The sequence below is a fragment of the Oncorhynchus kisutch genome, linkage group LG10, assembly GCF_002021735.2.
Source record: "Oncorhynchus kisutch isolate 150728-3 linkage group LG10, Okis_V2, whole genome shotgun sequence".
Lineage (NCBI taxonomy): Eukaryota > Metazoa > Chordata > Actinopteri > Salmoniformes > Salmonidae > Oncorhynchus > Oncorhynchus kisutch.
Window position 1 is genome coordinate 46,220,186 of NC_034183.2, and position 144,179 is coordinate 46,364,364.

The window sequence follows — 144,179 nt, forward strand, 5'->3', positions numbered from 1 at the left end:
GGACAAAACAAAGTAATCAGCGATTGGATAATCTCTAACCGGCTCAGAAGGCCCGCCTACCCGACCAATCAGATGAGGGAGTGTGACGACCAAATATCTAAATGCACAACATCACTCAAATTCATAACATTGAGAAAGGACAAAAGTTTTGGGCAAAAGGGTCAATTGGCCTTTTTAAATGTATTTTAATTCTCATCTCAAATGAGCTAGATAGCAAGCATAAAGTATTCAATTCCAAGCACAGATAAGTTATTCTATTATTATTATTTTTATTTTATTTAACTAGGCAAATTCTTATTTACAGTGAAGGCCTACCCAGGGCCAAACCCGCTGGGCCAATTGTGCGCAGTCCTATGGGACTCCCAATCATGGCCGTTTGTGATACAGCCTGGATCACAACCGATTTGATGGAGCAATGTTGTTAGTTTCCCTACAAGCCTTTCATTCTAATAGTAATATATCATATTCTTGACCTTCAACAGATGCACAGCCTTTGGCAGGAAAAAAACTCAGTTGGGAGAGTAAAAGTCTCCCAACTTGAAGTTGTGAGCACAAAGACGTATGAATGCTACCAGAGGAAAGACAGACAAACAAACGCAAAATATAAATATGCTGCTGAAATGAACATGAAAGCAGTCATTTCAAAGACCGATCACTGTAATTTATACCATACACTTTTACATCATTCATTTAATTTGAATCATGTTAAAGTACCAACCAACATTGGAATGTACCTCGATAAAATGTAAGATGGGGCTTTAAATGCATGTCCTATGGCCCTTATTACAAGTGTATGTAATATGTATATAAAACTGTATTCCTATCGTACAGTATATGGAAGAAAATATGTAAAATTAATATACAATTAAAACAAGAAAACAAGGTTACTTTTGTCCTCCAAAGAGGGGGGTGGATGGGCCAATAAAATAAATATGTACAGTGCCTTTAGAAAGTATTCACTCTTGACTTTTTCCACATTTTGTTGTGTTACAGACTGAATTGAAAGTGGTTTTGCCACATTTCAGGCTTCAAACATAAAGATATAAAACTGTATTTTTTTGTGAAGAATCAACAACAAGTGGGACACAATCATGAAGTGGAACGACATTTATTGGATATTTCAAACTTTTTTAACAAATCAAAAACTGAAAAATTGGGCGTGCAAAATTATTCAGCCCCTTAACTTTCAGTGCAGCAAACTCTCTCCAGAAGTTCAGTGAGGATCTGTGAATGATCCAATGTTGACCTAAATGACTAATGATGATAAATACAATCCACCTGTGTGTAATCAAGTCTCCGTAGATTTGGATACAAAAAGATTTCCCAAGCTTTAAACATCCCAAGGAGCACTGTGCAAGCGATAATATTGAAATGGAAGGAGTATCAGACCACTGCAAATCTACCAAGACCTGGCCGTCCCTCTAAACTTTCAGCTCATACAAGGAGAAGACTGATCAGAGATGCAGCCAAGAGGCCCATGATCACTCTGGATGAACTGCAGAGATCTACAGCTGAGGTGGGAGACTCTGTCCATAGGACAACAATCAGTCGTATATTGCACAAATCTGGCCTTTATGGAAGAGTGGCAAGAAGAAAGCCATTTCTTAAAGATATCCATAAAAAGTGTTGTTTAAAGTTTGCCACAAGCCACCTGGGAGACACACCAAACATGTGGAAGAAGGTGCTCTGGTCATATGAAACCAAAATTGAACTTTTTGGCAACAATGCAAAACGTTATGTTTGGCGTAAAAGCAACACAGCCCATCACCCTGAACACACCATCCCCACTGTCAAACATGGCGGTGGCAGCATCATGGTTTGGGCCTGCTTTTCTTCAGCAGGGACAGGGAAGATGGTTAAAATTGATGGGAAGATGGATGGAGCCAAATACAGGACCATTCTGGAAGAAAACCTGATGGAGTCTGCAAAAGACCTGAGACTGGGACGGAGATTTGTCTTCCAACAAGACAATGATCCAAAACATAAAGCAAAATCTACAATGGAATGGTTCAAAGATAAACATATCCAGGTGTTAGAATGGCCAAGTCAAAGTCCAGACCTGAATCCAATCGAGAATCTGTGGAAAGAACTAAAAACTGCTGTTCACAAATGCTCTCCATCCAACCTCCCTGAGCTCGAGCTGTTTTGCAAGGAGGAATGGCAAAAAATGTCAGTCTCTCGATGTGCAAAACTGATAGAGACATACCCCAAGCGACTTACAGCTGTAATCGCAGCAAAAGGTGGCGCTACAAAGTATTAAAGCTACACTCGTTGCTCCTACCCCCTACTTTTTCGAACATTCTGTTAAAAATCGCGCAACATTTCAGCGCCCTGCTACTCATGCCAGGAATATAGTATATGCATATGATTAGTATGTGTGTATAGAAAACACTCTGACGTTTCTAAAACTGGTTAAATCACCGCTGTGACTTGAACAGAGCGTGTGTTTCAGCGAAAAGCGCAAGAAAATCTGGTCACTGAAAACTGAAAAAGGTATCAATCCGCCAGTTCCATTGTTTGTTAAATGGAAACCATATTACTTATGGACAAGGTTGCAATCCCTACAGCTTCCACACGATGTCGCCAGTCTCGTCATTTTCGGGCTGTTTATTTCTTGGGCAAACCAACCTGGGAGATCACTTTCCATCCGGTCTCCGACTGGAAGGTTTGAAGAGAGATTTTTGGAAGATGATTTGAAATCGTGGAGCTATTGAATACACATCGCCCCGTGGTCATTTTGATAGATTATTAACGTTTACTGATACCTAAAGTTGGATTAGAATATATATATGGACCGATTTAATCGAAAAAAAGACCCAATAGTGATGTTTATGGGGCATATAGGAGTGCCAACAAAGAAGATCTTCAAAGGTAATGAAAGTTTTATATTTTATTTATGCTATTTGGGTAGCGCCGGCTATGCGAAATCTTTTGTTTACGTAGCATTCAGGTATTTCGTGGTGTTGCATGCTCTCTTATAATAGCTTCTCATGCTTTCGCCGAAAAGTATTTTAATAATCTGACTTGTTGGCTAGATTCACAACGAGTGTAGCTTTAATTCAATACCCTGCATGTGTATTTTAATGAACGTTTGAGTTTTAACGAGTGCTATTAGCATGTAGCGTAGTGCATTTGCATTTCCAAATGTCTAGTTGGGACGCAAATGTCTCAAGTAGGATGAAGAGGTTAGGGGGCTGAATAATTTTGCACGCCCAATTTTTCAGTTTTTGATCTGTTAAAAAAGTTTGAAATATCCAATAAATGTCGTTCCACTTCATGATTGTGTCCCACTTGTTGTTGATTCTTCACAAAAAAATACAGTTTTATATCTTTATGTTTGAAGCCTGAAATGTGGCAAAAGGTCGCAAAGTTCAAGGGGGCCGAATACTTTCGCAAGGCACTGTAAGTGGGGTTAGGGTCGTGAGTTTCCCTGTAACGAGCTTTGGATGTCTAAAAAAGTGCCATGTACAGTGGGAAGAAAAAATATGTGAACCCTTTCGAGTTACCAGTAACTGAAAGGTTGCTAGATCGAATCCCTGAGCTGACAAGGTACAAATCTGTTGTTCGGCCCCAGAACAAGGCAGCTAACCCACTATTCCTAGGCTGTCATTGTAAATAAGAATTTGTTCTTAACTGACTTGCCTAGTTAAATTAAAAAAATACCTGGATTTCTGCATAAATTGGTCATAACAATAGACAAACACAATCTGCTTAAAACTAATAAGACATAAACAATTATAATTGTTCATGTCTTTATTGAACATACAGTGCAAGTTGGAAAAAGTATGTGAACCCTTGGATTTAGTAACAGGTTGACCCTCCTTTGGCAGCAATAACCTCAAATCTGGTAGGCTTGATTACCAACAACGACGAGACGGCCTACAGGGAGGAGGTGAGGGCCCTCGGAGTGTGGTTACAGGAAAATAACCTCACACTCAATGTCAACAAAACAAAGGAGATGATCGTGGACTTCAGGACACAGCAGAGGGAGCAGCCCCCTATCCACATCGACGGGACAGTAGTGGAGAGGGTGGAAAGTTAAGTTCCTCGGCGTACACATCACGGACAAACTGAAATGGTCCACCCACACAGACAGCGTGGTGAAGAAGGCGCAATAGCGCCTCTTCAACCTCAGGAGGCTGAAGAAATTAGGCTTGTCACCAAAAATACTCAAACTTTTACAGATGCACAATCGAGATCATCCTGTCGGGCTGTATCACCGCCTGGTACGGCAACTGCTCTGCCCATAACCGTAAGGCTCTCCAGAGGTCTGCACAATGCATCACCGGGGGCAAACTACCTGCCCTCCAGGACACCTAACACCACCCGATGTCACAGGAAGGCCAAAAAGATCATCAAGGACAACAACCACCTGAGCCACTGCCTGTTCACCCCGCTATCACCCAGAAGGCGAGGTCAGTACAGGTGCATCAAAGCGGGGACCGAGAGGCTGAAAAACAGCTTCTATCTCAAGGCCATCAGACTGTTAAACAGCCATCACTAACATTGAGTGGCTGCTGCCAACATAATGACTCAACTCTAGCCACTTTAAACAATGCCACTTTATATAATGTTTACATACCCTACATTACTCATCTCATATGTATATACTGTACTCTATACCATCTACTGCATCTTGCCTATGCCGTTCGGCCATCACTCATTCATATATTTTTATGTGCATATTCTTATTCATTCCTTTACACTGGTGTGTATAAGGTAGTTGTTGTGAAATTGTTAGGTTAGATTACTTGTTAGATATTACTGCATGGTCGAAACTAGAAGCAAGCATTTCGCTACACTCGCATTACCATCTGCTAACCATGTGTATGTGACAAATAAAATTTGATTTGAAATGTTTTCTGTAGTTGTGGATCAGACCTGCACAACGGTCAGGAGGAATTTTGGCCATCCCTCTTTACAAAACTGTTTCAGTTCCACAATATTCTTGGGATGTCTGGTGTGAACCGCTCTCAAGGCATCTCAATCGGGTTGAGGTCAGAACTGACTGGGCCACTCCAGAAGGCGTATTTTCTTCTGTACAAGCCATTTTGGTGTTGATTTACTTCTGTCTTTTGGGTTGTTGTCCTGTTCCATCACCTAACTTCTCTTTAGCTTCAATTGGCGGACAGATAGCCTTACATTCTCCTGCAAAATGTCTTGATAAACTTGGGAATTCATTTTTCAGTCGATGATAGCAAGCAAGCTGTCCAGGCCCTGAGGCAGCAAAGCAGCCCCAAACCATGATGCTCCCACTACAATAGTTGGGATGAGGTTTTGATGTTAACGTTGGTGTGTTGTTTCATTTTTTCTCCGCACATAGTGTTGTGTGTTCCTTCCAAACAACACAACTTTAGTTTAATCTGTCCACAGAATATTTTACCAGTAACGCTGTAGAACATCCAGGTGCTCTGTTGCGAACCTTAGACGGGCAGCAATGGTTTTTTTTTGGACAGCAGTAGCTTCTTCCATGGTGTCCTCCCATGAACACCATTCTTGTTTAGTGTTTTACGTATTGTAGACTCATCAACAGAGATGTTAGCATCTTCCAGAGATTTCTGTAATATTTTGCTGACACTCTAGGATTCTTAACCTCATTAAGCATTCTGCGATGTGCTCTTGCAGTCATCTTTGCAGGACGTCCACTCCTAGGGAGAGTAGCAACAGTGCTGAAATTTCTCAATTTTTTTTTTTAATGGGGCATGGCAGCTATTTTCAAAATCTCCAACCTCATCTCATTGATTTGAATCCAGGATAGTTGACTCCTGACTCAAATGAGCTTTTGGAGAAGTCATTAACGTAGGGGTTCACAAACTTTTCCCAACCTACACTGTGAATGTTTAAATTATGTATTCAATATAGACAAAAAAAAGACAATAATTTGTGCGTTTTTAGTTAAGCTGACGGTGTTTGTCTACTGTTGTGACAGATGAAGATCAGATTAAATTTAGTAAAATTTATGCAGAAATCCAGGTAATTCCAAAGGGTTCACATACTTTTTTTTGCCACTGTAAGTCCAATTAATCATAATTATTATTAAATGTTTTGCCACCTTCCATAACTTGAAGAGCCTTTGTATTGAAACGGGTACAAAATACCAAATAGGTGTACTGTTAAGTTAAATAAACAACTATAGTAAGTTCATAGATGCCAAATAAAGTAACACTTTTAAAATAAAAACAATTCTGGGAACATTTCTATGAAATTACGTTTTACTTGTGGATTTTGAAAATAAAATGTAAAATCAAGGTGTCAATTTGTCAACATGCCATTTTAAAAACAATGCAGATATTGGAGTAAACCTATTTTGGTTTAAGACAAGTAACTGACTTTGAAAAAGACATCCAATTACCACTTTGCATTTAGAACGGTTGGTTTTATTATAGCTAATAAATAAAGAAACCATTGATGGATAACTTGATAAAATGGTGCTTCGTTCAATTACTGGTCGGAACTAGGAAACTCTGAAATTTCCGACTTGATGATTCGTTGAACGCGGGACGTGTTTAACTACAACCAGCAAGCAAGTCGGAAATGTCAGTTTCCTAGTTCCGACTACTATATGAACGCGGCATAAATTACATATATATATATATATATGTAATTTATGCCGCGTTCATGTAGTAGTCGGAACTAGGAAACTGATATATATATATATATAAATATATATATAAATATATATATATTTATATATATATATTTATATATATATATTTATATATATATATTTATATATTTATATATATTTATATATTTATATATAAATATATATATATATATATATTTATATATATATATTTATATATAAATATATATATATATCTCTCTCGTCTGCCCCTGCAAACCGGTCAGCATACGCGTCATCACACTCCCTAATCTGATTGGTCTTTTCCCACGAATAGTAAACCGGCATACGCGTCCATCACACTCCCTCATCTGATTGGTCAAGTAGGCGGGCCTTCTTACTTCGACGACTATAATATTCGTACCGCACATCAAATTATATTGTAGTAGTGCTCGCGTTCTTTTGTAAAACCAATCATAAATAGACCAGAGAGAATTGAAGAGAGGTTTCGCGGCCGTATTAGAATCTTGATGTCAGGGTTTCACGTCTTTTTCTTCTGAAGACGCCATTTTTGAGAGCGGCTGGTTGGATCGCACGTTAGCACGCTCTCCCCACTCACTCACTTTTTCTCCCTCTCCAGTGCGCGCACACACACGTAGTCTGTCTGCTACTCCGACTCTTGTTTAAAAACCATTTATGCTTGATCATGAGTGTGACGCAATTGCGGAGCAATAAGAGGAATGCAGAGGCCAAATCAAGCTCTGTAATCGCATCACCGTGCGCATCAAATTGTGAAACAAAGCAGATGACTCTGTATAGCTCCGCATTGACATGATTGGTTGACGGTATGTGGGGGCGGGAGGTCCTGTATAAACACCAACTCAACTTCCTTGACAAATTCCTTCACGATAGTTCAGCTAAACACAAGATGTCTGCGCAGTAAATGCTTTACAGCCACCTCAGATGCAGATTGACCATGTAAAGCCTTTAGTCATATACATAGAGACCATTCTCTGACAGAATACTGTGTAGCACAGGCCAATTCTCAACCAGGGAGAAAAAGGGTACATTTGGGAGCAATGCAAGATACATTTATTTTTGAAGAGTGCAGATTTATGCAGGGTTGGGCAGATTACTTAAAAAATGTAATCCGTTACTGATTGCAGTTATATAAAAGATTAAGTAATCAGTAACGGAAACGTTTGGATTATGCAAAAGTAGAAATCCGATTACTTTTGCATGACTTTCACTTCTAACACCCGGGCATATTTTAAAACCTTCTTGAAAACGTGCATCTATGGAGTCTTGATGACTGTCTGATTGACCAGTGGGCCAGGGGTGCAAAACATTTTATTAAAATGTTTTTAATAAGAAATGTGTATAAATATAAGCAAGTTCAGAGTGGTCTGTCATGCAACAATACAGATAGAAACAACTGAGATAAGACAAACATGAGGCAACATGTTGACCTAAATACAGTACCAGCTGCTAGTTTATACATATTAAAAGGAAATTCATTAGTCCATTGTTGACATAAGCAAAACATTTGGTGACTGTCAGCAATCATGCTTTCAAGATATGTAACTTTCAAGGGATTGCTTCTCTTTCTCACAGGTAACCTCTTAACAAGTCGTCATCCCATTCCCTTAATTTCTCTAACATCCTTCAGCCTTGCCCCCATGAACTCCCCTCTTCCCCTGAATAAAAAAAAGTCCTAAAAACTAGAACTGTGTCAATTACATCCCAATTTCAATCAGTACAGGGATTGAAATGCTATCCTATTATATGGACATATACCATGTCTATTTCAACAACTCACAGAAATTGAAATGGAAATGTTCACAGCTGTGCTCACTTATAACTGTCCAGATCTCCAACTGAAGAAGCTTGTAACACACACACACACACACACACACACACACACACACACACACACACACACACTTCCTAAATGCCCCTTTTTAAAATGTCCATCCCTCCTTTTCACTCAGTGTCCTCAGTATTAGCAATAATCCCAGTATTGTCAACTGGGTCAGGAGGTTCTGATGGCATCCCCCTGTGTAAAAAAGAGAGAGAAAAATAATGACATGAATGAAACATGCACAGACAAACAGACCAGTGATGTAAAGTACTTAAGTAAAAATACTTTAAATTACTACTTAAGTAGTATTTTGGGGTATCTGTACTTTACTATTTATATTTCTGGCAACTTTTACTTCACTACATTCCTAAAGAAAATAATGTACTTTTTACTCCATACATTTCCCTGAAACCCAAATTGTACTCATTACATTTTAATAGGAAAATGGTCCACTTATCAAGAAAACATCCCAGGTCATCCCTACTGCCTCTGACCTGGCAGACTCACTAAACACACATGCTTAGTTTGTAAATTATGTCTGAGTGTTGTAGTGTGTCCCTGGCTATCTGTCAATAAAAAAAAATGTAAATGGTGCAGTCTGGTTTGCTTAATATAAGGAATTTGAAATGATTTATACTTTCACTTTTGATACTTAAGTACATTTTAGCAATTCCATATACTTTTGATACTTTAGTATATTCAACACCAAATACTTTTAGACTTTTATGACAGTAGTATTTTACTGGGTGACTTTCTTTACTTTTACTCAAGTATGATACTTTAGTACTTTTTCCACCACTGAGACAGACAGACACACACAGTGGACGGACATGCATATTACAACTAGTACAGAAAGCTGGAATACATTTACGCACAGTACACATTCGTTCCACCATAGTTTAAGTCGGAAGTTTACATACACCTTAGCCAAATACATTTAAACTAAATTTTTCACAATTGCTGACATTTAATCCTAGTAAACATTCCCTGTCTTAGGTCAGTTAGGATCACCACTTTATTTTAAGAATGTTAAGTGTCAGAATAATAATAATTTAATTTATTTCAGCTTTTATTTCTTTCATCACATTCCCAGTGGGTCAGATGTTTACATACACTCAATTAGTATTTGGTAGCATTGCCTTTAAATTGTTTAACTTGGGTCAAACATTTTGGGTTGCCTACCACAAGCTTCCCACAATAAGTTGGGTGAATTTTGGCCCATTCCTCCTGACAGAGCTGGTGTAACTGAGCCAGGTTTGTAGACCTCCTTGCTCACACAATTTTTCAGTTCTGCCCACAAATTTCCATGGGATTGAGGTCAGGGCTTTGTGATGGCCACTCCAATACCTTGACTTTGTTGGCCTTAAGCCATTTTGCCACAACTTTGGAAGTATGCTTGGGGTCATTGTCCATTTGGAAGACCCATTTGCAACCAAGCTTTAACTGATGTCTTGAGATGTTGCTTAAATATATCCACATAATTTTCATTCCTCATGATGCCATCTACATTGTGAAGTGCATCAGTCCCTCCTGCAGCAAATCACTCCCACAACATGATGCTGCCACCCCCGTGCTTCACGGTTGGGATGGTGTTCTTCGGCTTGCAAGGCTCCCCCTTTTCCTCCTAAAGTAATGATGGTCATTATGGCCAAACAGTTCTAATTTTGTTTCATCAGACCAGAGGACATTTCTCCAAAAAGTATGATGTTTTTCCCAATGTGCAGTTGCAAACCATAGTCTGGCTTTTTTATGGCGGTTTTGGAGCAGTAGCTTCTTCCTTGCTGAGAGGCCTTTCAGGTTATATAGGACTCGTTTTACACTGGATATAGATACTTTTGTACCTGTTTCCGCCAGCATCTTCACAAGGTCCTTTGCTGTTTTTCTGGGGTTGATTTCCACTTTTCACACCAAAGTACATTCATCTCTAGGAGACAGAACTCGTCTCCTTCTTTAGTTTAGTTTAGTTTATTTTTTATTTTTACAGGGACAGTGCACATTAATCAACGTTTCAGTAAAAGTGCCGGTTTTAGCCAGCCGGCTAATTTTCAACCGCAGTCCCTGGGCAGGTTATTAAAAACAATTACAATATAGGCAATAGCAACATAGAACAAGCAAGACATAGCAACATAGGACAAGCAAGACATAGCATACAGACAGAGCATGACGTAGCATACAGACAGAGCAACATAAAACAAAAAGCAGTAAGACAAAATTCATAAAAGCAACAAAGTGTTTCCACACCTCACAAGACAACAGACAACATGGAAAGCGGCAACACACAGCTAGGGACCATGTTCACAAATCTGATTGACCTTTAGCCATGTCTTCCAGCATTTTGTGAAAGTGTGATATGTGGTGCAGTTATGTGTGTCTGATGGCAGTGTATTCCAGACATGGGAAGCTCTCACAGAGAATGCAGATTTACTAAATGTGCTTTTCCTTAGGGGAACTATACAGTCACCTCTCATGGCAGACCTTGTGGATCTGCTGCCATATGTCTGGGTTTTCTGTTTAACAAAAATATTGAGTGGAGGGGGAGCCAGGCCATTAAGGATCTTGAATACAAGACATGCGTCGGTGTATTGCACAAGATTTTCCCAACTCAAGAGCTCATGCTTTCTAAGGATGTGACAATGATGATGGCTATTGGGCTTCCTATCAAGCACTTTGAGAGCCTGTTTGTAGACAGACTGAATAGGTTTTAATGTTGTACAGCAAGCTTGGGCCCAACTAGTCAAGCAGTATGTTAAGTGGGGGAGTATCATAGATTTGAAGTACAGTTTTGCTACCTCTGTAGTCAAACAATTTCGTATAAATCGGAAATTAGCTAGGTTGAATTTGGTTATTTGAATTACCTTTTTCACATGCTTTTTAAAAGAGAGGTTGGAATCAAGTATGATGCCAAGGTACTTAAAATCGGATACCACCTGGAGCTTCTCCCCTGACACATAGACATCTGGCTCAGTAGCATCTGTTGCCCTCTTTGTGAAGAACATGCAAACAGTTTTTTTCACATTGAGATGCAAACACGAGTCACTGAGCCACTTTGTAACCTGGACCATTACAGTAGTGAGTTCTTGTGCAGCTTGTTGTTTGCTCTTTGCATGCACATATATCACTGTATCATCTGCATACATTTGAACTTCAGACCCGGTACAGACAGAAGGCAGATCATTAATGTACAGGCTGAACAGGAGGGGCCCCAGTATTGACCCTTGGGGCATGCCCACATCATAGCTACGAGTGGGCGACAGCTCATTGCTCACTCTGACACACTGAGTTCTGCCTTCAAGGTATGATTTCATCCATCTCAAGGCATCAGGGGAAAAGTTGAACTTGGACAATTTTGTGATGAGAATCTCATGGTTAACAGTATCAAAAGCCTTCCTTAGGTCCAGAAACACAGCCCCAACAGCACCCCCTTTGTCCATCTTGGACTTCACATTTTCCAGAAGAAAGCAGTTGGCCGTTTCTGTGGAGTGTTTCGCTCTGAAGCCAAACCGCATGGAGTGTAATGTGAAGGGGCTGTTGTTGAGGTGGGCAATCAGTTGTTCTGCTACACACTTTTCAACAACCTTTGACACCACAGGTAGTATACTAATGGGCCTGGAGTTACTCACGTCAGCAGGGTCGCCTGATTTAAAGATGGCTGTTATTATGGCCGACTTCCATACCCTTGGAAACACACCGAGACCAATAGATGTGTTGGTGACCTTAGTAATGGGGCCAATGAGTGACTCTTTGTAGTTTTTAAGAAAGGTAGAGTCCATCCCAAACACATCTTTGGCTTTAGAGTTCTTTAGTGAGCTAATCACCTTGTTCACCTTTGACTCAGAAACCTCCCTTATGATGAAGACAGGTTGAGTGTCATTCACTAGCACTGAGCCCAAGAAACAAGTGGAGGGGTTCTGTGTCAGTACCCTGACAGAGTCAATAAAGTAGGAATTGAAGGCTATTGCTATTTCGACTGCATCCTGTGTTAGATTGTTATTCACCATGATTTCTAGTCTTTTTGCAGTGTTACCATGGTCTTTCCCTGTTAACTTTTTTAGATTCTCCCATATCAATTTAGAATTTCCCTTTGCTTCACCAATTATGTTAATAAAAAAGTTTGCCTTGGCCTGTCTGATTTCTTTCATCACCTTATTTCTCAACATGGTAAACCTACGTCTGTCATGCTCTAATTTAGATTTTAGGGCTATTTTTAGAGCATAATCTCGTTCTTTCATCAATTTCCAGATTTCTCCATTTAGCCAAGGAAGAGTGCTGTTTTGGCCAGGTTTGGATTTGATTTTCTTTAGGAAGCCATTTATTGTAGTCTGGATTGTGGATAGAAAAACCTGACTATCAGCTTCCACGTCTGTGAAAGAGCGGTATGTAGGCTGCGTGGTCCCATGGTGTTTATACTTGCGCACTATTGTTTGTACAGATGAACATGGTACCTTCAGCCATTTGGAAATTGCTCCCAAGGATGAACCAGACTTGTGGAGGTCTACAATTGTTTTTCCTGAGGTCTTGGCTGATTTTTTGGATTTTCCCATGATGTCAAGCAAAGAGGCACTGAGTTTGAAGGTAGGCCTTGAAATACATCCACAAGTACACCTCCAATTGACTCAAATTATGTCAATTACTTGTGTCATGCACAAAGTAGATGTCCTAACCGACTTGCCAAAACTATAGTTTGTTAACAAGAAATGTGTGGAGTGGTTGAAAAAACGAGTTTTAATGACTCCAACCTAAGTGTATGTAAACTTCCGACTTCAACTGTACATACACACCAGTGGAGGCTGCTGAGGGGAGGATGGCTCAATAATGGCTGGAACGGAGTAAATGGAATGGCATCAAACACATAGGAACCATGTGTTTGATACCATTCAACTCATTCTGTTCCATCCATTACCACGAGCCCATCCTCCCCAATTAAGGTGCCACCAACCTCCTGTGATACACACACACATACACACACACACACACGTCTACCCAGAGTAAGGTGGCGGGGGTGCGTCATGCTGCCCACTGCGGTTCAGGGCTTCGCCATAGGAGGGCAGTCCTGGGGCGATGATCCCAGCGAGAGGCACTGTCTCTGGGGTAGGCTGGCCATCCAAAACCATCCTCACTGGACCACTGAAACAGATGACATAAAAGTAACACTAGGTTAGGCTACACACTTGTAATGTTGGCCACACACAAGACAAAATATGGGAAGACTCATATTCTGAAATAATGTTGCTGCTAGTTAGGGCTATCCGGGATTACATAGACCTATGTTTTTATTTTTTTTATTTCACCTTTATTTAACCAGGTAGGCTAGTTGAGAACAAGTTCTCATTTGCAACTGCGACCTGGCCAAGATAAAGCATAGCAGTGTGAGCAGACAACAAAGAGTTACACATGGAGTAAACAATTAACAAGTCAATAACACAGTAGAAACCAAAGGGGGAGTCTATATACAATGTGTGCAAAAGGCATAAGAATTAGGCAAATAATTACAATTTTGCAGATTAACACTGGAGTGATGAATGATCAGATGGTCATGTACAGGTAGAGATATTGGTGTGCAAAAGAGCAGAAAAGTAAATAAATAAAAACAGTATGGGGATGAGGTAGGTGAAAAAGGGTGGGCTATTTACCAATAGACTATGTACAGCTGCAGCGATCGGTTAGCCGCTCAGATAGCTGATGTTTGAAGTTGGTGAGGGAGATAAAAGTCTCCAACTTCAGCGATTTTTGCAATTCGTTCCAGTCACAGGCAGCAGAGTACTGGAACGAAAGGCGGCCAAATGAGGTGTTGGCTTTAGGGATGATCAGTGAGATACACCTGCTGGAGCGCGTGCTACGGATGGGTGTTGCCATCGTGACCAGTGAGCTGAGATAAGGCGGAGCTTTACCTAGCATGGACTTGTAGATGACCTGGAGCCAGTGGGTCTGGCGACGAATATGTAGCGAGGGCCAGCCGACTAGAGCATACAAGTCGCAGTGGTGGGTGGTATAAGGTGCTTTAGTGACGAAACGGATGGCACTGTGATAGACTGCATCCAGTTTGCTGAGTAGATTGTTGGAAGCCATTTTGTAGATGACATCGCCGAAGTCGAGGATCGGTAGGATAGTCAGTTTTACTAGGGTAAGCTTGGCGGCGTGAGTGAAGGAGGCTTTGTTGCGGAATAGAAAGCCGACTCTTGATTTGATTTTCGATTGGAGATGTTTGATATGAGTCTGGAAGGAGAGTTTGCAGTCTAGCCAGACACCTAGGTACTTATAGACGTCCACATATTCTAGGTCGGAACCATCCAGGGTGGTGATGCTAGCCGGGCATGCGGGTGCAGGCAGCGACCGGTTGAAAAGCATGCATTTGGTTTTACTAGCGTTTAAGAGCAGTTGGAGGCCACGGAAGGAGTGTTGTATGGCATTGAAGCTTGTTTGGAGGTTAGATAGCACAGTGTCCAAAGACGGGCCGAAGGTATATAGAATGGTGTCGTCTGCGTAGAGGTGGATCAGGGAATCGCCCGCAGCAAGAGCAACATCATTGATATACACAGAGAAAAGAGTCGGCCCGAGAATTGAACCCTGTGGCACCCCCATAGAGACTGCCAGAGGACCAGACAGCATGCCCTCCGATTTGACGCACTGAACTCTGTCTGCATAGTAATTGGTGAACCAGGCAAGGCAGTCATCCGAAAAACCGAGGCTCCTGAGTCTGCCGATAAGAATATGGTGATTGACAGAGTCGAAAGCCTTTTGGCAAGGTCGATGAAGACGGCTGCACAGTACTGTCTTTTATCGATGGCGGTTATGATATCGTTGAGTACCTTGAGTGTGGCTGAGGTGCACCCATGACCGGCTCGGAAACCAGATTGCACAGCGGAGAAGGTGCGGTGGGATTCGAGATGGTCAGTGACCTGTTTGTTGACTTGGCTTTCGAAGACCTTAGATAGGCAGGGCAGGATGGATATAGGTCTGTAACAGTTTGGGTCCAGGGTGTCTCCCCCTTTGAAGAGGGGGATGACTGCGGCAGCTTTCCAATCCTTGGGGATCTCAGACGATATGAAAGAGAGGTTGAACAGGCTGGTAATAGGGGTTGCGACAATGGTGGCAGATAGTTTCAGAAATAGAGGGTCCAGATTGTCAAGCCCAGCTGATTTGTACGGGTCCAGGTTTTGCAGCTCTTTCAGAACATCTGCTATCTGGATTTGGTTAAAGGAGAACCTGGAGAGGCTTGGGCGAGGAGCTGCGGGGGGGGCGGAGCTGTTGGCCGAGGTTGAAGTAGCCAGGCGGAAGGCATGGCCAGCCGTTGAGAAATGCTTATTGAAGTTTTCGATAATCATGGATTTATCAGTGGTGACCGTGTTACCTAGCCTCAGTGCAGTGGGCAGCTGGGAGGAGGTGCTCTTGTTCTCCATGGACTTCACGTTGTCCCAGTACTTTTTGGAGTTGGAGCTACAGGATGCAAACTTCTGCCTGAAGAAGCTGGCCTTAGCTTTCCTGACTGACCTCGTGTATTGGTTCCGGACTTCCCTGAACAGTTGCATATCACGGGGACTATTCGATGCTATTGCAGTCCGCCACAGGATGTTTTTGTGCTGGTGGAGGGCAGTCAGGTCTGGGGTGAACCAAGGGTTATCATGTTGCTAATACCTCATGTAGGCTACTGTAATTAAAAAATAATAAGACAATGTACTTTACCATATGTTGCTACTATGTAGGGATACCAGGGATTACATAGGCCTACTTTATAATTTTAAATTTGCTGACAGGTAGGGCAACCAGGCAGTCGATGCTTTAGGCTATACTGTACATACTTACACACTCTAAGATCGACACACTAACATACATAGACACAACACACACACTCAATCTTACCTGCCTGCCGTCCTACCAGCCTTGTTCTTGTAACAATAGCAGCCCAGCACCGTGGCTATGACAGCAGACACTAGAATAGCCAAGATCCCTGCCACTAGACCCGACACATCCACTCTGGGCGCCGTGTCTAAAGAACCAACACAATAAATATATTTGCAATGTACATTATATTAAGATTACAGCCTGTGCGATTATAATCCACAACACTAGCATCATCCATAGAGAAACATGAGGACAGTTGTGAGAAAGTAAATGTCAATATTGACTTAGATTTACTAAAAGCTCCCCCCAAAAAAGGTCTTACTGTGACTGCTGGTATATGTGTTCCAAAATACATTCTGGGGAAAATAGAAAATTAATTCCAAGTAAATTTCTAGTATCCAATTAGTCAATTAATTGAACAAGCTTACAGTATTCTTAATGTGTGTAAATAATCCATAATTTCCAACAGACTTTCATGAAAGGTACCACCACATTCACTGCCCCCTTCCCTCACCGTTTTGGTTGTGTCCTCAAACACCTCCCTGGCCTCCTCGTAGGTGCACACCTCCTCTATGCACTCCCTCTCAAGGCTGCCTGGCGTCACCAGCTCCAGGTCCCATTTGTTCCAGAGCAGCGAGCGAGACAGGTACGAGGACGCAGACTGTTGTCCCAGGAACACTGGACCCAGAAAATGAGAAACAGAGAGGGAATAAGACAGACAGACCAAGAGAGAGAGAGGATATTGGTGGACATGAGATTGAGGTTGATATAATCAGAGATAGAGACGGAGCCTCTTTCTCACACACACACACAAGCAATCATTGATCATAAGTCTGACTTCGACAGACAAAAGTCAGTATTGAATGGATAACCTCACAATCAGATATAAATAGAAAAAGTGAAGCAAAAGAACAATTGCCCGACACAGTGGTTCCCAAACTTTTTCACTCAGTCCACATTCTATCTTTGGGGACACCCCTCCCCTACACTGTCCATGACACAAACTGGTCACTCTTGGAGGAGAGAATTTTGCAAGTTTCAAACTTACTTCCTGCAATTCTATAAACTTTCCCATGGGGTGGTGCTTTTTTAAAACAGCAATTCTTCACATTTTGCCATGTGGTGGAGAACACATTTTGCCATTTCAAAGCAGATGCCATGTCTTGTGTGTTCATGTGATAATTGAGTGACAAACATTACAACAAAATCAACGCGCAAAAAAGTTATAAATAGCTCTCTAAAGGTCTGCAATGACAAGAGGAAAACTGATTCACTATCCAATCATGAAATTACACATTGTGCATTCTACTATTACAACTTTCAAGAGTAAGTTAAAAGCCCAACTGAGTTCCTTAAACCTCTTTGGGCTGAGATCCCGCTAACGGGATCGATATGACAACAGCCAGTGAAAGTGCAGGGCGCCAAATTCAAAACAACAGAAATCCCATAATTAAAATTCCTCAAACATAGAAGTATTTTACACCATTTTAAAGATACACTTCTTGTTAATCCCACTACAGTCTCAGATTTCAAAAAGGCTTTACAGCGAAGGAAAACCAAACGATTATGTTAGGTCAGAGCCAAGTCACAGAAAAACACAGCCTTTTTTCCAGCCAAAGAGAGGAGTCACAAAAAGCAGAAATATTGATAAATTAATCACTAACCATTGATGATCTTCATCAGATGACACTCATAGGACTTCATGTTACACAATACATGTATGCTTTGTTCGATAAAGTTAATATTTATATTAAAAAATCTCAGTTTACATTGGCGCGTTACGTTCAGTAGTTCCAAAACATCCGGTGATTTTGCAGAGAGCCACATCAATTTACAGAAATACTCATAATAAACATTGATAAAAGATACAACTATTATGCACGGAATTATAGATACAACCGCTGTGTCCGAATTTTTTAAAACTTTATGGAAAAAGCACACCATGCAATAATCTGAGTACGGCGCTCAGAGACCAAAACAACCCAAACAGATATCCGTCATGTTGGAGTCAACAGAAGTCAGAAATAGCATGATAAATATTCACTTACCTTTGATGATCTTCATCAGAATGCACTCCCAGGAATCCCAGTTCAATAATGTCCATAATTTATGTCCAAATACCTCCTTTTGTTAGCGCGTTCAGTTCACAAATCAAAATTCATGACGCGCGTTCACTAGCAGCAGATGAAAAGTCAAAAAGTTCCTTTACAGTCTGTAGAAACATGTCAAACGATGTATATAATCAATATTTAGGATGTTTTTAACATAAATCTTCAATAATGTTCCAACCAGAGAATTCCTTTGTCTGTAGAAATGCAATGGAACAGATCTCGCTCTCACGTGAACAAGCGTGGTCAGCTCATGGCACTCTGCCAGAGCCCTGACTCATTCCCCTCTCATTTGCCCCCACTTCACAGTAGAAGCATCAAACAAGGTTCTAAAGACTGTTGACATCTAGTGGAAGCCTTAGGAAGTGCAACATGACCAATATCCCACTGTGTATTCGATAGGCCAAGAGTTGAAAACCTACAAACCTCAGATTTCCCACTTCCTGGTTGGATTGTTTCTCATCTTCAAATAATATTTTTGCAGGAATCTGCCATATGAGTTCTGTTATACTCACATCATTCAAACAGTTTTAGAAACTTCAGAGTGTTTTCTATCCAAATATACTGATATAAATATACAAATATATAATATGCATATCTAGCTTCTGGGACTGAGTAGCAGGCTGTTTACTCTGGGCACATTATTCATCCAAGCTACTCAATACTGCCCCCAGCCATAAGAAGTTAATGCCTCACAGTTTGGGAACCACTGGCCCAATATGACCGTACATGAAGTAGGGTGAAAGAGGAGGGGGTAAACCTGCCTCCAAAACAAGTTGAACTGAATTCTCTCCCTCTCAGTGCTAGTGAGCACACTTGTGGATGTTAAGGACAAACAGATGCAGTGGCATGTATTCATGGATGCCAAGAGAAGCCAGGCTTCCCCCCCCAAAATTGACAAAAAAATAAATAACATTAAATAGTTTATCTTTAGTCTCTCTGTGTTTCATAATTTTCCTTAAATTTGCAAGAAGAGGCTGAATGTATGTCATCGGAGAAAGCATCCAAGACAGCACCCCGTTGTCTCTATCTATCTGATGCTGTCTGGTCAAAAAGAGTAAGACATTGTTGCGTCTCATAGCACTGAATGCATGGGAAGCCATGCAAGGGAAGTGAACATTTGGCCACCCTTGAAAAAAAAAAGTTTAAAACAATAGCAGATCAGCGTTGAGCTAAACTGAGTGAGCCCTACTGTGAATGGTCCTGGCGCACAAAAAGAAAAGTGTCAAGGGAAGCCAGTTTGGATTTGGCTTCACACCAATCACTGACAGCTAATTGCTAGCTAATTGCCCCTTTCCTAAATTACCCATGGATGGAGATTGGGATTTAGACTTGTGGTTTCACTTAATTCTCCGTACTGGCCAATGATTATAACAAAGATTCTGATCCAACCAGAAATTCATACATTGTGCCCCTGGCCTGAGAGGATGGAAGTTCAATATGTAGCTAGATGTAGTAGGCTAATGTTAATTAGCTGGCTCATCGTTGCCCATGAAAGGAAGTTAGCGAGCAAGCATTTTAGCCAGGTAGCCTAGGACAACAAAAACTAAAAGTGTGTACTGTATGACAGTCATAAACAGTTTCGTCAGCATCAAAGAGAGGAGGATAGCATTTCTCAACAAGTAGGGTGAGTCAACATGTTTTTTCTACAGCCAGCAAGACAGACACATCATATTTAGCGTACGTTGATTGAACTAAATCGTTTTTGTTATATTTTAGTTTTCACTGTATTAGACTAAGCATAGGTGATTTGATGATGTTGAAATGTTGAAGTTGAAATAGTGCTGGAATAGTGAAGGCAGCTCCTATTTTCTTTGCAACTTGCGGTAACTGTCCGTGGTTCTAAATCAATAGCTGTTTAGTAGTAAAAAAATGTCTGAAACATTAACTTCCTTGACGATGATGTAGGTCATGTAACTGTTTGTTACATGCAATATGCTTTGCGGACTTCATCAGACAGAGGTTGCTCTCCGGGTTGTGATGAAACAAAGGTGTGGTTGAATTTATTCTGCCACTGTGTCTGTCTCCTTGTCTCGGGCCTTAGGCCTATATATTACAGTGGCAAGCATATGAACTAACAGGTTATAGAGCAAACAACACAATTATCACAACACATAGGTAGTAATATGGCTTTTTCTTCCCTGGCTTGGCTTCCCCAGTGATTTTACCCACACACCACGACTGAACAGATGTGTGTTTACCTTCATTGTGGTTGTAGACAACTCTGGCCCAAGCCAGGGGGACCAGCGACAGCATGCCAATACATATCTCTGCCAAACCTGGCATTTCTCAAGCAGGAGACACAACTGCAACAAAATGCATTTATTCATTATTTCTCTAATTAAATACGCCATACTCAAAACATTATTCAGTGATTTTCTCATGTAAAAAAAGCAACCACACATAAAAAACGACTGTTTGACTATGTCACCCTCTTGGGGGGGGGGGGGTTAAAACGAAACAAAAGCTACTTATAGAATGTTTCGACATGTAACAAAATTGAATCACATAGGAACAAATACCTACATTGTAGCGTATCGTAGGCCTACTGTCTTATAAATAATAAGGAAAATAAAGAAATACATTTTTACATTTTTATTTTTCTATCTAAACAAAAGATTTGTTCAATTGCATTGAGAAATGAGAAAGCACAATTAACGATAATTAATTATCATAGCTATAGTTATATCGATAATAAACAATTGGCCAGTGATTCCTGCCCAATGATTTTGGTCGAAAATAATTTATCGTAATTCGTTAACGAGAAAATATTATCCTTACCTTCTGTCCTCGATGTTTTCGCTTCGAAACTAATATTTAATCCTCTATTTTCAACTCGCTCACCCAGGCTTTCCTTAATTTAGACCATTACTATGCTAATTTACGACAGATACAATATCTACACAAATGTACCTGTTAGACAAACACCCTGCCTATAACGTCACATGACATACCCGTTTTACAACATACCCTATGGTCATGGGGGTGTGAGGGCAGAAAGGGGGCGTTTCTTGAAATTGTGTGTGAACGAGAGGAAGAGAGAGATCAACAAGGATATTAATTTCCATATCCAAACAGTTGCTGTCAAGTTTACTTTACTTATTTTCTGTAAATTAAAACGTTAGAGATTTGTTATGTTTACTACTGTAACGACATTCGATACTATGCTATAGCCACAGAGTGGGGGGCCAAAGTGTGAGGAATCTGTGAACCTTGGTCAGTGGCAGTTCTAGCTTGTATGGCTCCCCGGGCGAACCCCTCCTTAAGCGCCCCCCCTCCCAACAACAAAAAAAGCACCATTCTGCACTACCTGTAATTTTTATTCAGTCATTTGGAACAGCACAAATAAATAGTCCTAACATTTAAAACTATATAAATATATATACAAAAATAAGACAAAAAAATAAGTATCAAAGACAAATAGAAACAAATGTGTTGATTTGGCACAAGACTCAAGACTTAGTGTGCAGACTGATTTTATATTATTCTTAACGATTTCGTGTAGAACTTTAGACCGTCCCCTCGCCCATACCCGGGCGCGAACCAGGGACCAACAGTCACCCACGAAGCATCGTTACCCATCGCTCCACAAAAGCCGCGGCCACTACTTCAAGGTCTCAGAGCAAGTGACGTCACTGATTGAAACGCTATTTTGCACGCACCACCGCTAACTAAGCTTGCCGTTTCACATCCGTTACATTTCGCACAAACCAGAAAAAAATGCAACAATATGTCTGTGAAACTATATATTCACAGTATTATGAATGAATTGTGGTTTATTTGGTAGCATTTCGTAGTGTGACTGATTTTACTAATTGCATTAGTCCTCTACCAAGTTAGAGGTGCGCTATTTCATAGCCCCTTACCTCAGGCTTCCAGTGGGGAGACCTGCCCCCTCCCCATCTCATACTTCTGAGTGGGAGACCTGCCTAGGCAGTAGCCTGCCCAGCTCACAAACTAGAATCAGGGCGCCCACTACGACAAGGTTAGTTGACCCACAGTCCCACACGTTGACATGATATCATTGACGTGACGTGGAAATGAGTGATAGAAAACCGATCGCGCCAATGTCAACATTCCATTTTTTTGGGTGCGGGCACCCCGTGTCGCCCCGGCGGTCGCCCATGTCGCCTATAACTAAATCCGCCAGGATTTGAAACAGGAGCCTTATCATCCATTCATAGGTATGATGGGAAAAGAGATAACCCTTAGGGCAGTAGAATTTGGTATTGTTCTGCCCTCATGTGGCGGTCCCCCAACCCCAGGTAGACCTCTATGCAGAATATTTTTTTATCCTTGTGTGGTGTTCATGTTTTTGTATTCACCCAATGTTCACGGGTCAGATAAAAAAACAATCATGTTGTGGGTCTAAAACAATACAGCCATAACAATTTACATAACAATACTTAATACTTAGATGTTGACACATCAATTACAAACAATATAGACAGCATACATACAGTGCCTTGCGAAAGTATTCGGCCCCCTTGAACTTTGCGACCTTTTGCCACATTTCAGGCTTCAAACATAAAGATATAAAACTGTATTTTTTTGTGAAGAATCAACAACAAGTGGGACACAATCATGAAGTGGAACGACATTTATTGGATATTTCAAACTTTTTTAACAAATCAAAAACTAAAAAAATGGGCGTGCAAAATTATTCAGCCCCTTTACTTTCAGTGCAGCAAACTCTATCCAGAAGTTCAGTGAGGATCTCTGAATGATCCAATGTTGACCTAAATGACTAATGATGATAAATACAATCCACCTGTGTGTAATCAAGTCTCCGTATAAATGCACCTGCACTGTGATAGTCTCAGAGGTCCGTTAAAAGCGCAGAGAGCATCATGAAGAACAAGGAACACACCAGGCAGGTCCGAGATACTGTTGTGAAAAAGTTTAAAGCCGGATTTGGATACAAAAAGATTTCCCAGGCTTTAAACATCCCAAGGAGCACTGTGCAAGCGATAATATTGAAATGGAAGGAGTATCAGACCACTGCAAATCTACCAAGACCTGGCCGTCCCTCTAAACTTTCAGCTCATACAAGGAGAAGACTGATCAGAGATGCAGCCAAGAGGCCCATGATCACTCTGGATGAACTGCAGAGATCTACAGCTGAGGTGGGAGACTCTGTCCATAGGACAACAATCAGTCGTATATTGCACAAATCTGGCCTTTATGGAAGAGTGGCAAGAAGAAAGCCATTTCTTAAAGATATCCATAAAAAGTGTTGTTTAAAGTTTGCCACAAGCCACCTGGGAGACACACCAAACATGTGGAAGAAGGTGCTCTGGTCAGATGAAACCAAAATCGAACTTTTTGGCAACAATACAAAATGTTATGTTTGGCGTAAAAGCAACACAGCTCATCACCCTGAACACCTCATCCCCACTGTCAAACATGGTGGTGGCAGCATCATGGTTTGGGCCTGCTTTTCTTCAGCAGGGACAGGGAAGATGGTTAAAATTGATGGGAAAATGGATGGAGCCAAATACAGAACCATTCTGGAAGAAAACCTGATGGAGTCTGCAAAAGACCTGAGACTGGGACGGAGATTTGTCTTCCAAAAAGACAATGATCCAAAACATAAAGACGAATCTACAATGGAATGGTTCAAAAATAAACATATCCAGGTGTTAGAATGGCCAAGTCAAAGTCCAGACCTGAATCCAATAGAGAATCTGTGGAAAGAACTGAAAACTGCTGTTCACAAATGCTCTCCATCCAACCTCACTGAGCTCGAGCTGTTTTGCAAGGAGGAATGGGAAAAAATGTCAGTCTCTCGATGTGCAAAACTGATAGAGACATACCCCAAGCGACTTACAGCTGTAATCGCAGCAAAAGGTGGCGCTACAAAGTATTAACTTAAGGGGGCTGAATAATTTTGCACGCCCAATTTTTCAGTTTTTGATTTGTTAAAAAAGTTTGAAATATCCAATAAATGTCGTTCCACTTCATGATTGTGTCCCACTTGTTGTTGATTCTTCACAAAAAAATACAGTTTTATATCTCTATGTTTGAAGCCTGAAATGTGGCAAAAGGTCGCAAAGTTCAAGGGGGCCGAATACTTTCGCAAGGCACTGTAGTTAATATTTGCCAGATCTGCTAGATCACATTGCATGTAATTGTAAACAAAACTCACTTATAATCAAGACATGGGTGGACAAACATCGCATCGCTTCTTCTTGTTGCTACCAGCTGCAATCTAGAATGATGAAATCAGTTCAGGAATTTTACAAACATCACTCACTCACTCAAATTAAATCTATTTATATAGCCCTTCGTACATCAGCTGATATCTCAAAGTGCTGTACAGAAACCCAGCCTAAAACCCCAAACAGCAAGCAATGCAGGTGTAGAAGCACGGTGGCTAGGAAAAACTCCCTAGAAAGGCCAAAACCTAGGAAGAAACCTAGAGAGGAACCAGGCTATGTGGGGTGGCCAGTCCTCTTCTGGCTGTGCCGGGGGGAGATTATAACAGAACATGGCCAAGATGTTCAAATGTTCATAAATGACCAGCATGGTCCAATAATAGTAAGGCAGAACAGTTTAAACTGGAGCAGCAGCACGGCCAGGTGGACTGGGGACAGCAAGGAGTCATCATGTCAGGTAGTCCTGAGGCATGGTCCTAGGGCTCAGGTCCTCCGAGAGAGAGAAAGAAAGAGAGAATTAGAGAGAGCACACTTAAATTCACACAGGACACCGAATAGGACAGGAGAAGTACTCCAGATATAACAAACTGACCCTAGCCCCCCGACACAAACTACTGCAGCATAAATACTGGAGGCTGAGACAGGAGGCGTCAGGAGACACTGTGGCCCCATCCGAGGACACCCCCGGACAGGGCCAAACAGGAAGGATATAAACCCACCCACTTTGCCAAAGCACAGCCCCCACACCACTAGAGGGATATCTTCAACCACCAACTTACCATCCTGAGACAAGGCTGAGTATAGCCCACAAAGATCTCCGCCACAGCACAACCCAAGGGGGGGGGGGGGGGGGGGGGGGGGGGGGGGGGCGCCAACCCAGACAGGATGACCACATCAATGACTCAACCCACTCAGGTGACGCACCCCTCCCAGGGACGGTATGAGAGAGCCCCAGTAAGCCAGTGACTCAGTCCTTGTAATAGGGTTAGAGGCAGAGAATCCCAGTGGAAAGAGGGGAACCGGCCAGGCAGAGACAGCAAGCTTTTCCGTTCACCTTCCCACTCCTGGGCCAGACTACACTCAATCATATGACCCACTGAAGAGATGAGTCTTCAGTAAAGACTTAAAGGTTGAGACCGAGTTTGCGTCTCTGACATGGGTAGGCAGACCGTTCCATAAAAATGGAGCTCTATAGGAGAAAGCCCTGCCTCCAGCTGTTTGCTTAGAAATTCTAGGGACAATTAGGAGGCCTGCGTCTTGTGACCGTAGCGTACGTGTGTACGTATGTACGGCAGGACCAAATCAGAGAGATAGGTAGGAGCAAGCCCATGTAATGCTTTGTAGGTTAGCAGTAAAACCTTGAAATCAGCCCTTGCTTTGACAGGAAACCAGTGTAGGGAGGCTAGCACTGGAGTAATATGATCAAATGTTTTGGTTCTAGTCAGGATTCTAACAGCCGTATTTAGCACTAACTGAAGTTTATTTAGTGCTTTATCCGGGTAGCCGGAAAGTAGAGCATTGCAGTAGTCTAACCTAGAAGTGACAAAAGCATGGATATATTTTTCTGCATAATTTTTGGACAGAAAGTTTCTGATTTTTGTAATGTTACGTAGATGGAAAAAAGATGTCCTTGAAATGGTCTTGATATGTTCTTCAAAAGAGAGATCAGGGTCCAGAGTAACGCCAAGGTCCTTCACAGTTTTATTTGAGACGACTGTACAACCATTAAGATTAATTGTCAGATTCAATAGAAGATCTCTTTGTTTCTTGGGACCTAGAACAAGCATCTCTGTTTTGTCCGAGTTTAAAAGTTTCCGAGTTTTCACTCACTCACTCACTCACTCAGATTGTTACAGCAGGCCAAGGTAGGAGAGTCAGACACACACACATGCAACATCACTCACACTTACTTCCGGTATTGAAGTTGTTGGTTCTGTGGGTCGGGCAGATGGTGCACCAGCATCCTCCTCCTGAATCCTCCTCACAATGACTGCAGAAGCTGTGGTCCTTGAGATATGTCGCCTCCTATGGATTTGAGGTCTTGTCCAGCTCCTCGAGAAAGACCCTTCTCCTCTGGAGCTTCCCTCTGTTCCAATCTGGGTTCAACGCCATCCAGATGACAAACGCGTCGTATGCCGAGATGTTGAAGAATATGAGAAGTGCCCAGCGTAGGGTTCTTCTTTTGCAGCTGTGGCCAGTCACCAGCTTGTCTAAATGGTCCCTCCGTACTTTTGTGGCATTGTAATCAGTTAACATTTCTGATGTTTCTGGCTACAGATTCTCCCATCAGGGTACTCATGAGTACCATATTTTTGCCTCTATTTGGCAAGTAGGACACTAGGGAAGTGTCGGCCGTGAACACAAACTTAGAGGAATTGATAGGCCTGTTCCATGTATTCAAGAGCTGAGGTAGGAGCTGTGGGTTGTTTTTGCGTACTGTTCCTACCATCGTCAGCTTCCTCTTGAGGAGCTCCTGTCCCAGATTGTGCGAAGTAAAAAAAAAGTTATTGCATGTTGTGGTCACAGAGCCTGTGTCATGTCCAGGACAACCCGCAACCCTTGGTTCTTCTCAGGGGCTCCTCCACCTGGCCTCCCCGTATAGGGTTAAGACGGTATGTACTGCCTAACGTTTGGCACAGGGTTGTAAAACAGGGGAAGGCGGTACACCCACTTGTCCCACACTGACCTGATTACAGCTGGCTTGTCTCTCTGCCGCCAAGCTGGTCTGGTGTCTCAGTTATCGAAGGGGATAATCCTGGAAATAATGTGGAAGTCTTCAAGAGACATTGTTGCGCGGAAAAGTTATCTGCCAGCTTCTGCATCCGACGGGGATTCCCCATTGGATCTGAAAACACCAGCAAGAATAAGAACCCCAAAGTATGCTTGTAAATGGTCCCTCTCCTTCCATCTCTCTCCAAAAATCCACTTTTCCCTCCAAATTAGTGCAGTCCAGAATGCTTTTCTGGATGGAGTCTGGAATGAACAGTTCAAAATAAGACTATGTCCTGCACATGAGTATCCGCCATCCGCGTCGGCCCTGGTTGCATCCTTATCACATTGGCAGCCATGCGGGTGGCTCATTCCTTGGGCAAGAAGACCATTCAATTTCACAATTTTTTAACATCCATATTTCTCCTCCTGCAGGCTGATGGGCTGGTCCTGGGGAATGCTGAGGGTCAATCTCATCCTCTCCTTCCAACTCACTGTCAGACTCCGAATAGACAGAGACATGATCCTCATATTTCGAAAGACTCCTTCCACATTAGCTTCTCTCTCTGCGAAAATAATTTTAAGGGCCCTCTGAGCAGAGATCATTCTTGCCATACTGATCGATTGTGACAAGGAGCTACCCTCCAATTTGCACCTGGCTGGGGTAGTGTGGGAAACCCTTTTTTTTTTTTTTTTACAATGTATCAAAAAAATGTAATGTAATAACATTGTTCAGGTTCCCGCAAGACATTGTGTAGTTTTACACACTACAAAGGGTAAAGAGTGCAAGACAGCAGGAGACAGGTTCTTGGTGCTATGTTGAAACAGCAGTGCATGACAGACTCAATGAAAATGTGTTCTTTTACATGTTCTTCACAGAAAATGAGCCATGAGTCCAATGAGTCTCAGGTTGAAAAAATTATTAAATTGTATAATTTGTATTTTAGTAAACATTGAAAATGGGTTCCACAGACCTGAACACTACACTAGGGTTAAAGGTATTTTTTTAAACTTTATATATTTTTGAGCTCTTATTGAAGCGATAGAACAGTGTTGGAAAGATGGGGAGGGCGAATCAAAGGGCAGTAAGACGGATTCGAACCCATGCCGGCTATAACCACACAGGCTACCTACCATACATAATATTTTTGAGAATGAACATCAGATAAGTGCATGCTTGAGTACATTGAATTGTCACAATCCCAATTCAAAACAGTCCTTTTTATTTATATGTACGTTTACATGCTCCTTTTCTCATTGCATTCATCAGAAGTTCTATTTTTTTTAAAATCACATTTGACCTCGGCCAAACTGAGATTTGCTACTTCTTTCCTATCACTAAGTGTTCACCAATGCAGTTGAAGAGAAATAGTAAAGTAGTAAAAAAAGGTGGGGTTGTCCAGATAAACCAGCTGCCCTATTTCATTCTGAGCAAAATATCTAGATTTAGGTAATAACATATAAAAAGTGTAATGTGTAAAAAAAAGTATTTGGTTTATGTCAGTACAAAATACACATGGCAGATACCGGCAGATTACAGGGTGCAAGTTAGATATAGTTTGAGATTCATTGGTATACGAATATAAACGGCTCTTTGCTGTTAAAAATTATTACAATGAACAGACCTAAGTACAATTGTATGTTGTGGCTTATTACACTACAGTAATAAACAGAGTCAATGCATTATTCTAGAATTAGGTAAAGAACAAATGGGGGACAAACGTTGATCCTACATCATCAACAGGGTTCTATTTCACAAATAAAATTGCCAGTTTTGAGAAGTCAAATTATTCATCAAAACATCTAAAATATTTTTAGGGTCACAGAATTGAGTCTGAATCAACTCACAAATATGGAACATATTCAGAATCTTTCCGAAATGTAGATGGCTATCCTGCTTTGTGTGAAATATCACCCAGGGGGAGAGTAGGCTAACTGTTAATTACATCTATATGAAGGTTTGCAGGACTAGTGCTACACATCCTCTCTAAACAAACAAGTTACTTCATTACAAATGTAGTTTACGGAAGTTCAATTAGGAAGGCTGGTCTGAATGCTTGGTTAACTTGAAGCATAACATAATTATATGGGTATAGTGGGAATGAATACGAACGTATTATCATCAGCATAGCGGCCTTCTCTTTCCTATTAGCCACATCCGGAATGTAATTCATTATTTACCTTATATCCCATAAGCACCGCACAATAATGCACATTCCTCATGCCTGCTGTTCAACTTATGAGCTCACACTTATAATTAGCATCGTCCTCTCTCGCAACCAATGGGCAATCTTACGATGTATTTATATGTCAACTTACCCATGTTCTCTCACTTTCTCATCAAGTTGTCGACAACCATCCCCTCCCCCAGTTATCATAACGGGCAGCGGGGTTGGTTTCCGATGCCAGCTGCCCAGAGACGAGGCCATACCGCAAATTTAAGAAAATTCCATATTACATTATGTATTACATTATGTCTCTGTTGTTAATTCAGTTAACCCTGTATACTATTGAACATTACATAACACCAACATTATAAATACACTGCATTTGTTGTCATTGTTGGACCCACAAGTATTTTGGTTGATAGGAATGATGCCTTGTCTGCAGCTTTTCAACGGATCTTCATTAGCTTTGACTCATTCATTTAATACAGTTCAAAAACGAACTCCTTGATGTACATGGCTGGTAAGCAGTGTGACAAAAAAATTGCAAACAGCATTACAATAAAAATGACTTAAAAAGCAGGCCTACACCTGTCTGCACAGACAAAAAGTACCTGGACACGCCTAAACTTCCACCCAATCATTTTAAAATAAACAATAGTACTTTAGTGTCAAACTACTTTTGCCTACCAGTCCGTAAGTTGAAGTTGTGCAAAAAATATATATTATGTGGTCATGGATACTACACCGTGAAAAAATACCAGTGTTTCAAACATTTGTTTCCACTCTCATTCTGCTTATTCTTTATCTCACTCGTTTCCATGCGTTTTTTCAAAAATCTAATTTGTCTAGTCAGTTTAACTGGGCTCCCTTCCTTTTCTGTTGTAGGTATGAATAACAGCACCCTCTAGTTTCTAAATGATCCCCTTCCTTCCTGCAACGTCAAACCAGTGACTTACATCAGCTTGACCCAATGTCGGAGGCCACCTAAAACACAGTATCTGTGAGATCTCCCCCTTACCATCCCTCCTCTCTCACTCTTTCTTCAGGCTGTGGACTCATCTCTTGCTCTCTTCTCATCTAGCTCAAGGCCTCCCTTTACATCCTTACTCAATAATGAAATAACAAAACCGTAAATACAAAAAGTATAGAAAAAAAGTTTGAAGATGCTAATTTCTGTCTGAATGAAACCATAAAAATGTGTAACACCACTTTGCCCACCATTGACGTAAGCAAGCTCTCCCACACACACACATCCCTGCCCCATTCACCAAACAGTTTTTTTTTGCATTTCCAAGTGTATATCTCTCCTCCCCTTGCCCAATTTTCCCATTTCCCTCCAGGTAAGTCAGATAAGACTTGCATCAGTGGTGAGGTGAGGAGGTTTTGGTCTCTGTGACAACAGTGCTATGCCAGGGGAGGGGACAGTTAAAGGAGGGTGCAGGGGCAGCCATCGCTCTTCCGTTTTCCTGTGTGGTTTGCAGGTAGAGGGGGACTCTCAGTCTCCTGAAACTTTCTGTGTTAAAAAAAAAAAAAATGAGAGAGAGAGAGAGAGTGAGGGAAAAAGCATTGGATGCTTCGACTCAGGAGCAGGCTATAATGGACACCACAACATCTGTCCCTCAACTTTGCCTCTAGTCACCAACTATTCTAATCATCTAGCTATAAACATGATGACCTATTAAAAAGTACCTTACAGCTTTCTGCAACATAATAAAATATTTAAAACAGCCTACCTTGCAGCTAGCTGTTAATGCTGTGACATTACCTTATAGCTCGCACCACCTCCAGGAAGGCTTCGTCTACGTTGTAGCGGTTCTTAGCCGAGGCCTCCATGTAATGGATCCTGTTCTCTCTGGCAAAGCCCTGGGCCTCCTCTCTGGAGATCTACGGGCAGTACAGAGAGAGAGGTACATGCACTCAGGTTAAAAGCGAGCTGCTCGCCAGGCGAGTTTCATTTCCGCATTCCATTAAACTGTGTAAGATTAGGAAGTTGCTATTAGATCTAGCCAAAGAAACACTTGTAGCCACTCGCCACCTGTTGGCAACTCAAATGTATTTTCAAGGCCTGAGATTTTGAACCAGTAGGATCTAAATTTGCATTAAAGCTAGCAGAAGATCTCTTTTAACAATGAAGACCAGTACCACTCTCGACTGGTCCAGGTCAGCCTTGTTCCCCACCAGCACCATGGGGAAGTCATCCCGGTCCTTCACTCTCAGTATCTGGGTGTGGAACTTGTGGATCTCATTGTAACTGAAAAAAGGGAAGGAAAGTGGTCGAAACGAGAACACATTAGGAACTGATCACAAGTGCTTTATGTCCTTAAAGGTGCAATCCATTAATTCAATTTACTGTAAAAAACAACAAGTGTATATACCCCCTAAAACAGAGGCATATTCATTTGCATAAATCCAACTTCTTTTTTGTTTGTTGAATTGTATACTCTTATTTAAAAATGTACAAAGATGACAGCACAGTGACAACAAACATTCAAACATGACAACAAACACTAGAAGTGGGAGGGGTAGCCTGTGTCCTACCAGGACACAAAGGACATCTATCGAACCCTGCCAAATCAAGCCAGGAATCCTGTGTGACCTGGCAGGAGTCAAGTCTGGGGGGAAAGGTACAGTTCATAAATAAATACAAACAATTGTTATATTAGGCTAAGCTCTACATATGTTCTTAGAATGTTGTGTTTGTACTTAGACTCGTCGCCGCATGGGTACAGAACTTCTGCAGTGCACCTTTAAGACCCATTCTACAGCCCATAAGAGGGCAAGGGTTTGTTGCAATTCATAGGAGCTTCACAACTAATCTAAACTAATGGCACACATGAACTCTGTTAAGGTGCAATTGCACCCATCCACCTTTCAATTCAGAGAGAACTACTACAGCAGCTCATTACGCTGCCTGTATTTGACACTATGTCATGAATGCGACACTTATGAGAGGTGAACGCCTATAACAAGTCTCACTTCCCCTAGTTACTGTAGCATTATTTGATTAGTGTTGCACGGCCGAAACCAGAAAACTCAGAATAGACTAAGTGTAATACTGACCATGGCTTGAATGCCTCAACACCTCAAGGAATTAATAAATGATCATGAGTGTGCTGCGTTTGCGTCACAAATAGGGATGTTAACGGTTAACCGTTAAAATCGGTTGGCAGCCAAAAATGTATTTGACCAGTCATGCTTATTGGTCTCTACAGGGATCATCAACTAGATTCAGCCGCTGGCCAATTTTTATTGAACAGACGGTCGGGGGGACAGAACATCATTTAAAAAAGTTAGACTGTAAATTGTACGACAAAAACAGATCTAAATGTTGACTAAAATAATAATTTCAAACCTTGATTACATTTGGGAACATTGCCCTGCGTAGGGTGCGGTCTTTTGGATGGGACGTTAAACGCGTGTCCTGACTCTGTGGTTATTCAAAATCCGTTGGCGCTTATTGTAAGAGTAGGGGTGTTCACCCCATTGTCATGGCAAAATGTTCTACCTGGCCACATTCCATCATGGCCACTTAATAATCCCCTTCATTCCTAATCGCATACATCACTCCTCACCTCTCCACCTGATGTGTAGTGGTCGCTGTGCATCTCTGAGGTGTGAGGGGAGTCTTCCCCTGACTATATAAAAGTGCTTTGAGTACCTCAGCTGGTAGAAAAGTGCAATATAAATCCATATTTGTAATGATTATTATTTGAATATGATCACATCTCTATGCATGGGAATATATTTCCAAAATAAAAAACTCACTTGGAGCCGATTTCCTGGTGTTTATATAGTCTTCAAATCAAATCAAATGTATTTATATAGCCCTTCGTACATCAGCTGATGTCTCAAAGTGCTGTACAGAAACCCAGCCTAAAACCCCAAACAGCAAGCAATGCAGGTGAAGAAGCACGTGTAGTCTTAAGTCCAACAATGAAAATTCAAATGTATTTATTGCTCAGAAAACTGGGGGTGGGGGAGGGGGGCAAATAAAACCACCCACAGGCCAGATTCGGAAGTTTTGGGGAACCTGAGTCTATAGGTTACTTTGCAGAATTATTTTACATTAAAATTGCCGCATGTGTATTTTCAATAGTCGTCATAAATAAAATGTATCACATGTGCACAGCATACAGAGAGCCTAGTTTGTGGAGAGGAATAGCCTACCAGACAGTGCGAGAGTAGCTCCTCAAAAAGCCTGTAGGCTACTGGAGTGAAACCTGCTTTTGTAAGCCCAGTCATTGCACAACAAACAACAATTCTAAATGCAACCGCGTGTTAAAACCTTGTGGCCATGACTAAAAAGGAGCTATTTTTATTTCTTAATCTCAACTCGTAAAGCGAGCCTCCCATTTGCCATAAGCTATTAATGAAAAATGTCTGGTCTTTGTATGCATATGCATGCATAGTATCAGAGGAAGAGGCAAGGCGCCAAAATCTGTCCAATGTGTTTCTATGGGCTTATTTTGGACCTAAGATTGTCGCCTGCTTTCCTGCCTTGGGACGACTCCCATTGTTAGAGCGGAAAAATAAGCATCTCATCATTATATACATATCTCTGATAATATTTTCTGTTGGTCATTTTAATGTCCCAAATTTTTTTTACCCTTCATTGGACTGGTTAATGAGGGTCAGTTAGTTGGCAGCTAAATTTACCAAAATGTGCATCCCTAATTGCATACAGTGACGTTGCCTTCCTGAAACCTTGAGTACTGTATCCCTGACAAATGCTTTAGCTCTGAGGACTTCATAGTATGTTGTGTAGTTTGGAATACTGTTTTGAATCTATAGCTTGCCTATGACTCGAGATTGTCTGGGTGGATGCATTCACCCAGATGATTCTTACCTGCCAGTGTCATTCAGAGCGAACACCAGCAAGAAGCCTTCTCCTGAGCGCATGTACTGCTCCCTCATTGCCCCAAACTCCTCTTGACCTGCTGTGTCCAAGACTGACAGACACACACACAGACAGACAGAGATTCAGATCTACATACACAGGGATAAATATGTATAGTGACATACAGTGCATTCGGACAGTATTCAGACCCCTTGACCTTTTCCACATTTTGTTATGGTACAGCCGTATTCTAAAATTAACCCCCCCCCCCCACATCAATCTACAAACAATACCCCATAATGACAAAGCATTATACCCCAGTCAGAAGTCCTGAGTCGGTTTCAATCAAGGATCTCTGTACTTTGCTCCATTCATATTCCCCTCGATCCTGACTAGTCTCCCAGTCTCTACCGCTGAAAAACATCCCCACAGCATAATGCTGCCCCCCCCCCCCCCACATGAATGCCTCGTTTGTAAATTATGTCCGAGGGTTGGACATAATTTACAAACGAGGCATTCATGTTTTGTGAATCTGCCAGATTTGGATAGAAAACACTCTAAAGTTTCTAAAACCGTTAAAATTATGTCTGTGAGTGTAACAGAACTGATATGGCAGGCGAAACTCAGAGGACAACCCCCCCCCCACACTATTTTCAATGGCTATCACTTTTATTATAAGGCCAAGTCTTCCCAGATTGCAGTTCCAAGGGCTTCCACTAGATGTCAACAGTCTTTAGAAAGAGTTTCAGGCTGGTTTTTGGAAGAATGAGCCAGAAATTGTAGTTTTTCTAAGTGGCTCCCATTCTGGCTGTAGTGTTTCCAAGCACGTGGAAGAGAGCGCGTTCTTTGGTATTATTCTCCGGTAAAGACAATATGGATTCTCTGTCTTAAATTTTATTGTTTATTTACGTATTAGGGTACCTAAGGTTTGATTATAAATGTTGATTGATTTGTTTGGAAAAGTTTATTAGTAACGTTTTGGATTAATTTGGAATGCATTTTGATGGAGGGAAACTGGGTGGATTATTGACTGAAGCGCGCCAGCTAAACTGAGTTTTTATGGATATAAATTAGGACATTATTGAACAAAAAGACCATTTGTGATGTAGCTGGGACCTTTTGGAGTGCCAACAGAAGAAGATCAAAGGTAAGGCATTTTTTACATCACTATTTCTGACTTTTGTGTCACACCTGCCTGGTTGAAATATGTTTTTCATGTGTTTGTATGCAGGGAGCTGTCCTCAGATAATCACATGGTTTGCTTTCGCCATAAAGCGTTTTTGAAATCTGACAACGGCTGGATTAACAAGAAGTTAAGCTTTATTTTGATGTATTACACTTGTGATTTTATGAAAGTTAAATATTTATAAAACTGTAGTTTGAATTTTGCTCTCTGCAATTTCACCGGATGTTGGCCAGGTGGGACGCTACCGCCCATAAGAAGTACATTACACTACTGCTTGCGTAAGTGATTCAAATAATAGAGGCCTATCTGCTATCATTCAAGAGGTCAGCAGTAAGAGAACTATGGGCCCCAGAGCGGTGGGCAGGGATGCTGGCCCCCTTTCTTTCTGGGAGTGTGCAGGCTGCGTATTTCAACCTGGATCCTGCAGATGCAGGGAACTAAGAAACTAAAAGCCAAAATCTTATCCCGGTGCTGTCTGAATCCACAGGCCAAGCATTTCCATGAGTTGACCTTCGATAGCAATGAGTCAGGGCTGTCAGCAAGAGCCCAAATGTATCAACTAATATGGCTGACCAGGGGTTGGAGAGAGACGGTGTTTCTGGTGCCCACTGAGCCTTCCTCCGGTTCAAGGGGTGCACATCCATGTAATCTATCCCCGTAGTGTTGGACCGCAGAGGGAGCCCCGGTATTAAAAGTCCAAGGAGAGGATGCAGAAGCGATGTAAGATTACCCTAGTTCGGTCACACCTAGTACAGGAGGGAGATTTATGTCAGGAACAGATGTCAGTCTCCTGTATCCATGGGGACACAGTGGCGCAGGTTACGTTAGTTACTCCAAGAGGCAAGTGCACTATGAAGGTGGGGGTGGTGAACCAATTATCAGTACTGCTAGGGAGAGACTAATTTGTTCGAGAGTTTGTGGCGGATTAAACAGAGCAGCCCCAAGACCGCACCAGTGCGTGTAAGCAATGCAAAGCAGTCACTGGCACACTCAGAGAAAACACATCCCCAAAAGGCATGCAACCGATATGCCCCACTAGCACTCCAGGGAGAAGTCACCCAGATCAAGAGCAGGGGAGGAAGAAAATACAATTCAAGATCAGAGGCATAGGCAGCTGTTTCAAGAAAAGACCGGAGGATACATGCTCAGGTCTCACAACGGAGAGCGGAGGAGACCAAGGGCCCGCATGGGGCCCGGTGAGAATATACAGCCAAGATGTTAATTTATCTGATGAGTTGACAGGACAGTTTAGCACCACACAGCTGCAGGACCCAGACCTGGTCTCGGCGCAACACAGAGTGAAGGTGATGGATGGGAAGCACATGGAGAACGTCAATCCCCCCTTATTAAACCCCACTTATTACTGCATAAAGGGCTTACAGTACTGGTGGTTAAGAGAAGGGGCCTAGAGCATATAGAGACATGGTACGGTACCTGGCGCATGTGTTGAGAGGCCACTTGGCAGTAGACAAAACTAAAGAGCACATCATGAGTAGATTCTACTGGCCCCACATTACAAGTGATAGTAGAGAAGTACTGCAAGTCAAGTGACAAGTGCCAAAAATAATGCCTCCGCAACAAATTACAGAAACCAACTCATCCCCCTCCCCATCATTGAAACACCCTTTGAATAGATAGCCATGGATCTGGTAGGTCCTATTCCCAAATCAGCCTTGCACCACCATCCCCCTTGGTGGTTTTCCTATTTTGTTGCATTACAACCTGTAATTTAAATTTATTTAGATTTCATGTAATGGACATACAAAATATTCAAAATTGTTGAAGTGAAATGAAAAAAAATACATGTTTCCAAGAATTTAAAAAATAAATAATCATTTAAATTTTAAAGTGGTGCGTGCATATGTATTCACCCCCTTTGCTATGAAGCCCCTAAATAAGATCTGGTGCAACCAATTACCTTCAGAAGTCACAAAATTAGTTAAATAAAATTAACCTGTGTGCAATCTAAGTGTCACATGATCTCAGTTATATATATACACACCTGTTCTGAAAGGCCCCAGAGTCTGCAACACCACTAAGCAAGGGGCACCACACCTAATCAAGGGGCACCATGAAGACCAATGAGCTCTCCAAACAGGTCAGGGACAAAGTTGGAGAAGTACAGATCAGGGTTGAGTTGTAAAACTATATCAGAAACGTTGAACATCCCACGGAGCACCATTAAATCCATTATTTTAAATTGAAAGAATATGGCACCACAACAAACCTGCCAAGAGAGGGCCGCCCACTAAAACTCACAGACCAGGCAAGGAGGCCATTAATCAGAGGCAACAAAGAGACCAAAGATGACCCTGAAGGAGCTGCAAAGCTCCACAGCGGAGATTGGAGTATCTGTCCACAGGACCACTTTAAGCCATACACTCCACAGAGCTGTGCTTTGCGGAAGAGTGGCCAGAAAAAAGCCATTGCTTAAAGAAAAAAACAAGCAAAGACGTTTGTTGTTCGCCAAAAGGCATGTGGGAGACTCCCCAAACATATGGAAGATGGTACTCTGGTCAGATGAGACTAAAATGTAGCTTTCTGGCCATCAAGGAAAACACTAAGTCTGGCGCAAACCTAACACCTCATCACCCCGAGAACACCATGCCCACAGTGAAGCATGGTGGTGACAGCATCATGCTGTGGGGATGTTTTTCCCATCGGCAGGGACTGGGAAACTGGTCAGAATTGAAGGATGGCGCTAAATACAGGGTAATTCTTGAGAGAACCTGTTTGTCTTCCAAAATTTTGAGACTGGGACGGAGGTTCATCTTCCAACTGTGGGACCCTAAGCATACTGCTAAAGCAACACTCGAGTGGTTTAAGGGGAAACATTTAAATGTCTTGGAATGGCCTAGTCAAAGCCCAGACCTCAATCCAATTGAGAATCTGTGGTATGACAAAGATTGCTGTACACCATTGGAACCCCCTCATTTTGTCTGTCATAGTTGAAGTGTACCTATGATGAAAATTACAGGCCTCTCATCTTTTTAAGTGGGAGAACTTGCACAATTGGTGGCTGACTAAATACTTTTTTGCCCCACTGTATATCTATCCTACCCTGCCTTTCTAAGGTCTTCGAAAGCCAAGTCAACAAACAGATTACCGACCATTTCGAATCCCACCATACCTTCTCCGCTATGCAATCTGGTTTCAGGGTGCACCTCAGTCACGCTCAAGGACCTAAACGATATCTTAACCACCATCGATAAGAAACAACACTGTGCAGCCGTATTCATTGACCTGGCCAAGGCTTTCGACTCTGTCAATCACCACATCCTCATCGGCAGACTCGACAGCCTTGGTTTCTGAAATGACTGCCTCGCATGGTTCACCGACTACTTCTCTGATAGAGTTCAGTGTGTCAAATCGGAGTGTCTGTTGTCCGGGCCTCTGGCAGTCTCCATGGGAGTGCCACAGGGTTCAATTCTTGGACCGACTCTCTTCTCTGTATACATCAAGGATGTCGCTCTTGCTACTGGCGAGTCTCTAATCCACCTCTACGTAGACGACACCATTCTGTATACTTCTGGCCCTTCTTTGGACACTGTTAACAACCCTCCAGGCGAGCTTCAATGCCATACAACTCTCCTTCCATGGCCTCCAATTGCTCTTGAATATAAGTAAAACTAAATGCCTGCTCTTCAACCGATCGCTGTCTGCACCTGCCCGCCTGTCCAACATCACTACTCTGGACGGCTCGGACTTAGAATATGTGGACAACTACAAATGCCTAGGTGTCTGGTTAGACTGTAAACTCTCCTTCCAGACTCACATCTAACATCTCCAATCCTAAATTAAATCTAGAATTGGCTTCCTATTTCGCAACAAAGCATCCTTCACTCATGCTGCCAAACACACCCTTGTAAAATTGACCATCCTACCAATCCTCGACTTCGGCGATGTCATTTCCAAAATAGCCTCCAATACCCTACTCAATAAATTGGATGCAGTCTATCACAGTGCCATCCGTTTTGTCACCAAAACCCCATATACTACCCACCACTGCGACCTGTACGCTCTCGTTGGCTCTCCTTCCAGTTCTCTGCTGCCAATGACTGGAACGAACTACAAAAATCTCTGAAACTGGAAACACTTCTCTCTCTCACTAGCTTTAAGCACCAGCTGTCAGAGCAGCTCACAGATTACTGCACCTGTACATAGCCCATCTATAAATTTAGCCTAAACAACTACCGCTTTCCCTACTGTATTTATTTTGCTCCTTTGCACCCCATTATTTCTCTCTACTTTGCACATTCTTCCACTGCAAATCAATCATTCCAGTGTTTTACTTGCAAAGCCAACTTACAAAGCCAACTCGTCATCTGTTTTACACCACTCCTCGCTACCGCATAGATCGGAACCCCTCTGGACCGATCCCAGTACACAAAAGCTAGAAATATGCAATATCCTTCTTTTGCATATTTGGGTATTATTCTAATGAGCTCTGCCTCCAAACAAGACCAGTTTTGGTTGGTCCCGACCAGACCAAATCTGAACCAATCATAGATGTCTGTGTTTCTCAAGTTTGGACATTACAATACAGCACAGTAGAGTACAGTTCAGTACAGTAGATATTGGGCGGATTGACCAAATTTCAATTACTTTTCAACATCCATGGAGGTCCGTTGTCGGTTGGTGCTCAGTGGTTGAGGATGCTTGTTATAGTAAATGGAAAGAGGGTAGGTGGTTAGGTGTCATGGTAGGTATCAGTAAGAGTTGGGAGAGGTGACATTAACTGGAGAGAGATTAAAAGAAGAGAGCGGCAGAAAGGAGAGAAAGAAAAAAAGAGAGAGAAAGAGAAAAAGAGAGAGCAAGAAAAAGAGAGCGAGAAAGAGAAAAAGAGAGAGCAAGAAAAAGAGAGCGAGAAAGAGAGAGCGGTTGTCGAGACCGTTTTCACAGTCTTGCTTTGACCACCAGACGACAGAAAGAGAAAGAAAACAGTTATGAGCAGAAGATAACAGTATGCCAGTTGAAGGGAGGACAGTAGCAGGTGACCCACATTGGACCCAAATGTTCCGTGTAGTGCAGTTGGTAGAGCATGGCACTTGCAATGCCAGGGTTGTGGGTTTGATACCAGTATGGGAAAAAGTACAAAAATGTATTCACTCACTACTGTAAGTCGATCTGGGTAAGAGCATCTGCTAAATGACTCAAATGTAAATGGTTTGTGACTACTATGACTTCCCATTTTAGCCAATTCAATCGCAGTAATTCCGTTACTGATTGTTCGGTAATTCCATTACGGATTTGGTAACAGAATTACAAGTTTTAATCACTTAATAATTCATAAACAAACTTGATATCAGTAAAACCCCTTTTACGAATTATTAGGTCTACCTTTGCTTGTTACTTATGTGAACTTTCATTATCCTCCTTAGAAAATATTTTAGATGTGCGTGTTTCTGGTAACAGGATTACAAGACAAGGCAATGTTTCTTAAACTTACAGAAGGCAAATCATTTCTCTGTAACTAAATACAAGTATTCATATTAGTTGGCAGGAGTCTTTACTTCAACATTGTGTTTTGATGTATTTATAATACCTTAAAAAATGATCTGGTAGATGTTGTCCAAGAGCCCTTTTACATCTGTACAACCAGATTTCGAAGCCTTTGATTATTCCTCATTTTTAGGATGGAAATGGTTAAAAGCATATATATGTCTTAATTTAAAAAATAATAATATAGACTTCGCTTTCATTTGACACTCAATTTGACATGTTCCTATGAACTTCACGCTGGTCCTCATGGGTCCTTTTAGATGTAAATGCCCAGGGTTAACCGACTCGACAGGGGCCAACAGGCCATAGTGCACTTACATATTGTTATCTTCCTTGAATAAGAACACAGACGGACAGAAACACTTTTGTTACGGCATAGTGAAAAGACTACACCTTGGCTTAGAGCATCAACATCTGCCAACTGCAAGTCATAACAGAGCAGATGTTGGTGAATCATACAGACAGATTTGGCCTTGCTCACTCACCGACTCAAGTAGTTTACGCTTTCCCTCTATTCTTGGAGCAAAGAACGTCAGTAAACTTACAGTATGACTTACTGTCTAATCGTGTCTCTTTCCCATCCACTGTGCATATTTTGGTGTAGGAGTCCTCGATGGTTGGGTCATAATCCGATACAAAGTATGACTGCGAAAAAGATAGGAGAGCATGGGTCAAGATTGTGTGGGTTGGCCAATATGGGTTAATATGCACAAGTTCAATGACCACTACAACATACTAGTCACATCAGAAGATGTGACAAATTCAAGACAAACAAAACAACACACAGTTGACAATGTCCAAACAGTTGGGGGATTCTCTCACCTGAATGAATTGTATGGTCAAGGCACTTTTCCCCACACCGCCCCCGCCCACGACGACCAGCTTGAATCTCTCCTCATCAGCAGACATGATTAGTTTCGTAAAATACTTTCAACAATTGTCTAAAAACGAAATGATAAAACTGACTAGCTTATAGGATCTATTGACTAAGTGTAATTTAGTAATCCGCAGGGTAGATGAGGGGGGAAAATGAAAGTCCACTTCTCCCACGATTGAGCGAACTACTTTTATCAAGGTAACGTTAGCTCATAGAAAAATCCGAGAAGGTAGTTGGGTTTTTACCTCGGTATTACGCCAATATATTTAACTTGAATTACCTACGATAGGTTATCAATATCGCAAATATAAAATGTATAGTTCGTTTTCTGATACTATTTCATAACATTGAAAAGTTTAGTTTTAGTCTGGCCCAGTGTTGTAAACGATCCACAAAAGTCGCCTCTAACCCCAATAGTTTCTTATTACTGCTCCTAAAATTCATAGGTCGCTACATAACCAGGTAAAAAAAAAAAGTAATCAAGTATTATTGTTTAAATCTAACGGTTTATCGGCCTCTCTCACATCATTTTTGTCAGGTGAAAAGCCTTCCGCACCCGCCTTAAGTAAATTAGGCTACCGATGCCAACTTTGTGACTCCAGAGGAAAGAAAAATATGAGCTTGATTATCAACTACCCCGTCAAACTTCAACGCACTTGCCTAACTTGCATTATCTCGAGATTGATCCGTCTACATATCTCTTCAGACGCAATATATACAAACGTTTGTGATGTCTAAGTTACAGGGTTTTTCTTGGCGATGTGTTCATTTTTCCCTCGTCTTCACGGACTTATTTTTTCATCGCTCCAAGGCAACTTTTGTTTCTCAACCAAGAAGGGTTTCTCGAAATCTCATGCATATGTAAAACCAGGCGTGTCTTACCGACACTGTTTCCTCATTGTATAAATTCTCACGCTTCTCCCTCTTTTCATGAATCAGCAAAGGCTCTATTAGAATGAGATACATTCTAAAAATGTTTATTTAATTAACACTGACCGTTTATTCGTGAAACTGAAACAATACGGTTAAACCAGATTTTAAATGAGTTAACTATAGTATTCACACATTATGTGTACTACATTACGTTTACTACCTTATTTGGCCGTTGAGCCCAGTTGTATGAAGGTCTAGACATTCATTTGTTTAATGAGGAATTTTACAGCAGAGTGTACATATATCTAGGGCAGGGGAGTATACCTATAAAGCTGCTTTTGCAACATATTGGGGGGGGGGGGGGGGGGGGTGTATTGATCCCTGGCACATGGAATGTTTTATAACCCCTTTATTTATTTGTTTGGGTTTAGTACTTTAGCCAATGCTTTTCAGAGTATTGTATGATTACCATCAAACAACTAAGGCCAACCTGTTGAGAATATGAGGAGATATGGGAGGGAAAACTCATAGCATACAGTATTTTATATTAATAGTTCTTGCCAAGTAAAGCATTCTTGTCTTCCTTTCCCTCCCTGATTTGCCCATCCCCTCAACCGGATGTGACTCATTTACATGGGCATGTTGCTCATTTTTTACCACACCCACATTCAGCCTAGTGGTTAGAGCATTGGGCCAGTAACCACAAGGTTGCTGGATCAAATCCCTGAGCTGACAAGGTAAAAATCTGTTGTTCTGCCCCTGAGCAAGGCAGTTAACCCACTGTTCCCTGGGTGCGATGGATGTCGATTAAGGCAGCCCCCGCACGCACCTCTTTGATTCAGAGGGGTTGGGTTAAATGCGGGAGACACATTTCAGTTGAAGGCATTCAGATGTACAACTGCCTAGGTTTCACCCTCAACTCCTCCTTATTAACCCAAGTAATTTGTTGATGTTTAAGGGTGGATTTGTCTAAAAGTGAAAATTATCCAAACTTTATTTTGTATTCTTGTAATATTTTATAAAATAAGTGAATAACCATATCAGATGTTTTCCTCATAGGCCTAAATGATTGTACATTTATGGTGAAATACATGGGAGATGAGTCAGAATTGAAGAACCAGGAGAGAACAGGAGTAAAATATTTCATCTCTAATGAACACTGTGATCCCATTACAAACAACAGTGCCAAAATACCATCCTCAAAATATTCATTTTATAAATAACAACAATAAACTGATCACTTAATTCACATCAATCAATAAATAAAAATCAACATAATCAAGCCTTAATCCATGAGCATTGTGTTGGAGGCATAAACTGCCCTATTTGTAATATACATAGTGCTTTTGAAAGAAGTCAACAATAAATTAGCATTTATAGGACAAAGCATTGGACTGTGACAAAGCAAGGACTGTGAACTTGGTATGGGCAGACAAATATTATACATGGAGTTCAGTTCTCTGTTCTCACACACAAACACACACACACACACACACAAATCAATCTCCTGGCATTTATCAGCCCTCTCTCTGTCCTCGCCAAAGGTCTCTTACTGCATCAGCACCTATAGGGCAGAATAGCCGGTTCCATTTTGATCCGGGGGCCAAACAGCACCCCCAGCAGCATCTTCTCCCCCCAGCCCAGCAGCTTGTTGACAGTCAGGTTGAGAGGAAACAGGAGGCTCTGTTCGGCATCCACTCTTTCCTCAGCCCTCACTGCAGATGCAGACAGCTTAGCTGCTGGCGACACCTGCTGGTCAACTACGATACTGTCCTGGCTCAAAACAGAACTGCTGCTCAGGCTCCCTGTTAGTGTCTCCCTCTCTGCTCTTCCCTTGCTGTGGTCCTTCCCTGTCTTTGGAGTCAATTTAGGCCTCCCCTTCTTCACGCTCTGACAGCGGCTGGGCTCTCTTTTAGGCTGGCCTCTTCCCTCTCTCTCTACCTTTGCCTGGGTTTGGGTTTGGGAGGAGGAGCGATTGGGCCATCCTGCTGCTTTGACACAGGATGTGCTCCTCTCTCTCTGTTGTACATCTGTCTGTGAGGAGGAAAGGGCCATCGTTGAAGGCTTTCTGCCGTGCCTTTTTGAACCACTGGTGCCTTCTGACTCCCTCTTGTGGATGTTGTTAGAAACGCTGGACTGCGTTGGCTTGTGGCTAATGCTGTGCCTGTTGCTGCTTTCTGGCTCATTCTGGTGGGGAGTTGGGGGAATTGCACCAATGAGAGACAGGGAGAGGGTGAGGCTCTTGCGCTTCTCAGAGTGAGATGCAATGCCTGTTGGGATTTGTGGTGTGTTGGACTTTGGTGTCGGTGTCGCTGGTTCGTTGGGGCTTGGAGTCATTGCTCCACATTGGCTCTGGGCCTCCCTCTGGTTCCGGTTATGGTTCAGGTTGAGAGTGAGCGTTTTGTGTTTTCTGGCGAGAGACAGCGTCAGTTGTGATGGCACGCTCCTCTGGTCTTGCTGTGGCTTCTCTGATAGACTCTGAGTTTCACCTGAATATGAGGACCTTTGCTCTATATTCTCTGTGTTACAAGTGGAATTCTCATTGTACATATTATGCACTTTAGCAACCTCTAAAAAGTCCTTAGCAACATAGCCATTGACCTGAATATTCATGATCTGATTGGCTGACAGGGGGACAGAGGAATCGCTGCTAATGTTTTCATTGCTTGGCTGCAGACATGTGTCCAGTGATCTGATCGGCTGGATAGTGGGGTTGCCATTAGAGGTTTTCTGAGTGAGGGTTCCTTGGAAGTGTTGTAGCTGACCCAGAAAATTGAAGTTTGGGGAGATCGAAGGCCTGCGCTCTTTCACAAACCTGAAAGTGAGGAACAGATAAGATCAGATGTGGATAGTTTACACACACACACACACACACATTATAATACACATACAGCACAGACAAACACACCTGTAGGCATGGTCAAGGTCCATCCCCAGGTTGTACATAATGTAGGCCACAGCCAGGGCAGGGGAGCGAGAGATTCCTGCAGCACAATGAACTACTACAGATCCACCTGATGACATAGCCCCATCTGAGAGAGAGAGAGAGAGAGAGAAGAGATAAGACATTTTCTTTTATTTGAAATCATCCATACTGTATTGCATGACATCACTTCAGCCAGACTGCAAACTGTGCAAAGCACACAGTTTATGTCAACTGTCATGAATGGGCTTCCTGCAACAGTAGGCTTGTATCAATTGTCCATGGTACTGAATGGGATGTAACAGCATTCAATATTTCTGAAACCATAGGAGCATAACTGGCCTACATGAAACCCTGATCAATAACTGCTCATCACTTGAACTGAGTCATCTGTGTTTCTTCCAGACAGACAGTCGCCAGTGTGTAATGCATACATGATGATGCAGACTATAGCATAATGATGACATGCAGAAATATCCTATTACCTAATCTGCAGGATTTGTGTCGTCAAATCTCCAATTATGCCTATATTCCCCTTATACTGAACTAGCTCTATCGTGCACTAGCTGTGTCTTGTCGAAAATAGTGCATTTGCACTATATGGGGAATAGGGTTGCCATCCATTTGACACCAAACTAACCCAATCTCATCATTATTCTCACCGATAAAACGCAGTGCCTCCGGGATATGGGGCAGCAGGTCGTCTCGGAGAGAGTCCTCGATTGGGATGCGAAGGTACTGGGAACGGGGAAGGAAAGTAGGCTGCGGGCTGAAGCAGCTCACGCTTAGCACGTATGAGATCCCGCGGGCGTCGAGGCAATCCTGCAGCCGAGTAGGGAGTGCACCGGGAAGAGCGAGACAGGGAACACGAAATATTAATAAATTCCAGTCTTCTGGAAGAGGTACATTTTCGGTGCATTGTGAAAATACAAAACTTTGGCCACTGAGGAGAGCTAGGTTATCCATTCTATAGACTGACCTACTGAATGAAAACATTATTACCTGCGTAACGTCCGTCTCTGCACCCAGGTAAAGATGCGGTAGGATGAGAGACAGCGGTGGACGCTCGCGTGTCCCGTTCTCTCTCTCCCTGTAGAACACCATCTCTGTCCTTTGTGTCTGGAACCGAAACTTGAGAGAAAACGGTGTTCATTTCAATATCAAGGGATTACAATTATGTATTAGGCTACAATACATAGGCATCGAAAAAAGACTGCATGGAACTTTGACAATCATTCTAACAGTTGCATGAAATATATTAGCATTATTATTGCTATGAATGTGAATTAAGAAAACATTAATTTGTTCTATTGCTGCTAGAGAATGACGTTCTCTTTACATTACGTCATGGATTTTGCAAGTTTGCATTCATTAGATGATCATAGGAGAATATAAAACCAGACATAAATTATGCAAGAAAAATGCAAGAAATATTACATTGTACTTACAGCGACGATTTTCACTCCAAACGAAGATACTGGAAATATCGCACAAATCAACTTGCACACCAAATAACTCGATCTAATCAACCCGAATGGTCTCAAAGAACATGGATTAAGAATGCAAAAATATATGTTATGCTTAATTAATAATAAGTAGAGTATAGAGCTCTCTTTCTTGACTTCTACTCTCGTCCTGTTCCTTGTCCTGTCTGCGACTGTAACATTATTTGTTGTTGTATGGCTATAACTGCGCGAGGTGGAAAGGATGAGGTAATGCTGTTTCTACAAACTAAGAATAGTATAATTGTATGTGATGTCATTTTCAACCAATCCGCCGCCCATGCCGGACTCATTTCTTAATCATTATCAATTCGCCTGAAGACCCTTTGCTTTTTATTGTGACGAATCGTACCTTTTCTGACGCTATTGTTGCAGGGGCGTTTTTAAAAAACATGCAGCTGCAATACGTCGTGGCGAAAAGCATGTATTTGTGAAAAACCCTATAATCTCTTCCAGTGGCGATTTTAGCATGTAAATCTTGGCGAGGCAAAAAAAAAGAAAGAGTGGGATGCATGCCAGCAAAGCCACAACACAACGCTAAACAATACAACGCTAAACAATACATTAATTGTACCATAATGGTGACAAACGGTGCCCATAAACTGTTAGGGCCTACATAAACCTGTCCCAACAGCAGAGTCCCAACACTTTACCACTGCTACACCTGGCTGTCAGTGGAGCCTGGTCTGGCAGCGAAACAGTTCATTCAGCCTCATTTACTGCCATTAAAAAAACCATAACTGATATGGCTGACTTCCTTAAACAAATGTGGTTTCTGCTGACAATTGAGATGTACAAACTACGGCATAAGGGGACGACAAGCGGATAAGAGGCTATCCGTTATTCCGATTAAGACATTAATGAGCGAGCTAGGATGGACGCAGTCAATATAACTATTTGTTCAGTGTTTTTGAAATGTACAGCAACAGAATCCAAAACATGGTCCGTTCTTACAGTGTTCTCCCTTTACACCAAGTCAGAACTGTAGGATAAATAAAGGAGGCATATAAGCAGACAAGGAAAGCTCTTACAATATTTGATGATTACATTTATCACGACTCAGGATATGACCCAGATGCAGACAGAGGACCCGGATAGTACAGTTCTCAATAATTTATTATAACACTGGGCAAAGGGCGGGTCGGGGAAAGGCATAGGTTCGTAATCAGGTAAGAGTCAGGCAGGTACAGGACTGCAGGCAGGCTCGGAGTCAGGGCAGGCAGAGGTTTGTAATCAGGTCAGAGTCAGGCAAGTACAGGACGGCAGGCAGGCTTGGGGTCAGGACAGGCAGAATGGTCAGAACTGGGAGAACTAGGAAACAACCACTTGAGAAAATGGAAAAATTCCAAGTTTAAAATGATCAACATTCAACATTGGCCTTGCTGTCAATGATGCATGATTTGTGCTGCGCTCAAAACAACTGTTAACTCGGAACTGCGAAAACTTGACTTCAGTGAGTTCAAGACAACTGGGAAGTCGAGAATAAACTAGCTCCGACTGGGTAAAAACCCTTTTGAACCGTCATCCAACTTCAAATTGTAAATCCGACCTCTTTCTAGAGCTACGACCTGAAGATCAACGACATCATTATGATTCGACCTTGCTTTTTTCAGAGTTCCCAGTTGTTTTGAAAGCACGATAAATCCAGAGAATGCAAGACTGGAATGCCAGAAAGGGATGTTAAGATGGCGCTGAATACGATGGCTGACGTTTTACATGCCCAACTGTGCTATTTTGTAAATTTTTTTTGCATTGTTTGTAACTTATTTTTTGACTTATTTTGTACATAATGTTGCTGCGGTCTCTTATGACCGAAATTAACTCAGAAAAGATGGAGGAAAAGGGGGCTGCCTTCTGAGAATCCTTAGGCGAGTGAGTAAACTCCCACCGCCATCCGTTCTACTGGCTAATGTGCAATCATGGGAAATAAAATGGATGACCTACGATTACGATTATCCTACCAACAGGACATAAAAAGTTTAATATCTCATGTTTCACCGAGTCGTGGCTGAACGACGACACGGATAATATAGACCTGGCGAGATTTTCCATGCCCTGGCAGAACAGAGAAGAAGCTACGTCTGGTAAGACGAGGGGTGGGGGTGTGTGTCTATTTGTCAAAAACAGCTGGTGTGCGATGTCTAATATTAAAGAAGTCTCGAGGTATTGCTCTCCTGAGGTAGAGTACCTTATGATAAGCTGCAGACCACACTATCTACCAAGAGAGTTCTCATCTATATTATTCGTAGCCATCTATTTACCACCACAGACCGATTCTGACACTAAGACCGCATTCAAACAACTCTATAAGGTCATAAGCAAACAAGAAAATGCTCATCCTAGTTGCCAGGGACTTTAATGCAGGCAAACTTAAATTAGTTAAACCAAATATTTACCAGTATGTGTCACCAGAGGAAACTAGAGGGAGAAAAAAAACTCTAGACCACCTTTATTCCACACACAGAGATGCATACAAAGCTCTACCTCACGATCCATTTGGTAAATCTAACCATAATTATATCCTTCTGATTCCTGCTTACAAGCAAAAACTAAAGCAGGAAGTACCAGTGACTCCCTCAATAAGGAAGTGGTCAGATGACGCGGATGCTACGCTACAGGACTGTTTTGCTTGCACAGACTGGAAAATGTTCCGGGATTCATCCAATGGCATTGAGTATACGACCTCAGTCCTCAGCTTCATCAATAAGTGCATTGACGACGTCATCTCCACAGTGACCGTACGAACATATACCAATCAGAAGCCATGGATTACAGGCAACATCCACATCGAGCTAAAAGCTAGAGCTGCAGCTTTCAAGGAGCGGGACACTAATACGGATGCTTATAATAAATCCCGCTATGCCCTCAGACGAACCATCAAACAAGCAAAGCGTCAATACAGGATTAAGACTGAATCCTACTACACCGTCTCTGATACTCATTGGATGTGGCAGGGCTTGAAAACTATAATGGACTACAAATGGAAACCCAGACACGAGCTAACCAGTGACGCGAGCCTACCAGACGAGCTAAATGCCTTTTATGCTTTTTTCAAGGCAAGCAACACTGAAGCATGCATGAGAGCACCAGCTGTTCTGGATGACTGTGTGATAACGCTCTCAGTAGCCGATGTGAGCAAGACCTTTAAACAGGTCAACATTCACAAAGCCGCGGGGCATGTACTCAAAGCATGGCAAGTGTCTTCACTGGCAAGTGGCTACCAACTGGCAAGTGTCTTCACTGACATTTTCAACCTCTCCCTGACCGAGTTTGTAATATCTACATGTGTCAAGCAGACCACCATAGTCCCTGTGCCCAAGGAAGCAAAGGTAATCTGCCTAAATTATTACCGTCCGTAGCACTGACGTCGGTAGCCATGAAGTGCTTTGAAAGGCTGGTCATGGCTCACATCAACAGCATCCTCCCAGATACCCTAGACCCACTCCAATTCGCATACTGCTCCAACAGATCCACAGATGACACAATCTCAATCGCACTCCACACAGCCCTTTCCCACCTGGGCAAAAGAAACATCTACGTGAAAATGCTGTTCATTGACTACAGCTCAGTGTTCAACACCATAGTGCCCACAAAGCTCATCACTAAGCTAAGGACCATGTGGCTAAACACCTCCCTCTGCAACTGGATCCTGGACTTCCTGATCCTCAACACTGGGGCCCCTCAGGGGTGTGTACTTAGTCCCCTCCTGTACTCCCTGTTCACCCACAACTGCGTAGCCAAACACGACTCCAACACCATCATTAAGTTTGCTGACGACACAGCAGTGGTAGGCCTGATCACCGACAACAATGAGACAGCCTATAGGGTGGAGGTCAGAGAACTGGCAGTGTGGTGCCAGGACAGCTGATCGTGGACTACAGGAAAAGGCGTGCCAAACAGGCCCCCATTACCATTGACGGGGCTGTAGTTGAGCGGGTCGAGAGTTTCAAGTTCCTTGGTATCCACATCACCAACAAACTATTATGGTCTAAACACACCAAGACAGTCATGAAGAGGGCACGACAAAACCTTTCCCCCTTTCCCCCTGAAAAGGTTTGGCATGGGTCGTACTGCCCAGTATATTGCGTAAGTCCCAGTACATCACTGGGGCCAAGCTTCCTGCCATCCAGAACCTATATAATAGGCGGTGTGAGAGGAAAGCCCATAAAACTGTCAGAGACTCCAGTCACTCAAGTCATAGACTATTTTCTCTGCTATCGCACCGCAAGTGGCACTGAAGCTCCAAGTCTAAGACCAAAAGGCTCCTTAACAGCTTCTACCCCCAAGCCATAAGACTGCTGAACAATGAATCAAATGGCCACCGGACTATTTACATTGAGCCCCCCTTTTGTTTTGTACACTGCTGCTACTCGCTGTTTATTATCTGACCGTTTGTAGGCACCATTTGACACCGTTATAGTGCAATTAATGTATTGTTTAATGTTGTGTCGTGGCTTTGCTGGCATGCATCCCACTTGGTATTTTTATTTGTTGCCCCACCAAGATTTACATGCTAAAATCGCCACTGCTGCTAGAGCTGCCCTGGTCAACTGTAAGTGCTGTTATTGTGAAGTGGAAACGTCTAGGAGCAACAACATCTCAGCTGCGAAGTGGTAGGCCACACAAGCTCAAGGTCACAGAACTGAAATGCTTGATAATGTTTGTGATATCAACAGAGACAGAATTGTGTCAAGGCACAGATCTGGGGAAAGGTACCAAAACATTTCTGCAGCATTGAAGGTATCCTATCACCCCTTTCATCCTCAGCCATTAGGTTAGAGGTACAGGTTGGTAACATGCAGTGTTTGAGAAGCTACCAATTACTTCACCCTGGAAGTTAAGCTACACTAATTCTACCCTCAAGAAAATATAGTTCACTTGACTAAAGTTACTTTGAAGTAGTAGTTCACTACATCCAAACTAGTTCATGAAAAAGCATCATATGTAAATCCGACATGTCAGACTACAAATCTCAAGAAAAGATCACTTCGGGGTCATATGTTAACATAATGTGGAATTTAGCCTATTAAACACCATTTCAAGTGAAAGTTAGGCAAGAATGATGCAGAAAAAGGAACTTATTGCCTACTTCACCCACATTTTATTTTAGCAAAATCAGTAGTGTCTAGTTACAGTAGTTACACTGCTACATGGCAAAAAAATCTTAATTCAATGAGCAAAATCACATTACATCTACTACTTAGTCAATGTGATGAGTTCTTATTGATTGGACTATGTGATACATCCAACTACGGTTCTGGAGAGATGCTGGGTGTTCAGGCTTTTGTTCAAGCCCAGCACTAACACATCCATTTTTTGTTGTGGACGTGGAACTGTGGTGAGCTTTGGAAAGAAATTCCTCTTCACACATCATCACACACAGACACACTTTCCCACCAAGAAACAGAGAGCCAGTGGTAGAGTATATGGCATAGTTTTACTTTCACATTATTCAGTACAGAGTAAATCTTAAATCTAACACAGGTATCTCACAGGTTTAACACCGATACATTAGCTAGCGGATACTGCACACACACACAAAATTATTCTACAGTTTCCACTACAATGATCAGACTGTCCCACTAATATTGCATGGGTTAGACATATAAGTGACTCCTGTTGAAACTAATATGACCATGTCTCAAAGATAATTTAGGATATTTTTATCATGTGGTACACTGACACACACGCAATGCCCACCCCTGATGATTAGATCCTGGTAGTTGTGATTGACAATTGGTCTGAGTTCTCTCCTCCCTCTCATCTCTAAGAATGGACATGTTGGTGAGTGTCTGAAATGTGAGTTTACAGATAAGTGCTGTCCAGTGTCTTTGTGGTTGGTTGTGTTTTCAAAGATTATAATCAATCTATTTGCAGATTGCTATCTTCTCCCAATTAATACCAAAAGGTAAGTATTTGTGACGTGTGTGTGCGTGCGTGCACAAGCCTGTGCGTGTTTAGAGATCAAGTTCTGAGGTACTCCTCTTTTTTCAGTCAATCACGGTGTCAAGCAGCACTCTACTCTCCAATCCCATCCCTCTTTTCAGCATGAAAAAATTAAGATAACGAATACTAGGCCTCTGCTCTGCTGCTTCACTCTTCATGTGAACACGGACTGGCCCACTGCCCTCTAACTCCTTCCAACTACCACCTGAACTCCCATCAATGGGACTTGCTTGCTTATGCACAACAAACATTTCATAAACTGTCATAAAACAGCCCATGTCAGTTCTCAACCAATGTTCCCTGCCTCAAGTGTCAAAAAACATGAAACATGAAATAAACAGTTAATTACAATGGTGGTAAGTAGGCTTTATGACAGGTTTAAGTCAAGTGTCAACCTCACCGCTGTTTGATTAACACTGTAAAGACCAGCTACCCTGCTACTCTCCCTCAATCTCGCTCTCCTTCGAGCTGACCCCTCTACCCTATTCGCAGGGTACACACGGATAGCCCTACTCTCGCTCGCTCTCTCTCACACACGAAGCAACACAACATTACACCATTACAGAAACAAACACTTCAATAACTCCACTACGAATAAAAGTAAAGACGACAAAAAAAGATAAAGTAATTACATTCTTTTTATATATATATATATATATATATATATATATATATATATATATATATATATAGACAGGGGAAGTGGGAGAGGGGTGGTGTGTGTATGTGTTTGAGGGGTATTGAAGGACTGAGGTCTCTTAGAACCACCTAAAGTGCACTGGCCATTTCCACTGGAATAGAGCTGGAACTGTAGACTTGGGAATGTGCCGGAGATTTTTTTATGGAATATTATATCTCAGGGATTATACTGATAGAGGCCCTTGGAATGTATAACCAGTGGGGGACTGGGACAGCAGAGGGTGGAGAAGAGATGGGGTTGGGGTGAAGGTGGGGGTTTAGAGTGTCATTTTGGACCCTTACACAGAAGAGTCCCATTTCTTTAGTGATTTCGTTTTACCCCTCCCTCCAACTAAAGGAGGACCCTATACAGATACTTTACACGGACACTTAAGCATGTACAAATATATGTATCTGCCTACATGTGAGAGTATCTGGGTGTGTATTACGTGTGTGTGTGTGTAGAACTCCCAGGAATAGTCTAAGGTTGAAATGTCGTGGAATCAACGCACAGATTCTTCCACCCTCCCCCCCATGCATCACACAGGCACCAGCTGTCATCACAAGTACTCAGGGCTTAAACAGACAGGACGGAGAAGAACAGGACACGCACGCATGCGTAAACACCAGAAAAAAAGAAAGAATTGTAGCGCCAATGATAATAAACAGTAATAACAATAAGAATCGGAATTATAATCATGACAAAAATAATAAATGACAATAATAGGGCAGTCGTGCAAGTGGCAACGGCTGCTTTTTTTCCCTTATGTAGGTATTTTTCTTTCTTCTCGTTGATTCTTTGTTCGGGGGGGGGGGGGGGTTGAAACACTGGTCTCGGTGTGTTGGGCGTCTAGAGCGTGGTGATGATGGCCTGGAGCGCGTTGGGTGAGTTCTAGACTCAGGGATTCAGAACTGTTCTGCCAGGAGGTCACAGACGCGCTGGGAAACAGTGTCCTTGCTGCTGCGCAGAGTCAGCCGGTACATCTGACAGAGAAGGGACACAGATTTAACATGTGTAAACACACACACACACACACACACACACACAAATGAACATACAGGGTGGTCAGTAAAGTTCAAACACACATAATATATATACAGTGCCTTCAGAGAGCATTCATGCCCCTGGACTTATGCCACATTATGTTGCATTACAGCCTGAATAAAAAATGGATTACATTTAGTTTCTCACCCATCTACACACAACATCACACAATGACGAAGTGAAATCAAGATTTTAAAAAAATGTTTGCAAATTGATAGAAAATCAAATACAGAAATATCTAATTTACATAAGTATTTATACACCTTTGCTATGACACCCCAAATTGAGCTCAGGGGCATCCAATTTCCTTTGATCATCCTTGATACACCTGGGGCCAACTCAGTTGTTTTTAAAAAACAAATAAAAATGTATTTTACCTTTATTTAACTAGGCAAGTCAGTTAAGAACAAATTCTTATTTTCAATGACGGCCTAGGAACAGTGGGTTAACTGCCTGTTCAGGGGCAGAACGACAGATTTGTACCTTGTCAGCTCGGGGGTTTGAACTTGTAACCTTCCGGTTGCTTGTCAACACCATCCCTATGCTATGCATTTCAATGAATGGAGCCAAATACAGGCAAATCCTTGATGAGAACCTGCTTCAAGAGTGAAAAATCTTAGATTGGGGCGAAGATTTATGTTCCAACAGGACAATAATGACCACACAAGCATACAGAGAAAGCAATGCTGGGATGGCTTCAGGACAAGAATGTGAAAGTCCTTGAAAGTCCTAGTCCCAGCCAAAGCCCAGACTTGAATCACATTGAACATTTGTGTAAAGACTTGAAGATTGCTGTTTACCGCCGCTCCCATCTAATTTAAGCGCTTGAGAAAATCCCCAAATTCTGATGTACAAAGCTGATACAGACAATAACGACACATTCTCCAAGACGACTCAAAGCTGTAATTGTCGCCAAAAGTGAATCCATAACGTATAGACTCAGGGGTGTGAATACTTACATAAATGAGATATTTCTGTAATTAAAAAATAAATAAAAATCACTTTGTCATTATGAGGTATTGTGTGTAGATGGGTAAGAAATATACATTTAATCAATTTTGAATTCAGGCTTAACAATAAAATGTGGAATAAGTCAAGGGGTATGAAAACTTTAAGGCATTGTATATATTGGATCATCAAAAATTTTAACATGAGTTTAGAATGGATTTACACTGATGACACATTATCAACATCGAGTCTAACACTGCACAGAGACCGAGAGAGACAGAGAGAGAGAGAGAGAGAGAGAGAGAGACAGAGAATGTGGAGATCCAAGTGTTCAATGTTGGGGTGTCAGTGAGAAAGTGTGGAAGAATCAATGTGGAGGGAAAGGTGAATGAGAACGTGAAAAAAGGGTGTGAAAGAGAGAATAGGGGGATGAGAAAGAAAGAACGAGAGTGAGAGAGAACAGGGACAGTTGTGTGTTACCTGCTCGCCAGGCTTGATTTGCAGCAGCACACAGAAAGACACAGACAGCAGTGAGTGATGCAATGAGAGCAGCACAGAGAAGGACAGACGGACTCTGTGTGTGTGTGTATGTGTGTGTATATATATATATATGCATGTACATTTGTGTGTGTGTATATATGCATATACATTTGTGTGTGTGTACCTGGGCCTGCGCATTGGGTTCCAGTCTCAGCAAACAGCCGACCTGTTGGGCCTTGGTCTGGATGACTCCAGCACACACATAGTTCTCTGGGTTAGGATCCACATTCTCCAAAAGGGCCGTCCCCAGGCCCAGCAACTAGAGACAAGAGTGGGAGGGGGTGGGGGGAGAGAAAATGGGAGGGGGTAGAATGTGGTAGACATTCAGCAGGCAAAGGAATTAAATTAATATGCCTAAAATATGCCTAAAGTGTGTGTGTGTGTGTGTCTACCTTGGCCTTGAGCACTTCTGTGTCCATGCCATGACTGGCCTTGAAGATCTTTTGTGCTTCTTGCTGGGGCCTGAAAAGAGAAGAAGTCATAAATACACACACACACTCTTACATGCTCGCACCCTACACACACTCTCGCTCACTGGCTGAGTTGTTTCCAGCGCTGGAAGAAGTCTGCGGCTGCCATCTCTGTGGGTTGGAAGAACTTGTTGATGGTGACAGGCAGCTTGAGAGAGATATTCTGCAGGGCTCCCCCATACCTGAGAGGAACACACACACACACACGCTACTTAATAAACTGAAGATAACAACAACAGAAAATGTTTGCGTGTATGTTTGAGTTACTACTGATCTTCCGTGCGTCATTGCGAGGTATTTGTATCATATGTTCTGTGTAATATTCTGTGCGCGTGTGCACCTGAACTTGATGTTGAGCAGCGGAGCATCAATGAAGTCGGTCAGACACTCGATATTGATGACTTGCTGCACCTGTGCTCCTCCCTCCACTAGGGGTTCCACTGTTTTGGTCTGCACGTTGAGCTGTGGGAAAGCCAGTCAAGGAGAGGAACAGAGCCGGGACTAGAGACTACACTGGGGGGACTGTAATATTGAATATAGCTATGTGTGTTAAACAGTATAGACTACAACCCAATGGACACACATAGTAGTGTTGCACAGTACAGTCGTGGCCAAAAGTTTTGAGAATGACATATTGTAATACTGTGAAATGTATTTCACAAAGTCTGCTGCCTCAGTTTGTATGATGGCAATTTGCATATACTCCAGACTGTTATGAAGAGTGATCAGATGAATTTAAATGAATTGCAAAGTCCCTCTTCGCCATGCAAATGAACTGAATCCCCCCAAAACATTTCCACTGCATTTCAGCACTGCCACAAAAGGACCAGCTGACATCATGTCAGTGATTCTCTTGTTAACACAGGTGTGAGTGTTGACGAGGACAAGGCTGGAGATCACTCTGTCATGCTGATTGAGTTCGAATAACAGACCGAAAGCTTTAACAGCATTCTCAAAAGTGACCACAAATGCGATGAGTGTAATGCTTTTATTATAAAAAGGTGCATTTTTATGGTGAAAATGATCAGCGTATGTATGCCAGTTAGGCTCTACACCCGTTGTAATGCGGATGAATGTGTTTACATTTTAAGAAGCTATTTGGCCACATAATTTATGATGCAAACCTCATCAAAACATATAGGCCTATGGGCAAGGCTACAGTGCCTTGCGAAAGTATTCGGCCCCCTTGAACTTTGCGACCTTTTGCCACATTTCAGGCTTCAAACATAAAGATATAAAACTGTATTTTTTTGTGAAGAATCAACAACAAGTGGAACACAATCATGAAGTAGAACGACATTTATTGGATATTTCAAACTTTTTAACAAATCAAAAACTGAAAAATTGGGCGTGCAAAATTATTCAGCCCCTTTACTTTCAGTGCAGCAAACTCTCTCCAGAAGTTCAGTGAGGATCTCTGAATGATCCAATGTTGACCTAAATGACTGATAAATACAATCCACCTGTGTGTAATCAAATCTCCGTATAAATGCACCTGCACTGTGATAGTCTCAGAGGTCCGTTAAAAGCGCAGAGAGCATCATGAAGAACAAGGAACACACCAGGCAGGTCCGAGATACTGTTGTGAAGAAGTTTAAAGCCAGGATTGGATACAAAAAGATTTCCCAAGCTTTAAACATCCCAAGGAGCACTGTGCAAGCAATAATATTGAAATGGAAGGAGTATCAGACCACTGCAAATCTACCAAGACCTGGCTGTCCCTCAACTTTCAGCTCATACAAGGAGAAGACTGATCAGAGATGCAGCCCAGAGGCCCATGATCACTCTGGATGAACTGCAGAGATCTACAGCTGAGGTGGGAGACTCTGTCCATAGGACAACAACAGTCGTATATTGCACAAATCTGGCCTTTATGGAAGAGTGGCAAGAAGAAAGCCATTTCTTAAAGATATCCATAAAAAGTGTTGTTTAAAGTTTGCCACAAGCCACCTGGGAGACACACCAAACATGTGGAAGAAGGTGCTCTGGTCAGATGAAACCAAAATTTAACTTTTTGGCAACAATGCAAAATGTTATGTTTGGCGTAAAAGCAACACAGCTCATCACCCTGAACACACCATCCCCACTGTCAAACATGGTGGTGGCAGCATCATGGTTTGGGCCTGCTTTTCTTCAGCAGGGACAGGGAAGATGGTTCAAATTGATGGGAAGATGGATGGAGCCAAATACAGGACCATTCTGGAAGAAAACCTAATGGAGTCTGCAAAAGACCTGAGACTGGGACGGAGATTTGTCTTCCAACAAGACAATGATCCAAAACATAAAGCAAAATCTACATGGAATGGTTAAAAAATAAACATATCCAGGTGTTAGAATGGCGAAGTCAAAGTCCAGACCTGAATCCAATCGAGAATCTGTGGAAAGAACTGAAAACTGCTGTTCACAAATGCTCTCCATCCAACCTCAGAGCTCGAGCTGTTTTGAAAGGAGGAATGGGAAAAAATGTCAGTCTCTCGATGTGCAAAACTGATAGACACATACCCCAAGCGACTTACAGCTGTAATCGCAGCAAAAGGTGGCGCTACAAAGTATTAACTTAAGGGGGCTGAATAATTTTGCACGCCCAATTTTTCTGTTTTTGATTTGTTAAAAAAGTTTGAAATATCCAATAAATGTCGTTCCACTTCATGATTGTGTCCCACTTGTTGTTGATTCTTCACAAAAAAATACAGTTTTATATCTTTATGTTTGAAGCCTGAAATGTGGCAAAAGGTCGCAAAGTTCAAGGGGGCCAAATACTTTCGCAAGGCACTGTACATGAGGTGTGTGACTGTAACCGGTGTGAAATGGCTAGCTAGTTAGCGGGGTGCACGCTAATAGTGTTTCAAAATCGGTGACGTCACTCACTCTGAGACCTTGAAGTAGTTGTTCCCCTTGCTCTGCAAGGGCCGCGGCTTTTGTGGAGTGATGAGTAACGATGCTTCGAGGGTGGCTGTTGTCGATATGTGCAGAGGGTCTCTGGTTCGAGCCCAGGTAAGGACGAGGAGAGGGACGGAAGCTATACTGTTACATTGATGCTGTTTACCCAGATCACTGGTTGCTGCGGAAAAGGAGGAGGTCAAAAGGGGGGTGAGTGTAACCGGTGTGAAAAGGCTAGCTTGTTAGAGGGGATGCGCGCTAATAGCGTTTCAAATCGGTGACGTCGCTCGCTCCGAGACCTTGAAGCAGTTGTTCCCCTTGCTCTGCAAGGGCCTCAGCTTTAGTGGAGCAATGGGTAACGGTGCTTCGTGGGTAACTGTTGTTGATGTGTGCAGAGGCTCCCTGGTTCGAGCCCAGGTAGGGGCAAGGAGAGGGACGGAAGCAAAAAACTGTTACACGACTATGGTTTGGAAAAAGGTGGGGGAAAAAAGCATGTGAAACAGCAGGGCATCATTCACAAGTGAGTGGCTAATATTGTCACCCATCACACTATTCTTGATATAATCTTGTCTTTACATATACTAAATAATATACAGTACCAGGCAAAAGTTTGGACACCTACTCACTCAAGGGTTTTTCTTTATTTTTACTATTTTCTACATTGTATAATAATAGTGAAGACATCAAAACTATGAAATAACACATATGGAATCATGTAGTCACCCAAAAAAAGTGTTAAACAAATCAAACTATATTTTATATTATTCAAAGTAGCCACCCTTTGCCTTGATGACAGATTTGCACATTCCTCCCCCATATGCTGAGCACTTGTCGGATGCTTTTCCTTCACTCTGTGGTCCAACTCATCCCAAACCATCTCAATTGGGTTGGGGTCAGGTGATTATGGAGGCCCGGTCATCTGATTCAGCACTCCATCACTCTCCTTCTTGGTAAAATAACCCTTACAAAGCCTAGAGGTGTGTTGGGTCAATGTCATGTTGAAAAACAAATGATAGTGGGACTAAGTGCAAACCAGATGGGATGGCGTATCGCTTCAAAATGCTGTGATAGCCATGCTGGTTATGTGTACAGTTGAAGTCGGAAGTTTACATACATTTACGTTGGAGTCATTAAACTTGTTTTTCAAACACTCCACAAATGTCTTATATCCGCAGTAAAACGAGTCCTATATCAACATAACCTGAAAGGCCGCACAGCAAGGAAGAAGCCATTGCTCCAAAACCACCATAGAAAAGCCAGACTACGGTTTGCAACTGCACATGGGAAAAAGATGGTACTTTCTGGAGAAATGTCCTCTGGTCTGATGAAACAAAAATAGAACTGTTTGGCCATAAGGAAGATTGTTATGTTTGGCGGAAAACGGGAAGAAAAAAAGAATACCATCCCAACCGTGAAGAACGGGGGTGGCAGCATCATGTTGTGGGGGTGCTTTGCTGCAGCAGGGACTGGTGCATTTCACAAAATAGATGGCATCACGAGGAAGGAAAATTATGTGGATATATTGAAGCAACATCTCAAGACAGTCAGGAAGTTAAAGCTTGGTCACAAATGGGTCTTCCAAATGTACAATGACCCCAAGCATACTATAGAACATTTGTGGGCAGAACTGAAAAAGGGTGTGCGAGCAAGGAGGCCTACAAACCTGACTCAGTTACACCAGCTCTGTCAGGAGGAATGGGCCAAAATTCACCCAACTTATTGTGGGAAGCTTGTGAAAGGCTACCCGAAAAGTTTGACCCAAGTTAAACAATTTAAAGGCAATGCTACCAAATACTAATTGAGTGTGTGTAAACTTCTGACCCACTGGGAATGTGATGAAAGAAATAAAAGCTGAAATAAATCACTCTACTATTATTCTAACATTTCACATTCTTAAAATAAAGTGGTGAATATTTACTCTGAAAACCCGAGTTTAAATGTATTTGGCTAAGGAGTATGTAAACTTCCGACTTCAACTATGCCTTTAGTTGTAAATAAATCACTGACAGTGTCACCAGCAAAGCACCAACACACCTCCATGCTTCACGGTGGGAATCATACATGCAGAGATCTTCTGTTCACCTACTCTGCATCTCACAAAGACAGAGGATGGAACCAAAAATCTCATTTGGATTCATCAGAACAAAGGACAGATTTCCACCGGTCTAATGTCCTTTGCTCGTGTTTCTTGGCCCAAGGAAGTCTCTTTTTCTTATTGGTGTCCTTTAGTAGTGGTTTCTTCACAGTAATTCGACCATTAAAGCCTGATTAACACAGTCTCCTCTGAACAGTTGATGTTGAGATGTGTCGGTTACTTGAACTCTGAAGCATCTATTTGGGCTGAGATGTCTGAGGTGCAGTTAACTCTAATGAACTCATCCTCCGCAGCAGAGTTAACTCTGGGTTTTCCTTTCCTGTGGCAGGCCTCATGAGAGTTTCCTCATAGCGCTTGATGGTTTTTGCGACTGCACTTGAAGAAACTTTCAAAGTTCTTCAAATGTCTTTGCTTATTTAAGCTGCTCTATCCATAATATGGACTTGGTCTTTTACCAAATAGGGTTATCTTCTGTATACCACTCCTTACTTGTCACAACACAACTGATTGGCACAAACGCATTGAGGAAAGAAATTCCACAAATTAATTTAACAAGGCACACCTGTTAACAGAAATGCTTTCCAGGTGAATACCTCGTGTTGCTGGCCAGTACATTCAGGAATTCCTGCCAGTGACGCAACAAAATGCCAACATGGCGATTTACAGTTAGCTGGTATTCTAAAGCCTATTGTTTCCATTCCCCTTTAATGCATACATGTCCGTCTCCAAAAAATGTTGACGTAAAAATAAAAATAAATGTAATGATATTGAACATAAAAGATGCCCAAATACTGAACAGAGCAGCAGCAGCAGCGTTTGTCTGGATCATCTGCATTTGGCAGCCATTGACTTTGGCTAATATACCTTCTTTTTTTGCAGTGGTATCATTTTGGTATTGAGTATCGTGATGGTATCGCGTATTGTGATACTAAACATGGTATCAGTATCGAAGTCAAAATTCTGCTATTGCTATAGTGTGCAAGATAAGGGTGTGCCAGTGTGTGTGTGTGCAAATGCATTGAAGGATATGAGACTGCAGCTCCCCTGGACAGCTGACTGTGGTGTTAAAGCTGACAAACTGCACCGAGGTTTTATTGCCATAGAACAGATACATCCTCCCTAAAAAATATAAAAAAACATGTTAGAAGATATGTGAAATGGACACATTTAGGTGACATTTCCAAAATAAAACATATAGGTTATAATGCATTATGTACTGTTATGTATGCTCCCGTATTAAGGCTATAATGCAGCATTACACACCAACTCATTCCCGTTTATAATGCATTATAATTCATAATACCTACAGTACAACACATATGGACACAGTCGGTAACTCACCCATCTCATTCGTAAAAGCACATACATACATAAACTCAGCAAAAAAAAGAAACGTCCTCTCACTGTCAACTGCGTTTATTTTCAGCAAACTTAGCATGTGTAAATATTTTGTAGAAAAATAACAAGATTTCAACAACAGACAAAAACTGAACAAGTTTCACAGACATGTGACTAACATAAATGGAATGGTGTCCCTGAACAAAGGGGGGGTCAAAATCAAAAGTAACAGGCAGTATCTGGTGTGGCCACCAGCTGCATTAAGTACTGCAGTGCATCTCCTCATCATTGACTGCACCAGATTTGCCAGTTCTTGCTGTGAGATGTTCCCCACTCCTCCACCAAGGCACCTGCAAGTTCCCAGACATTTCTGGGGGGGAATGGCCCTAGCCCCCACCCTCCGATGCAACAGGTCCCAGACGTGCTGAATGGGACTGAGATCCGGGCTCTTCACTGGCCATGGCAGAACACTGACATTCCTCTCTTGCAGGAAATCACACACAGATCGAGCAGTATGGCTGGTGGCATTGTCATGCTGGAGGGTCATGTCAGGATGAGCCTGTAGGAAGGGTACCACATGAGGGAGGAGGATGTCTTCCCTGTAAAGCACAGCATTCAGATTGCCTGCAACAAGCTCAGTCCAATGATGCTGTGACACACCGCCCCAGACCATGATGGACCCTCCACCTCCAAATCGATCCTGCTCCAGATTGCAGGCCTTGGTGTAACGCTAATTTCTTCAACAATAAACGCAAATCCAACCACCACCCCTGTTGCCACCCCCGTGCTTCACGGTTGGGATGGTGTTCTTCGGCTTGCCAAGCCTCCCCTGTTTTCCACCAAACATAACGATGGTCTTCATGGCCAAATAGTTCTATTTTTGTTTCATCAGACCAGAGGACATTTCTCCAAAATGTACCATCTTTGTCCCCATGTGCAGTGGCAAACCATAGTCTGGCTTTTTAATGACGGTTTTGGAGCAGTGGCTTCTTTCTTGCTGAGCGGCCCTTCAAGTATGTCGATATAGGTCTCGTTTTACTGTGGATATAGATACTTTTGTACCTGTTTCCTCCAGCATCTTCACAAGGTCCTTTTGCTGTTGTTCTGGGATTGATTTGCACTTTTCACACCAAAGTACGTTCATCTCTAGGAGACAGAACACGTCTCCTTCCTGAGCGGTATGACGGCTGCGTGGTCCCATGGTGTTTATACTTGCGTACTATTGTTTGTACAGATGAACGTGGTACCTTCAGGCGTTTGGAAATTGCTCCCAAGGATGAACTAGAGACTTGTGGAGGCCTGCAATTTATTTTCTGAGGTCTTGGCAGATTTCTTTTTGATTTTCCCATTATGTCGAGCAAAGAGGCACTGAGGTTGAAGGTAGGCCTTGAAATACATCCAGAGGTACACCTCCAATTGACTCAAAGGATGTCAATTAGCCTACCAGAAGCTTCTAAAGCCATCATTTTCTGGAATTTTCCAAGCAGTTTAAAGGCACAGTCAACTTAGTGTATGTAAACCCACTGGAACTGTGATACAGTGAATTATAAATTAAATAATCTATCTGTAAACCATTGTTGGAAAAATGACTTGTCATGCACAAAGTAGATGTCCTAACGGACTTACAAAAAATTTGTGGAGTTGATGAAAAACGTGTATGTAAACTTCCGACTTCAACTGTACATACACACGTGCAAATACACCCATGCCGTAGCCAAGATATGCATTATGCTCACTCACCCAGCATCTAATGCATTATAGAAACTGAAGCGTACCTTACCACTGAATAAACATTCTGTATACTAAAATGGACATGACAAAGCTAGGATGTGAACACAAATACTAAATGACGCCATCTATTACATTCTGTGCACGCTCAGAGGTACTTACCAATGCTATAGAATAGCACAGACATCAATTCAAATAGGTTTAAGCATATAGGTTAATGTATTTCACACGGGACTGATCTGCATGAAAAGGGTTAATACTTCAAGGGAAGAATCCTAACTTGAAACCCACACATAATGCAATCTCCCAGAACTCACATCAATGTGACAAATGTGACTTAGGATTCAAGCATCTCCCCGCATTGTCTAGTAGCCCAAACTCACCCAGGTTCTGGCGGTACTCAGACTTGATGCCGATCTGAAGCAGCTGGTTCTCAAACAACACACCGTTGTTCTTACACACAAATCTGGAGAGAGAGAGGGAGAAAGTGAGTGAGAATGAAAGTGTTAGGATTTATCATCATGTATCATTTGCTGCTTATAACATGTCAATCAAGTGGTACATACACTACCTATAAGTTATTGGAACTCTGCAGGCATGCCATCCTATCGCAATATCAATTCACTTTGCAGACAAACATACGTATCTTACCATACGTGAATGACTTAACATAACAGACGTCAGTGACATCTACACAGTTGGTTTTGTGTCAATCCAGTAGGTTGTTAGATACCTTTGCTCAAGAGTGACAGAACCCAAAAACAAGCCAGCCCCGCCGGAAAGAGAGAGATAGGAGGAGCGAGAGAAAGCTCTTACTTGTTGAGAAGCTCGTCTGACTCGGGCAGAGGAGGGGCAGGATCCTCAGAGGCCACAGTAGGGGGAGCAGAGCTGAGAGGAGGAAGGAGGGATGGAGAAAGGATGGATGAGGAGAGGTGGATGACAGCACCCACAGAAAATGGCAGGGGGTGTGAGAGAATGTAAAATGTGTTTGAAGGGGATCAAATTAATTACAGATAGAAAAAGGGATAGAGAGAGGAGGAAAAGAGTGTGTCAAGCGAGACCCAAAGCAGTGAGGCATGACAAACAGGAGGAGAAGGAGAAGAGAAAAAGCAGAGGTGGGTTAGTATGAGCACTTAGATCCAATTCATCAAAACTGACAGCATTAACAAAAACAATGAGATGTATTTTGCCTGTAAACATTTTTTTTGTGTGTGGTACATGTATGTATGAATAAACAGCATAGGTAGACTACAATAACATAATCCAACAACCCACATGCAATAGAGGGTATGTGTGTCCATGTGACTAGTTTAAGGTTGAGGTGCCCATGCAGCCTCCCTAAATAGCTTTAGATTAGAACAACAGTGTTCATATGTGTGTTTGGGTGCAACATGACAGTCAGCCATCTTATTGCTGGCCCCTTACTCCGAGTCACCAGGACCCTCCACCAATGGGGAGTCAGAGGCCTCGGGAGCGTGAAGAGCGCTGCCAATGTCCAATGTCCAATCACAATCGAGGACAAGAGACACACAAGCACGCACGTTGCCGGACCAAGCACGCACGCACACACACACACAAAAACACAGAGAAGGGGAAATAGAAAAGGGGAAGGAGAGAAAGTAAGAAAATAGAAAGACAGTCACATACACAGCAAGATAAAAAGAGAACAGACAAGATTACACATAGAAGACGCAGAGGAAACAAGAAGAATGACTGATATAAAGACCGAGACAGAGGACAGACATATCACAGACAGCAAGCACCACAAGAATAAAACAACGCTCATTTTCAAGAGCAAGCTTCATATTCTACCACAGTGCATCTGGACAACTAAAACAGCCACACCACAAACATCAAGTATCCACTAGACACTGATCTTAGGTCAGTTTTGAATTTATCCCCAAGGGTAGGCTTGGAGTGGGGGTAATCTAGGCTGATCCCAGATCTGTGTCTATGGGAGTCTTCTAGTCACAGGGTGAACATTCACCTCAGGAAGCCGTCGTCGTTCACGCCAGCAGAAGTGGCAGAAGGCCCCGCCTCTGAAAACACATCAACCAATAGGCTGCCTGCACTGGGAGTGGTCCCACTAACAGGAGCGGTTGAACGAAGGCCAAGCAGATCCGCTGAAGGGGAGGGTGTGGACTGGAAGACAAAGAAAGATGGACAGGGAACAGAGAGAGAAAGGATAGAGAGAAAGAGAGAGCGAGAACAGAGAGAGAGCGAGCGAGCGAGAACAGAGAGAGAGAGAGAGAGAGGAGAACAGAGAGAGAGAAAACGAGAGAGCAGAGAGAAACATCATTTGTATAATAGCAGTGCTTTGAGAATATATTGCTCAATATTAAGTAAATCCATTACACAGACCGTGATTGTGGTTTTTCCAAATCAATCACCATCTCTTTCAACTGCTGCCAGTCTTTGAATTGTCAGAACAGAAATGACAAGATTGCAATAACAGTATTATAACATCAAATGGTTGTTTAATGCAACAGAATAGTTATTTTTAACACTCATTTGTGTGTGTGGACTGAAAGTGGGTCTCAGAGATTAACCCTGACTGTGGATTTACAAAGGATTGGTGATAAAACAACATCCCATTCCATGATTAGTGTCTGTCAGTCAGTAACAGGGAGAACCAATCTCCAGTTTCTTTAAAGAAAGGATTTAGTATTCTAGGTTGCATTAGTATTTTTGTACCAGAAAGCAGTAAATTAACTAGAGACAGATATTTGGTGCCATGTAAATCTTGATGTCTGTTGCATGAGAGCAAAATGTGCCTTTGTATAAATTCTCTCATATGTGATTTGTCATGAAAATCCAGGAGGATGGACTTTGTTATAAAATGCTGTGGCTTAGTCCTGCTGGCAGTTATTAAATAATAACGATAACTTGCTTTGAAGAAATGTAAAAGTCTCTCCTTTTGATTACAATAATTCCACAACAATTTTGGTGACGAGGATGGGATGATGAACTTAATTTCTCTGATTGTTCCCAGTGAAATTCAAGGTTAACCGTGTACGGGGAGTTGCATTAGATGCAGCTGGGGAAAGACACTCTCCCCTATTTGGAGCAGATCGGATCCCCACATGGCTGGGAGCGTCAGCTGAATGGATACATCATTTTGACCCAAATTGGATTAGGGAGGAGACTTTTTTCTTCTTCAATAATTTAATTTGAAAGTGCACAATTGATAGTACTAGTTAACATTACATTGAACGTTGACGTCGGAGTGGACAATCAATAAGTGATAAGCTAAGAAAAAATTAAAATAACAAAACAAAACATAAAAGCCCCTGTTGAGGGTACTCTCAGAGCGAGGTCTTCCTTAAGATGGCCACAGCTGGGGTAACTAGCAGGACTGAGTTGATAAGAGTGTTCTTAAGTGAGGTATCAGTTGCGGGCTTCCAAAAGTCCAGATCCGTGGTACTGGTTGATCACAGTAGGACTGGTGAGGTTAAGGTATTGATCGAGGAACCAGAGTGCGGGTGACGCCTTGCGAGGGCATTTGGCTTACTGAAGTTAAAATTCTAACATGAAATGTTTTGATAAATTAGTTAAACAGGTATGACCTGGGTTACAATTGTTAAGAGGTTATTGTGAGTTTATTTGTTGTTGGGACCACTAATTAGGTAATAATTTGATAATGTTATGCGTTTTCCTGTTCATATAGACAAGGTTTGAAATCATGTGTGGGTAATCTTTGTAGAAGCGTTCTGACCAAGTCTGTGTGAGTGGTCTGACCATTCCTCTGTGGATGGTTATTTAGTCATGTTCTGTGTGAGCATTTGATCAATCCTGTGTGGATGATCATTAAGGTTCTGTGTAAGCCTGAGATAAATAATAATTAGGAGATAAGTTAATGATATGCAATGGTTTAAAATAGTTAGGTTACAGTGCCTTGCGAAAGTATTCGGCCCCCTTGAACTTTGCGACCTTTTGCCACATTTCAGGCTTCAAACATAAAGATATAAAACTGTATTTTTTTGTGAAGAATCAACAACAAGTGGGACACAATCATTAAGTGGAACGACATTTATTGGATATTTCAAACTTTTTTAACAAATCAAAAACTGAAAAATTGGGCGTGCAAAATTATTCAGCCCCCTTAAGTTAATACTTTGTAGCGCCACCTTTTGCTGCGATTACAGCTGTAAGTCGCTTGGGGTATGTGTCTATCAGTTTTGCACATCGAGAGACTGAATTTTTTTCCCATACCTCCTTGCAAAACAGCTCGAGCTCAGTGAGGTTGGATGGAGAGCATTTGTGAACAGCAGTTTTCAGTTCTTTCCACAGATTCTCGATTGGATTCAGGTCTGGACTTTGACTTGGCCATTCTAACACCTGGATATGTTTATTTTTGAACCATTCCATTGTAGATTTTGCTTTATGTTTTGGATCATTGTCTTGTTGGAAGACAAATCTCCGTCCCAGTCTCAGGTCTTTTGCAGACTCCATCAGGTTTTCTTCCAGAATGGTCCTGTATTTGGCTGAAGAAAAGCAGGCCCAAACCATGATGCTGCCACCACCATGTTTGACAGTGGGGATGGTTTGTTCAGGGTGATGGGCTGTGTTGCTTTTACGCCAAACATAACGTTTTGCATTGTTGCCAAAAAGTTCAATTTTGGTTTCATCTGACCAGAGCACCTTCTTCCACATGTTTGGTGTGTCTCCCAGGTGGCTTGTGGCAAACTTTAAACAACACTTTTTATGGATATCTTTAAGAAATGGCTTTCTTCTTGCCACTCTTCCATAAAGGCCAGATTTGTGCAATATACGACTGATTGTTGTCCTATGGACAGAGTCTCCCACCTCAGCTGTAGATCTCTGCAGTTCATCCAGAGTGATCATGGGCCTCTTGGCTGCATCTCTGATCAGTCTTCTCCTTGTATGAGCTGAAAGTTTAGAGGGACGGCCAGGTCTTGGTAGATTTGCAGTGGTCTGATACTCCTTCCATTTCAATATTATCGCTTGCACAGTGCTCCTTGGGATGTTTAAAGCTTGGGAAATATTTTTGTATCCAAATCCGGCTTTAAACTTCTTCACAACAGTATCTCGGACCTGCCTGGTGTGTTCCTTGTTCTTCATGATGCTCTCTGCGCTTTTAACGGACCTCTGAGACTATCACAGTGCAGGTGCATTTATACGGAGACTTGATTACACACAGGTGGATTGTATTTATCATCATTAGTCATTTAGGTCAACATTGGATCATTCAGAGATCCTCACTGAACTTCTGGAGAGAGTTTGCTGCACTGAAAGTAAAGGGGCTGAATAATTTTGCACGCCCAATTTTTCAGTTTTTGATTTGTTAAAAAAGTTTGAAATATCCAATAAATGTCGTTCCACTTCATGATTGTGTCCCACTTGTTGTTGATTCTTCACAAAAAAAATACAGTTTTATATCTTTATGTTTGAAGCCTGAAATGTGGCAAAAGGTCGCAAAGTTCAAGGGGGCCGAATACTTTCGCAAGGCACTGTACATATGTGAAAGCTGTAAACAAAATGTACCTATAGAAGTAAGAAAATATTCCGTCAGGCGATAAATATTAAGTGTGTTTGGGAACAGTGCTGTGTGAATGTGATATGAACGTTCTGTGAGTGTGGAAATAAGATGTAGAAATGTGTATAATAAGATTGAAATTTGGTTAATAAATGTTGATAATGTTATTTTGGGGTTCCGTCCATTACTTCCCATCATAGAATATCCCCGGGTGGTATTGAGAGCGGGATGTTATTTTATACCTGAAGAGCATTATTCCAACGACCCGCTGGGCAGTGTCCAGGAAACTTCAGTTTTTTTCCGCTGGGAGATTGCTGAACCAATGGATTTGGTTGATGTGAGTACTTAAGAATTTCTCACGTTCTATATGGATTCTGTGAAGATATGAAAATATGATGAATTGTATGTGTGTATAATCGATTACTAGAGATTTTATAAAGTAATTCTGGGAAAATAATGAGATGCAACTTAAACAACCCATACGTAGACGTACGTAGGTTTTGAGTTGGTCCCTTTAATGGATCATTTGATAAAGATGTGAGGTTTAACATTATTAAAACTGTCTACATAGTCTGGGCAATTGTCTCAGAAAATGATTTGAGTGTTTCCACTTTTGGTTAACTTACCCTAACGATGTCGCTATAAAACGCTTATTGGATTTTCTCCGTCCGGGTACTATATTTGAAATAAAACTGCCCTTAAGGCCATTTTTTTCTTCTTCTTCCCAGTATGAGAGGAGTTGCTATATTTACTGAATAAACCTTTTTACATAAAGTTCGAGCGAATTAAGATTGAATCTCGACGTAACTTATAACGTCGTACAAAGCCTAGGGTATCCATCAAACGATCATTGCTGGATTAATGTGATGTAGTTCAGTAAATAAAATATATTGCATGAGAGAACAATCTGCTTTTATTAAAAAGCAAAAAATCTGTTTCCTAATCAATGAATGTCGATTTAACTTGTTGACTGCTAATCTATTCCTTTTGCACATGTGAGAATCTCTGCGGAGACACGTGTGGACCTGTAGGGCTATTTCCTGGGAATTGTGTCATTACTATGTGCCAGATGTTAAGACTACAAACCATTGTAATTGGGTTATTTGTGGGATTTCTTCGTCATTTCAATAGCATTGGTCTATAATATTGACCAAAATATGGGTTTCTGATTGTAAATCAAGTATTGGTATGTTTTGCCTAGACAGAAACTGCCGGCAGTGTTTGTTTAAGATACAAACTGAACGTTTTAGCAGCTTGCTTAGTTCGAATTAAAAGGTCAATTTATTCGAGGTAATACCGTGGGGTCAAAATGATCACAAGAACGGTGAGCAAAATTCCCAGAACCACACGGGGGGACCTAGTGAATGACCTGCAGAGAGCTGGGACCAAAATAACAAAGCCTACCATCAGTAGCACACTACGCCACCAGGGGCTCAAATCCTGCAGTGCCAGACGTGTCCCCCTGCTTAAGCCAGTACATGTCCAGGCCCGTCTGAAGTTTGCTAGAGAGCATTTGGATGATCCAGAAGAAGATTGGGAGAATGTCAGATGAAACCAAAATATAACTTTTTGGTAAAAACTCAACTCGTCGTGTTTGCATCCAAAGAACACCATCGCAAACATGAAGCATGGAGGTGGAAACATCATGCTTTGGGGATGCTTTTCTGCAAAGGGGACAGGACGACTGCACCGTATTGAGGGGAGGATGGATGGGGCCATGTATCGCGAGATCTTGGCCAACAACTTCCTTCCCTCAGTAAGAGCATTGAAGATGGGTCGACTCGAAACACACAGCCAGGGCAACTAAGGAGTGGCTCCGTAAGAAGCATCTCAAGGTCCTGGAGTGGCCTAGCCAGTCTCCAGACCTGAACCCAATAGAAAATCTTTGGAGGGAGCTGAAAGTCCGTATTGCCCAGCGACAGCCCCGAAACCTGAAGGATCTGGAGAAGGTCTGTATGGAGGAGTGGGACAAAATCCCTGCTGCAGTGTGTGGAAACCTGGTCAAGAACTACAGGAAATGTATGATCTCTGTAATTGCAAACAAAGTTTTCTGTACCAAATATTAAGTTCTGCTTTTCTGAAGTATCAAATACTTATGTCATGCAATAAAATGCAAATTAATTACTTAAAAATCATACAATGTTATGTTTGTTGTTATAACTTTGGGTTGCTGATTAAGATGTAGTATAGTGGATATTGATGAAATGTACACTTTCTCTAGGATAAGAATGGGGGTTGTCAATTTCTCTCTTTGAAATGTTTCCCCGGTGCTATGGTCTTGGCGAGAGCAGTGAGTGTGACTGAGACCGAAACTACCAAATTAAATAAGGCCTGGCCATTTTTGTTTGTTTTTACCTTAAGATTTGCAAATACCCACACACTACACACTTGTTATGACTATTTGTTGGTGTTTTTAAAATACTATGTTTGATTTATTGTGAGTGTTCTATTTCAGGTTAGCCTAGTGGTTACCGTAAATCCCGGCAGGGTAGCCTAGTGGTTAGAGTGTTGGACTAGTAACTGAAAGGTTGCAAGTTCAAATCCCCGAGCTGACAAGGTACAAATCTGTCGTTCTGACCCTGAACAGGCAGTTAACCCACTGTTCCTAGGCCGTCGTTGAACATGAGAATTTGTTCTTAACTGACTTGCCTAGTTAAATAAAGGTCAAATAAAATAAAATTTGGGTTTAGTGAGTTTTCCATTTGTCTTTATGCCAAGGTATCTTAAAGGGACACGCACACACAAATGGACTTTTCTGAAGTTTTTATTTTCTGAGTTTTAATTGAACACAAGTTAAATATTTTGATAAGATACACTGGAAACTTATTTCATTACTTAGTCTAATATAGTAAGAAACCCTTCTTTGAAGGGTTTGTATGACCTCTGACATCTGTCCTGACTTTCCAGTGTGGTTTGATCACCCTCATTGGAAAGCCATTTGGATAATGAATTTAAGGTCTATTGTAATACTAATTTGAAGGTAATTTGTAATATTGATAATTATGATGAAGTTTATAGTTCTTAGCCATATTTGTGATTTGGACAAATGTGAAGGAGGAGAGGGTGTTGCCTTTGACTAAGGGTAGGCTTAAGTCTATTTTACTATGACCGTATAGGTGCAATTATTTTTCTTTATGGAGTTGTTAAGGATAGTGATTCTAATTAAATAATTTGAAATAATTTTGTTTTATTTTTAACCAGTAGTAGTGTTTTTTTTTTATACACATTACTCACACTGGGAGTCATGCATCAAAAAGGGGGTGAGGTAACAGTCCTCTGAGGTTTTGGATTGAAGTTTACACGCCTTTAGTGATATATAGAAGTGTATTGAGTGACATGTGAAGGAATGTATTGTTGTGTTGTTTGTTCTGTTCTGATACAAATCTCACCAGAATAGGTCTGCTGGATGGTTGGGATGTGGTCTATCTTCCTGATCCTGTGGCTCTGCGATGAAGTTGGAGTATAAGCCAATTTGAAAAAAATTGTTGTTTCAATATAATGTGTTATTCTCTTTGACATACGTTTAGACATTGATATTAAGAATAATTGGTAAACGTAATAATTTATCATATAGCCAATGCTTGTCTGGATTTCCTGAATCAGAAATGAACTGAGCTAAACTGTTGTTCTGATTCTTTCCTCTCTCGAGGTCACAGTCGGTGTGTCTTAATGCATAAAAGGGATCATTTGCCCACGAGAAGTGTGAATCTCCAAAACCCCCCCCTAACTGGCTGAAGAAGAGAGACAAAGGCGTTCAATAGGGCCCTGTCTGCACCACTTCAACAGAGAGACCTGAGTCCGAGCCAGCAACCGGTATACAGCATCCAATCTAAGCTGTTTTTACTTGCATGTCTTTTCTCTCAGGAGTGTGACAGGAGTCCACATTGAGTGAGCATGGGGAGAAATCTGTTCCAAAGTTCTCTTATGTTGTTGGTATACTGGTTGACAAATGGACAAGACATAATGGGTGGTAAATGTGGTGGTGGCTCAGGTGAGACATTGAAATTGGGACATTATCATGGACATCCACTTTGAACTGTAAAGCTATCTGAAGACAATGACGAAGACGCCAGAAGAATCAGGAGGGGGGGGCATTGGTCAACAACTGTTCCCAAAATTGATTGTAGAGGTCTACACAGTGCTGAAATAGTCATTTAGATTAAGAATGATGCATTAGGATACTGATCTGTAATTATGATAAGAAAGTTAATACTATAATTATTGGATAATTATGCAGTATGTTAATATAAATGTACATTCTGCCAATGTGGATGTGTGTTGAATTGAGGGTTTTGAGTGATTGGTCCTATCACTGAGCAATGTCATTCTACAATTTGGTTGGAAAATTAATTGGGTTTTGATTATGATTTGGAAACTGAATGATTTTTAAAACTGACGGATTGATTGGTGAATGGGTAGATTGAAACTGATCCTAATCTATTTGACTTAGTTCCACTACCAAATTACGTTTTTGATGATAGTGATAATAGTCAGGAACTATAGCAGGTATGGTGTTATTAATGGCAGAGGGACTATAGGAGTTTCCTTATAAATAGTGGAATCATGACGTTTGTCTCGGGTCATATTCATTAGGTACCAACGGAATACATTTGACTTAAACCAGGAGTCACTACCTGGATTTGTACAACAAGATATGCTAATTTTAGTTTCTAGAAATAGTTATTTCCACCATGCTGATCCATTGGAGTGTGATAGATAACTAATAACTAACGCTTATTTTATTAAATTCCATTGTTGCATGCACTGCATTATGCATTAAATATTTGATTTTCACTGTCTATGAAGATATAGCCTTGAATCATATAAACTGTATGCATCTTTTGCTTTTCTTCAACTGCTGCCAGTCTTTGAATACAAGTGATTTATGTCATTGTGCTGTGTCTTGTAATTGCTACAAAACAAATTGGTCCCTTCACAGAAAAACAATGATGATAAGGGCAAGGGGGTCTACTAAGCTATCCATTAAGATGGTCATACAAAGTATAATTTAGCTACTTGATTTTGAATTTAAGGACCCATTTAGGTATAATTAATATTTGTAAAGATTGTTATGAAACATTGAATTTGGCCTTACTGCCATTAGCCCATAGAAACACATTGAATAACAGATAGTCAAATAAATAAATAATAAAAGGATGTTTGTTTAAAAATGTCCGTCTTCTGAGAGATAGGTGGACACCTGCTCGTCAAACATCTCATTCCAAAATCATGGGCATTAATATGGAGTTGCTGCTATATCACCCTCCACTCCTCTGGGAAGGCTTTCCACTAGATGTTGGAACATTGCTGTGAGGACTTGCTTCCATTCAGCCACAAGAGCATTAGTGAGGTTGGGCACGGATATTGGGCGATTAGGCGTGACCCGCAGTCGGCGATCCAATTCATCCCAAAGGTATTCAATGGGGTCAAGGGCTCTGTGCAGGCCAGTCAAGTCCTTCCACACCGATCTTGATAAACCATTTCTGTATGGACCTCGCTTTGTGCACGGGGGTATTGTCATGCTGAAACAGGAAAGAGCCTTCCCCAAACTGTTGCCTAAATTGGAAGCACAGAATCATCTAGCATGTCAATGTATAATGTAGCGTTACAATTTCCCTTCACTGGAACTAATGGGCCTAGCCTGAACCATGAAAAACAGCACCAGACCATTATTCCTCCTCCACCAAACTTTACAGTTGGCACCATGCAGTCCGGCAGGTAGCGTTCTCCTGGCATCCGCCAAACCCAGATTAGTCCATGGGACTGCCAGATGGTGACGCGTGATTCATCACTCCAGAGAACCGCTCCAGTGTCAAATGGCGCAGATTTTTACACAACTCCAGCCGACACTTGGCACTGCACGTGGTGATCTTTTGTGTGCGACTGCTTGGCCATGGAAACCCATTTCATGAAGCTCCCGATGAACAGTTAATGTGCGGACGTTGCATCCAGAAGCAATTTGGAACTTGGTAGTGAGTGTTGCAACCGAGGGCTGGCAATATTTTTATAAATTTTTTGTGACAAACTGACTTGTTGGAAAGATGGCATTCTATGCCGGTGCCACGTTGAAAGTCACTGAGCTCTTCAGTAAGGCCATTCTAATGCCAATGTTTGTCTATGGATATTGCATGCCTGTGTTTATACACCTGTCAGCAACGGATGTGGCTGAAATAGCTCAATCCACAAATTTGAAGGGGATATCTGAATCCACTAATTTGCCCACATACTTTTGTTTAAATAGTGTATAAGAAAGATCAGGAAATTATTTTTTATTTAGTTTGACCCATATTTCACACATTTTTTTTGTCGCTAAACTTCTTCCATATTTACTTCCATTCATTTTTTAAACTGGTACCGCTACCTTGAGAGGAGTCAAATAACCAACATGTACGTGTTCGTGAGAGTCTCAGTGTGTAATCCCAAAACTGATCGGGAACTACAGACAGAGGTTGGCAGATCGACAATAGCGACTTCGGAGCAAAACGGAGAACACCATCGTGTTCTTGAGTTTCATCTTTTCGTAGAGTGGTTTGGACGCTACAGGAGTTTTCGGGATGTCTCATGGTCTGACAAACACAGCTGTAGCTTGGCCACCTTCCACTGCCGAAGGCCACCATTGGCGGATGCGGTGGATTGAGATGCAGCCCATTCAAAAAACTTAAGACGGATTTTGTTGAGGATTTTTTGATTATGCTAATTAGATTTCCGCGGGTGTAGAGAATAGGTGCCATTTGGGGTGCAGAGAAAGTATATTGAATAGAATGCTCACAGCGTTAGAGGCTGCGATGGCAGCGTCGCCCCCCCTGTCCCCTCCACCGTTGAGCTCTCCTCTCTCCTTGCCGTCCTCCAGCTCCACCGTCACGGCACCCGGACCCTTCTTCTTCTTCAGCTTGGCCAAGATGGATGACTCCCTCTCTGGGAAGGGAGGCATCTCCTCCAGCACAGTGGCCTGAAGAGGGGGGAGGGAGGGATGTGGTTACAGTTCTGACAATGTGACTAAACCAGTCGCTGAGGTCAGGCCTGTGACCGTATAGCAATGTCCATGACCGTGGTTGAGGTTTACATTTGAAACACTGAACCGCATCTGAATACGGCAAGGTTATGTTGTTGCTGCTCTGTGGTCCGCAGTCAAATCAAAAGGTATTCTACAGTGCCTTCAGAAAGTACTCATAACTCTAGACTTTCTCCACATTTTGTTGTGTTACAGGAACATTTTTACTAAATTAATTCATAACGAAAAGCTGAAATGTCTCGAGTCAATAAGTATTCATACCCTTTGTTATGGTAAGCTTAATAAATAAAGTTCAGGAGTGAAAATGTGCTTAACAAGTCATAATAAATTGAAGGGACCCACTCTGTGTGCAATAATAGTGTTTAACATGATTTTTGAATGACTACCTCATCTCTGTACCCCACACAATTATCTGTAAGGTCCCTCAGTTGAGAAGTGAATTTCAACACAGATTCAATCACAAAGACCAGGGAGTTTTTCCAATCCCTCCCAATGGCACCTATTGGTAGATGGTAACCATTTTAAAAAGCAGACATTAAATAAATGCATTCTGTTTGCAACAAGGCACTAAAAAAAATACTGCTAAAATTAGGCAAGTCCATTAACTTTTTATACAGAATAGAAAGTGTAATTTTATGGGTATGCTTGTAATCATTAAGAACTGCAGAGCTTTTCAGGATAAAAAACAGAAACGGAATGGAGCGAAGCACAGGCAAAATCCAAAAGGAAAACCTGTTTGTCTGCTTTCCACCAGACAGGACTAAAACAAACCTAAAACACAATCTACTCAAGAGTTGCTTACCAAGAAGACAGTGAATGTTCCTGACCTAGTTACAGTTTTGACTTAAATCTGTTTGAAAATCTAGGACAAGATTTTAAAATGGCTGTCTAGAAATGATAAACAATCAATTTGACAGAGCTTGAAGAACTTTGAAAATAATAAAATATGCAAACAGTGTACAATCCAGGACTGCAAATATCTTAGAGACCTACCCAGAAGGGCTCACAGCTGTTATCGCTGACAAAGGTGATTCTAAAATGTACTGACTCAGGGGTGTGAATACTTATGTAAATTTGATCTTTCTGTATTTTATTTTATTATTTTCAATACATTTGCAAAGATATCTAAAAACATGTTTTCACATTGACATTATGGGGTATTGTGTGTAAAGAAAATCTATTTCATCTATTTTGAATTCAGGATGTAACAATGCGAAATAAGTGAAGGGGTATGAATACTTTCCGAAGGCACTGTAAGTGCATATAAAATGGCAACATATTTTACAGTAAACAATAAAAAACGAAGAAGTGAAATAACAAAAACACGTGCAGAGCTGCGGTAGCCTTACACATCACACTAAATTCTTCCTCTGCTCTGTTGTTCGCTACAGAAAGTCTGAAACTGCTATCGTAGAAGTCGTTTGTATGACTTTAAAATGAAGGGTGTGGTACAAAACTATTTAAATCAGTGATTGGATAGTGTATCAAATCTAACCAGAGGATAAAAATTTATCAGGACATCTTGTAGTTCGGCTCTGGCCCAACCCATCAGTTTCTGGTACCAATCAGAACGGTAAGAATGTGTTCACATTCTAGAAATCGTCGGGGAGAGTGGCAAATCCAGACTCATTGTGGAAAAGAAACGTCAGTTGGTCAGAGCGATGTGGATGGGTAGCCAGGCAAGAGCTGTGTGTGCAGTGATAACACTCCCTGGCACAGTCACATATACGACTCTCACACTGGAGACCAGGGTTCAATCCCTGTACCCACCCTTCCAACCTGTCACAAAGTGTCAGAACACCTACAAATATATAGATCTCTTTTTTTGCTGATCAAAAACCCCAAAAGCTCACCAGGACGTCGGTGCTGGCGATGGAGGAGAGCTTGAGGTACTCCACGGCCCTCTGCTGCAGCTCCACGTCTGAGTTCCTGATCTGGCTGTCGGAGCGAAGCACCTCCTGGATCGTGGCCTTGGTCTCGGGGAACAGGTTGATGAACTTGATGTAGGCGGAGAGCAGCAGGGCGCGCGTGGGCACCGAACACAGGTGGAACTTTGAGTGGAGCAGGTTGAACTGGACCAGAGGGCTGGAGAGAGTGATGAGAAAGAGGGAGAAGAGGGAGAGAGAGAGAGGGGAGCGGTAAAAGAGTTAAAATGATCATGGGAAGAGAGGATGAGAATGGAGGAGAAGAGGGAGAGAAGGATGACAAAAAGGTAGAACCATAAAAAGAAATGAGAAAGATGAGGAAGAAAAACCTGATTAATACATCAGAAAATAAGAGCACCCCGCATATTTGTGTGCGTCTCAGGTTGAGATGTCACTGGTGTGGGAGAGGACACCACTCACCTGGAGCGGGGATCCCCGGCGATGAGGTTTCCAAACTCTCCCAGGATGTACCCCCCCACCTTCACCATGTTCTCATGACAGGCTGGGGCCTGCAGCGCCTGGAGAGGGGGAGGAGGGGGACAGTTAGAAATGTAAGTAATTTTAACAGATTTTATGATAGCAAAATGCTATGGATCTTCAGAGCCGTGTTCAGTAGGCACCAAACAGAAACAAATTACTCAAACGGGGAGGACTTTATAAACATATATATTTTTATAATACATTTTAATAGTTTTAAAAATGTTTTCACTGTAATGTACTCAACCAGGGAATATGATTGAGGAATTTCCAAGCTGAGACAAAAAGAGCACATTGGATCCAGACGTATCCGGCTTGGGGAACCCCTACCTCAAAGACAGTCTTGGCGGCGTAGCCCTGCACGTCATCGCGGTTGATGACAATCTGGATGACGCGGTACCACACCTCCTCACTGACGTAGTCCCCGGCAATGCGGATGAGGTTAAGGATGGTGTCAACATACCATGAGTAGTCCACTGCATACTTTTCTGCCAGGATGGCCACCTTCAACACCTGGGAGAGAAGGGAGCAGAGGTTACACACCAGGGGTTCCTAAACCTTTTAGGCCTATGACCCCATTTTGATATCTGAAATTTATTTTAGCCCCACCCATGTGATATTTTTAAGTACAACAGCCAAGTTGTATGTTTTTATTTGGGGCTATGGCAGTCAATTGAAAAACATTTTCATTTAGATTTTTAAGATGAACCACATTACAATGATTTTGAGATACAAAGACGATAATATGTATCTACATATATTTTTCTTAAATTCTGAATTTTATAAATTCTCCCACGACACCATTTTCATATCAGGCGACCCACAGTTTGGGAAACGCTGGGTTACACACTCTTTAACGCAGACACAAACAGAGGCACTCAGAGGGGGAAAACATACAATACACACACACGCAGACGCATACCATCTCCTCTCTGATGGAGTAGTCGGCTGTCTCCAGGTAGCTGAGCATCTCGGCAACTATCTGCTTGGCGTTGCTACGGTCACACATGGCGTAGAGCAGGTCAGCAGCCCTCTGGCGAACACTCACATCCCTTTCAGTCTGAAGAGAAGAAAAGGTAGAAAATGTGTTACAAACACCAAAGTACTTAAAACAAAGTGTTAATAAACAGAACATCTGAACAGTGTGTGTGTAGCGTGCGTGTGTTTGACAGAGACGGACCTTGAGTGCGTTGATGACGGTCTCAATGTGCGTCTTGACTGCCTCATGGGAGAACTCCGAGCTGGCCAGGGTACACATGCTTTCCAGAGCCAGGTAGCGCAGATTGGTCTCTCTGTGCTGCAAGAACTGACCTAGCTGGTTACAGGCACGCACCAGCAGGTTGGGCTCACTGGAGAGGGGGAGGTAGGAGGGAGAAAAAAATGAGTAAGCCACACCATAATTGCCATTCTTTAGGTTTAGGATGAGAAAGAGAGAAAGAGACAGAGAGAGAGTAGAAAGAAGAATATACTGTGTGTGTGTGTGTAAAAGTATTCCGCATTTTGTTGTATTACAGGATTGATAAAATATATTTCTCTCACCAATCTACTAAGAATACTCCATGAAATACAGTATTCCATAAAGTATTCAATACATGTTATCATCACCTTTGGCATCGATTGCATCTGTTAGTCTTTCTGGCTGAGTCTAAGAGCTTTGCACACCTGGATTGTACAAAATTTGCACATTATTATTTTTAAAGCTCTGTCAAGTTGGTTGTTGAACACTGCTTGAAAGCCATTTTCAAGTCTTGCCATACATTTTCAAGCCGATTTAAGGAAAAACTGAAACAAGGCAACTCAGGAACATTCAATGTCGTTTTGGGAAGCAACTCCAGTATATATATTTGGCCTTGTGTTTTAGGTTATTGTCCTGCTGAAAGGTGAATGTCTCCCAGTGTCTGTTGGAAAACTGAACCAGGTTTTCGCCTGTGCTAAGCTCTATTCCGTTTAGTTTTATCCCCTCAAAAACTCCTAGTCATTACCAATGACAAGCATACCCATAACATGATGCAGCCACCACCATGTTTGAAAATATGAAGAACAGTACTCAGTAACGTGTTGCATTTGCCCCTAACATAATGCCTTGTATTCAGGATAAAGTGAATTTATTTGCTACATGTTTTTGCAGTTTTACTTTAGTGCCTTGTTCCAAAACATGCATCCTTTTGCAATATTTTTTATTCTGTACAGGCATCCTTTTCACTCTGTCAATTAGGTTAATAATTGACAGAGTGAGTCAACAGAGTGAGTCCATGCAACTTATTATGTGACTTGTTAAGCACATTTTTACTCCTGAACTTATTTAGGCTTGCCATAACAAAGGTGTTAAATACTTATTGACTCAAGACATTTCATATTGTATTAATTTGTAAAAATGTGTAAAAACATAATTCCACTAGCAAGGCCAGTAACAAAATATCTACATTTAATCAATTTTATATTCAGCCTGTAACAACAAAATGTGGAAAAAGTCCAGGGCTGTGAATCCTTTCTGAATGCAATATATATATATTGCATTCAGTCCAGGGATTGACAGCCCTGGACTTATATATACACATCGAGTGTACACAACATTAGGAACACCTTCCTAATATTGCACCCCTTATTGCCCTCAGAACAGCCTTAATTCGTTGAGGCATGGACAAGGTGTACACCGAGTACACAAAATATTAAAAACACCTGCTCTGACTGATCAAGTGAAAGCTATGCTCCATTGATGTCACCTGTTAAATTGATTTCAAATCAGTGTAAATTAATGGAAGTAGACAGGTTACAGAAGGATTATTAAGCCTTGAGACAATTCAGACATGGATTGTGTGCCATTTGGAGGGTGAATGGGCAACTGGGTATGGTAGTAGGTGCCTGCCGAGTGGCGCAGTGTTCGAAGGTACTGCATGGCAGTGTTAGCGGTGCCACTAGAGATTCTGGGTTCGAGTCCAGGTTCTGTCTCAGGCAACCGCGACCGGGAGACCCATGGGGTGGCGCACAATTGACCAAGCCTCGTCCAGGTTAGGGGAGGGTTTGGCCGGCAGGGATGTCCATGTCCCATCGCGCACTAATCACTCCTGTGGGGGGGCCGGGCGCAGTGCACGCTGACACGCTCGCCAGGTGCACGGTGCGGGCTGGCTTCTGGGTTAAGTGGGCATTGTGTCAAGAAGCAGTGCGGCTTGGTTGGGTTGTGTTTCGGAGGAAGCGAGGCTCTCAACCATCGCCTCTCTCGAGTCCGTACGTGAGTTGCAGCGATGAGACAAGACTAACTACCAAATGGATACCATGAAATTGGGGAGAAAAAGTGGTAAAAACCACCCAAAAAAAAGAACTGCAACGCTGCTGGGTTTTTCACACTCAACAGTTTCCTGTGTGCATCAACAATTGTCCAACACCTAAAGGACAACCAGCCACAACATGGGCCAGCATCCCTGTGGAACGCTTTCGACACCTTGTAGAGTCCATGCCCCAAAGAATTGAGGCTGTTCTGAGTGCAACTCAATATTAGGAAGTTGTTCCAAATGTTTGGTATACTCAGTGTTTATATGCACATACTGAACAAAAACTATAAATACAACATGTAAAGTATTGGTCCATGTTTCATGAGCTGAAAGATCCCAGACATTTTCCATACGCACTAAAAGCTTATTTCTCTCAAATGTTGTACACAAATTTGTTTACATCCCTGTTAATGAGCATTTCTACTTTGACAAGATCACCTGACAGGTGTGGCATATCAAGAAGCTGATTAACCAGCATGATCATTACACAGGTGCATCTTGTGCTGCGGACACTAAAAGGCCCCTCTAAAATGTGCAGCTTTGTCACACAACACAATGCCACAGATGTCTCAAGTTGAGGGAGCGTCCAATCGGCATGCTGGCTACAGGAATATCCACAAGAGCTGTTGCCAGAGAATTTAACGTACATTTCTCTACCATAAGTCACCTCTGTCATTTTAGGCAATTCGCAGAACATCCAACCGGCCTCACAATTGCAGACCACGTGTAACCACGTCGAGTGGGCGAAATGTTTGCTGATGTAAACTTTGTGAACAGAGTGCCCCATGATGGCGGTGGGGTTATGGTATGGGCAGGCATAAGCTACAGACAATGAACATAATTGCATTTTATCAATGGCAATTTGAATACACAGAGATACCATGACAAGAACCTGAGGCCCATTGTCGTGCCATTCATCTGCTGCCATCACCTTTTTTTCAGCATGATAATGCACGCCCCGATGTTGCAAGGATCTGTACACAATTTCTGGAAGCTGAAAATGTCCCAGTTCTGCCATGGCCTGCATACTCAGACATGTCACCCATTGAGCATATTTGGGATGCTCTGATATACAACTTCGCACAGTCATTGAAGAGGAGTGGGACAACATTCCACAGGCCACAATCAACAGCCTGATCAACTCTACGCGAAGGAGATGTTGCAATGCATGAGGCAAATGGTGGTCACATCCAATAGTGACTGGTTTTCTGATCCCCACCCTTTCCTTTTTTTTTTAAAGGTATCTGTGACCAACATATGCATATCTGTATTCCCAGTCATGTGAAATCCATAGATTAGGGCCTAATTATTTTTATTTTTTACATTTTCTGATTTCCTTACATGAACTGTAACTCATTCAAATATTTGAAATTGTTGCATGTTGCGTTTATATTTTTGTTTAGTGTATATGAGAGAGAGAAATATACAGAGATACTGAAAAAGGGAGAGAAAAAGAAAGACCCCTAGAGTGACATACAGCCTCCTCACCTGTCGTAGTGGATGATGAGTGAGATAGCCTCGAACAGGATGGCGTTCTTGGCGTTGGAGTGCTGCACCTTTTTGGACTTGGGTGGTTCCTGGGCCTTGTTCAGGATGGTCTCCAGACACTCCACCAGGCGGCCCTTCACGGCGCCATCCTCTGGCGGGGGGTAGCACTGCAGCAGGCGCAGCAGTTTACAGGACAGCCACGGGGCCGGGACAAAGTAGTAGGTGTAGTCCTGCAGGTCAGTGGAGGCTGACGACACAATCTGGAGGAGAAAGGGAGGAGATGGGTTGAAATCCAGGGGATAGAGACAATGAGGCAAAGGGAGGATGGATCGCTGGACTGACATACATGATTTTATAGGTATACATGCACACGTGCGCAGACACACACACACACACACACACACACACCCTGCTCAGACGAGAAACAGCCAGGGACACACAGGTTTTGAACTCATCTGGGTTCTTCGAGCTGAGACAGGTGATGAGGGAGATGGCTGCTGTGACAACACCCTGCGAGAGAGAGACACACGCTCATCATCAGAAACAACATTAACACCTAAAAGGCATAAACCTCAACCTTACAGTCTCAATGGAGTCAGTAGTTACGTTTCAATATCCATACCAGCACTTAAAAAAACATATGCAATGCCTTGCTTCATACTAAGAAAGCACCCTGAGAGGGGATGTCAGCAAACGGATGCATACGGTTTTCAGGGGAAATGGAAAAGAGCCTGTAACCCAACTTCCGCTTTTGGACATTAACAAGGCGACACTCCATCTAACTCCTCCACATTTTCTGGATTGTTTGAACAGTGCAGAAGAGCCTCCCCTGACATTTATTTTTTTCTCATCAAGACCATCTATTTTCAGGCATTTATGCCTGCTACGTTAGGTTACTCTGGCTTCGTTTGGAAAAAATCTGAATTGGGCTGCCTGTGTAAACACATTCTAGACTAGTGTGGATATTGTAACAGAGCTATTTAGCTAGCACACCTATGGCCTGGAAGATAAATGCACTAGCACACCTGATTCAACCTGATAAATCAGGGGTGTATTCCTTAGTGTAGCAAACCGCTTTACAATGGAAAACGTTTTGAAACGAACGCAAACTTTTCTAATTAGACAATTCAGTTTAGTCGCTCCCCGTCTTCATTGTTTGCTTCCTAGGTGAATACACCCCAGGTGTGCTAGTGTTGGGCTGGAGCAGAAATGTATGGCCTGTCTCTCACCATGTGCTGGTCGTTGAGGAGGTGCACCACCCGGGAGGTCCACTCCCCCATCAGGACCAGGTCTGGGGAGGCCTTGTACAGACGCAGAAGACACAGGGCAGCAGACTGCTTCACACTGTCCATGGTGTCCCTGGCAATCACATCACAAATAACACAATGCTCACTATAAAGGGCTACCAGTCTCCAACATCTCTGGTCCTGGAAAGATATTGTCTGTGCCGCAGATTTTGTTTAATCATGCTGTTATAGCAAATTAATACAAAGAAAATCATGTCCTCTCTGTGTCCTGAGTCCCCCATTTGCTTCTCCGGTGTCCTCACCCTCCCTTCCACTACCCCCCTCTCCCTTTCCCCTTCTCCATCTCCTCCATTCTTACCCGGCCACCAGAATGCGTGGTATCTCTCCAGCGAAGGCCTCGGCCATCTCGCGGCTGCCCACGTTGGCGATGCAGTGCAGGGCCAGGCACATGAAGGTGGGGTTGCGGCTAGACAGGTCGTTCTTGATGGCGTTGTTGATGAGGCGGATCAACTCGCTGTTGCTGTTCACCAGCACCGAGATGAACAGGTAGCCCTGGGAGGGGAGCGAGAGGGGGAAGAGAGAGATCAGTCAATCATATTTTATTTGTATAGCCTTTTTACAACCACATTTGACACAAAGTGGTTCACAGTAACACGACAAGCAGCAGCACAGTGGCAAGGAAAAATGTGTTAATTCCTAAAAGGAAGAAACCTTGAGAGGAACCAGTAGGGAGTGATGGCAGGACGCCTTGTGCAGGGTTCATTACCTCCCTGCTGTTCGTCTGTGTCACTTTCATGTGGCTGAGACTCAGAGAGACGGAGTAGGCCATCATTACGATGCAGTCTCACCGCCTGAACCGTGGCTGCCTGCCACTTCCTCTCACATCATATTCCTTCCATAACACACTCATTCCTGTATACAGTGTATTCAGAATGTATTCAGACCCCTTTACTCTTTCCACACTTTGTTACGTTACAGCCCTATTCTAAAATGGATTAAAATATATATATATATATCCTCAGCAATCTACACACAATACCCATAATGAAAGTGAAAAACAGTTTGTTTCTTTTTACAAATGTAGTAAAAAAACAGAAATACCTTATTTACATAAGACCCTTTGCTATGAGACACGATTGGACTTGATTGGAGTCCGCCTGTGGTAACTTCAATTGTTTGGGCATGATTTGGAAAGGCACACACCTGTCCCAGAGTTGACAGTGCATGTTAGAGGAAAAACCAAGCCATGATGTCAAAGGAAACCTGGCACCATCCCTACAGTGAAGCATGGTGGTGGCAGCATCATGCTGTGGGAATGTTTTTCAGTGGCAGGGACTGGGAGACTAGTCATGATCGAAAGAAAGATGAACGGAGCGAAGTACAGAGAGATCCTTGACGGAAATTCAGGACGCTCATGACCTCAGACTTGGGCGAAGGTTCGCCTTCCAACAGGACAACGACCCTAAGCACATAGCCAGGACAACGTAGGAGTGGCTTCAGGAGAAGTCTCAATGTCCTTGAGTGGCCCAGCCAGAGCCTGGACTTGAACCGGATCAAACATCTCTGGAGAGACCTGAAAATAGCTGTGCAGCAACACTCCCCCTCCAACCTGACAGAGATTGAGAGGATCTACAGAGGAGAATGGGAGGAACTATCCAAATACAGATGGGCCAAACTTGATGCTGTAATCGCTGCCAAAGGTGCTTCAAAAAAGTACTGGGTAAAGGGTCTGAATAATTATTTAAATGTCATGTGTACTTACATTTTTCCAAAACCTGTCTTTCGATTTGACATTATGGGGTATTGTGTGTAGACAAAACATAACAAAATGTGGAAAGATAACACATTTGGGAACAAATTGATTGTAATAGAATAAAGTATTGTTACCTATCTATTCACCCATCTATCCATTCCCCATCCCTCTCTTCATTAGCCAGACATCCTCTCCTCAGACTGAAAACACTCTCAGCCATTACACAGCATAATAAGCTGCAAATAAGCTGTTGAGCAGTAGCATAGAAAGACAGGCCCCAGAATGTTTGGAGTGTATTGTGACTGTAGGCTAATGTACTCTAATGCTAAATATGGTCCTGACTAAGTGAATTGCTATGCTGTTAGGGGGCCTAATGCTCGTCTCCTGTGTCTCTATGGCTATGCCCCAATTCTCCACTATTTTCCAGAAATGAGCACTTGCACACTCCTTGTCATTGATTTAAAAGCTTGGAATTGGTGTAAGAATTGGCTGGAGGGGAGTTTCCAGCACTGTCAAATCCATGTGAGAATGTATGCAATTGCACACTTCGGGAGAAGGATAGAGAATTGGGACTTGTTTCTAATGCTGTTAAGGGGAGTGATCCCAAAGCCATAACGGCTAGCAGAGTCATATTTAGAGAGAGAATCCAATGAATTGATCAATTTAATATTCAAAAGGCGCAAACATAGCAGAACTCTATGGCTCTGTCAGCTAGTAGCCTCCCACTGGCTGCCACTTAATGTACATTCTACTTTGATGAGGGTGAGAAAGATCGATAGCAATTCATTTGTAGTGATTGCTATCACAGGCATACAAAACGCTGTCATTTGAATGACAGCGTGTTAGGGGCCTATGTACAGTGCCTTGCAAAAGTATTCACCCCCCTTGGTGTTTTTTCTATTTTGTTTTATTACAACCTGTAATATCAATGTAATTTATTTTGATTTCATGTAATGGACATACAGAATATAGTCCAAATTGGTGAAGTGAAAAAAATTACTTGTTTCAAAAAATTATAAATTTAAAAAAATGAAGTGGTGTGTGCATACAGTGAGCACCATAATTCATTGGACAGTGAGCATTATTTTTTGGGGGGGTTCTGTATTATAGCACTTTGAGTTTAAAAGGAAACAATGGCAATAAGGGTCAAGTGCAGACTGTCAGCTTTAATTTGAGGCTATTTTCATACATATCGGATGAACCGTTTAGAAATGACAGCAACTTTTGTACATGGTCCCCCCATTTTAAGGTACAATAAGCATTTGTTGAATTGGCTTCACAGCTGTGTGTCGTTAGGCAGGTGTATTCATTTGTGTCGTTAGTGAATGCAGGAGAGCTGATGATGAATAGTATGGATTCTAGACTTTGCTATTGCCTTTGGAGGTTGTTGTTGGGGTGTGACAATATGAGGAAGACAGCCGTGTCGATGCAAATGAAGCTGGCCGTCATAAGGCTCAGAAATGAAAATCAATCAATCAGGAACATTGCAAAAACCCTGGGCATGCCCATGTCACCGGTGAACTCAATTATGTCAAAGGACCCGGTAGACCGAGGAAGACCACTGTAGTGGATGACCGGAGAATACGCTCTATGGTGAAGAACCCCCCCCCTGACAACAGCCCAACAGATCAAAAACACTATCCTGGATGCAGGTGCAGATGTGTCAAAGTCTACCATATGTAGAAGACTACACCAGCAGGACTACAGAGGGTACACTACAAGATGCAAACCACTGATAAGCCTGAAGAACAGAAAGGCATTTCATCATTAAGTCCTTTAGGAAATAATGTCTGGAGGGTGAAAATCCAAAAACATTCTCTTTTGCTCAGAGTATTATTTATATAACGTTTTCCTGTGTGTGGGTGGCAGAAATATTCACACTTCATCATATTGTTGCACTGTGCGCATCCTCTGCATTTATAGCTACCATTTGGTAGAGGGCGTAAAAGAGCCAGGCTGATTTTCTTTTGTGGCTGGCAGTTGGCATGAACCAATTTATTGCGTAAATTGCGACATCTCCGATACACAATAAGTGGTGGATTTTTAAATTCGGCTGGCAAAGCTGGGTCCGATGATAAAATATGCCAGTGTTTCTTGACCACACCTCCCACTTTTCACGAATTCAAAGTATATGTAGTTGCGAACATTACAGAGTGTTCTTTAGCTTTAGCGGGTCTTTTTTGTAACAGTTCATCTCGTGTTTTTCCCAATGCCAAATTAAAAGCTTCATCCACACATTGTGGCGAATAGCCTCTTCTTAGAAACCTAATGCGCATCTCCGCTGCATTTTCTAGATAATATACGGCGCAGTCTAAAAAATTGGCTTCTTGGAAGTCCTCTTTTTAATGGCTCAGGAAGGAAGCTGTCCCCCTGTCAGAGTATTTCTGTCTGTATCTTTTCTATACAGAGTTGTAAACAGGGTTCCATTTGATTTCTCAATCCACATATCGAGGTAATGAACACGTTGAGTGTCACATTCAATAGTGAATTTGAGATTGGGGTCAATGTCATTGAGTAGTGCCATAAAATCTGACAGCTCTTGTTCAGTAACTTTATTCAAAAATGGATTTTCGTTTTCATTATTAACAAAACGTTCTTCAAAAAGACCCACATAAAGGTTTGCATAGCTCTGAGCGAATGTGGAGCCCATCGATGTTCCATTCATTTGGAGCTAGTATTCATCAAACCTAAAATAGTTATACTTCAAATGCAAAGCTAACTAAAAATCAGCATTCCCCAATAGAGGATGACTTTCACTTCAGCACTTTAAATTCATCAACTTCTTTGAGGAAAAGATCATGATCACTTGAAAGCAAATTACAGACTCCTCTTTAAATCTGTGTATTCCTCCAAAGCTCAGTTGTCCTGAGTCTGCACAACTCTGCCAGGACCTAGGATCAAGAGACACTCAAGTGTTGAAGTACTATATCTCGACACAATTCTGAAAAAAATCATGGCCTCTAAACCTTCAAGCTGCATACTGGACCCTATTCCAACTAAACTACTGAAACTAATAAAACTAATAAAAGGCTCTCTATCCACCGGATGTGTACCAAACTCACTAAAAATGACAGTAATAAAGCCTCTTGAAATAGCAAAACCTTGACCCAGAAAATATACAAAACTATTGGCCTATATCGATTCTCACATTCCTCTCAAAAGTTTTTGAAAAAGCTGTTGCGCAGCAACTCACTGCCTTCCTGAAGACAATGTATACGAAACTCTTCAGTCTGGTTTTAGACCCCATCATAGCACTGAGACTGCACTTGTGAAGGTGGTAAATTACCTTTTAATGGCGTCAGACCGAGGCTCTGCATCTGTCCTCGTGCTCCTAGACCTTAGTGCTGCTTTTGAAACCATCGATCACCACATTCTTTTGGAGATATTGGAAACCAAATTGGTCGACACGGACAAGTTCTGGCCTGGTTTAGATCTTATCTGTCGGAAAGATATCAGTTTGTCTCTGTGGATGGTTTGTCCTCTGACAAATCAACTGTACATTTCGGTCTGCCTCAATGTTCCGTTTTAGGACCACTATTGTTTTCACTATATATTTTACCTCTTGGGGATGTCATTCGGAAACATAATGTTAATTTTCACTGCTATGCGGAGGACACACATTGTGAAGCCCCAAAATTGCCCTCGCTAGAAGCCTGTGTTTCAGACATAAAGAAGCAGATGGCTGCAAATGTTCTACTTTTAAACTCAGACAAAACCAAGATGCTTGTTCTAGGTCAAGACCTATCTCTTCAGTAAGTCCTACGATTGAGTGTAGTCTGGCCCAGGAGTGTGAAGGTGAACGGAGAGGCACTGGAGCAACGAACCGCCCTTGCTGTCTCTGCCTGGCCAGTTCCCCTCTCTTCACTGGGATTCTCTTCCTCTAACCCAATTACAGGGGCTGAGTCACTGGCTTACTGGTGCTCTTCCATGCCGTCCCTAGGAGGGGTGCATCACTTGAGTGGGTTGAGTCACAGTCATGGCCGAAAGTTTTGAGAATGACACAAATATTAATTTTCACAAAGTTTGCTGCTTCAATGTCTTTAGATATTTTTGTTAGGTATTACTATGGAACTTGATGCAAACAGTCAATATTTGCAGTGTTGACCCTTCTTTTTCAAGACCTCTGCAATCCAACCTGGCATGCTGTCAATTAACTTCTGAGCCACATCCTGACTGATGGCAGCCCATTCATGCATAATCAATGCTTGGAGCATGTCAGAATTTGTGAGTTTTTGATTGTCCACCCGCCTCTTGAGGATTGACCACAAATTCTCAATCGGATTAAAGTCTGGGGAGTTTCCTGGCCATGGACCCAAAATATTGATGTTTTGTTCCCTGAGCCACTTACATATAACTTTTGCCGTATGGCAAGGTGCTCCATCATGCTGGAAAAGGCATTGTTTGTCACCAAACTGTTCCTGGATGATTGGGAGAAGTTGCTCTCAGAGGATGTGTTGGTACCATTCTTTATTCATGGCTGTGTTCTTAGGCAAAACTGTGCGTGAGCCCACTCCCTTGGCTGAGAAGCAACCCCACACATGAATGGTCTCCGGATGCTTTATTGTTGACATGACACAGGACTGATGGTAGTGCTCACCTTGTCTTCTCCGGACAAGCTTTTTTTACAGATTCCCCAAACAATCGGAAAGGGGATTCATCAGACAAAATGACTTTACCCCAGTCCTCAGCAGTCCAATCCCTGTACCTTTTGCAGAATATCAGTCTGTCCCTGATGTTTTTCCTGGAGAGAAGTGGCTTCTTTGCTGCCCTTCTTGACACCAGGCCATCCACCAAAAGTCGTCGCCTCACTGTGCGTGCAGATGCATGTCTCCATGTGAAGTTGCAAACCGTAGTCTGGCTTTTTTATGGCGGTTTTGGAGCAGTGGCTTCTTCCTTGCTGAGCGGCCTTTCAGGTTTGGTTGATATAGGACTCGTTTTACTGTGGATATTAGATACTTTTGCATCTGTTTCCTCCAGCATCTTCACAAGGTCTTTTGCTGTTGTTCTGGGATTGATTTGCACTTTTAGCACCAAAGTACATTCATCTTTAGGAGACAGAACGCGTCTCCTTCCTGAGCGGTATGACGGCTGCATGGTCCCATGGTGTTTATACTTGCGTACTATTGTTTGTACAGATGAACGTGGTACCTTCAGGTGTTTGGAAATTGCTCCCAAGGATGAACCAGACTTCTGAAGTCTTGGCAGATTTATTTTGATTTCCCAATGATGTCAGGCAAAGAGGCACTGAGTTTGAAGGAAGGCCTTGAAATACATCCACATGTCCAATGGACTCAAATGATGTCAATTAGCAAAATAATAAAAGAAAATTAAAAGAGCGTAGCGCTGCTTTTCCTTCGATCCTATTAGTATCGACACATGGTCTGACAACGCAGTTAGAGAACGTTCTCTATACGTGCTTGTTTGGGAAACACTTAAAAAGGTTGGCTTGTAAATAACGATTGCATTTGGTAGGATCATCGTAATGCTTAAATTACATCGCAACTGGGAAATGAGGCCCACAGCCTTATGGGCCCTGGTCAAAAGTTGCGCACTACAAACGGAAATAGGGTACCGTTTGAGATAGGGATGTGACAAATGGGCAATTTTTCTTAACGTTTACATTTATTTTTTTCTGTTAATCTTTCAGAAAATTCATACAATCCCACATGAATTCACAATGCAGATGGTCTACATCGCACTTCCCATTGGAGAGAGAAAATGTTATAATTTATGCTGCTGGTGCTCTTGCTATTCACAAGAGCGGCACGTGTAGCTTGTTGTTGTTGTCATACAAATCATCAAACCGGTAGTAGGAAAGTTATAAGGAGATATCAAAGCGACTCGATGGAAGACTGAATTAAAATGACAGAACTAAAAGTTAAAAGGCCAGGCGACAACACCAAGAGCCAAAAGATAGCAGCCTATTTACTGTATGATTCAGAAGGGGAGAAAGTGCACAGTTCAAGTTATCTAGTCTCAATTCGGTCTGAGCGGTCTAAGGCACTGCATTACAATGCTAGAGGCGTCACTACAGACCCAGGTTCGATTCCAGGCTGTATCACAACCGGCCGTGATTGGGAGTCCCATTGGGTGGCGCACAATTGCCCAAGCGTCGTCCGCGTTAGGGTTTGGTCGGTCTAGGCCGTCATTGTAAATCAGAATTTATTCTTAACTGACTTGCCTAGTTAAATAAAGGTTAAATAAAAAATAAGATGATTGGTTTCGTGTAGCTCAGTTGGTAGAGCATGGCGTTTGCAACACCAGTATGGACCAGTACAAAAATGTATGCACTCACTACGGCAGCAGTTCCAAACAAATCAAAAGAAATCAGCCCCCAAACAATTGTTGGTCTGGTTCATCCATTGGAGCAATTTCCAAACCCCTGAAGGTACCACGTTCAGACCACGATATGAAAAAAGCATCGCGGGATAATTTCTCAAATTTGAAAAAAATTATGTTTTTATATATGCATAACAGTGCATTTGGAACGTATTCAGACCCCTTGACTCATTCCACATTTTGTTACGTCACAGCCTTACTGTAAAATTGATGAAATTGTCCCCCCCCCCCCCCCTAAATCTACACACAATACCCCCATAACGACAAAGCAAAAACAGGTTTCAGAAATGTTCTCAAATTTGTATAAATGTAAAAAACGAAAATATCACATTTACACACAGTACCAGTCAAAAGTCTGATCACCGACTCATTCAAGGGTTTTTCTTTATTTTTACGATTTTCTACATTGTATAATAATAGTGAAGACATCACAACTATGAAATAACATATGGAATCATGTAGTAACCAAAAAAGGTTTAAACAAATCATAACATGAGATTCTTCAAAGTAGCAACCCTTTGCCTTGATGACAGCTTTGCACACTCTTGGCATTCTCTCAACCAGCTTCACCTGGAATGCTTCTCAGTGAACTAATCCACCAAATGCTGAAGAGGCATGATATAATCATTTCAATTCTATCCCCCTGAACCTGGGTTGTGTTAGAGTGAATAGATGATATGATTTCTTACTGTAAACAGAGGCTAGTCTTCACAGTATTTTTCTATGTGAACATTCCACAATGTTGTACCCTACTGAATGTGCAATGTGGCCTTGTAAAAATACTACGTACCGTATTGCATGCCATCCTTTTTCCTCAAGGAAACTGACATGGCAAGAGTGAATGTGTGGTTTCCATAACATTATCAAGGAAGGAAAGGAAGGGAGGAAGGAAGGAGGAAGCATTTTCAAAGTATTCAAACCAGACCAAAGGCTACCATTGTGAAAGAGTTTGTACTGAAACAGGCCCTGTCAGGTCAACCTTAGACCTAAATATTTTTATATACCCCAATAGTCATACAGACATATTTAAGACTACTTATAAGTCTTTGCTCTGGCAATTGAATGTTCCGGAATATCTGAACACAAAAGCAGAGCTTGGTGTTGAAATGAATGACACTAAGTTCAATGATCTGTTGTATTGCAAATATAGACAGACAAGACTAGGACCCCAGAATTTGTTTAGTAAACGCATCAGTGTATGTTTTGTATCAACATTGAAAGAAAAGTTTAAGAGAAAAAGAAAAACAGTGGCAGGCAACCAGTGACAAACTACTGACAAAAAAACAGAGACTGGGATACCATGATACAGACAGACATAGACAATGAGAAATGGAGTGCCACAAACTGAAAATACACAGACAACCAAACACAGACAGACATAGCTATAGCACACACACATTTTTCATTCATACAAAGTTCGGTGCTCTCTCACATACACACTTCACTTACGATCTGTTTCTCTGTGTACTTGTTGGAGCTGAGCAGGTTGACAGCCTCCATGTGTCCAAAGTCAATGTCATGTCCCAGCAGGAAGATGAAGAGCAGCTTGCAGACATACTTCTTCTTACTGTAGCCGTCCAGTGCCTTATCCCCCTTGAACTTGGAGCGGATGTTGGCCAGCTCCTTATTGATCCGCTTGATCTCTGCCTCCTTGCTCTTACCTGGGGAAGAAGTGCAGCCCTTTTAGTTTGGATTAACATTTTAATACTTTATTGCCATACCAACCAAAGATGTAAGGAATTAGATTTAATGCGGCTCTTAAAAAAAGTGACAAAAAGATACACATATACATACCAGGGATCAACATTCAGGTACATTTATTTACTATCAAATGAGAGACAAACTTATCACACAAGTCAGAGTAATACTAAATCTTGAATCACTTATTAAAAAGGGAGCAGGTCAACACAACGCACACATATAAAGTGAATCAATTGAGTGTGCTACGATAATGATGGCTGGCCAACGAATCACCCTCAAATTATTCATTGAGAGCCGTGAGACAAAAAGTACAAAAGGTATTTTATAGCCAAGATACACCCCTTTCAACCTACATGACGAACAACAGATGTACAGAATGGGTCACAAGGTTAGGATTTGTATGAAAGACACATATTTCACAGCAGACAGTATCTGCTGTAAAAACAGTTTTTGTGTAGAGATCAGGGTCTGGGTCATCTCTCCCTGGTACCATATAGAACAGAAACATTACATGCTCTGGAATGCGGTCTCTTTAGGTTTTATCACCCAACTGGTTGATTGTTTAGTCGATTGTTTTGTCGATAGGCTGTTGGTCGACCAAGATCTCTTTAGTTGAGCAGGTACAAATTGTTAGATCTTTTTTTATTGGGCAAAAAAAATACATCGGTATGATTTGCGCCTGTCTCTGTGGACTAATCCATTGCTGAGGCCACGGGGACGGCAGTCACTCGAAGACATGTGATACTGAAATTGTATATGGTTATTAAGCAAAAATAAATCGTCCAACACTAATCAATCTAATATTATTTTAGAACAAATGCGCTTTCTCCCGCTGTTGGATACGGTTGCAGTTTGTGGTTCTGTAAGATATTCTTCAGTATACCGTAGAATTGCTGCCTTTCCTTATGTTGCTAGGTGCATAATATCAAAGTTACCCAACATATTAGGATTGAAAACAATGCGGTGGAGGCAGCAGTAGCAGAGACGAGGAAACAGACCTTGCCTTAGCTTAATTGTCTAAGAAAACTCAGGAGATAGGAAACAAATTGAAATAGACCTAACTGTTAAATCATCCATAAACAAGTGTATTCGGAAAGTACAACCTCCCTTTTTACACATTTTGTTACGTTACAGCCTTATTCTAAAATGGATAAAACCTTTTCTCCTCATTAATCTACACACAATACCTCATAATGACAAAGTGAAAACAGTTTCTTAGAAAGGTTTGCAAATGTATTACAAAATAAAAACAGAAATAACTTTTATTAACATAAGTATTCAGGCCCTTTGCTATGCTACTCTAAATTGAGCTCAGGTGCATCCTGTTTCCATTTATCATCCTTGAGATGTTTCTACAACTTGATTGGAGTCCACCGGTGGTAAATTCAATTGATTCGACATGATTTGGAAAGGCACACACCCATCTATATAAAGAAAAGTCCCACAGTTGACAGTGCATATCAGCGCAAAGGATTGTGTCAAGGCACAGATCTGGGGAAGGGTACCAAAACATTTCTGGATTATTGATGGACACAGTGACCTTCATCATTCTTAAATGGAAGAAGTTTGGAACCACCAAGACTCTTCCTAGAGCTGGCCGACCGACCAAACTGAGCAACCGGGGAAGAAGGACCTTGGTCCTTGACCAAGAACCCGATGGTGACTGACAGAGCTCCAGAGTTCCTCTGTGCAGATTGGAGAACCATCCAGAAGGACAACCATCGCTGCAGCACTCCCCCAAATCAGGCCTTTTGTGGTAGAGTGGCCAGACAGAAGCAACTCCTTAGTAAAAGGAACGACAGCCCGCTTGGAGTTTACCAAAAGGCACCCAAAAGACTCTCAGACCATGAGAAACAAGATTCTCTGGTCTGAAGAAACCAAGATTGAACTCTTTGGCCTGAATGCCAAGCGTGACATCTGGTGGAAACCTGGCACCATCCCTACAGTGAAGAAGGGTGGTGGCAGCCTTATGCTGTGGGAATGTTGCTCAGTGGCAGAGACTGGGAGACCAGTGAGGAAAAGATGAACGGAGCAAAATACAGAGATCCTTGATGGAAACCTGTCCAGAGCGCTCAGGTCCTTAGACTCGAGCGAAGGTTCACCTCCCAACAGCACAACGACCCTAAAAACACAGCCAAGACAACACAGGAGTTGTCTCTGAATGTCCTTGAGTGGCCCAGCCAGAGCCCGGACTTGAACCTGATCGAAGATCTCTGGAGACACCTGAAAATAGCTGTGCAGTGACGCTCCACATCCAATCTGACAGAGCTTGAGAGGAACTGCAGCAATGAATGGGAGAAACTTCCCAAATACTGTCACACCCTGATCTGTGTCACCTGTCTTTGTGCTCGTCTTCACCCTTATCCCCAGTGTATTTATACATGTTTTCTCTTTGTCTGTTGCCAGTTTGTTCTCTCATTGCTCCTGTCTTTCTCTAGTTTGTTATCCCAGTTTTGACCATTCTGCCTACCTTTCGGACTCTCCATTGGATTACTGACCTCTGCCTGCCCTTGACCTGTCGTTGCCTGCCCCCATTTTGTAATTATCTTTGGTTACTTCAAAACTGTCTGCATCTGGGTCTTCTCCTGAGCCTTGACAGTACGAACTGGACATGACTGACCCAGCAGACTCGGACCAGCTCCGCAATGCCGTCTCCTCCCAAGGAGCCACCCTTGGAAGGCACAAGGAGTTGCTGCATGGTCTTATGGAGGGGTTCCAGACCTTAGCCAAACGCAATGGCCGCACATTGAACACATTGCTGGAGCAATTACGCAGTTGGTCTGTCAGGCAGCCTACCACGATGGTAACCTCTCAGCCCCTAAGTAACCCGGCTGTTAGCAGCACGGCCACCCCGGTTTCCCGAGAACCCCACTTACCTTCTCTAGAAGGCGTCGCTGGAGAGTCTGGAACCTGTCGGGCATTTCTCGCTCAGTGTTCTCTCATCATCGAGCTGCAGCCCTCATCGGACCGCTCGAAGATAGCGTACCTCATCACTGATGTCCGGGAATGATCTCACCTGGGCTACAGCTGTGTGGGAACAACAGTCAGCCGTATGCTTCAGTCAGGTGGAGCTCGTGGCAGAAGTGAAAAAGGTTTTTGATTCCCCATTGTCCGGGAGAGAGGCTGCCTGAAGTCACTCCATCTTCGGCAAGACTTCCGCAGTGTGGGAGACAATGCTGTGGATTTCCGCACGTTGGCAGCTGAGAGTGCCTGGAACCCGGAATCGATGTTTGACACGTTCCTGCACAGATTATCGGAGGAAGTGAAGGACAAGCTAACAGCCCGGGAACTACCGACGGATCTCGACTAGCTCATTGCCTTGACCACCTGAATTGATGGGCAGCTACAGGAATATAGGTACAGTGCCTTGCGAAAGTATCCGGCACCCTTGAACTTTGCGACCTTTTGCCACATTTCAGGCTTCAAACATAAAGATATAAAACTGTATTTTTTGTGAAGAATCAACAACAAGTGGGACACAATCATGAAGTGGAACGACATTTATTGGATATTTCAAACTTTTTTAACAAATCAAAAACTGAAAAATTGGGCGTGCAAAATTATTCAGCCCCCTTAATACTTTGTAGCGCCACCTTTTGCGATTACAGCTGTAAGTCGCTTGGGGTCTGTCTCTATCAGTTTTGCACATCGAGAGACTGACATTTTTTCCCATTCCTCCTTGCAAAACAGCTCGAGCTGTGAGGTTGGATGGAGAGCATTTATGAACAGCAGTTTTCAGTTCTTTCCACAGATTCTCGATTGGATTCAGGTCTGGACTTTGACTTGGCCATTCTAACACCTGGATATGTTTATTTTTGAACCATTCCATTGTAGATTTTGCTTTATGTTTTGGATCATTGTCTTGTTGGAAGACAAATCTCCGTCCCAGTCTCAGGTCTTTTGCAGACTCCATCAGGTTTTCTTCCAGAATGGTCCTGTATTTGGCTCCATCCATCTTCCCATCAATTTTAACCATCTTCCCTGTCCCTGCGAAGGAAAGCAGGCCCAAACCATGATGCTGCCACCACCATGTTTGACAGTGGGGATGGTTTGTTCAGGGTGATGGGCTGTGTTGCTTTTACACCAAACATAACGTTTTGCATTGTTGCCAAAAAGTTCAATTTTGGTTTCATCTGACCAGAGCACCTTCTTCCACATGTTTGGTGTGTCTCCCAGGTGGCTTGTGGCAAACTTTAAACAACACTTTTTATGGATATCTTTAAGAAATGGCTTTCTTCTTGCCACTCTTCCATAAAGGCCAGATTTGTGCAATATACGACTGATTGTTGTCCTATGGACAGAGTCTCCCACCTCAGCTGTAGATCTCTGCAGTTCATCCAGAGTGATCATGGGCCTCTTGGCTGCATCTCTGATCAGTCTTCTCCTTGTATGAGCTGAAAGTTTAGAGGGACGGCCAGGTCTTGGTAGATGTGCAGTGGTCTGATACTCCTTCCATTTCAATATTATCACTTGCACAGTGCTCCTTGGGATGTTTAAAGCTTGGGAAATCTTTTTGTATCCAAATCCGGCTTTAAACTTCTTCACAACAGTATCTCGGACCTGCCTGGTGTGTTCCTTGTTCTTCATGATGCTCTCTGCGCTTTTAACGGACCTCTGAGACTATCACAGTGCAGGTGCATTTATACGGAGACTTGATTACACACAGGTGGATTGTATTTATCATCATTAGTCATTTAGGTCAACATTGGATCATTCAGAGATCCTCACTGAACTTCTGGAGAGAGTTTGCTGCACTGAAAGTAAAGGGGCTGAATAATTTTGCACGCCCAATTTTTCAGTTTTTGATTTGTTAAAAAAGTTTGAAATATCCAATAAATGTCGTTCCACTTCATGATTGTGTCCCACTTGTTGTTGATTCTTCACAAAAAATACAGTTTATATATCTTTATGTTTGAAGCCTGAAATGTGGCAAAAGGTCGCAAAGTTCAAGGGGGCTGAATACTTTCGCAAGGCACTGTAAGTGAGGAGGTCCAATTCCACCACGCCTCCGAGGCATCCTGGACGTCCTCGACGTCTCCCTGACAGAGAGGACCCGAGTCTACCGGAGTTCCCCTGAGAGTCTCCGAAGTCTGACGATTCACCTTTTCCCGAGTCGACGCAACTAGGCAGCGCTTGGCTGTCCCCAGCCAAACGTCTACACCGGCTTCACATGAAGAGTTGCATCTACTGGTAATTTCGTATCCTCCAGTCCACTGAAAGACCAGCCTCACCGGTAGGGGCGAGTACTCTGGTGGGCCATACGAAGTACTTTCCCTCTTAAAATAAATTTATAACATTTTTACGCGTTTTTCTGGATTTTTTTCTTGTCATTCTGTCTCTCACTGTTCAAATAAACATACCATTAAAATTATAGAATGATCATTTCTTTGCCAGTGGGCAAACATACAAAATCAGCAGGGGATCAAATACTTTTTCCCCTCACTGTATATAAATATTAGGACGAGCAATGTCGGAGTGTCATTGACGAAAATACAGCATTTGAAAAGAGTAAAACAGTATGTAAACAAACTGACTAGTGTTTCATTATTAAAGCGACCAGTGATTCCATGTCTATGTACATAGGGCAGCAGCCTCTAAGCTGCAGGTTTGAGTAACCTGGTGATAGCCAGCTAGCAATGGCTATTTAACAGTCTGATGGCCTTGAGATTGAAAAACAGATTCTGTCTCTCGGTCCCAGTTTCGATGCACCTGTACTGACCTCACCTTCTGCATAATAGCAGGCGTCAACAGGCCGTGGCTCAGGTGGTTGATGTCCTTGATGATCTTTTTGGCCTTCCTGTGAAATCTGGTGCTGTAGGTGTCCTGGAGGGCAGGCAGTGTGCCCTCGGTGATGCATTGGGCAGACTGCACCACCCTCTGGACAGCCCAGTGGTTGCGGACAGTGCAGTTGCCATACCAGGCGGTGATACAACTTGACAGGATGCTCTCAATGGTGCTTCTGTAAAAGTTTGTGAGGGTCTTAGGGCTCCCGAGTGGCGTCAGTACAGTCTCTGGTTAGAATCTAGGCTGTATCACATCCGGCCGGGAAGTCCCATAGGGTGGCGCACAATTGGCCCAGGGTCAATTGGCCCACGGTCAATTGGCCAAGGGGTTTGGCCAGGGAAGACCGTCATTGTAAGTAAGAATTTGTTCTTCACCGACTTGCCTAGTTAAATAAAAGGTCAAATATATATATATCTCTAAAATACATTTACAAAAAAAGCCACATTTCTTCAGCCTTCAGAGGTTAAAGAGGCACTGTTGCCCCTTCTTCATCACACTGTCTGTGTGGGTTGACCATTTCAGTTAGTCAATGATGTGTAAGACAAGGAACTTGAAGCTCTTCACCTTCTCCAGTAAGGCCCCGTCGATGTGGATAGGGGCGGGCTTCCTCTGCTGTCTCCTGAAGTCCATGATCAACGTTTTCGTTTTTTTTACGTTGAGGAAGAAGTTATTATCCTGGCACCACTCCGCCAAGGCCCTCACCTCCTTGTTGGTAATCAGGCCTGCTACCGTTGTGTCGTCTGCAAACTTGATGATTGAGTTGGAGGCGTGCGTGGCCACTCAGTCATGGGTGAAAAGGGAGGACAGGAGGGGCCTGAGCACGCACCATTGTGGGGCCCCTGTGTTGAGGATCATCGTAGTGTGTTGTTTCCTACCTTCACCACCTGGGGCAGACATCTGAGGACGCGGTTGGGAATGCCGTCTGGGCCGGCAGCCTTGCGAGGATTAACACATTTAATGTCTTACTCACGTCAGCCACGGAGAACGGGAGCCCACAGTCCTTGGGAGCGGGCTTCGTCGGTGGCATTGTGTTATCCTCAAAGTGGGGGAAGAAGGTGTTTAGCTTGTCCGGGAGTAAAACGGTGCCCGTGACATGGCTGGTTTTCCCCTTTGTAATCCGTGATTGTCAGTAGACCCTCTCACATACGCCTTGTGTCTGAGCCGTTGAATTGCGATTCCACTTAGTCTCTGTACTGATATTTTGCCTGTTTGATTGCCTTACGGAGGAAATCACTACACTGTTTGTATTCAACCATATTCCCAATCACCTTGCCGTGGTTAAATGCGGTGGTTCGCACTTTCAGTTTTGCTGCCATCTATCCACGGTTTTTGGTTTGAGTAGGTTTTAATAGTCACAGTGGGAATAACATCCCCTAGACACTTCCTTAGGAGCACAGTCACCATGTCCGTGTATACGTCAATGTTATTCTCAGAGGCAAACATTCCGATTGGTCGAACCAACGTTGAATTGACCTTAGCACGAGTACTTCCTGTTTGAGTTTCTGCCTATAAGAAAGGAGCAGCAGAATGGATTTGTGATCAGATTTGCCTAATGGAGGGCGGGGGAGGGCCTTGTAGCCATCCCGGAAGGGAGAGTAACAATGGTTGAGAGTTTTTGAAGCGCGAGTACTACAGGCAATGTGTTGAGAGGACTTTGTTTAAAATCCCCTGCTACAATGAATTAATCGTGAAACATACACAACTGCCTTTCTTCTTCCCTTCTTTATTCCTGTCTGCGCGATGTACTGAGAACCTAGCTGGCTGTATGAACAGGGACAGTATATCCGGAGAGAGCCATGATTCCATGAAACAGAGTATGTTACAGTCCCTGATCTCTCTCTGGGAGGGGATTCTCGTCTTGAGCTCATCTACTTTATGGTCCAGGGACTGAACATAAGCGAGTAATATACTCGGAAGTGGTGGATGATGTGTACGCCTCCAGAGTCAGACTAGAAGTCCACTCGGAATACCTCCTCTCCACAGCCGTCATCGTCTTGAAGCAGCCTCTGGGTTAAGTTACCTGAACGCCCATCTGCGATCCGCTAACCGTTAGCTGTCTTATCGGCTGCTATCGGACAATTGAATAGACCTATCGGACACTTTTTTGATGACTTCTGTAACCGTAATAGCCTTGGTTTCATGCATGTTAACATTAGAAGCCTCCTCCCTAAGTTTGTTCTATTCACTGCTTTAGCACACTCTGCCAACCCGGATGTTCTAGCTGTGTCTGAATCCTGGCTTAGGAAGACCACCAAAAATTCTGAAATTTTAATCCCAAACTACAACATTTTCAGACAAGATAGAACTGCCAAAGGGGCGGTGTTGCAATCTACTGCAAAGATAGCCTGCAGAATTCTGTCCTACTATCCAGGTCTGTACCCAAACAATTTGAACTTCTACTTTTAAAAATCCAACTCTCTAAAAACAAGTCTCTCACCGTTGCCGCCTGCTATAGACCACCCTCTGCCCCCAGCTGTGCTCTGGACACCAAATGTGAACTGATTGCCCCCCATCTATCTTCAGAGCTCGTGCTGCTAGGCGACCTAAACTGGAACATGCTTAACACCCCAGCCATCCTACAATCTAAGCTTGATGCCCTCAATCTCACACAAATTATCAAATGAACCTACCAGGTACCTCCCCAAAGCCTTAAACACGGGCACCCTCATAGATATCATCTTAACCAACTTGCCCTCTAAATACACCTCTGCTGTCTTCAACGAAGATCTCAGCGATCACTGCCTCATTGCCTGCATCCGTAATGGGTCAGCGGTCAAACGACCTCCACTCATCACTGTCAAACGCTCCCTGAAACACTTCAGCGAGCAGGCCTTTCTAATCGACCTGGCCGGGGTATCCTGGAAGGATATTGATCTCATCCCGTCAGTAGAGGATGCCCGGATATTAAATAAGAATGCCCCATTCAAGAAATTTAGAACCAGGAACAGATATAGCCCTTGGTTCTCCCCAGACCTGACTGCCCTTAACAAACACAAAAACATCCTATGGCGTTCTGCATTAGCATCGAACAGCCCCCGTGATATGCAGCTGTCCAGGGAAGCTAGAAACCATTATACACAGGCAGTTAGAAAAGCCAAGGCTAGATTTTTCAAGCAGAAATTTGCTTCCTGCAACACTAGCTCAAAAAAGTTCTGGGACACTGTAAAGTCCATGGAGAATAAGAACACCTCCTCCCAGCTGCCCACTGCACTGAAGATAGGAAACACTGTCACCACTGATGAATCCACCATAATTGATCATTTCAATAAGCATTTTTCTACGGCTGGCCATGCTTTCCACATGGCTACTCCTACCCGGTCAACAGCACTGCACCCCCCACAGCAACTCGCCCAAGCCTTCCCCATTTCTCCTTCTCCCAAATCCGTTCAGCTGATGTTCTGAAAGAGCTACAAAATCTGGACCCCTACAAATCAGCCGGGCTAGACAATCTGGACCCTTTCTAAAATTATCTGCCGAAATTGTTGCCACCCCTATTACTAGCCTGTTCAACCTCTTGTGTCGTCTGAGATCCCCAAAGATTGGAAAGTAGCTGCGGTCATCCCCCTCTTCAAAGGGGGGGGACACTCTTGACCCAAACTGCTACAGACCTATATCTATCCTACCATGCCTTTCTAAGGTCTTCGAAAACCAAGTCAACAAACAGATTACCGACCATTTCGAATCTCACCATACCTTCTCTGCTATGCAATCTGGTTTCAGAGCTGGTCATGGGTGCACCTCAGCCACGCTCAAGGTCCTAAACGTTATCTTAACCGCCATCGATAAGAAACATTACTGTGCAGCCGTATTCATTGATCTGGCCCAGGCTTTCGACTCTGTCACCACATCCTCATCGGCAGACTCGACAGCCTTGGTTTCTCAAATTATTGCCTCGCCTGGTTCACCAACTACTTCTCTGATAGAGTTCAGTGTGTCAAATCGGAGGGTCTGTTGTCCGGGCCTCTGGCAGTCTCTATGGGGGTGCCACAGGGTTCAATTCTTGGACCGACTCTCTTCTCTGTATACATCAATGATGTCGCTCTTGCTGCTGGTGAGTCTCTGATCCACCTCTACGCAGACGACGCCATTCTGTATACTTCTGGCCCTTCTTTGGACACTGTGTTAACCACCCTCCAGGCAAGCTTCAATGCAATACAACTCTCCTTCTGTGGCCTCCAATTGCTCTTAAATACAAGTAAAACTAAATGCATGCTCTTCAACCGATCGCTACCTGCACCTGCCCGCCTGTCCAACATCACTACTCTGGACGGCTCTGACTTAGAAAACGTGGACAACTACAAATACTTATGGGTCTGGAAGGTGAGTTTACAGTCTAACCAGACACCTATCAAACATCTCCAATCCAAAGTTAAATCTAGAATTGGCTTGCTTTTTCGCAACAAAGCATCCTTCACTCATGCTGCCAAACATACCCTTGAAAAACTGACCATCCTACCAATCCTCGACTTTGGCGATGTCATTTACAAAATAGCCTCCAATACCCTACTCAACAATTTGGATGCTGTCTATCACAGTGCAATCCGTTTTGTCACCAAAGCCCCATATGCTACCCACCATTGCGACCTGTACGCTCTCGTTGGCTGGCCCTCGCTTCATACTCGTCGCCAAACCCACTGGCTCCATGTAATTTACAAGACCTTGCTAGGTAAAGTCCCCCCTTATCTCAACTCGCTGGTCACCATAGCATCACCTGTAGCACATGCTCCAGCAGGTATATCTCTAGTCACCCCCAAAACCAATTCTTTCTTTGGCCGACTCTCCTTCCAGTTCTCTGCTGCCAATGACTGGAATGAACTACAAAAATATCTGAAAGTGGAAACACTTATCTCACTCACTAGCTTGAAGCCCCAACTGTCAGAGCAACAGATTACTGCACCTGTACATAGCCCACCTATAATTTAGCCCAAACAACTACCTCTTTCCCTACTGTATTTAATTTATTTATTTATTTTGCTCCCCATTATTTTTATTTCTACTTTGCACATTCTTCCACTGCAAATCTACCATTCCAGTGTTTTACTTGCTATTTTGTATTTACTTTGCCACCATGGCCTTTTTTTTGCCTCTCACCTCATTTGCTCACATCGTATATAGACTTGTTTATACTGTATTATTGACTGTATGTTTGTTTTACTCCATGTGTAACTCTATGTCGTTGTATGTGTCGAACTGCTTTGCTTCATCTTGGCCAGGACGCAATTGTAAATGAGAACTTGTTGTCAACTTGCCTACCTGGTTAAATAAAGGTTAAATAAAAATAAATACATTTTAAAAAGTTAAATTGCCCTGGGGGGGTAAAAAACAAAAGATCTAATTCGGGAAAGTCGTATTTCTTGTAGTAATGCTACAAGAATATCCAAAAGTATTTTCTGACTATGTAATAACAACAACAAAAAAACATTCATGGCTAATAATCTAAAAAATAACAAAAAAATGAAATAGTGTGAAGTTGCTTAGGCGCTAGAAGCAAAGCTGTCGGCTCCATCTTCTGATGTTGTCTTGCTCATAATAACCACACATGGTTAACGCAACAGAGTACCGCAAAAAAAATCCAATTGAAACGTCAGGAAACAAACGAAAGCGGCTACCTCTCTCATAAAAACTGATCAGAAATGAAAATTACAATAATTATATTAGAGCAGTTAGATATTCCAAATCAGCTACAATGACTAAGGACAAAATACCATATGGAAGTGTCAGATTTTCAAGATGTGCAATGGTCACCATGGAATAGCCTATCGCAAATATTCAACCAAGACTTTTAACTTTTTAAATACCTGGTTTTCATACCCATTCTGCAAACCCATTCTTGCCTTTGCATTTACTGGTAGATATCACTTGGAACATCTTTCCTATCCCTACCGGTGTTGGTCTTTGGTGAGCTGCTCCTTGCAACAACCAGCTGTTTGAGAGCTGAGCGCCCTCTCTGCCCAACAGATTACCTCAAACAAGGCTATGTGCGCAGCACGTGTACACAATAATCAACATTAAAACATTATAATCCCGAAGCTGGTAGTTTAATCAATTATATAGCCTTGATAAAAAATTGCATTATTACAATCTTTTTTTTTCACTGGCCCAAGTAGGCCACTGATGGAGACGCTCAACTGGCCAGCAGGCAGCCCTGTATGTCGAGCCCTGAATACATTCAAGACATTACATATGTTAGGAAAGTTCATAATCTGCAATATAAATATGGTCGTGTGTGGTAACATCTAGGTTACACGATATACAATCGTCTAGATTGTATATCGTGTAACCTAGATGTTACCACACACGACCATAAAAGTTCTAGATCAGGCTGGCCTATATCTAGACTACTCTCTGGAAATAATTGCACTCATTGAAAGATAATGGTATGGAGTAAATCCATTTTAAATTCAATCACTTTTTGACATCACCCTTTTGATTTTAATAAAACCGTCCATGCATATTTGCCCATTGTAAAAGTGCTCAGAAAGTGAATTTTTGGACCTCAATGCCAAAACATTCAAGAGATAAAAGGTGCTCAAAGTTGACCCATTTTGCATACCCCACCATACGATTAGACATCCATGTCTTCATCACTGCAAAAGATAAAAGGTTGAGACTGATTTAATTTAAAAGCTTACAAAACAGGGTTGTCAAACTATTTTATCATTTCTGGGGGAAAAATGTTTTATCAAAATGCATGTCCTTTTTAACCTTTAACATAAATTATCTAAAATGCATTTAAAAAAAACATTTGCATACGTTGTAGTTTAGACCTTCCTACTTATATTTTTAGCAACAGATCATAGAAACATTTTCACAGACACCAGTTTGGTGCTGAATATTAGGTTGAAAAGTGGTGGAATTGCCCTTTGATGTACAATGGGGCAAAAAAGTATTTAGTCAGCCACCAATTGTGCAAGTTCTCCCACTTAAAAAGATGAGAGACCTGTAATTTCCATCATAGGTACACTTCAACTATGACAGACAAAAATGAGGGGGGAAAAAATCCAGAAAATCACATTGTAGGATTTTTTATGAATTTGCAAATTATGGTGGAAAATAAGTATTTGGTCAATAACAAAAGACTTCAAGCACCTTTAAAATGCTAAAGATTGTGGCATTCAGGTCCAAAAAGTGACTTTCTGACCACTTCTTCTATGGGCAAACATGTACGGAAAGTTGTTTAAATCAAAAGGTATGCTGTCAAAAGGAATTGAATTCACCTTATGGTTTCATGTATTCATCTTAATATGCTCCTGAACTATGGCAAATTTTTGGGCTAAAAGATCCAAGTCACAGAATCTGAAGTTTAAAGAAGTAGGCCTATATAATCCAAGGTTGATCTAAAGGTTTAGCCTACATTCTTTGACTAAACTGAAGAATAAATGCCTACTCTGGATTGGTCTAATCGGAGTCTGTTAAACCAGCCCTCAATAGAATAGCTTTACACTAACTCATTTCAGATAATCTGTTCAGTTTGCACAAAATGTCTGGAAACAATAACATGCTGCAAGTGGACACAATATGCAGGTCCGATGCATGACCAATAAGGTTTGAGGAAACCACACCTTTTAAATTTTGAGACATAAATTTAAGGAATGCTTATAACAAGAGAAAAGTTGTGTGAAGGGTGTGGTGAAGAGGTGACTATTTTCAAGAGTGAGGAGGTGGGTAAAATGCTCTTGGAACCTCTTCAGACTTGTACAATGTTTGTAAAAACACAATTGCCTACACATATTACTCAAATGTAAACTTTCTATGTCTTAACCTCTACCTCCAGAGGTAGCGCACGAACTCGCCCGACAGTTGCCCCCTTGAAGCAGGGCAATGTAAACAGAACTGTTTCACTGAGCCAACACTCAGTCTAAATGGTAGCAGCAGAGCAATATTTTTGAAACTGCTGAAATGTACAGACATTTTCCTAATATGAGACTTGTTTTATTGAGTTTTACCTGAAATTGCAGGAACAGACAGTTACATTATTTGTCGCAGCAGCCACCAGCTGCACTGAGCCACAAAACGATCAAAGCCCATCCAACACCAATTTATTTATTTTTATGTAGATCATACAAATAGGATATGTTTTTTCATTTGTAACATTGTGTGATGATTTCAGGGGTGGCGCTATATATTTTTTTTTACAACCCAGTGTGTACTGATCTGGTACATTTTATTTTCGTGTCAAATTGCCTATTGGCAACCCATCTCTTAAGGGATTAATTCACACAAACATTACAATAATTCACTGTGGTAATTCTTCTTCCGGTGTTCTCCGCAGCACGAGTGAAAAAATGTAAAAGGTACAAATCAATACATAATAGTAAATAAGGTTATCCAAACAATAATTATATCCCTGGAGCAGTAAAATAATATACATACAGTAAAAATTTAAAACAGAAGGCATTTGAAGCCAGTAGCCTAATCTAACCAACTCCAGACACTAGTTGTAGTGTATGTCATAGTAATAAATCAGCTGTAAAAAGCAGTTTCATATGCGCTATGATGGGACCAGATTTGTTCTAATTAGGTCATATGGTAAAACAAAAAATCTAGACAAACTCCTGGCTATAGGGATGATCGAAACATTAAAATCCTTTACATAGACAACTGTCACACCCTGATCTGTTTCACCAGTCTTTGTGCTCGTCTTCACCCCCCTCCAGGTGTCACCCATCTTCTGCATTATCCCCCGTGTATTTATACCGGTCTTCTTTTCCTCCACGAGGACACTGCGTGGCAGGCTGACCACCTGTTACATGAGTGCAGCAAGGAGCCAAGGTAAATTGCTAGCTAGCATTAAAAACTTACCTTATAAAAAACAATCAATCTTAAAATAATCACTAGTTAACTACACATGGCTGATGATATTACTAGATTATCTGGCTTGTCCTGCGCTGCATATAATCAATGCGGTGCCTGTTAATTTATCATCGAATCACAGCCTACTTCGCCAAACGGGTGATGATTTAACGAGTACATTCGCGAAAAAAAGCACTGTGGTTGCACCAATGTACCTAACCATAAACATCACTGCCTTTCTTAAAATCAATACACAAGTACACTTTTTTAAACCTGCATATTTAGTTAATATTGCCTTGCTAACATGAATTTCATTTAACTCGGGAAATTGTGTCACTTCTCTTGCGTTCTGTGCAAGCAGAGTCAGGGTATATGCAACCTGTTCAACATGTTCAAATGGCACGACCAGGTATTTGTAGTGGCCGCTGGCTGTGTTGGAGGTAGTCTTCCACTCGTCCCCTTCCAGTATCCAGTTCCTGGTACTCCGTGGTTATGGCGGAGAGGTCCGGGGCAACCTCCGTGCCCACAGGAAGATATCCCGGGGCAGGCTGTGCTGACTTCAGACGATGGGCATGGCAGAACGGGCTCCAGCTCATAATGGCACCAGCAGTTCAGTCTATGAGGGGATTATATTGCTGGACAGCACACGCATTACCTTAGTCCAGCGTCTAAACTGAAATGGCAAGGACTGCCTCTATTTGAAATGGACACAGTCACACACTAATATCTTGAATTTCACACTTATTCACGAGAACATCCTCGTTTCTCCCACTCAGCCCAAGAACACATGCTCCACGTCCAACAGGCCCTCTTACAGCCTCCTGGAGAACCAGCTTTTCGAAAAAGCAGAGTGGGTCTGTCCTGTCCCAGCGTTCTGCCATGGACCTAAAATTACATGCCTGCGCCTCCTCCCATCGCCTCAACGCCATGGAGAGGAACTACGATGTGGGGAATCGTGAGCTTCTCACGGTGAAGATGGCGTTGGAGGAGTGGAGACACTGGTTGGAGGGGGCAGGAACATCCGTTCATTGTATGGACGGGCCACAAGAACCTGGAATATCTTCGCACCGCCAAGTGGCTCAATTTCAGACAAGCTATGCGGGCCCTGCTTTTCACCCGGTTTAACTTCTCACCTCGTGACCATCCTTCCCACCTCGTGTCTGGCGACAGCACTCAGCTGGGGAATAGAGAAGCAGGTCAGTGAGGCACAGTGTTCCCAGTGGGGCGGTTCGGCTGGGAAACATCTGGCCCAGATAACCAGATGTTTGTACATGACGCTGTCCGCTCCTAGGTCCTGGAGTGGACCCACTCCTTCAGGCTGCCAACGGGCTCTCGCCTTTAGAGTGTTCCCTGGAGTATCAGCCCCCACTCTTCCCGGAGCAAGAGGTCGGCATACCCTCGGCCCAGATGTTTGTTCTCCGCTGTTGCCATACCTGGAAGAGAGCCCGGTTGGCTCTTCTCAAGAACATCTCCAGGTATCGACGACAAGCAAACCGCTACCGGGCCCCGGCATCGTCTCGGGCAGAGGGTTTTGGTTGTCCACTCATGACCTGCCCCTCCGAGTGGAGTCCCGCAAACTTTCCCTATTTAAAAAATCTGACCTTTCCCCATCTCCAAGATCATTAGTCCCTCTGCTGTTCAGCGTCTGTTGCACCGTACCATCCCACTTTTCATGCGTCACAGATTAAACCTGTCTCACAGCCCTTTGTCTCCTGTAACGTAGCACCCAAAGTTTTAATATAAACCAAATTTGATCATATTCTCCAAGAACACAAATAAAATGGGAATATTTGATTCTATAAATACAAAGCTTAGGCTATAAAAACATGAAGTTTCTTTCCCCTTGGTCCAGATGAGATCAGAGTGCATAGGCTTCTCTAGGCTACCTGTAGCTGTGGTCGATATCAGTAGGCTACAGTTGATCAGACTGAAGCACAGACTAATTGTGCACCTTCACAAATCATTAAGCATTTATTTTGTGTGGCAGGTATGGGCTTACACATAAAACAGCTCATTGCAACTCCACAGTGAATTCACTTACACCCCTGTTTTCAGTCACAATTTGCTTTTACCACATTTGCATGATATTGATAAAAAATGTCTGATTTGTTGTAATGTTGTAAGGTAGGCCTACTGTACTTTTATATTCGTATGAGGGTTAATTGTTGTTGTTTTTTTAAAGCTAACGTGACTTGATGAACACATGCCATTTGTCTTGAAGCTAAAATGTAATGAGTGTAGACTACAGAGGAGAAAATATACCTTTTAAATTGTCTGCACCTGCTTGTGAATTGTTGCATTATTCAAGAGTGCAATGTGGTTTGGTTGCCTTATTCAATAGTGTAATATGTTTTAGAAGATAAGTTTGTGGTTTACTGGCTTGGCTAACTGTGATATTTACAGTCAATTTGAGTTGTGGACCAGGAATGTCACATTGCAAGCCTCAACGGAAGGCAAGGAAGGAATGAGAATTGCTTCTCCACTCCTCAGACTCTCCTTCATATCTCATAGAGGGAATAGGGCCATGTGGGGGAAAGAAAGGGGTGAGTAGCCTATTGAGTAACTTGAAAGAAATAGGGCCTAGCATGTGTAAAGTTCTTAGATAGGGTGAATGTTGGAGAATTAGGCTATCTATTTATGAGGAATAAATAAATAAGCAAAGAACTTGAGAGTTAACTAATAGAATAACAGGAACAGCGACTAAATTGGTGAACAGTAGGGAAGGAGAGATCAAGGAGAACACAATGTTCCAGGGGGAGAAGAGAGGAAAAGCCATACTGTACAAATCATCAGAGGGATGGATGGGAAGAGGACAAGAGTTGGAGGTGGGACGGGGCTGGGCGGGGGTGAGTAAGTGTGAAATTCAAGATATTAGTGTGTGACTGTGTCCATTTCAAATAGAGGCAGTCCTTGCCATTTCAGTTTAGACGCTGGACTAAGGTAATGCCCCCTTGTGCTGTTTGAGTTTTCCAACTTTTCAATCTGGACTACTATGTCATTTTGTGATCTCAGACAGCAGTATTCCAAATCAATCTTATGCTAACCCCACAACACCACTAGCAGTCTTGTAACCTCTTCAGGTATTGTTTCTGTTGTTTATCATGTTTGAAAGAGGGGAAAGGTACCCTAAATGCCATGCGGTGCCCCCTTTTGAAAAAATATTGCAGTCAGAGCAGAGTAAACTGAAGTACAATGCAAATTGTTTTACTGCAATAATTTTGCAGTGTAGCTGCAGTATAACTGCGTCTAAAATACCACAGTCGACTGCTGTTACTGCACTTTTTTGTAAGGGCCAGCTTTACATGAAACAGGCTGCAAGCAAGACACTGTCTAGTATTCTTAAAGCCTGCATTTTCCCTTAGAAAAAAAGATTGCAGGTTTGAAACTGCAGTAAAAGTGCAGTAACTGCAGCCGACTGTGGTATTTCTATTGCAGTAAAAAATGTATATTGGACACAGTATTTGCAGCATACTGCAGTTATACTGCACTCTGACTGCAATCTTTTTTTTGTAAGGGTTAATGTGCACACGGTGTGTGTGTGTATTTTGAGTGAGTGAGAAAGATGATTCTGCTCTATCATGACAGTGGTTATGAAAAATGGCAGTGTCATGCACAATATCTGTATAATGTATGGGCGTGTATGTGTGCGCTATGACAGACAATGCACTCGGGAATAAACCAGGCCTCAAATGAGAAACTGGATTAGCAACATTTGTATATTATTCCAACTATTGACAATACATTAATATCACTAAACAAGGTAGGCGCAAACATATGATCGACTACTATGCTGTGAGTGGCGACCAATTCTAATCGACACAGTAGTTCAACCGGTTGGTTTAGCTACTGTAACGTTCTCTCAACAGCGATACAACATAACTATCCATCCAGCCCTGCTACATTTCGCCCTATGCGACTGCCTGATAAATGTATTATCACAACAAACAAAAAAAACTGGGCAAAATTAACCCTGGTGGCCCATCGCGATAACAAATAGATAACAAACAAGTCAGCTACTCTGCTTCTGTTCTGGTACGGATGACGTGAACAGCAGTGACAGCATCTCATGAGTAGCGGCCTAGTAGTATGCTACGAGTCTGACACACAACACATCATCACGGTCGACCGTGTATAACCACCAAGCACAGTAGTAGACAGCGCAAATGGAAAAGGGATGCGGTGCAGCAGCAACTGTACCCGCGAATGACCTCTCCATATTTATAACCCCTCTCTCCTTACCATTGAGCTAGCTGTTTCACTTTACACCACTACATTTCAGGGTACACTTGAAAACAAATGTCTGTTGGTCAAATGTCGTCCACCATGCAAATGTTTATAATAACATGGCACGTTGAAAAGCCAATCAATGATGGAAAAAGACACTTACAATTCCGTATGTCCGAAATGAACACCGCTAATCCGCGCATCCCATCTCCCTTCGACACAGCCGGCATTTTTGCTGGTTTCTGTCCTCACTCCGGCCTTTCCCGTAAAAAATGAATTGTCGATGGTCAGCTATCAAACGTCAGCTGGCGTTTAGGTGTTACAGTGCAGGGTGTGTTAGCTTGTTTCCTAGCTAGTTAGCCAGCTAACCAACTTTTAAACGTTTATGTTCCTTGGCGTTTTACCAAAGATAGCAGGTTTGTAATAGCTTGCTAGCAATGTAGATTAGCTAGTTTGGATGACAGTGCCGTTGATCAATTCAGCAAACTAGCAGTATGGTTAATCCAAGTATATCCGTGTTAACTAGCCGACGTTTCCGCTGGCTAGCAAATTCATTCAAACCTTCTCTTCGTTCACGACCAGATGACGGTTAAGTACACGCAGTTGTAACTAACTACATCTACCCGCTAAATATATTAACGTTATATATCCAGATATCAGAGAAAAAGCACAATGCCAAAAAAATGCCACTCAGTCTGATCTCTGACTCTGTCAGTGAGTCACGCACGCAAGCTAGCTAAACAGCTAACGTTAGCTGGCTAGCTAGCTATATCAAATCTTGGAAAACATCACCAGTTGACCGTGATCAGTCAGCATACCATCGTATTTCCACAATGTATCTATTCCAATAATGACGTATGTCCGATGGCTAAACGAAGGCAATTCGATGTTGTCAATAATTGATGTCAATTCACTACTCGGTAGCCTTGGACAAGGCTCGTGACAGCACAAGCAGCGCGACCACGAGACGTGTTCGTTTTGCGCAGACTCTGGCGCTTATTTTTCCTTCGTCTTGTACTCACCAGTGTGTTGTGAACATCATTCGCGTAAGCAACAATAGCGGAATCCGCGGGTCGCCTTCAAAATAACAGTTCCCCATGGAAACTGACGCAAACAGATACAAATTGTGTAATCATGCTACAATTGGACTAGATAATGCAAAACAAGGTGGGAATGTTGTTATATAACTTCAACAAAAGACAATTATTAGTTCATTTGACTCAAAAAAGTTTACACAAATATTAGGGTCTTAGCTCTTAAACCACTGAAATGAGCAACATTAATCTCACCAGTTAGCCAGTATGTTGAAAATTCATATTACACTGTGCAGCCTAACCTATGGATTGTACACCCATGAAATGGGGTATCACCATAGTGCCCTCTAAGCTCACCACAAAGCTCATGGCCCTGGGACTGAATTCCTCCCAAGAGGACTTCCTGACGGGCAGTCCCCAGGTGGTGAAGGTAGGCAACATTACCTCCACCACACTGATCCATAACACGGGACCCCACAAGGGTGCATCCTCAGTGCACCCTCGGTGTGATGCCTGGCAAACAACATCTCACTCAACGTCAGCAAAACAAAGGAGCTGATTGTGGTCTTCAGAAGGAACCAAGCTGGGCACACCTCCATACTCATCAATGAAGCAGCCTGGAGATGGTCAAAAACGTCAAGTTCCTCGACTTACAAATCTCAGAGGAACTGAAATGGTCAAACCAGAAGAACACCATGGTTAAGAAGGCGCGACAGTATAGTAGCATCGTGGCAAAAACTGTGAGACTGGCCAATAGCTTCTACCCCTTTTTTTTAACTAGGCAAGTCAGTTAAGAACATATTCTTATTTTCAATGACAGCCTAGGAACAGTGGGTTAACTGCCTATTCAGGGGAAGAACGACAGATTTGTACCGTGTTAGCTCAGGGGTTTGAACTTACAACCTTCCGGTTACTAGTCCAACACTCTAACCACTAGGCTACCCCTAGACCATCAGGCTGCTGAATAGTTACCAACTGCTCCCCATGTCCCCCAGACTTAATACACCTGTGCATCTGACTAATAAACTCACGTAATCTAATCTATCAGCCTATTCAGTGACACACACAGAACACAAATGTGTAGAGTTTATACAAACTTTAGCATCTTAGCTCTTATCGCAGGAATTTGAATGTGGGAAATCAACTTTCCAGTCAGTCTATTGTGTGTATTTGGACATTCATACTGCACTGTACAGCCTAAACCAGTGGTCACCAACCTGGTCGATCTTCAAGGCATTCCTCGTCGATCACCAAACATTTCTGTAGAAAAGACAATGATAAAGGCTTGCCTTTTTGTATTATTTGTGTTGCACTGTTGGCGGTCAGTGCACTTGATTCAGAAGCCCTGCACACAGGGTAGGCAAAGTGTTCCCATTATTTAACCATTTAATTTGTCTGAAAATACTTACTCTGGCTGCCTGGAGGACCGGGAGATCTGTGGCAAAATCGAGTGTATCTACTGCTGGCCAATCTGGATAGCTCAAATCACAATGCCTACAACTTCCATGATCTTATGGCCACAGCAAGGTTTTATACTAGCCTACTTGAGATTTCATAACTTTTTAAACAATGACCAGAGGGAGACTGTAAAGAATACAGCAAGAGCTGCTGTTTTTATGAGTGAGTTCATGTTTAAGTATTTATTCAGAACTGGTTTTATTCAGCACTATTACAAAACATAAAACGCTCATCTCCCTACTTCCACTCGGAGCTGCAGCTGCATTGAATGAGTAGCCAAGTGTATCAATAGCCCTGCGTTTTTATTATTATTAGCAGCTCGTCATGTCCATTTTAAAATGGAAGAATATTTCACTTTCTTTGGTCATAGGAACAACATGAATTTGTACATGAGGCAGATGCAGAGCCAGAGCGACTCGAGTTTTGCCATGAGGCAAAAAACGGTGTACCCTCTCTCTGGTCAGTCTCACCTGAGGAAAGGAAGGAGAGAGCAGGGACCATGTCTCTCTCCCTCAGCTAAGATTTATGGTTCAACTGGGAACTCGGAAACAAACAAGGTCGAACCATGATGTCAGTGATCTTCAGGTCGGAAAGTCGGAGCTCGAGAAAAAGGCCAGAGTTCCCAACTTGGAATTCCGAGTTTGATGATGATCAGAGATCATTTTGTCCAGAGTTCCCCAGTTGTCTTGAACACTCAGAAGTCTGAGATTTCCCAGTTCCGAGTTCCCAGTTGTTTTGAATGCGGCATAATGCCATGTTCAAAACAACTGGGAACTTGGAAATCTTAGACTTCCGAGCGATCAAGACAACTGGGAACTCAGAGAAAAACAAGATCGAACTGGGACAAATTGCTTTAAACAGTCATCCAAGACACAAATATTTGTGTAAACTCTACATAGTTGTGTTCTGTTGCTGTCACCGAGTTGGATGATACCCCATTTCATGGGTGCACAATCTGTAACTTAGGCTGTACAGTCAAATATGAATGTTAAACAGGCATAATAGGCTGTAAAGTGAGCTGATTTCCCACAGTTAATGTTCCCCAATAAGAGCTAAGATGCTAATACTTGTGTAAACTCTTAAACTCTTAACAGTTGTGTTCTGTGGGTGTCACCGAGTAGACTGATACACCATTTCATAGGTGCACAATCCATAGGTTAGGCTGTACAGCTCAATATGAATGTCCAATACACACAATTAGACTGACTGGAAAGGTGATTTCCCACAATCAAAATCCTGCAATAAGAGCTAAGATTCTAATATATGTGTAAACTCTACATAGTTGTTTTCTGTGGGTGTCACTGAGTAGGCTGATACATCATTTCATAGGTGCACAAGTCATAGGTTAGGCTGTAATGTGTATATAAGTATGCCCCCAATGCAATTATTTATATTATTTATATAACAACATTGCAACCTTTTTTGTTGCATTATCTAGACCAATTGTGTCATGATGATACTATTTTTATCTGTTTGAATCCATTTCAATCAAGGTCTTTTAATTTGATGGCGAACAGCCGATTTCACTATTGTTTCTCACACTAATGTTGTTCACGACACACACATCTCGGCCTCAGCTCAAAACACAAAAACTGATTGGTGGAATGTTGACTATTTGCTCATCTCAAAGTTAGACCCTTGGGTGGAACAAAATCTGCCGTATTTAATCAGTTTAAGTGCATATTATTTTAATGACAAAGATTTGAAAGAGATAATACAATTGTTTTATAAAAGGAGACTTTTTAACTCAAGTAAGTTGGTTTCTTGCCCCCCCTCCCCTCCATGCAAATGTGGCATGCAGTCAGCTCAATGTTACTAGCTAGTACTACTGCTAAGCCTCATCAATAATGTCTGCTCTGCACTTTCTGCAAATACTAAACAAATGAAGCGCTTGACCAATTTGAAACTAAAGCCTAATATTGAGCATACCATTGAAACCCTGTTTTAAAAAACAAACATATTTATGACCAATTGTAAGGTGAAATACGTTGATTTGATGATGCACCATGGTCAGGTTAATTATCTATTTTTGTGAGTGGTATCGTCCTCTGGGAAAGGTGGTGGTCAATATTTTCCATCTTTCATATGAGACCTCCAATTGAAAATCTGTTCTGACTCTTTTATGGACAGTTTTCCAGAGCATTGCTGGACTTAAAAGCCCTTGACACCCCTGATACCATATTTGCTTCAGTGTCCCTAGCTTGTTGGCTCCACTGCAACGCTTTCCAACGAGTCCCATAGAGCGGCACATACTTGGCCCAGCATCGTCTGGGTTAGAGTTTGGCTGGGGTAGGTCGTCATTGTAAATAAGAATTTGTTCTTAAGTGTCTTGCCTAGTTAAATAAATAAATAAAAATTGCCATTGTAATATTCACTGCTGGGATAAAGCCTACAGCCTTGGTATATCCCACAAGCTCTAAGTATACTTAGTCATATAGTTAGTTGTTGATGAGCACTACTTACATTTTGTTTGTTTGATAGATTGCGCAAAGATCTTAATCCAATAATCTTTCATTAGTCAGAAGTGCAGCAGTTTTAGCCAAACGCAATCATAGCTGGCAGGGCATGCAAACCATTACAGAATACAAAGGGAAGCACAGTCAAGAGCTTCCCAGTGACACGAGCCTACAGGACAAGCTAAACTACTTCTATGCTCGCTTCGAGGCAAATAACACTGAAACATGCATGAGAGCACCAGCTGTACCGGAAGACTATGTGATCACGCTCTCCTCAGCCGATGTGAGCAAGACCTTTAGACAGGTCAACATTCACAAGGCCACAGGGCCAAATGGATTACCAGGACGTGTACTGCGAGCATGCGCTGACCAACTAGCAAGTGTCTTCACTGACATTTTCAACATCTCCCTGTCCAAGTCTGTAATATCAACATGTTTTAAGCAGACCACCATAGTGCCTGTGCCCAAGAACACAAAGTTAACCTGCCTAAATGACTACCGACCCGTAGCACTCATGTCTGTAGCCATTAAATGCTTTGAAAGGCTGGTCATGGCTCACATCAACACCATCATCCCAGAAACCCTAAACCCACTCCAATTTGGAACACCTATGTGAGAATGCTATTTATTGTCTACAGCTCAGCGTTCAACACCATAGTACCCTCAAAGCTCATCAATAAGCTAAGGACCCTGGGACTAAACAACTCCCTCTGCAACTGGATCCTGGACTTCCTGACGGGCCGCCGCCAAGTAGTAAGGGTAGGTAACAACACATCCGCCACGCTGATCCTCAACACAGGGTCCCCTCATGGGTGTGCGTGCTCAGCCCCCTCCTGTACTCCCTATTCACTCATGATTGCACAGCCAGGCATGACTCCAACACCATCATTAAAGTTGATGATGACACAACGATGACAACAACGAGACAGCCTATAGGGAGGTCAGAGACCTGGCCGTGTGGCGCCAGGACAACAACCTCTCCCTCAGCGTGATCAAGACAAAGGAGATGATTGTGGACTACAGAAAAAAGAGGACCGAGCACGCCCCCATTCTCATCGACAGGGCTGCAGTGGAGCAGGTTGAGAGCTTCAAGTTCCTTGGTGTCCACATTAACAACAAACTAACATGGTCCAAGCACACTATGACAGTCATGAAGAGGGCAAAACAAAACCGATTCCCCCCCAGGAGACTGATATGGTATGGGTCCTCAGATCCTCAAAATGTTATACAGCTGCACCATCGAGAGCCTGGTTGCATCACTGCCTGGTATGGCAACTGCTCGGCTGCAAGGCACTACAGAGGGTAGTGCGAATGGCCCAGTACATCACTGGGGCCAAGCTTCCTGCCATCCAGGACCTCTATACCAGGCGGTATCAGAAGAAGGCCCTAAAAATGTTCAAAGACTCCAGCCACCCTAGTCATAGACTGTTCTTGCTGCTACCACAAGGCAAGCGGTACCGGAGTGCCAAGTCTAGGTCCAAGAGGCTTCTAAACATCTTCTACCCCAAGCCATAAGACTCCTGAACACGGTACCGGAGTGCCAAGTCTAGGTCCAAGAGGCTTCTAAACATCTTCTACCCCAAGCCATAAGACTCCTGAACATCTAGTCAAATGGCCACCCAGACTATTCACATTGCCCCCCCCCCCCCCCTTCTCCATACCACTGCCACTCTCTGTTGTAATCTATGCATAGTCACTTTAATTAACTCTACCTACATGTACATACTGCCTCAACTAACAGACTCTGTACCAGCACCCCCCTGTATGTATATATTTTTTACCGCTCATCTTTAAATTCTTGTTGCTTGTATCTGTTATTCTTATCCGTATTTCTTGAAACTGCACTGTAGGTTAGGGGCTCGTAAGTAAGCATTTCACTGTAAGGTCTACTACACCTGTTGTATTCGCCGCATGTGACTAATACAATTTGATTTGATTTGATTCGAGGTGAAATTGTGAACCAATGATACATCTTTATGCAAAACTGGGGCTGTCGTTTGGGAGGTGCCTGCAACACGGATCCAATTACGAACTGTATTTTGCGTCAGAGGGTGGGGGCTCAAAGCTGTACGTTTTAATACCACTATGAGTCTGCGTCCAGGACCACACGGAATTGAAATGGCGGAGACAACAGATAGAATGGAGGTAAGCGCAGCGGTGTGGTCGAATACAATTTAAACAACATACAATTGGTTTCTGTAGGTTAAAATTTAAGTATTTTCACTAAGCAAAAGTAACTATATGTCCAATGGCACCGTAGGCCGCGGAGCCTGCTAGTTCAGAGAACACACGCACTTCACTATCAAAGCATCCATTTTAGCAAGGCACCATATAACGTAGGCTCATTCATTTGTCGCCACGTTTGCTAGTACAGCAAACTCTTACTGTGTATACGCGGTTGTCATGTAATTATAGTTACTGAATTATGAATGCAATTGGGTAATTGATTAGTAATGACATATATGTTGTGATCTAATCATTATCAAGCCATCGCTAGCTCGTGCTTCGGGGAGAGCCCGCATGGGTGCCAGGTTGGTAATGCTAACTAGCATTTCACAAGGCACATCTGGCACTGTGCCGGCATTTGATTTATGTAGTCCAAGTTCCTTTTTAATCCATCAATTAAGTGTCGATAACTAAATCAATTTAATAATTGTTAGACATTGGTGTTAGCTCTAAGTTGTGCTACTTACGTTAACCTAACCGGCAGCCCGGGAGGATTTAGACGCCACTATTTTAGCTAGATAACTATGTTCCTTGAGTAAGGCAGGGCACATTTTCATTAGGGGAGCTCGCAAGTAACGTTCTTATGTTCAGCGCGCACCATTCGGTTAACTAATGGTTTTCTACGTTTATTTGCTGTCCCAACTTCACATCTGTCAGTGAAGGCCTTAATCACCATGTGCTTTCTCTCTCCCTTTGTGCTCGGAGAAAAGGAAAGCTTCATGCACTACACTGAATTTGGGCTTAACTACAACTACGTGAATTTAACACCGCACTCCCAAATGTAACTAAAAAGTTGGAACTATTGTCCTATGAACATTAAATGTTACGTTTTTACCTACTTAAAGAAATGAACACACTTCACATAGGTTCAAGAGTTATTTTATCAGCATGTTCTGCCTGGCTGTAAATGGTTTGGATGGAGAACCTTCATACATGTTCATTGTTGCCAGTCTCGTGCTGGTTGTGACTGTTATCTCTCTTGGTGAGATTTCTCAGGGGGAGAGCTCGGCCAAGCCAGCAGCAGAAGACATGACTTCTAAGGACTATTACTTTGACTCATACGCCCACTTCGGTATCCATGAGGTAGGTATATTTGGAAAAAATGGTAGTTGTCATACATTTACAGTTGAAGTCAGCAGTTTACATACACCAAGGTTGGAGTCATTAACTCATTTTTCAACCACTCCACAAATGTCTCGTTTAACTTCAAGTCGGTTAGGACATCTACTATGTGCATGACACAAGTCATTTTTCCAACAACTGTTAACAGACAGATTAATTTACTGTATCACAATTCCAGTGGGTCAGAAGTTTACATAAACAAAGTTGACTGTGCCTTTGAACAGCTTGGGAAATTCCAGAAAATGTCATGCTTTGGAAGTTTCTGAATTGACATAATTTGAGTCAATTGGAGGTGTACCTGTGGATGTTTCAAAGCCTACCTTCAAACTCAGTGCCACTTTTCTTGACATTATGAGAACATTTAAAAAATCTGCCAAGACCTCCCAAGTCTAGTTCATCCTTGGGAGCAATTTCCAAATGCCTGAAGGTACAACAATAGTACGCAAGTATAAACACCATGGAACCACACGTACTTTGGTGCGGAAAGTACAAATCAATCACAAAACAACAAAAAAGCACCTTGTGAAGATGCTGGAGGAAACGGGTACAAAAGTATCTATATCCACAGTAAAACCAGGCCTATGTTGACAACCTGAAACGTTGCTCAGCAAGGAAGAAGCCACTGCTCCAAAACTGCCATGAAAAAGCCAGACTACGGTTTGCAACTTCACATGGGGACAAAGACTGTACTTTTTGGAGAAATGTCCTCTGGTCTGATGAAACAAAAATAGAGCTTTTTGGCCATAATGACCATCGTTATGCTTGGAGGAAAAAGGGGAGCCTTGCAAGCCGCGGAACACCATCCCAACAGTGAAGCACGGGGTGGCGGCATCATGTGGGGGTGCTTTGCTGCAGGAGGGACTGGTGCACTTCACAAAATAGATGGCATCCTGGGGAAGGAAATTTGTACATGTATTGAAGCAACATCTCAAGGCATCAGTTATAAGTTATAGCTTGGTCGCAAATGGGTCTTCTAAATGGAAAATGACTCCAAGCATACTTCTAAAGTTGAGGCAAAATGGCTTAAGGACATCAATCAAGGTTTTGGAGTGGCCATCACACAGCCCTGACCTCAATCCTATAGAACATTTGTGGTCAGAACTGAAAAGGCGTGTGCGAGCAAGGAGGCCTACAAACCTGACTCGGTTACACCAGCTCTGTCAGGAGGAATGGGCCAAAATTCACCCAACTTATTGTGGGAAGCTTGTGGAAGGCTACCTGACACGTTTGACACAAGTTAAACAATGTAAAAGCAATGCTACCAAATACTAATTGAGTGAACTTGTGCCCCACTGGGAATGTGATGAAAGAAACTAAAGCTGAAATAAATCACTCTCCTATTATTGACATTTCACATTCTTAAGATGAAGTGGTGATCCTAACTGACCTAAAACAGGGATTTTTTTAAACTATAATTAAATGTCAGGAATTGTGAAACCTGAGTTGAAATTTATTTGGATAAGGTGTATGTAAACTGCTGAATTCAAATGTAAATGTTTATTTGGTGAGAATTTGGTACCACAACCAAAATGGTTGAAATGTGGAGACTCCTGTCACACTGCCTTATACTGAATTGTGGTAAGCATATCTGTACCAAAATACAATGGGGCTAATAGTCTTCGATGGGTAGTACACTTGTCAAATGTTCGGTCATGTATACATCCCAGTTGGAGTGACTCACCTCGGTAAGTGTTGCCTTAACTAATGTTCCTCATGTCCTGCTCTGTAGGAGATGCTGAAAGATGAGGTGCGCACCCTGACCTACCGGAACTCAATGTTCCACAACAAGCACCTGTTCAAGGACAAGGTGGTGTTGGACGTGGGCAGTGGGACTGGAATCCTCTGCATGTTTGCAGCCAAAGCTGGTGCCAAGAAGGTCATAGGCGTAAGTATCCCCACCTTGTTTGCATATGGAGAATAGACTCGTACACAAACGCCTCATTTACTGCCATGCATTGTCAATAGTCTGAAGTACGTTTAGAACTTGTGATACAGCTTACCATTCTATATGCTATGTGTGACATGTTCCCATTGTCATGCCATATTGTGTAAGGCACACATGTTCTTAATCTAGCACAGATGGGACTGCTTTGCATCTAGCCCTGTTTTATTTGCTTAATCATAATGAACATAGAAAGCCCACGAATTCCAAGTGGACTTCAATTCCCTTGATTGGTGCACTAAAGGATATCATGGTTCTGGTTAGTTGTCATTACTTGAGACACCCAAAGGCCTGCTGTCTAACCCTCGCTTCTGTGCTTTCAGATTGAGTGCAGCAGTATTTCTGACTATGCCGTGAAGATCGTCAAGGCCAACAAAATGGACCACAGTAAGTCAGTACTTTTCCCCTCCCACTTCAGTCGCACCTATCCTTCATTTTTTCAAGCCAGGTTGAAGCATTGTGTTGTGGCTATTTAGTTGTAACTCCTTCTCCTTCAGTTGTGACCATCATCAAGGGGAAGGTGGAGGAGGTGGACCTTCCTGTAGAGGGAGTGGACATCATCATCTCCGAGTGGATGGGCTACTGCCTCTTCTATGAGTCCATGCTCAACACTGTCATCTACGCCAGGGACAAGTGGCTGGTATGTTCCTGTCCAAATATTTAATTAGTACATGATGGAATAGACTTAAATGCTTGTTTGAATGTCTTAATTGCAATCTTTCCCTATACTGAAATGTTCAGGGACAAGTGTTAAACTGTTTGGCCATATACCAAGGCTTTTAGGAGATTCAGTTCCTGACTTGCTGTGGAATTGGCCATAAAGTAAAACTCATTCCAGTGTATCTCGCCAGCGCCATGCTGGGGTGACTTACTGGGAACATTTCAGCTTTTGCACTGGTGTAAACTCAAATGTTGTCCATACCATGGATAAGTGTTTGTCCTGTAACAATATTCAATCTGATCAAATTATGCAATTGTGAAGTGTTTTAGATCAGTGTTAGACTTTGTCTGGAGTTGGCTTCCCTCTTGGGGGCTCAACTCCCCTTGCAGACTGATGCCTGCATACCACCAGCAGTCATTGTGCCATGATTCCACACAGCTGCAACAAAATGTCAGGCCTCTGAATAGCCTGCTAATCTGTCATTCCTAAGTGTATTAACCTGCCATGTTCTTTTTCCCCTCTCCCTTTCTGTCTCCCAGAAACCAGAGGGCCTGATTTTCCCAGACAGGGCTACCCTGTATGTCACAGCCATTGAGGACAGGCAGTACAAGGACTATAAAATCCACTGTGAGAATTCCTCTAAATTTTGGGGTAATGTAGTTGGTGTGATTTGGCCAGCGTTGTACCCATGTTTTTGGTTGGAGAGGAGCTAGTCAGGGGACTTTGAGTGTCAGATTGGATTCTGTGGTCAAGGACTGTCATGGCCCTTATTGAACAGATTCAGCTAACTCTCATGGTGGAGTCTGTCATTGGAGCCAAACGCTACTTTTACTGACTGTCATCAGCAATTTGGGAAATAACATTTGACTTGTTCTGTGTTTGTATTAATATCACTTTAAATGTAACTCCCTTTTAACCTAACACCTCCGAAAGATACATGCACGTGTTTTGGAGCGTTGCGGTGAGATGCCGCACTGGGTGCCTGGGGAGTTAAGTGCCTTGCGCAATGGTGTCTGATTTGATACCAGCAATCCTTACTGCTAGGCTACCTGCCACCCCTGTAATAGTTGGCCATAATGCTGATCTAGCTAGCTAACTAGTCTGGACTTTGAAGTGTGCATTTCTAGACCTAGCAAAGCTTTCCTTTTACTTCAAAGAGCAATGCCTGGATGACAATTTAATAAAGTTACTTTCTAAACTCACCGTCTGCCCAGTTGTGGTGGTAACCCCTTATTTCTTCTCTGTAACAGGGTGGGAGAACGTGTACGGCTTCGATATGTCCTGCATCAAGGAGGTGGCCATCAAGGAGCCCCTAGTGGACGTGGTGGACCCCAAACAGCTCGTCAGCAGCGCCTGCCTCATCAAGGTGAGTCAATCATACTCGGCAGCCTCCCCAATATAGTTCTTTGACTTTGCATTGGCACCATATCTCCAGTTCAAACAGAGGATTTTGCCCGGTCATCTGAGTCTCCCCCTCCCCACATTGTCCCCAGGAGGTGGACATCTACACGGTGAAGATCGACGACCTGTCCTTCACCTCGCCCTTCTGCCTGCAGGTGAAGAGGAACGATTACATTCACGCCCTCGTCACCTACTTCAACATCGAGTTCACTCGCTGTCACAAGAGGACGGGCTTCTCCACCAGTGAGTCTTTAGCCCCCCCCCCCCCGTAAACAGTCTGCACTACGATAATAGACTTGTTCACTGAATCCTCGTACATTTAAGTCTATGGTAAATGACAGCACACAAGTAGTCTTTAATAATTGAGAGAATGCATTCGACTCTTAAGGGCTATTTTTTTTCTGTTACGTGAAGTCATATTAGACCTGTTTCTCCTCTTCCCAGGTCCAGAGTCCCCCTACACCCACTGGAAGCAGACTGTATTCTACCTTGACGACTATCTGACTGTGAAGACTGGAGAGGAGATTTTCGGCAACATCAACATGAAGCCCAATGTCAAAAACAACGTAAGAGAGGAAAAACCTCCCAGTCTTAGTTTGTTGGGATACCTTTTTAGTCTCCAAGCCCACCCTTTTTTTTGCCTTCTGTTGGTTTGACTGTCTTAAGGCTGTTTGCGCTTTTCCTGGGTATAATTTTCCAAAACTAGAAATTATTAATCTTCTGTGGTTTAAAGCTGGGAGTTTATCCAGTGCCCACTCTTTTAACCTGTTTCTGTATGTTTTGCTTGCAGAGGGACCTCGACTTCACAGTTGACATAGACTTCAAGGGTCAGCTCTGTGAGGTGTCCAAGACCTCAGAGTACAGAATGCGTTAGGTGCCCCCTTCTCCCACACCTTGTGTGTTTTGTGAAAGGGGGAGTGCTGAAGGAAGAGCAGCGGTCAGTGTGTGTCTGTATGATCACTTAGTTCTCATCCTCCAAAACTAGTACTCTTAAGCAATATTTGAAATTCTGTTTTGCTTTCTTGTAACGTTTAATCAGATGTTCTGAGGTTTAAAACAACCAGTGGAAAGACATGGCGACTCATTGTGCAATAGTCACTTTTTTTTTTTTTTTTCATGTGCTTGTCTTTACGTTTCAGCTCGATCTTAGCCTGTGCTTAAACTCGACGCGTACACACACACACTGACCCCCTCACCTGCCTGTACATAGTGTTATTGTTCAGTTATTTTGGCCTTTTTCTTTTACAGTCCTGATCTTGTTGATTTGGCAGAACCCCCCCCCCCCCCCCATTTTCATAAGAAGTGCCTCCTGTGACTGGTTTCTGTCCCCCCGCCAGCCAATTAGATTGTCTATTGGGGGATGCAAATCAGCCATTGGTGTATTTAAAAATTCAGATTGAGAGTAATTGGAGGAAATCCAATTACAATTGTAGCTGTGATATGACTATCATGACATGGGGCCTGCCTCAAGATGAGCTGAGTGGCCCCATGGATCATGTCTGATTGGGTAGGTCTGTGCTGATGATCTTGCACAAGACTGACCGTAAGCGGTTTGTTCTCATCCAGCAGGTGGGGGTGATGTAGTCTAACCATGAATCAGTTATAATTTCCCCCTCTTTCAGATTGGTCTTTGCTGAACCTGTTCTAGCAATCAGAATTCATAAGAACCCCCTACTAAGAAAAGCAAACAAATGTGTTTTGATTAGAGGAGTTTAGCCCTGTGTACCTTAGTGCTAGACCTGGATGGCTGGTTTATTGGGACCACAGCAAAGCGTCCACTCTCCCAGTGCAGGAGTAAACAAAATTCCTCTACCCCATTGTCGTCATCGCCTGGATTCCGTAGCATTGGTTTAGCCGAACCCAGGGACCCTTGTTTGCCCTCTAGCGCAAAGTGCAGCACTTAAATCTGAAACGTGTGCCAATATAGCCAGGCCGCCAGCCAGAAGTGGCAGATGTCTACCTCTGAGATTGGTTATTACCAGTTGGCTATGCAGGGTGGAGATGGGTCAGACCGGACTGTTTCATGTTATGTCTTTTTTGGCCTTGCTGCTTCATGCGGCTTGAGTGCGGACCCAACATACTTTTAAATTTTATTTATCTTTTCTTTTTTAATAAAGTGAAATGGGAAAATATCATGTCTTATTTTTTTTTTACTGTTCAGGATATTTTTATTGGCTCATGTCTTTATGGCAATTGGCCATGTGTCCTCTATTTATGAATGGTTTCTTCAGAGCCAACTCTATTCCAGTGTTGCTTAAACCTGTCAGGATTTGTGTACTCCCTTAATTAAACTACTTGGCTTATCAGAGTCCATTTGTCATCAAAACAGTGGGGACTGTTTGAAAATAAATCGGGTCAGGTTTGTGTTAACATGCAACAGTCTTTTAAGCAGTGGGTGTCTCGACAATCTGCTATACTAAACAAATGCAACAATTTTACTGGGTTACAGTTCATAGAAGGTAATTAGTCAATTGAAATAAATGTGTTATGACTTAATCTATGGATTTCACATGACTGGGCAGGGGTGCAGCAATGGGTGGGCCTGGGAATGCACCAACCCACTGGCCAATTGGTATGAGCCCCTCCCCCCACACACATTATTTACACTTAGCTCAAAGTATAAGTGTGCAAGCACTTAAACAGGCCTACAGATGTTCAGAAATTCAGCAAGATGATGCCTTTCTTTACTCTAAGTTACCACACAGACTCACTGAGTTTACCATTTTGGATAGAGGTCGACTGATCGTGATTTTTCAACGCCGATACCGATTAATCGGCTGATTTTTCAAATGTATTTGTAATAACAATTACAACAATATTGAATGAACACTTATTTTAACTTAATATAACTCATTTTAAGTTCCTTGCTCAGAACATATGAAAGCTGGTGGTTCCTTTTAACATGAGTCTTCAATATTCCCAGGTAGAAAGTTTTAGGTTGTAGTAGTTATAGGACTATTTATCTTTATACCATTTGTATTTCATATACCTTTGCTGTTTAGTGTTGTCAGTGTAACTGTATAGCTCCTACCTGGGGCCTGTTGCACAAAAGTAGAATTAAGACATCCGGGATAAATGACTCAGCTGAGCTCAATGAAGCCAAAACATGTGCGTCCAGGCTTAATTGGTTGCACAAAGACCAAGCCAGGATGAGCAGACACGGATTCATTAAGCCAGGTGAAACCAATCCTGGATAGGTGCGCGCTCACGGCTCACTCAAATAGACCCCGCCACAGATTAACTGATTTACCATGGCAACTAGAGCCGCGTACTTTTCCCCGTCGGAAGCACAAATCCTCATGGAGGCATACGAGGAGGTAAAATATATAATTAAGAAAGGCAACACCGCCACAGTGATAAAGCAAAGAGAAAAAGCGTGGCAAAGTATTGCAGACCGCCTGAATGCGTAAGTAGTGCACAATTACACACTCACCGCTCCGCTGAAACATCACAATTACAATTCAAATATTTAATTCACATCTCCAAAAATGCAGTTGTACTGTAATTATGAAACGGTTACATTTTTTATTGAAATGCACTGCAGATATGAGTGAAATTGTGTAAAGTAACTCCATCACACTGTATAAAGCTATGATACATTTTTTGATATTTTTACTGAAAACAAGACAAAAATACCAAGTAATTTTTTGCAGTGTGACTCCATTAAATGTGTGTGTGTGTGTGTGTAGATTAAACATGAACGGGCCAAAACGGACATGGCAGCAGGTCAAAATCAAATACAAGAACATTCTGCAGAATGGTATGGTCCCTGACTAATATTTAACAAAGCACAAGCATATATTGTACCCAGAAGGTGCCTGCTCACACATTGTCTGTACTGTTTTAGCAGTGAAAAAGAATACCCACAGACAAGGCACGGGTGGTGGGTCACCAAAGGCTGACCTTACCCCAGCAGAGGACATGGCCTTGGAGCTAAATAAAGGCAGGCCCGTCTTAGAGGGGATCCCTGGGGGGAAAGAGACGAGCATAGGTTCCTCCCAAGATGCCACCCGCTTCATTCAAGGTATGTCCTTCCATCTCTACATGGGATACAACCACATTCATATTGAATCAATTTGGACTGTCTGACTTTGGTTTACCTATTGCCTTGCAGTGTCTGGCAGCACTGTGTTCCTGTTAGAGCCACCAGCACAAGCACCAGACGATGCTGATCCAGTGAGTACTCCATCAAAGGCATACTGTAGGCCTGGCATGTCTTGTCTACTAGCTGCAATATGAATCCGATTAAATGTGATAGGGTGAAGGCCCCAGTGCAGCAGCAACAGCACATGATGGAGACGATGATGAGGAGGAGACCATCTCTCTGGATTCCAGAAGGCATGAGGTATCATGTTAAGACTGTGAAAGTACTATTTACTCTACAATGGTGAGGAGTCCTCATCAAAATCAAAAAATCTAATTTCTTTTACAGGACCCAGATGCTATACAGTGGGAAAACCAGCCTGGCAACATAGTGCGTATTAATAAAAGGACACCACATCCTGCCAAATTCCAGCTGCGCTAATTGTATTGTGTTCACAGAGCTCACAAGCTATCAGAAAGTTGTATGGCAACCACCTCCGGCGCCAAATAGAACTGGCAGACATAGACATTCAGTACAAGAAGAAAAAGATGGAAAATCTTGCACTGGAGTTCGAAATAAAAAAGAGGACAATTAGGAAACTGGACCTTGAAATAAAAAAACTTGAGAGGGAGGTGAGATATGCCTTCAATGTACACTGTATGCTAACTGTAACACAAATGTATTAATCATTATTTTTCTTTCCTCCCCCAGCTCCAAGAAGATGACACAGCTCAAAATAAAAATTAGGTATATTCTCGTAAAGTCAAGTGAGCCATGACATATGAGCTCTTATTGTGAGCACACAGGACGGTGGCATCTTTCTAAGTTTTTTTTTATTTTCCCAGCAATCAGTACAACCAAGTCATCGTTATAAGGCATCGCCCTCTTTTGCCCACCCCCCCAGCACCAGGTGTGGCCACTAGCCTATATGAAGGCCCAAAATTGTGTGTTCCTTTCTGCTCTGACAATGGCATGCCCATTCGTGCGAGATGTGGTGGATGAAGAAGCACTTGTGCTGAGGAGAGCCTTCAGGCGAGAAAGGGTCTTCAGGGACCGGTTGGACCCACTGGCCTTCCCTGATGACCATCTATATGAAAGATACAGGTTTTCTGCAGATGGCATCAGGTATCTATGCAGACTACTGGGTCCCAGGATTAAGCACCACACTGCACGGAGCCATGCACTGAGTGTGGAGCAAATGGTTTGTGTGGCCTTGCGCTTTTTTGCTAGTGGAGCCTTCCTGTACTCAGTGGGGGATGCTGAACAAGGCCACAATTTGCCGCACAATAAGGAGTGTGTGTCTGGCTATCAAAGCATTAGCAGATGTCTTCATCTCCTTCCCTGGCCACAGAAGACTCTGTGACATCAAAGAGGAGTTCTATAGGATTGCAGGTAAGAGGATCTACAAATTACAGGACAACTGTTAACACATAGTAGGATACTCATTACTTTGTGTGACAGGTTTCCCCAATGTCATTGGTGCAGTGGACTGCACACACATAAGGATAAAAGCCCCCTCAGGTGCCCATGAGGCCGATTTTGTGAATAGGAAATCCTTTCACAGCATTAATGTTCAGGTGAACATAACTTTTTGATATTGTCCATTGACGAACACTCTGCATTGCCAGTGATGTGCATTGATTGGTGTAATATTCCTCATCTTATGATTTCAGATGGTCTGCAATGCTGACTGTGTGATCAGCAATGTTGTGGCAAAATGGCCTGGCTCAGTCCATGACTCCAGAATCTTTCGGGCCTCTGAAATCTATCAGTGCCTATCACAAGGTAAGCCACACAACCCCTATTTATAACCATCATGGCTGTGTCAAGAATATCACTGTGTTTATGAGGTAGTAATGATGAGATTTTGTGTTGACAGGTGAATTCTCTGGTGTGTTGCTGGGAGACAGGGGGTATGGCTGCCAGCCTTTTCTCCTGACACCTTTCACAGACCCCCAGGAAGCACAGCAGGCCTACAACCATGCCCATGCCAGGACCAGGGCCAGAGTTGAAATGACCTTTGGCCTCCTGAAGGCACGCTTTCACTGCCTTCACAAATTAAGGGTCAGCCCTGTTAGGGCATGTGATATTACTGTGGCTTGTGCTGTCCTCCACAATGTGGCCTGCCTGAGGAAGGAGAGGGCCCCCAGAGTGCCACCAGCCATGGACTGGGACAATCCGGCAATCTTCCCTGCTGAGTGACCAATATGTGTTGAATTATTTTAGTTAGTATGTGTGCTTTCAATTTTGGTTAAATATGTCCTGCGGTGGCAGAGGAATTAGGGTTTTTTTGGGTTCGTTTTTTGACGAATTTGGCCTCTTATGATGTTTGTGCGGTATACTGTGTGTAATACAAGGCTGCAGGGAGGCTACTGCATCCATTCATTTGTCTGTTCAGTTGATGTGTATGGATTTGTCCTGCATTTATTTTAGTGTGCAGACATGCAGGGTGTGTTATATACAGACCTTTGAATGTGTATGTATCATTTTGTATAATATGCTTGGATTCTGTGCTTTCCATCTTGTAGAGTCACTGTGACTTCAGTTTCGAAAGGAGCTGATGGTTTACCTGCTTTGTTTTGTCCTTATTCAATAAAGGAACATAATGTTACACATTGTGTTTTTATATTCATATGGAATGTGTATTTGTTTATATGACAGAGTACTAGGGCCACACTGAAGAAAAAGGATAAAGTCATAAATTTATGAGGCTGGTTCTTTCTGCAGAAAAGCTACATATTGTTTTTACAGTTTTGATACTTATGACAATGTGATACTTAATATTCTGGCACATCAGCATGTCTTTGTTTATGAAACCATACTGAAGTACAATTTCACGAAATGCCCCACATCTGTCATTTTAACAACTGTCCTCCTTTAAAACAACTGGTTACAATATTATGACTTGTGTTTTTTTCCCCTCTGTGGCCCTAATATTCTATCATTTTATATATAGCCTTATAGTCTATGGGAAACTGTAAATTATCTAATGATAGCAACATCATCTAAAAATCATTTTTTATCCAAAATCATTGAAATTAATGATCACAAACGTTTAAATAATAACAGTGGGTCTAGTTATATGTGATAACAATGTATAGTGAGCAGTGAAATAACTATTGGTTTCCATTTGTGGTGACTGCTGACTGACATTAGGGATGAGATTAAATAGATCCTGGAATTTAGCCTGGTCTGGAGCAGGCTAGCTCCACAGAATAAATCTCCATGGTAATTTATACCATAACATATCCTCCTGCCCCCTATCCATCTTTAGTGCAACCGGATTACGGATCAATTGAGCCAGGATCACCAAGATATCCTGGCTTAATCCCTTATCCTAGTTTTGTGCAACAGGCCCCCGGGCTCGAACCAGGAACACAACGACAACAGCCACCCTCGAAGCAGGAGTTGCTGGGCTTGAAGTCATAAACAGCGCGATGCTTGACGCACTACGAAGAGCTGCTGGCAAAAACGCAGGAAAGTGCTGTTTGAATGAATGCTTATGAGCCTTCTGCTGCCTACCATCGCTCAGACTGCTCTATCAAATCATAGACTTAATTATAACATACACAGAAATGCGAGCCATAGGTCATTAATATGGTCGAATCCGGAATATCTCGAAAACAAGACGTTTATTCTTTCAGTGAAATACGGAAACGTTCCGTATTTTATCTAACGGGTGGCATCCATCAGTCTAAATATTGCTGTTACATCGCACAACCTTCAATGTTATGTCATAATTACGTAAAATTCTGGCAAATTAGTTCGCAATGAGCCAGGCGGCCTAAACTGTTGCATATACCCTGACTGCGTGCAATGAACGCAAGAGAAGTGACACAATTTCAACTGGTTAATATTGCCTGCTAACCTGGATTTCTTTTAGCAAAATATTCAGGTTTAAAAATATATACTTATGTGTATTGATTTTAAGAAAGGAATTAGTGTTTAGGTACACGTTGGAGCAACGATAGTCCATTTTCGCAAATGCGCACTGCATCGATTATATTTTTTCCGTTTTTCTTTATTTAACTAGGCAAATCAGTTAAGAACAAATTCTTATTTTCAATGACGGCCTAGGAACAGTGGTTTAACTGCCTGTTCAGGGGCAGAACGACAGATTTGTACCTTGTCAGCTCGGGGATTTGAACTTGCAACCTTTCGGTCCTTTAGTCCAACTCTCTAACCACTAGGCTACCCTAGTGGGTAGCCTAGTGGTTAGAGAGTTGAGAGTTTAGAGTTTAGTTTAGGTTAGAGAGTTGGACTAAAGGACCGAAAGGTTGCAAGTTCAAATCCCCGAGCTGACAAGGTACAAATCTGTCGTTCTGCCCCTGAACAGGCAGTTAAACCACTGTTCCTAGGCCGTCATTGACGGCCTAGGAACAGAATTAAACTAGTAATATCATCAACCATGTGTAGTTATAACTAGTGATTAGGATTGTTTAAGTTTAATGCTAGCTAGCAACTTACCTTGGCTTCTTACTGCATTCGCGTAACAGGCTGGCTCCTCGTGAGGCAGGTGGTTAGAGCGTTGGACTAGTTAACCGCAAGGTTGCAAGATTGAATCCCTGAGCTGACGAGGTAAAAATCTGTTGTTCTGCCCCTGGACAAGGCAGTTAAATCACCGTTCCTAGGCCGTCATTGAAAATAAGAATGTGTTCTTAATTAACTGACTTGCCTAGTTAAATAAAGGTGTTAAAAATAAGAATAAAAAAAATCTGCATCCAAAATTACCTTTGTCCGATTGTTATGAAAACTTGAAATCGGCCCTAATTGATCGGCCATGGTCGACCTCTAATTTTAGACCACATAGGCCTAATAAAACATGGTTACAGACACAACAACATATAGCATCCCCTCGTGAAGAAAAGCACATGAGCTAACACACAAAGTAAGCAAAACAAATCATTCCAATATTGCCTAAAATGATTAAGATACTGAGATACACCTATAGTGTATATAATCAATAGGCCTTTATCAACGGAGAAGTACAAACTATGGCTTAAGGGAACGATGAGCGGATAAGTGGCTATCTGTTATTTTCATTTAGACCTTAATGAATGAGCTAAGACCGAGGGTAGTCAATATAACTATTTGTTCAGCACTTTTGTAATGTACAGCGACAGAATTCAGAACATGGGCTGTTCTTACAGTATTCTCCCTGTACACAAAGTCAGAACCATATTATAAATAAAGGGGGCATATAAAAAAACAATGAAAGCTTTTACAGTATTCAATAACATTTCTCAGGCTATAGGCTAAGAAATGCACCACAAAGTAGGCTAAGTTATACGGTGGAAAGTTACCAAATGGTGAGGCACATGGACTACGAACAGCTTACTACACAACATACATTTAGTATTACTTTCTTCGCTACAGTATACATATCTCCCTGGCATATTACATAATTTACTTAGTCATCAAAGTCTGGCATTCTCTGGATTTATGGAGCTTTCAAGACAACTGGGATGATAGAATCGTGGCGTCAGTGATCTTCAGGTCGGAGCTCTAGAAAGAGGCCAGACTTCCTGACTTGGAATTCCGTGTTGGATGACTGTTCAAAACCTATTTTCCCAGTCGGAGCTAATTTTTTTCAGAGTTCCCAGTTGTCTTGAACTCACTGAAGTCTGAGATTTCCCAGTTCCGAGTGTCCAGTTGTTTTGTAGGCGGCAAAAGTCATGCTGGATTGACAGCATGGCCAATGTATTCAACCTTTTCTGGCCCATGGTGTTGCGTGTGAATGTTTATTTTAAGCTTGGAAAAGAGACCATTGAACCCAGACTTCGACCACAAACCCTCTCCACTGAATAGCAGGCATGGGAAACAAAATAGTGATTGCTTTATATCGCTTGCAGTTAGCCGCTGATTCCTTCTAAACCACTCATTGTTGAATTTGTGATTTCCAACTTGTGTAATGTTTATGGCGAGAAGCACCGATTAAGTTTTATCTATAATTTTTCTTCATATGACAAGGATTGAAAAGGATTTGCCAGTAGATTGTCAACATGATTCATGATAATGACTGCTTGTCTAGCTTGCTAGCTAAGATTGTGAAAGTATGATGTTGACATGATCAGCCAAAGACTTGAACCCGATCAACCTGAGAATAGTTGTGCAGCGACCCTCCCCATCTAACCTGACAGAGCTTGAGAGGATCTGCAGAGAAGAATGGGAGGAACTTCCCAAATACAGGTGTGCCAAGCTTGTAGCGTCATTCCCCAAAAAACTTGAGGTGCCAAAGGCGCTTCAACAAAGTACTGAGTAAAGGGTCTGAATACTTATGTAAATGTGATATTTCATGTAATGAAAATGTGCAGAAACTGTTTTTGCTTTGTCATTATGGGGTATTGTGTGTAAAATTGTGCTTCCGAGTGGCGCAGCGGTCTAAGGCACTGCATCTCAGTGCTAGAGGTGTCACTACAGGCCCTGGATTGATTCCAGGCTGTATCACAACCGACCGTGATTGGGAGTCCCAAAGGGCGGCCCACAATTTGCCCAGCGTCGTCTGGGTTAGGGTTTGGCCGGGGTAGGTCGTCATTGTAAATAAGAATTTATTCTTACCTGACTTGCCTAGTTCAATAAAAGTTCAATAAATAAAATAAAAGATTGATGAGGAGAGAATTTTTTTTTTAAATCCATTTTAGAATAAGGCTGTAAAATAACAAAATCTGGGAAAAGTCAAGTGGTCTGAATACTTTAAGATTTAATACGATGATGAGGAGGAGACCATCTCTCTGGATTCCAGAAGGCATGAGGTATCATGTTAAGACTGTGAAAGTACTATTTACTCTACAATGGTGAGGAGTCCTCATCAAAATCAAAAAATCTAATTTCTTTTACAGGACCCAGATGCTATACAGTGGGAAAACCAGCCTGGCAACATAGTGCGTATTAATAAAAGGACACCACATCCTGCCAAATTCCAGCTGCGCTAATTGTATTGTGTTCACAGAGCTCACAAGCTATCAGAAAGTTGTATGGCAACCACCTCCGGCGCCAAATAGAACTGGCAGACATAGACATTCAGTACAAGAAGAAAAAGATGGAAAATCTTGCACTGGAGTTCGAAATAAAAAAGAGGACAATTAGGAAACTGGACCTTGAAATAAAAAAACTTGAGAGGGAGGTGAGATATGCCTTCAATGTACACTGTATGCTAACTGTAACACAAATGTATTAATCATTATTTTTCTTTCCTCCCCCAGCTCCAAGAAGATGACACAGCTCAAAATAAAAATTAGGTATATTCTCGTAAAGTCAAGTGAGCCATGACATATGAGCTCTTATTGTGAGCACACAGGACGGTGGCATCTTTCTAAGTTTTTTTTTATTTTCCCAGCAATCAGTACAACCAAGTCATCGTTATAAGGCATCGCCCTCTTTTGCCCACCCCCCCAGCACCAGGTGTGGCCACTAGCCTATATGAAGGCCCAAAATTGTGTGTTCCTTTCTGCTCTGACAATGGCATGCCCATTCGTGCGAGATGTGGTGGATGAAGAAGCACTTGTGCTGAGGAGAGCCTTCAGGCGAGAAAGGGTCTTCAGGGACCGGTTGGACCCACTGGCCTTCCCTGATGACCATCTATATGAAAGATACAGGTTTTCTGCAGATGGCATCAGGTATCTATGCAGACTACTGGGTCCCAGGATTAAGCACCACACTGCACGGAGCCATGCACTGAGTGTGGAGCAAATGGTTTGTGTGGCCTTGCGCTTTTTTGCTAGTGGAGCCTTCCTGTACTCAGTGGGGGATGCTGAACAAGGCCACAATTTGCCGCACAATAAGGAGTGTGTGTCTGGCTATCAAAGCATTAGCAGATGTCTTCATCTCCTTCCCTGGCCACAGAAGACTCTGTGACATCAAAGAGGAGTTCTATAGGATTGCAGGTAAGAGGATCTACAAATTACAGGACAACTGTTAACACATAGTAGGATACTCATTACTTTGTGTGACAGGTTTCCCCAATGTCATTGGTGCAGTGGACTGCACACACATAAGGATAAAAGCCCCCTCAGGTGCCCATGAGGCCGATTTTGTGAATAGGAAATCCTTTCACAGCATTAATGTTCAGGTGAACATACCTTTTGATATTGTCCATTGACGAACACTCTGCATTGCCAGTGATGTGCATTGATTGGTGTAATATTCCTCATCTTATGATTTCAGATGGTCTGCAATGCTGACTGTGTGATCAGCAATGTTGTGGCAAAATGGCCTGGCTCAGTCCATGACTCCAGAATCTTTCGGGCCTCTGAAATCTATCAGTGCCTATCACAAGGTAAGCCACACAACCCCTATTTATAACCATCATGGCTGTGTCAAGAATATCACTGTGTTTATGAGGTAGTAATGATGAGATTTTGTGTTGACAGGTGAATTCTCTGGTGTGTTGCTGGGAGACAGGGGGTATGGCTGCCAGCCTTTTCTCCTGACACCTTTCACAGACCCCCAGGAAGCACAGCAGGCCTACAACCATGCCCATGCCAGGACCAGGGCCAGAGTTGAAATGACCTTTGGCCTCCTGAAGGCACGCTTTCACTGCCTTCACAAATTAAGGGTCAGCCCTGTTAGGGCATGTGATATTACTGTGGCTTGTGCTGTCCTCCACAATGTGGCCTGCCTGAGGAAGGAGAGGGCCCCCAGAGTGCCACCAGCCATGGACTGGGACAATCCGGCAATCTTCCCTGCTGAGTGACCAATATGTGTTGAATTATTTTAGTTAGTATGTGTGCTTTCAATTTTGGTTAAATATGTCCTGCGGTGGCAGAGGAATTAGGGTTTTTTTGGGTTCGTTTTTTGACGAATTTGGCCTCTTATGATGTTTGTGCGGTATACTGTGTGTAATACAAGGCTGCAGGGAGGCTACTGCATCCATTCATTTGTCTGTTCAGTTGATGTGTATGGATTTGTCCTGCATTTATTTTAGTGTGCAGACATGCAGGGTGTGTTATATACAGACCTTTGAATGTGTATGTATCATTTTGTATAATATGCTTGGATTCTGTGCTTTCCATCTTGTAGAGTCACTGTGACTTCAGTTTCGAAAGGAGCTGATGGTTTACCTGCTTTGTTTTGTCCTTATTCAATAAAGGAACATAATGTTACACATTGTGTTTTTATATTCATATGGAATGTGTATTTGTTTATATGACAGAGTACTAGGGCCACACTGAAGAAAAAGGATAAAGTCATAAATTTATGAGGCTGGTTCTTTCTGCAGAAAAGCTACATATTGTTTTTACAGTTTTGATACTTATGACAATGTGATACTTAATATTCTGGCACATCAGCATGTCTTTGTTTATGAAACCATACTGAAGTACAATTTCACGAAATGCCCCACATCTGTCATTTTAACAACTGTCCTCCTTTAAAACAACTGGTTACAATATTATGACTTGTGTTTTTTTCCCCTCTGTGGCCCTAATATTCTATCATTTTATATATAGCCTTATAGTCTATGGGAAACTGTAAATTATCTAATGATAGCAACATCATCTAAAAATCATTTTTTATCCAAAATCATTGAAATTAATGATCACAAACGTTTAAATAATAACAGTGGGTCTAGTTATATGTGATAACAATGTATAGTGAGCAGTGAAATAACTATTGGTTTCCATTTGTGGTGACTGCTGACTGACATTAGGGATGAGATTAAATAGATCCTGGAATTTAGCCTGGTCTGGAGCAGGCTAGCTCCACAGAATAAATCTCCATGGTAATTTATACCATAACATATCCTCCTGCCCCCTATCCATCTTTAGTGCAACCGGATTACGGATCAATTGAGCCAGGATCACCAAGATATCCTGGCTTAATCCCTTATCCTAGTTTTGTGCAACAGGCCCCCGGGCTCGAACCAGGAACACAACGACAACAGCCACCCTCGAAGCAGGAGTTGCTGGGCTTGAAGTCATAAACAGCGCGATGCTTGACGCACTACGAAGAGCTGCTGGCAAAAACGCAGGAAAGTGCTGTTTGAATGAATGCTTATGAGCCTTCTGCTGCCTACCATCGCTCAGACTGCTCTATCAAATCATAGACTTAATTATAACATACACAGAAATGCGAGCCATAGGTCATTAATATGGTCGAATCCGGAATATCTCGAAAACAAGACGTTTATTCTTTCAGTGAAATACGGAAACGTTCCGTATTTTATCTAACGGGTGGCATCCATCAGTCTAAATATTGCTGTTACATCGCACAACCTTCAATGTTATGTCATAATTACGTAAAATTCTGGCAAATTAGTTCGCAATGAGCCAGGCGGCCTAAACTGTTGCATATACCCTGACTGCGTGCAATGAACGCAAGAGAAGTGACACAATTTCAACTGGTTAATATTGCCTGCTAACCTGGATTTCTTTTAGCAAAATATTCAGGTTTAAAAATATATACTTATGTGTATTGATTTTAAGAAAGGAATTAGTGTTTAGGTACACGTTGGAGCAACGATAGTCCATTTTCGCAAATGCGCACTGCATCGATTATATTTTTTCCGTTTTTCTTTATTTAACTAGGCAAATCAGTTAAGAACAAATTCTTATTTTCAATGACGGCCTAGGAACAGTGGTTTAACTGCCTGTTCAGGGGCAGAACGACAGATTTGTACCTTGTCAGCTCGGGGATTTGAACTTGCAACCTTTCGGTCCTTTAGTCCAACTCTCTAACCACTAGGCTACCCTAGTGGGTAGCCTAGTGGTTAGAGAGTTGAGAGTTTAGAGTTTAGTTTAGGTTAGAGAGTTGGACTAAAGGACCGAAAGGTTGCAAGTTCAAATCCCCGAGCTGACAAGGTACAAATCTGTCGTTCTGCCCCTGAACAGGCAGTTAAACCACTGTTCCTAGGCCGTCATTGACGGCCTAGGAACAGAATTAAACTAGTAATATCATCAACCATGTGTAGTTATAACTAGTGATTAGGATTGTTTAAGTTTAATGCTAGCTAGCAACTTACCTTGGCTTCTTACTGCATTCGCGTAACAGGCTGGCTCCTCGTGAGGCAGGTGGTTAGAGCGTTGGACTAGTTAACCGCAAGGTTGCAAGATTGAATCCCTGAGCTGACGAGGTAAAAATCTGTTGTTCTGCCCCTGGACAAGGCAGTTAAATCACCGTTCCTAGGCCGTCATTGAAAATAAGAATGTGTTCTTAATTAACTGACTTGCCTAGTTAAATAAAGGTGTTAAAAATAAGAATAAAAAAAAATCTGCATCCAAAATTACCTTTGTCCGATTGTTATGAAAACTTGAAATCGGCCCTAATTGATCGGCCATGGTCGACCTCTAATTTTAGACCACATAGGCCTAATAAAACATGGTTACAGACACAACAACATATAGCATCCCCTCGTGAAGAAAAGCACATGAGCTAACACACAAAGTAAGCAAAACAAATCATTCCAATATTGCCTAAAATGATTAAGATACTGAGATACACCTATAGTGTATATAATCAATAGGCCTTTATCAACGGAGAAGTACAAACTATGGCTTAAGGGAACGATGAGCGGATAAGTGGCTATCTGTTATTTTCATTTAGACCTTAATGAATGAGCTAAGACCGAGGGTAGTCAATATAACTATTTGTTCAGCACTTTTGTAATGTACAGCGACAGAATTCAGAACATGGGCTGTTCTTACAGTATTCTCCCTGTACACAAAGTCAGAACCATATTATAAATAAAGGGGGCATATAAAAAAACAATGAAAGCTTTTACAGTATTCAATAACATTTCTCAGGCTATAGGCTAAGAAATGCACCACAAAGTAGGCTAAGTTATACGGTGGAAAGTTACCAAATGGTGAGGCACATGGACTACGAACAGCTTACTACACAACATACATTTAGTATTACTTTCTTCGCTACAGTATACATATCTCCCTGGCATATTACATAATTTACTTAGTCATCAAAGTCTGGCATTCTCTGGATTTATGGAGCTTTCAAGACAACTGGGATGATAGAATCGTGGCGTCAGTGATCTTCAGGTCGGAGCTCTAGAAAGAGGCCAGACTTCCTGACTTGGAATTCCGTGTTGGATGACTGTTCAAAACCTATTTTCCCAGTCGGAGCTAATTTTTTTCAGAGTTCCCAGTTGTCTTGAACTCACTGAAGTCTGAGATTTCCCAGTTCCGAGTGTCCAGTTGTTTTGTAGGCGGCAAAAGTCATGCTGGATTGACAGCATGGCCAATGTATTCAACCTTTTCTGGCCCATGGTGTTGCGTGTGAATGTTTATTTTAAGCTTGGAAAAGAGACCATTGAACCCAGACTTCGACCACAAACCCTCTCCACTGAATAGCAGGCATGGGAAACAAAATAGTGATTGCTTTATATCGCTTGCAGTTAGCCGCTGATTCCTTCTAAACCACTCATTGTTGAATTTGTGATTTCCAACTTGTGTAATGTTTATGGCGAGAGCACCGATTAAGTTTTATCTATAATTTTTCTTCATATGACAAGGATTGAAAAGGATTTGCCAGTAGATTGTCAACATGATTCATGATAATGACTGCTTGTCTAGCTTGCTAGCTAAGATTGTGAAAGTATGATGTTGACATGATCAGCCAAAGACTTGAACCCGATCAACCTGAGAATAGTTGTGCAGCGACCCTCCCCATCTAACCTGACAGAGCTTGAGAGGATCTGCAGAGAAGAATGGGAGGAACTTCCCAAATACAGGTGTGCCAAGCTTGTAGCGTCATTCCCCAAAAAACTTGAGGTGCCAAAGGCGCTTCAACAAAGTACTGAGTAAAGGGTCTGAATACTTATGTAAATGTGATATTTCATGTAATGAAAATGTGCAGAAACTGTTTTTGCTTTGTCATTATGGGGTATTGTGTGTAAAATTGTGCTTCCGAGTGGCGCAGCGGTCTAAGGCACTGCATCTCAGTGCTAGAGGTGTCACTACAGGCCCTGGATTGATTCCAGGCTGTATCACAACCGACCGTGATTGGGAGTCCCAAAGGGCGGCCCACAATTTGCCCAGCGTCGTCTGGGTTAGGGTTTGGCCGGGGTAGGTCGTCATTGTAAATAAGAATTTATTCTTACCTGACTTGCCTAGTTCAATAAAAGTTCAATAAATAAAATAAAAGATTGATGAGGAGAGAATTTTTTTTTTAAATCCATTTTAGAATAAGGCTGTAAAATAACAAAATCTGGGAAAAGTCAAGTGGTCTGAATACTTTAAGAATGCACTGCAGATAAACAGTATCAGTCAAAGTTTGGACACTCCTACTCAAGGGTTTTTATTTTTTACTATTTTCTACATTGTAGAATAATAGTGAAGACATCAAAACTATGAAATAACACATGGGATCATGTAATAACCAAAAAGTGTTAAACAATTCAGATTCTTCAAATAGCCACCCTTTGCCTTGATGACAGCTTTGCACACTCTTGGCATTCTCACAAACAGCTTCACCTGGAATGCTTTTCCAGCAGTCTTGGAGTTCCCACATATGCTGAGCATTTGTTGGCTGCTTTTCCTTCACTCCGTGGTCCAACTAATTC

The 144,179-nt window shown here is 42.3% G+C and overlaps 5 protein-coding genes across 15 annotated transcripts; 1 reads left to right on the forward strand and 4 right to left on the reverse strand.

Moving 5' to 3' along the window:
* Positions 1-7,640: 7,640 nt before the first annotated feature.
* LOC109898231 (transmembrane gamma-carboxyglutamic acid protein 2) lies at positions 7,641-21,341 on the reverse strand. Of its 3 annotated transcripts, XM_020493117.2 has the most exons (8): positions 21,155-21,337; positions 20,575-20,679; positions 16,780-16,943; positions 16,588-16,621; positions 16,284-16,419; positions 13,407-13,550; positions 8,510-8,621; positions 7,641-8,477 (listed from the first exon to the last, which is right to left on the reverse strand). In XM_020493117.2, exons 2-7 carry the CDS (start codon positions 20,657-20,659, stop codon positions 8,549-8,551), a joined length of 636 nt encoding a protein of 211 aa, XP_020348706.1. In that variant the 5' UTR covers positions 20,660-20,679; positions 21,155-21,337; the 3' UTR covers positions 7,641-8,477; positions 8,510-8,548. The 3 variants fall into 3 exon arrangements, with proteins under 3 accessions (XP_020348706.1, XP_031689641.1, XP_031689639.1); XM_031833781.1 differs by having other exon boundaries at positions 7,641-8,621; positions 16,284-16,410; positions 21,155-21,341; XM_031833779.1 differs by having other exon boundaries at positions 7,641-8,621.
* Positions 21,342-28,442: 7,101 nt separating this feature from the next.
* LOC109898233 (ras-related protein R-Ras-like) lies at positions 28,443-42,712 on the reverse strand. Its single transcript, XM_020493119.2, has 6 exons — positions 41,756-42,712; positions 41,491-41,578; positions 34,255-34,357; positions 31,551-31,659; positions 31,174-31,292; positions 28,443-30,921 (listed from the first exon to the last, which is right to left on the reverse strand). Exons 1-6 carry the CDS (start codon positions 41,840-41,842, stop codon positions 30,834-30,836), a joined length of 594 nt encoding a protein of 197 aa, XP_020348708.1. The 5' UTR covers positions 41,843-42,712; the 3' UTR covers positions 28,443-30,833.
* A 366-nt stretch (positions 42,713-43,078) lies between these two features.
* Positions 43,079-47,906, reverse strand: LOC109897243 (dual specificity protein phosphatase 16-like). The gene is made up of 5 exons (XM_020491783.2): positions 47,055-47,906; positions 46,609-46,737; positions 46,269-46,428; positions 45,592-45,715; positions 43,079-45,498 (listed from the first exon to the last, which is right to left on the reverse strand). The coding sequence occupies exons 2-5, from the start codon at positions 46,708-46,710 to the stop codon at positions 44,241-44,243; spliced, it is 1,644 nt and encodes a 547-aa protein (XP_020347372.1). The 5' UTR covers positions 46,711-46,737; positions 47,055-47,906; the 3' UTR covers positions 43,079-44,240.
* Positions 47,907-54,530: 6,624 nt separating this feature from the next.
* LOC109898235 (AP-2 complex subunit alpha-2) lies at positions 54,531-115,278 on the reverse strand. 6 transcript variants are annotated; one of them, XM_031833782.1, is made up of 23 exons: positions 114,449-115,278; positions 95,233-95,444; positions 86,050-86,243; positions 85,674-85,803; positions 84,853-84,954; positions 84,445-84,704; positions 80,868-81,036; positions 80,610-80,747; positions 80,018-80,200; positions 79,631-79,728; positions 79,139-79,370; positions 77,043-77,222; positions 66,764-66,918; positions 66,202-66,261; positions 65,593-65,664; positions 65,160-65,242; positions 62,740-62,829; positions 57,076-57,199; positions 56,801-56,917; positions 56,658-56,727; positions 56,390-56,524; positions 56,206-56,217; positions 54,531-54,716 (listed from the first exon to the last, which is right to left on the reverse strand). In XM_031833782.1, the coding sequence occupies exons 1-23, from the start codon at positions 114,513-114,515 to the stop codon at positions 54,639-54,641; spliced, it is 2,961 nt and encodes a 986-aa protein (XP_031689642.1). In that variant the 5' UTR covers positions 114,516-115,278; the 3' UTR covers positions 54,531-54,638. The 6 variants fall into 6 exon arrangements, with proteins under 6 accessions (XP_031689642.1, XP_031689644.1, XP_031689643.1 ...); XM_031833784.1 differs by lacking the exon at positions 66,202-66,261; XM_031833783.1 differs by lacking the exon at positions 56,206-56,217.
* Positions 115,279-121,266: 5,988 nt separating this feature from the next.
* Positions 121,267-128,888, forward strand: LOC109898237 (protein arginine N-methyltransferase 1-like). Of its 4 annotated transcripts, none has more exons than XM_020493128.2 (10): positions 121,267-121,378; positions 122,456-122,542; positions 124,311-124,466; positions 124,847-124,910; positions 125,021-125,163; positions 125,724-125,835; positions 126,435-126,550; positions 126,678-126,828; positions 127,030-127,151; positions 127,376-128,888. In XM_020493128.2, the coding sequence occupies exons 1-10, from the start codon at positions 121,319-121,321 to the stop codon at positions 127,457-127,459; spliced, it is 1,095 nt and encodes a 364-aa protein (XP_020348717.1). In that variant the 5' UTR covers positions 121,267-121,318; the 3' UTR covers positions 127,460-128,888. The 4 variants fall into 4 exon arrangements, with proteins under 4 accessions (XP_020348717.1, XP_020348719.1, XP_020348716.1 ...); XM_020493130.2 differs by having other exon boundaries at positions 121,268-121,378; positions 125,724-125,811; XM_020493127.2 differs by having other exon boundaries at positions 121,272-121,378; positions 122,447-122,542.
* Positions 128,889-144,179: the final 15,291 nt, after the last annotated feature.

What these genes read in the sequence shown, in the direction of transcription:
- LOC109898237 (XM_020493127.2), top strand. Translation starts at nt 121,319, where the DNA reads ATGAGTCTGCGTCCAGGACCACACGGAATTGAAATGGCGGAGACAACA. An exon ending in AGACAACAGATAGAATGGAG is followed by an intron (nt 121,379 to 122,446) that starts GTAAGCGCAGCG and finishes TCTCTTGGTGAG; the next exon opens with ATTTCTCAGGGGGAGAGCTC. An exon ending in GAATTCCTCTAAATTTTGGG is followed by an intron (nt 125,836 to 126,434) that starts GTAATGTAGTTG and finishes TCTCTGTAACAG; the next exon opens with GGTGGGAGAACGTGTACGGC.
- LOC109898233 (XM_020493119.2), bottom strand. Translation starts at nt 41,842, where the DNA reads ATGTCTGCTGATGAGGAGAGATTCAAGCTGGTCGTCGTGGGCGGGGGC. An exon ending in ACCTGGACCAGTCGAGAGTG is followed by an intron (nt 31,293 to 31,550) that starts GTACTGGTCTTC and finishes TACTGCCCGTAG; the next exon opens with ATCTCCAGAGAGGAGGCCCA. An exon ending in GAGGTGGTGCGAGCTATAAG is followed by an intron (nt 30,922 to 31,173) that starts GTAATGTCACAG and finishes TTTTTAACACAG; the next exon opens with AAAGTTTCAGGAGACTGAGA.
- LOC109898231 (XM_020493117.2), bottom strand. Translation starts at nt 20,659, where the DNA reads ATGCCAGGTTTGGCAGAGATATGTATTGGCATGCTGTCGCTGGTCCCC. An exon ending in CACATATACCAGCAGTCACA is followed by an intron (nt 16,420 to 16,587) that starts GTAAGACCTTTT and finishes TTTATTGTGTTG; the next exon opens with GTTCTTTAGACACGGCGCCC. An exon ending in GCTGGTAGGACGGCAGGCAG is followed by an intron (nt 13,551 to 16,283) that starts GTAAGATTGAGT and finishes CATCTGTTTCAG; the next exon opens with TGGTCCAGTGAGGATGGTTT.
- LOC109898235 (XM_031833782.1), bottom strand. Translation starts at nt 114,515, where the DNA reads ATGCCGGCTGTGTCGAAGGGAGATGGGATGCGCGGATTAGCGGTGTTC. An exon ending in TCCAGGGGAGCTGCAGTCTC is followed by an intron (nt 57,200 to 62,739) that starts ATATCCTTCAAT and finishes TGGCTTTCCCAC; the next exon opens with AGCTCAACGTGCAGACCAAA. An exon ending in CAGAAGTGCTCAAGGCCAAG is followed by an intron (nt 56,525 to 56,657) that starts GTAGACACACAC and finishes TCTTGTCTCTAG; the next exon opens with TTGCTGGGCCTGGGGACGGC.
- LOC109897243 (XM_020491783.2), bottom strand. Translation starts at nt 46,710, where the DNA reads ATGGTGTTCTACAGGGAGAGAGAGAACGGGACACGCGAGCGTCCACCG. An exon ending in CAGAGACGGACGTTACGCAG is followed by an intron (nt 46,429 to 46,608) that starts GTAATAATGTTT and finishes ACTCGGCTGCAG; the next exon opens with GATTGCCTCGACGCCCGCGG. An exon ending in GACCTTGACCATGCCTACAG is followed by an intron (nt 45,499 to 45,591) that starts GTGTGTTTGTCT and finishes CCTCACTTTCAG; the next exon opens with GTTTGTGAAAGAGCGCAGGC.